The following is a 144,179-nucleotide window of genomic DNA, read 5'->3' on the forward strand; positions in this document are numbered from 1 at the left end:
AAGAAAGCATATTTCTTGAAAAGAAATGCTTTGTGATGGGGCAGAGCTCCTCTCCAGTGTATTATTTTGAGTATCCACAAAAGCTGTGCATTTTAGGATTTTTAAAAATCTTCAGTTACAGATTAGTCAATCTTCATATTGTACATGGTCTAACCTAGTCTGTACTGTAACAATAAAAAATATTTATTTTTTAAAGAAACATTGCTTTACTATGGCTGTTGCCTTTGTTTGTAAATAATGTATTTGATTATTGTATTTTTGTATACCTGCTTATTTCCTCCTGAAAGTGTATTTTTGTAAAGTGTTTATATTTACTATATACATTCTTCTTTGCCATTTGTTTTTGTGATGCTTAGCTTCTCTTAAATAATAAATGATATTTAGAATATGTGTTTTTTCTCCCCTACAGTTCCTTCTGAAGTAACTCTGGTTGTAAGATAAGAATATGTCTCACTCAAGAATGTTGACGTAGAGAATACCAGCAATACAAACTTCTACTTCTGTGATAGCTTTTCAGTTGCTATAGCTCCATTCCACAAAATCCTGGGATTTATAGTTTGATGAGGTAGTTATCTCCCAAGCTCTTAAAGGAAGGCTAGAAATCTCTAGCACAATGGTTCTCAAACTGTGGGTCCCAGATATTTTGGTGTTCAACTCCCAAAAATCCTAACAGCTGGTAAACTGGCTGCGATTTCTGGGAGTTATAGGCCAAAACACCTGGGGACACACAGGTTGAGAACCATTGCCCTAGCAGAAGAGTCCAAGCACTTGCCAAACTACAAGTTCCAGAATTCCAAAGAAGTGATATATAGTCTTAACGGCTTTTGAGTAAAAGCAACATGTGCACACTTCACCCCAAATATCCCAAATCTATCTTAATTTTTAACTCATGCAACTAACTATTATACCATTTATACATATCAGAATATCCGTTGTTACAAAGTTCAAAATACTCCAAAATTGCCCACAAAAGTAGCTGAGATCATTACTTTTTTGCATTCCAGTGGTTCAGTGCATACAAACTGTGTGTTATGAACAAAAATATTTAAAATATTATGTCTACATTTACCTTCAGGCTATGCTTATAAAGTGTATATCAGGGGTATTCAAAGTTTTTGAGCTGAGGGCCAGTTCACGGTCCCTCAGCTGGACTATAGCTTGAAAAAAAAAATGAACGAATCCCTATACACACTGCATATGTCTTATCTGTAGTGCAATAAAAACCATGAAAGAACAATACAATACATAAAACGAAGAACAATTTTAACCAACGCAAACGTACCAGTCTTTGAATGGGAAGTATGGGTATGCTTTTGGCTGATGAGAAAGTCAAGTTAATCATGATTGTTGTTGTATGGCTTTAAGTTGTTTCAGACTGTGGCATGTGCTGCCTCAGAGTCTTGTGGAGTCTCCTTCTCTGGAGGTTTTTCAGCAGAGGCAGCATGGCGGTCTGTTGGGAGGGCTTTGATTGTGGCAGGGGGAATTTATAGTTGCCACCTGGCTCTCCCCTTTTCTTCCCAAGGGAGGAGACACAGTGAAGGACAGCCTTTTTGGAAAACATGGGGAGTCAATGCGGGAATAAAGGCAGGGCAAGAAGAGCCCACCCTTCTTGGCCATGCAGTGGCAGCAGTGAGCATCTGGGGCAAGCAGGGCAATTGGGGAGCCTTCCCTTACAAAGAAGAGAGAGAGAGAGAGAAGGCTCCACTGAGATAGGATGCCTGAGGCTGGAGCCACATGAGGAGAAGGCAACACTTAATTGAGGTGAAGGGACACAAGAGTCACCATTGCTCTTTCGGGCTTTACCACAACTGGTAAATCACTAGCAATGATAAGATCTATCAACTGAAAGATTGCCAGTTCGAAGCCCTGGGTCGATGGAAGGTCCCGACTGTTAGCCCAGCTTACTGTGGACCTAAGCAGTTTGAAAACAGAGAAATTAGGTACTGCTAAAACAAGCAGGGGAAGGATTTTAAGACACCATAAAGAAAAAGATCAGAAAATGCCCAGTGACCAAAAGGAAGAGGGAAGTCCTGATGACTCTTCACCATAGAGGATGGAGCGATAGCATCCTCCTGTGGCTGGATTCGAGCACAATCTCCAAGGCGCCAAAAAAAAAAAAAAAGCTGGACACAACATACCTCCTTTCTGTACCGTCTGTCTTTTTACTATCTATCCAAACGGCATTGAATGTTTGCCATGTATGTGTACTGTGATCCTCTCTGAGTCCCCTTGGGGAGATAGGGCAGAATATAAATAAAGTGTTGTTATTATATTCTCTCCACCTTTTCTAGGGCCTTGATCCCCAGGAAGGGAGGAACGGCGAGAGGAAGGAAGTCAAGAAAGAGAGGGAGAGAGAAAGTAAAGGAATGAAAGAAGCAAGGGAGGATGGGTGGAAGGCCTGGAGAGAGAAGGCCAGTGAAAATTTGAACAGGGGCCACAATTGGTCCCTGGGCAAGACTTTGGACATGTCTGGTGTATATAAAAGATAAATGAATTTTGTGTTTAGACTAAGGCATCACATAATGTATGTGCAAGCACCCCCAAATCTTTAAAACCCCCACAAAATACAGAATACTTCTGGTCCCAGGAATGCTCAACCTGTATCATCTGGCTGCACTCGCAAAGTAATCTATATAACGTCACTGCAAACGGTTTAATTTTCACTCATGCAGCTTTATAAACATACTAAAATATCTTTGTAAGTAGGATAAATGACTTAGAGCAGTGTCTAAGTTCTCTTTTAGCCTTTTAGCGGGAAGGCAGCTTGGCCCACCACCTGTCTATATGCAACTGCGGCTTCTCTTTTAATGAGAACTGTGTGCCATCTGCTGGAGACAGCAGGAAGTCTCCCTCGCTCTCTGTTTAATGAACCAAACAGGTATAGGAGGTTCCAAAAGGTCTCCATGCTGTTTAGCTTGTAGGAGTTTTAGTCCAAATCATCTGGAATGCACAACATTCTTCCAAAACCTGTTCTATGCACAGTGTTTGTGAATAAATTATTTCTCCCTCAATCTCAACCCATTTTCTTTTTCTCTGGTGGCAAGTGAAGAAGGAGAGAATAAAGTACTTCATAAATGTCACATGACTAGAATGAGACACTGACAGTCACTTGAAAACATAAAAATGAGTGTTTGCTGTGTGCATTGTTTGTCATCGACTCAGTCAACTCTATGAATAGGATACCTCCATTAGCCCTGATTTTGTTTTTGGGTGTGTGTCAGGAGCTACTTGAGAAACTGCAAGTCGCTTCTGGTGTGAGAAAAATGGCCGTCTGCAAGGACGTTAACCAGGGTATGCCTGGATGTTTTTTTTGTTTTACCATCTTTGTGGGAGGCTTCTATCATGTTCCTGTAAGGGGAGCTGGAGCTGACAGAGGGAGCTCATCCGCACTCTCCCTGGATTCGAACCTGTGACCTGTCTTCAGTCCTACCGGCACAAGGGTTTAACCCACTGAGTCACCAGGGGCCCTGATCATCAGCAGCCTTGCTCAGGTTTTACAAACCCAAGACTTCACTAATTCCTCAAGGTATCTACAATACAGTATAGTCTTCCTTTTTCCTATTGCCTTCACCTTTGTTGTCATGTGTTCAAATTATTTCCAATTTATGGTGACCCTTGCTTACAGAAGAGGTTTATACAGCAAGCAAAGATATGGTCTGTCAGAGCTATAGCAATGGAAGAAAGGGAAATCCCAAACCACAGGTGGCAAATGTGCCTATGACTATGACCCAGGTAAGTTATACAGAGCTTTTAAGTAATAAGATGAATGCAAACCTGCCCATGAGGAAGTTTATTCTATCTAACAGACAAAATAGTTCTGTTGGAGACTGATCCACTGCACATTTTCCTGTGGCTTCTGCAGACTTCAGTGCCTGGAATTATCTATAATGGAAGGAGCTTTTATTTGCTTTGATTGAATATTTCTATGGCACTTTTCTAACAAGAGGTTGAGCTTAAAGTGGCTCTTGACAAGAACAAAACATTACAAAACAACCTTTAAATAGTAGCTCCATCAATACCGCCATCTAATCATATCAAAATCACAGTAACAGATGAGTAAGGCAAAAACAAGCCATTCAATTAAAATGATGGAGTCCAGTTCAAATAGATATTAATTAGAAATGGTTGCTGAGCACCAACCCAGAATTCTAATATCTGAGGAAGGGTTGCTTTATTCACTCAAGGCAGATGAATTGTAGAGCTGGAAAAGACTGCAAAGGCCATACAGCTCAACCCCTCAGCTAGGAATTGACTATGAAAGCAGTTTGATGGGTGACAGGGCCCTTCCACACAGCCCTATATCCCAGAATATCAAGGCAGAAAATCCCACATTATCTGAGCGTGGACTCAGATAGCCCAGTTCAAAGCAGATATTGTAGGATTTTATGCCTTGATATTCTGGGATATAGGGCTGCGTGGTAAGGCTCTATCTAATTTCTATTCAAAAACTTCACCTGCAGTGTAAGCTATTTTGAATTTTATTTTGTATTATTTATTATTTTTTGCTTTTTGTATTTTATTTTTCATTTTGGGCTTGGCCTCATGTTAGCCATCCCGAGTCCCCTTCGGGGAGATGGTGGCGGGCAGGCCCGTAGCCAGGATTTTGTTTCGGGGGGGGGGGGGGCTGAGTCTGAGTGAAAGAGAGTCTACCTACATCATGGGATGCGGATATGTGGACATTTGGACATATGGCAAACCGCAAAAGTTCCTTTTATTTCTCCTAGCCAGAAAAACTGTTCCCTCCAGATATTTCATGAAGTATCTCCCACACGTACAAACCACATGGGATAGAACCACTACTACCCAAGTCAGCAGTACACCAACAGGAACTCACATTTTAAAGCCAGGAACAGAACTTTTGTCATTATTGCCACTTTTTACAGGCTGCCTGGCCATTGTCCAGACAGATTTGGTTGTGTACTTGTGGCACTAGACAACCTGGAGCTGTTCCTGGGTTATACATGGCTTTTTCTATTAATCACCAGCATGACCTTGGCTCTCAGCATTTACATTGCTTTCCATCACATCAATGGCCCAACAGCCAGTAGTAAGTTTTTGCCATGAACTGTACACATGTTATCATCATACACCCAATGAGAAACCAACATGTATAACCAGGCAACATCATCCTGTTTTTCCCTGGCACAAGTAGACCATGAAACCCGTCTGCACAGATGGCCACACAACAAGGTCTGGGTAATTATAGTAATGATTACATTCTGTTCCTTGTTTGAATGTGTGTGTTCCTGTTTCATTGTGTGGTAATTACTGTGAAAGTACTTGTAGCACCCCAGGAACTTAATATTTCTGCCACAAACTTCATTAAACAGGTGAAGGATGAAGTTTCTCTTCCCAGTCCAAAGCTTTTGCCTCCTACTCAAATGTCACCTTCTTTTTAGGAACTGGCCAATCAGGAACAAGCAACAAAAACCCAGGAACAAACAAAGATAAAAAAATCCCATGATTTCCGATTGCAGGGTCATACAGACATGCAAAGATCTGGATATTTGGTTAAAAACCGCTATATTCCTGCACCTGGAAATCTTGCGTTTTTTGCCTTTTGTTGCAATTACTTCTGGGTTTACAGAGAACAGCATCTGGCAACCTTCTCATTGTTGCAGGAGCTCCTGGGATAAACATACTGTTTGGATGGGCCCTCAGTCTTTCAGTGCAATTCTATGGTAGACTTCCACTAGAAGATGACCATGGAGTCACAGTGAAGGTCCTAGATCAGTAGTTCTCAACCTGTGGGTCCCCAGGTGTTTTGGCCTACAACTCCCAGGAATCCCAGCCAGTTTAGCAGCTGTTAGGATTTCTGGGAGTTGAAGTCCAAAAACATCTGGGGACCCCAGGTTGAGAACCACTGTCCTAGATACTGTATGCCTAAAAGAATATAACAGTCATATTTAGGAATAATCAAATTCACAAAAGTTAAACGTGCAAATAAAGAGGGCCAACTGTAATCTGAATCCATTGTTTCCATTGATGCCACCTCTTGAGGCAGCAGAAATAATAACTTCACTCCACCATCTACATGACAGCCATCATTGCTTTGGGCTACTGCCTAATTTTTCAGCAAAATGTGAAATGTAAAAAGAACCAAACTAGTGCAACAGCCTTATATAAACCTGAATCAATTGCTCATCTATTCAGGAACTGCTTACTCGATTGATAGCAACTCTCTAAAATCTCCTAATCAAAATGGACCTTGCATATGTAAAGCATGTGCACCACTAGTGAATTATATCTCTTGCTTAGCTCTGAGAGGCAAAATGGCCAGCCATTAGTTGGAAGCATCTCTAAGCAGAGAAATAGTAGAAGTCTGTGCATGCTACTTTATGACTTTCCCACTCTCAAACAAGATGGCTAATAATCAGCTGATTATTTTGAGTAGGTTGTATGACCAACATAGGGTTCGGAGAGGACACATTTTATTTTCAATGTTTTGTGATTAGTTTTTTTCCCTCCCCCATCATGCTGGTGATACCAATCCACTCCTGTTGTCTACTTCCATCTCCTGCTATGCTATCCCACAGCGAACTTACACCACTTGAGTCACCAATTCACTGACTCAGACAAGTCATTTTGGTTCATGGCGTCAGTGTTGTAAGATTATTGTCAATTATTTGCCGACTCCAGTCTAGGCAGACGTACACATTGAGCAATAACAGTATACATCCACACATTGAGTAACCTGTTTTTGTTTTCAAAGGCCTAGGTAGAAACAATCATAATGCATCAAACTGATTTTGAAAGTTGCCTTTTCATGTAAGACAAGAAATAGCAGGTACTTTAAAGGTATCCCAGCCTCTTGTTTGCCAAAATCAAGACATTGAAGGTCATTGGGGGAAGGGCGTGGCATCTGGTCATTTCCAACAGTGCAGAATTAATGAAGTTTGGCATCATTTGAACTGCTATGGCTCAATGCTATGGAATCCTGGGATTTGTAGTTTGGCAGAGAAGACTAAAACTACAATTCCCACTATTTCATAGCATTGAGTCATAGCAGTTAAAGTAGTGTCAAACTCCACTCATTCTAAAGTATAGACTCATGTCAGTAGAATAGAGAACTCGCTCTGATTTCAGCCCAAATATTATGGAAGAAAACTAAGCCCCCTTCTACACTACCATATAAAATCCAGATTATCTGATTTGAACTGAATTATATGGCAGTGTAGACTCATATAATCCAGTTCAAAGCAGATCATGCATATCATCTGCTTTGATAGTCTAGATTATGTGGCAATGTAGAAGGGGCCCAAGGTGCTGAACTTTGTTCCCTAAATGGGTTTATTACATTGGATAGCACCTTTAAAGTTCAGACTAAAGCAAAGATTGGATGCAGCAACCCAGTCACATGAAAACTACCAGCCTTCACTGAAGATTTGTTTGTTTCACAGAAAGATTGAATGCAGTGTATTGGACTGAATTTTGCTCCTTCAACTAGGTGTAATAGCAGCATTATTAACATGATCAGTTCTTTTCCCTGCATTCTTTACAAGAAACACAAAGTGATTTTTTGCTAAGGGAGGGGAAGATGGGACTGGCGATGCCCATAACAATCACATCCCATCCTCTAGCTGAACACGTGTAATATTACTTGATGAAAAGATCCTGAGTGTGTGCCCTTGAGGTTCAACTGAAGATATTTGGATTAGCCTGTGTTTGAAAAAGTTCATTTTTGGATTTCAGTTTCCAGTATCCTCTAGCAGCCAAGCAGGCATAAGATTTCTGGGCTCTGCAGTCCAAAAAAAGCAAAAAGAAAAAGCAACTTTCCCCAGCTCTGGATGCAATGTAAATTGATGTTTTGAAGCAAACCTTTATTTAATTTTCTGTGCAATTTTGTTAAGTAGCCTCTTCATGTCTGAGTAACTTGATGATTATAACAACATTTTAAAACATTAAGCAAAGTGCTTTCTCATTACTTTTGGTTCATTGAGAAGGAGTTGTTCTGCACTTCCATGGAGGAGACATGAAGTGATGAGGCATGGCTGCCGAGTTCATGGTTTCACATGCTCCTTCCACTTGCAGCACCATGTGATGATGGAACAGATTGCATCACTTCGGGGTAGGCACTAGGCTTGTGCACGGATTCAATTTGGTTGGTTCCCTTCAGCCAATTGGACTTGTTCAGCTCACTGTAACAGTAAGGGCTCAGCTGCCATGTTTTTTTTTTTCCCCAGCCAAAACGGGCCACATGGCAGATGGCCATGGTTCCTCCTCTCTTATTTGGCATCATGCGGTGCACAAAGAGGTTGCCGCATGCTTGCATGGAGTTTCCCTGCCTATTGGATCAATCAGAAAAGAAAAACGCTGTGACATGTCGTATGCAAGCTGTGTCTGTTTAATAGGATGAGTGCCTCCATTGCACTCAGTTGCATACTGGCTCTATAGAGATGCTTCAGTCCAATTGCCTTGCCACTTGCTCTCAGCTTTATTTTTTGGCTTGGCTTGGCGTGACCTGTCTCTTTTTTTATTTTCCTTTGTTTTTCTTTATTTTCTTTATTTTCTTATTTAGTGGGACAGGGAGTTGGGAAAGTGTGGGGTGGGTGGGGTGCATGTGTGCATTTGGGGACTTGGGAGAAAGAAAGAATTTTCTTTAAAAACTATTTGAATGGCTCTGAGAGCCTTGAGTCACCCTTTAGCTTTTTTTCTCCTCCCCTCCTCTCCTTCAGAAAATACTTTTACAAGATTAACAATTAACGGGGAGACATTATTATTATTATTATTATTATTATTATTATTATTAATCCCAGCAAATTACAGGTTGCATCTTCCTTATTAAAATACTTGGGGTCAGATGTTGGATTTTTATTTCAAATTTTAGGATGCCTATATTTGCATATACATGGTGAATGAGGGATGGTGGGAAAGGAGGGTAGTTACACATCCAGTGCATACTGAGTTTTTCCTCAAGAAGCCCTGGAGCGAAAGAGAAGGACCGTGGAGAAATAGATTTTGTATATAACACTTACTCAAGGTAAAAAGCAGACATTCCAGGCACTTCCCAGACTGTCAACCCATTTTCCGCCCTTTTAGCAAAGTATTTGGAGAAAATGGAGAGAATCTTCCCTCACCCCCTGTGAATCTTTTTCATTCTCTTTGGGCTGGATGCAGTGGTGGCCAATATGTTCACACTCACCCTTCCAGCCATTACCAGGGTGCTCACCTGCTATGCACTACCATTGGCCAGGCAAAGGTCAATATAGAAATGCCTGGGACATCTGCTTTTTACAAGGCCTTGTATAAGTGGAGACCTCCTCCTGTCCCTTTCCCCCATCAGGACTCCTTGAGAAGTATAATTAACCCCTTTTCCCCAAAGGTGGAAGTGGGCAACTAAAAGTTTAGGGTTTGAAATGTTTTGGACTTTTGAATAAAGGAGACTTAACCTGTACTATGAAAAAAATCCATATAACTCAAAAGTCGGAAGTGAATTTAAATTATTATAAAGATTTGAGCCAGTTAAAAATGTAAAGATAGAGAAGAATACATTTGCAAGACCCTTTCCTCCTGAGGAATCAGTTTTCAAAAAAGGTCTTCCCATGCCTACAGAAGAGAGCAAGGAGGGCACCAATCTAACCTCTCTAGGAAGGGCATCCCAGACTCTGGGAACTGAGAGGGCATCCCAGACTCTGGGAACTACATCTGTGTTCTGCCAGATGTAGTTGTGAGGCTGCTGGAACAGAGAAAACTGTCTTTCTTAGAAGATTTCAAAGCATGGACAGGCTCACATGGGAGAACACAATTCTGCACATTTCCCCCAACAATTCCATTATACATTTTAAGTAATATGGAAGACTAATATTTTTGAGGGATCATCACACAGGTTAACAGCTACAGGTCTGAATGGGAATCCCCAAGCACAGCTTTCTGGGTTTATCCCTCCAAGAAGAACCATTGTGAAAAAGTGTCTCCATGTACCATCCTAGAGAAGCAGCTCAGAATGCCATGGTCAATGGTATCAAAAGCCATCAAGGAGTCCAGTGGAAGCTACTGGAGCACATTCCTCCAGTTCCTGGCATAAATAACTTTACCTTTTGTTGAAGGATAAAATGTTATATACAAAATATATTTCCCAGTAAGAATCTTGGGGTTTTCTTATAGGATGGGGGGGGGGGGGGTCACCATTTCCGTGTAGAACAGACTTAAACTCATTATAAATTAAGCCACATATGGCCTAAAGAAATTAAAATTTTCTAACTGGCATATTTATATGTGTCTGGTTGGCAAAATAATCTTTTGTGCTCTTTTTGTATCTGATAGGAGCTATCCAGAGCAAGTGATGCTGTTGTCTGTTGTTGTTGTTGTGGGTTTTTTTGTTTTTTTGCTGTTGTTCTCTAATGCTAATCAAAATATATCACAGAAAAAAAGACTTCAATGGTTCAATACTTCAATACACATTAGACTCCTTGGCTGTTCCCCACTCCTCCTTTCTGAATAGGAAGGAAACAAAGAAGATTCTTTATCAAGAGTAAAGTTTTTAGAACACTGATCTATTAAAAGAGAAGGTGTGCTCATGTGGACCTCACAACATCAAAGTCAATAAGGAGAAAAGGTATCAGAGAGTTTGGGATGATAACTAGCTAGAACTGCTGACAGCATCATAACATCTGGATCAGTGGTTCTCAACCTGTGGATCCCCGAGTGTTTTGGTTTACAACTCTCAGAAAGCCCAGCCAGATTTCCAGATGTTAGGATTTCTGGGAGTTGAAGGCCAAAACATCTGGAAGACCCACAGGTTGAGAACCACTGATCTAGATAATGATTGGTCATATTCCCAGCCATGACATAACTTCCTTCATCCCCCTCTACTACTCCCACCAACTTCTTCAAGGACTGGAGGCTCCAAGCAGATGTAAAAGCATCAAGAGATAGTGAACTCTCTGTGTGAACTAGTAATAAGCAACACTCTGATGTAGCCAGGAAGAGCCCATAGTGTATGTGTTTTGCATAGATGGGAATAATCATGTATGACACAGTTGTCAAACTGCAGACTTTTACTAAAATCTTGCAATACAACCTGACCCAGATTAAGAAATTAGATATAAGGCCTATCTAATACATTTATCTTATGTAATGACGTGGCATGCTAAAAAATCTAAGAGAATGCTCCCTGTTACTCATACAGATAATCTAATTTGAGTCACTGCACAGTTCAGAAACTAATTTGTGAGACAGTAAACACCAGATGATGCTTTCTGTTTCTGATGCATGTATGAAGTCAGCTTTTTAGAGTAGCTTCTTGAACCTACCTGTAAAGAACCACACAAATATTTCCAGGATTTATAGTATTCAATTTACTGACTAAAGATTTTAATCACTTACTTGACAAACGCAATGCAGCTGCTGGCTGTTAAGATAAGTTTGAGTTGTTGATGGAGAGATAATACATATTTCCACATCATTAAAAAGCATCAGTCAAAAGCAGAACACCCTTCTACCATTAAAGAGCCTCCCAATACAAGCAGCCAAAAGCCCCTTGGAAGGAAAAGATCTTCACCAGAGTTCAGAAATTTTACTCTTGGGGCCACAGTTCTCAGGATCCTCTAGCCACATGGATAATGGTCATTCTGGCTGAAATGTTCTGGAGTTATAGTCCATTTTTCTTTTTAAAAAGTTAAAAATATTAGAGAACATAATGCAGGGCAGATTTACTCAAGACACTTTGTTGTGACCGCTTCATGGGGCGTTCATGTTCAAAAGCAATGCACCTCAGGGGCTAAAATCCCTGATATTTTTATGTGTGTATGTGTGTTTTGTGTAGGAGCAGATACAACATGAGGCACTTCTATGGTGCTCAAGGAAAAGCATGAATTGTCTTAGCACAGTCATTTCCTTTTTTTATCAAGGACCACTTTGACTAGGGACCACTCTCCAACATTAGTACCAAAAGGTTATGAATCAGTTTTTGGTCAACTTTAGATTAGGTTTGGTTATTTGGGAAGTTGATTCAGAAAACTGCATTGGATAGATCACATCAGCTCTAGTTTCTGATACAGAACATATGCCATCCAGTAGTCATCATCTGCTCACCCACAGAAAACCATATTAAATAATCTAGAGCCGATGTAGTGTATCCAGTGCAATTTTCTGAATCGGCACCCCAAATGACCTCTGGAAAAGGGCTAAAAGCAAAGACAGCAAAGCGCCCCTGCTTCCAGGCACCACATGGAATGGCTTTACTCAGTGGGAGGGAAGAGGAAGAGAAGAAGCAGTCAGGAGGCTTGTTGTTGTGCCCTTCATGAATAGTCAGCCTCTTCCCTCTCGGCATCCTAGTTGCCTTGGCACTATAAGAGGGTTTCGCGAGACCAGCCGCTCTCGTTACAATGGTGTAGTAATGGTGAGGCCATAGACCAGTGGTTCTCAACCTGGGGTCCCCAGATGTTTTTGGCCTACAACTCCCAGAAATCCCAGCCAGTTTACCAGCTGTTAGGATTTCTGGGAGTTGTAGGCTAAAAACATCTGGAGACCCCAGGTTGAGAACCACTGCCATAGACCATATTTCAGTCCTTGGGGACCACTGGTGGTCCACAGACATCAGGTTGGGAACCACTGCCTTAGAAAGTGCCCACAAGACATTTTGTTTTTGTGCCATTAAGTTTCCACTTTCACCTTATATTTGCTTGTCTTCATTTTGTGTTGTTCTTTTTGATGTATATATAGAACTATTAGGTGCTGAACTTTCTGGTTTCCATGCTCGAGATGAACTTGAAGAGTTTTTTTCCCCTGCTATTGCCAAATCTTAAATGTGTTTTTCTTTTGCAGCTCACAATGTTAAAAGCCTCTCCATTTTAACATTTAAGGGATGGAAATGCAGAATGATGGTTGTCTGGGATACACAACAAAACAATCTCAAAAAAGAGGAAGAGGCCTGAGTCACTGAGTGCATTAGTCATCTCACTTAGGCAAGTAGAGAGGTGATGATGTCCCCAGGAGAACAGCCTTGTTGGTGTTCAGCAGGAAAACAAGCAACATGCACATGGTTCACTTTTAGCCTACAAACACAGCTGTGTGTCTTCTACCTCTGCCATCCCTTGCATCTGGAATCAGCATAACTTCTATAATAATAATAATAATAATAATAATAATAATAATAATAATAATTTTTTACCCGCCTCTCCACATGGCTAGAGGTGAGTTACAACATGTCACAGATGGAAACTGGAATGTATGTGCCAAGCAACATCACAACAAAAAGTATTTAGGCACAAAAAGGGCAAGATTTCATCTATTGTTTCTGCTCTCCCTGCTCCTGCCACTGTGATCCCACAGAGGACCCTTCTATATATATAGGCCCCATTGCTATATAAAATCCAGATTATCTGCTTTGAACTGGGTTATTTGGCAGCGTAGACTCATATAATCCAATTTAAATCAGATAATATGGATTATATGGCAGTGCAGAAGGGGTCTAAGAAAACTTAGTGGTACCAGAGAGGATTAATTGAGACTGTCCCTGGAGGCATCTACACTAGGATTAATGCAGTTTGACACCACTTTAACTGACATGGCTCAGTGTATGGAACCATGGGAGTTATAGTTTTACAGGGTCTTTAGCATTTTCTCCCAAACAGTGGTGGTGCTCACTAAACTACTACCCCCAGGATTTTCCAGCATCGAGCCATGGCAATTAAAGTGGTGTCTAACTGCATTAATTGTATAGAGTCAATGCACCTTCAATCAAATTGGGATAGCTGGAGAATATGTAATAGCAAGAAGTAAACCTATAAATCAGTGACAGTTGTTGGAGGTCAAATCAGCCATCCCACCTTTCACCAGGATGGAATGATAATAATAATAATAATAATAATAATAATAATAATAATAACTTTATTTATACCCCGGGACCATCTCTCCAAGGAGACTCGGGGTGGCTTACATGAGGCCAGGCCTAACAATTACAACAAAGCAAATATACAACATTAAAAAAATACATCGATAAAATATAATGAAAATAATAATGAAAATAATGAAAATAATAATAATAATAATAATAATAATAATAATAATACAAAGTAAACACACAATAAATTAGCAAATCACAATAATTTGCAGTTTCCCGGATTTGGCTGTTGTCTGTGAGTAGGTGGCTTTTTCCAGCTATGGCAGTCAGCCATTGATTGTTGCTTTCTGGAGGTTGGCAGTGGAGCTGATAGCTACAAGGATTGATTTGCAAGGCTGCTAGACATGTTCTCAGCCTGAGCTATAAATAACAGAGTGGATGAAAGGAAATTGAAAGAGAATGGTATCTAGGCAGGAAGACAAGAAAGAGAAGAAAAGAGAGGCAAGAGGACTTTTAAAAATATTTTTTAAAATGTTATGCATTATTTATTTAATAACAATTATAATACTGATCCATACAACATATTCTTCCTAGTATATACTGTATTGCATTAAAAAAACACCTCCCTCTATTTCTTCTTTCTACCCTTTTTTTGCCAGCTTATGAAGTCATAAACCTTATCCCTGTCAATTGCCATGAATATAAATTGTCTTCCAAATCATATGTTGTTTATATCTTAATCATAATCCTCCAAAAACTTTCCCCTCCCAAAATCTCTTCTCATCCAAAGAAGGTTTAAATCCATATGCATAATAAATGGCTTCTAAATAATCTCAAATGTTTCTTTTATGTTTTGTCTTGCTTCTCTTACTTTATATGGTAATTTTTCTGCAAGAGCCATGGACCATAACTTATTTTACCACTTTTGTACTGAGAGATTTTCTCATGCTTTCCATGCTTTAGCAGTTTTTTACTCTTGCCACATAACTTATTTGCCAAGTTTTTATTTTCGCTTTAGTAATAGTGCCTCTCTGAAGTGGACCTTTTGGCACAACATTTAACTTATCTATCCATATATAGGCTTGCAGGATCCATGTATTTTTCGACAAATTAACCACACATGATTCCAGTCACATATTTTGCCACAACATCTTCAACATATTGTCGAAGGCTTTCATGGCCGGAATCACTCAGATCTTGTGGGTTTTTTCGGGCTATATGGCCATGTTCTAGAGGCATTTCTCCTGACGTTTCGCCTGCATCTATGGCAGGCTTCCTCAGAGGTCTGCTGGAGCTGGGAAAAAAGGGGTTTATATATCTGTGGACTGACCAGGGTGAGACAAAAGGCTTTTGTAAGTTGGGCTAGGTGTGAATCTTTTCAACTGACCACCTTGATTAGCATACAATGGGCTGACTGTGCCTGGAGCAAACTCTTAATGAAAGGTGCTTAGAAGTCCCTGCCTGTTTTTCTCTCTGCTGTTTTAATTTTAGAATTTTTTAATACTGGTAGCCAGAATCTGTGAACCCCATCTCCTCCAAGATGAACTGAACCACCTCAACTGGGCTCTACAGGCCAATGGATATTCCACCTCAGACATCAGAAGAGCTGAAAGACCAAGAACAAGCCACAAGAGTAAAGATGAAGATCCACCCAGAGGAAAAGTGTTCCTGCCATACATCAAGGGAACCACTGATCGCATAGGAAAGCTGATGAGGAAACACAACATACAAACAATCTACAAACCCACCAAGAAAATCCAACAAATGCTACGTTCAGCAAAGGACAAGAGGGATCCTCTCACCTCTGCAGGAGTCTACTGTATACCATGCAGCTGTGGACAAGTCTACATAGGGACCACCAAACGCAGCGCCCAGACACGCATCAAGGAACATGAAAGGCACTGCAGACTCCTTCAACCAGAGAAGTCAGCCATAGCAGAGCACCTGATGAACCAACCTGGACACAGCATTTTATTTGAGAACACAAAAATGCTGGACCACACCAACAACCACCATGTCAGACTACACAGAGAAGCCATTGAAATCCACAAACATGTGGACAATTTCAACAGAAAGGAAGAGACCATGAAAATGAACAAAATCTGGCTACCAGTATTAAAAAATTCTAAAATTAAAACAGCAGAGAGAAAAACAGGCAGGGACTTCTAAGCACCTTTCATTAAGAGTTTGCTCCAGGCACAGTCAGCCCATTGTATGCTAATCAAGGTGGTCAGTTGAAAAGATTCACACCTAGCCCAACTTACAAAAGCCTTTTGTCTCACCCTGGTCAGTCCACAGATATATAAACCCCTTTTTTCCCAGCTCCAGCAGACCTCTGAGGAAGCCTGCCATAGATGCAGGCGAAACGTCAGGAGAAATGCCTCTAGAACATGGCCATATAGCCCGAAAAAACCCACAAGAACTGATCTTCAACATAGTTTTGACACTTCATGATTAATCTTACAGGGGTTGCAGGGATAAATTAATGGTGAGGAGGGTGGAGGTCAGAGGATGAGGGAATAAAAAGTTAATGATCTAGAATAACCTACTGCTTTTTTTTGTTTTTTTTTGTTTTGTTTTGTTTTTGTTTTTTGTTTTTTTTTGCTTTGAGAAGCAAAACAAATGGGTGTGATGCTTATAGGCAGAAAATGACAGTTCACCCACAAGGGTGGGACTTCCTCTTGCTGTACATGATCCAAGGTTTGGGTGGATCTGTTGTCTGCTTCTTGCAATGTATGAGGCTATATTCAGAGGAAAGAATGAGCAAAAAACCACCTCTAAGTATTCCTTGCCTCAGAAAACCTTTTGAGATCCATGGATTCACCATACATTGAGAGAAAACTTCAAGGCACATGTATATTCCACAACTGTAATACAACTTTTAGGTCTCTGGAAAAGATGATTGCATGTTTTCACTGACTAGAAAGCAGGTTGGGTTGCTGTGAGTTTTCCGGGCTGTACGGCCATGTTCAGAAGCATTCTCTCCTGATGTTTTGCTCACATCTATGGCAGGCATCCTCAGAGATTGTGAGGTCTGTTAGAAACTAGGCAAGTGAGGTTTATATATTTGAAAAAACAGGTTATTTCCCCCAATGTGATCATAAAGCAGGTTGGACAAGTGGCCCTGGAGCATGGTCACTGGGGGCCCTTCCACACAGCCCTATATCTCAGAATATTAAGGCAGAAAATCCCAAATCATCTGCTTTCAACTGGGTTATCTGAGTCCACACTCAGCTAATATGGGATTTTCTGCCTTGATATTCTGGGATATAGGGCAGTGTGGAAGGGCCCTTACTGAAGAGTGCCCATGGCATCAGGAATGATAAATGTATTAATATCCATAAATGAAATGTTTTATTTTGTATCAAAAGCATTGCATAAATTAGTATAAAACTGATAAAAATAGAAGGCGCACAAGCGGCTAAATATCTTTTGACCAAAAATGGGCAACAGCAATGGCATTGTCTGTAGCCTCCAACAATTCTTCCTTTGTACATGAGGCAGGGCATAGTGGACAAGCATACAGATATGGAGTTGTCTGTTCTGCTCCACTGTTGCACAAGGTGAAATGAAATGTTAATAAGAAATATGGAAAGAAAAACAAGGAAGGAATAAAAATTAACCCTGGCATGTATGGGCCAGTAATTCAAGCACACCTGAAATATTTAGTAAATATTTAGCAATAAGCAATACCTAGACCTCGAGTAGTGCTGTTGAAAACAGGGTGACTTTGAGATCTCACATTCACGCCTGTGCCATAAATTGAAGTCGACTTGACGACAGTTAAAACAACAGATTTTTAGCACTTTGTCACTTGCTTCTGTCTCAAAGAACATACTCTAGATGAGACATTGTGGACAAGGAGTAAATCTTTTCCAAAGCTTTAACTAAAACTAAATGTCATATTAATAACTTGTAACAAAAAGAACTGAAATTAGTTAGAAATCCCAGTGATCGTTTGTAGGTCACAAAGAGCTGCTTAAAGCATACAGATGTGTGCTACTGCAGAAGAGCTTTCTGAAAGGTGCACAACCACATCCACACTGAGGGTCAGATATCCGGAGTTTACAGGAAAGAAACTAGCAAATTAGACATGTCTTCTTCATGCAAAGGTAGATACAGGAAACCATAGATGAGCAGGGAACAGGAAACGAAAAGTACCAACTCTTGACTAAAAGCTGATTTAAAAGAGCTAAAACTAAAGGTGTCATGTTCAAAGAAATTGTGTCAACCCCAATTCTTTGACTTTAGGGGACAGGAAAATGGTGTGATTTTTTGTCATATAACTACACCCCAATTGTGGGAAACTGAGATGCCTTTCCTCATTCTTCTTTTGTGAGAATATTTTTTTTGTTGTGTCAGGAGCTACTTCAGAAACTGCAAGTCGCTTCTGGTGTAAGAGAATTGGCCGTCTGCAAGGACATTGCCCAGGGGACTCCCGGATGTTTTGATGTTTTTTCACCCTTGTGGGAGGCTTCTCTCATGTCCCCACATGGAGAGCAGGAGCTGATACAGGGAGCTCATCCGCACTCTCCCCGGATTCAAACCTGTGACCTGTTGGTCTTCAGTCATGCTGGCACATGGGTTTAACCCACTGCACCACAGGGGGAATATATTGTGAGAATATAATAATAATATTGTGAGAATATAATAAGACCCCATATCTTAGGCAGAAATATTTTGCTACTGAGAAAATGTGAACCCCACCACTTAGTGCCAAGGAAGGATCCCTCAGCCATCCAGATGTTTTGTATCTTTCTCTCCATCATGATCATCTTTATACTCCAGCATGAAGATGGGAACTGATGGCCAAAGCATCTGTAGGGCCAAAAGTTCCTCATTCTTAATCAAGTGTCATAATTCTCAACCATCATCATATTTACCGTATATTCCGGGGTATAAAATGACTGGGGCTATAAGACGCCCCCCCCCCCCCAATTTTAGCAATCAAATTGAGAGTTGGGGATATACTCGCCGTTTAAGATGACTCCCCAAACCAGGTGCTTCTCAGGCTGCTCTCCTCCTTCTTGTCCAGGCCTCGCGCCAAGTACCTCTTCTCACGAGGCATGGACAGGAAGAAGGAGAGCGGCCTGAGCAGCATGGGAAGCAGTCCAGGGGCCCGGCCACCAACAAAGGAGAGGCTTGGGTCTCTGCAAGGAAGGCAGCCAGGAAGGACGGGGAGCCTGCCTGGGAGGCCACCATAAGCCAAGGTGGATGAGGAGGAGGTGAGCCCGAGGCCAAGGCAGCCATATTAAGTAATTTTATTATTATTTTAATTTTATACCCGGCATACTAGACGATCCCCAAAATTTTATAAGGTTTTACATGCCTAAAAAGTCATCTAGTACCCTGGAATATACGGTAAGTCTCACCAATCACTTTGTCTGAGGCCCCATCTACTCTGCCATATAAAATCCAGATTATCTGCTTTGAACTGGGTATATGGCAGTGCAGAAGAGGCCTGAATCTTGCCATAACAGAAACGGAAACATCTCAAAAGGAATAGAAACTTTTCTTTCTTTATCAATTAGAGTAAATTTTAAGATATTAAAAATTACAGTTGTATTGTTGGAAATAAATTAAATAATACAGATTACATTCATAATGGAAATTGTACTAATTATGTCTTGAATTGTAAAATTTATGTTGGCATGCATTATATCCATAGAGTAACTGTAAAACAAAAAGAATGTGAATTAAAAGAATTAATATTGGGAATAATTTTACTGCTATAACAATCTATGTCTCACTGCTTCTGTCCCTCACTAGTATACATGTCGCAATGGCTGAGAAACACAGTTGTGTGCAAAATGGAATATGGCTGCACAAATGTGACCGATAGTTAGGAGAGCAGGCAACAAATGTTGGCTACCTCTATGCAGATACCCTCACTAATTAACCTTGCAAACTTCATGGCTATTCAAGTGGTAATTCAAGACGGCTAATTGCAACATTCACACTTTCTTTAAACAAACAAGGGTTGTTTCTCCCACCCTTGACATTCCACAGGTATATATATACCCCACTTGCCTCACTGCCAACAGAACCTCTGAAGATGCCAGCCACAGATGCAGGTGAATTGTTAGGAGAGAATGCTGCTGGAACATGGCCATATAGCCTGAAAAACTCACAGCAAACCCTTGATCCTGGCTACGAAAGCCTTCGACAATTAAGGGCCCATTTACATGAGGCACTTAATACTTCATCTTGGCCCCAGGGCCAGCCACACTATCCATCTTCATCTTGCTGCAGACATGAAACAAAGTCCTGGTCATCCAGTCAGGCAAAGCCATCCTTACCTGTGTCCATCAGAGAGAGTGGGTGTCTCTTTCTGAGGGTGGTTCCAGACAGCGGTAAAATCTGCTTTGACCCTGTAGTCTGCACACCGCCAAAGAAGCCTGTGCTTTCTGCAGGCATTGCCTACATGTTCTCCTGGTACCTACTGGGAGAACGAGGAGCTATCCCCCACCCCTCCTCAACCCCCCCCCCCCCTTAAAAATAAAAGAACTTACCTGGCCTCCATTAACATGGTGCCAGTGCTCGCCTGGCATGTAAGAATGATAAACCAGGAGAAGGGTGGAGGGCAGAAGTGACTTTCATCCCCCCTTCTCCTTACAAGTCATTCCTTCATGCCAGGAGAGCTCCCCTCTTATTTCCCAGGTCTGATTCAGACTGGAAAACACGAGATGGCTGTGTAGATGGCCCCTTCAGAAGTCCCAGAACTTCTGATTGGCCAGTCCAGACAGTGACAATAGTGGGTTTGCCCCGTGCCTTCCAAAAAGGTGCAGAACAAACCCACTAACAAATAAATTCATTACAAAGCAGGGTTTTCCTGCTTGGTGGCAAATGAATTTGTTTTTCTATGGGACATCATCTAGACGCCACACTTTAAAATGTAGGTGCTCCCGCTTTTAAAGGGCTTTCTGGATGCACCTTGATTTTTTCTAATGCAGGTCAAAACCACATTCAGTGCTTTTACCCTGCACTGGGTGCTGGCAGGCTCTCAGCACCTCAGGGATGCTCTGAAATAAATTTTCACCCACTTTGTGGTTTGTGCAGATGGGCCCTTAGAATCTGTTACACATGCTTGCTAATTTTATACATTTTGACTTTTTAAACCCATTTAAAAGATACAAAGCGAAAATGTTCTATTCCCGTGCACTTGACTCTATTGAAATTGATCACCTTGGCCCTCAACTGGACAATGTTTAGCATACTGTAAAAATGAAATAGTTAATACTAAAGTTAAAGGACAATTAAATTACAGTGCTGCATTTAAGGTCATATTTTACATGAAAATGAATGGGTTTTAAACCCAGTACAATGCATTTATTATCACAGAATCATAGAATCCTAGAGTTGGTAGAGACCTCGTGGGCCATCCAGTCCAATCCCCTGCCACCAAGAAGCAGGAAAATTGCATTCAAAGCACAGATGGCCATCCAGTCTCTGCTTAAAAGCCTCCAAAGAAGGAACCTCCACCACACACTTGGGCAGAGAGTTCCACTGCTGAACAGCTCTCACAGTTAGGAAGTCCTTCCTCATGTTCAGGTTGAATCTCTTTTGCTGTAGTTTGAAGTCATTGTTCCACATCCTAGTCTCCAGGGCAGCAGAAAATAAGCTTGCTCCCTCCTCCTTATTGTGATATCGTTTTTTTTTAAACTTCTGATTATTGGTTATATATTGTGTCTTGTCTTTTTGTTTTTTGCTTATGTATATATTGTGTCTTGATTCTGTTGTCAGCTGCCCCGAGTCCATGTGGAGAGGAGGTGGGATATCAATATATTGGTTAATACTATTATTATTATTATCATTATTATCATTATTTGAAACAAGATGAGCCCACAGCAAACAAGATCACTCTGCTGGCTGTTGTATTGGACCACACGTCGGACACTCCCCAAGTGTCTAAGACTATGTGATGTATCGGCAAATAATGCATGCAGATCCCAGTAGGGTGGCCTTTTGCAGCTGACAGATGGCAATTTTGTCAGTGCTGATTGTGTTTAAGTGCAGGCCGATCACCACTGGGACCACCTTAACTGGCTTGTGCCAGAGTCTTTGCAGTTCAATGTTTATATCCCTGTATCGTGTCAGCTCTTCCAGTTGTTTCTCTTCAATCCTGCTGTCGCCTGGGATTGCAACATCAACGATCCATACTTGATTTTTCAACATGATCGTGAGGTCAGGAGTATTGCGTTCCAAAACTCTGTCAGTCTGGATTCAGAAGTCCCAGAATAGCTTGACATGTTCATTTTTTGTAACTTTTTTCTGGCTTGGGATCCCACCGGTTTTTGTCACAGGGAGATGGTATTTGTGGCACAAGTTCCAACAAATCATCTGAGCAACGGTGTTATATCTCTGCTTGTAGTCTGTCTGTGCTATCTGTTTGCAGCAGCTGGGGATGTGATTTATTGTTTCATCTGCTTCCTCATCATCATCATCATCATCACCATCATCGAATATAGTGCATTAATTTCACAATTTTTATCACTTCAATATTTCATTTAATTTAATAATCAAGTATTAACTTATTACCCTTAATGTTAAAGTTCCCAGTCTGCCCCACTGAACTTCTGTGTTTATGTATTTAATTGATATAGGGTCTACTTTTCTCTGATAAGATTAAAAACAAGTGGAAATAAATGGCCGGTGCAATGTAAACAATCTTTTCTAAACTAGTATCTTGAGGCCCCCTGAAACTGACCAAAGAACTCCAGGAAAGCAATTCTCACCCATGTAAAAGAATCACTATTCTACATTTAAGTAATGCTTTAAATCCATTCATTATGTTTAACTATTTAATTAATCTGAACTACACTATGGAAAATGGTGTCTTTGTTTTTATAAGTAAACTAGCCTGTATAAAAGCAGGTTACCATCAAATTCAGGGACACTTCAAAATACATTTGGTTTTTGGCCATCAAGTATCAAGGGACATAATACAAATCTAGCATGATGAGGGTTACTTCTGTTTTCCTCTATGGAGTGGAGACTGGAAGGCAGGAGGAAGGAATAAGCAGATTGCTTTAATTGCAAGATCCAACACTTGTAAGCTTAAAAAGAAACATTGGGTAATATTGAGAGCTTAGTGAGAAGAGATTTATGTAACCTGCACCTAAACCACAAGTCACATGGGCTCCCCCCCTCCCTTTGAGACTTTTGCTCAGAGCAGAGGTTATGTTTTTAACTTGCTTCCTCCTCAGTTATGCAGTGCCAGCCTGGGGTGAATGACTTCAAGCTGAGTCCAAGATGTCCTTAAAGAGGCTCATTCAGCAGAACCACAAGGCCAGCTGCGGGAGCTATAGAGTGAATTCAGCTTACAGCCCCAGCTTAGAACCCATTGGTAGCCCGAAACTGGACAACAAAAGTACCGAGATCTTCCCAAAGTCAGTGGAGACTTTGTCCAGGGACCTCAAGCAGGTATGTTTCACTTCAAAATTGTGCTGGACCTACATACATACATACATACATATATATATATATATATATGTATATGTATATGTATATGTATGTATATGTATATGTATATACACACACGCACACACAGAAAAACGGGGTACGGTGTTTCTTAGAATCGTGGGTGAGATCTATCTATCTATCAATCTCAAACTGTTGGTGGAAGTAGTGTGCATCTTGCAATCAGTGGTGTCTTGGAAGCGAAGAAATACGGTAATATGCCAGATTAAATTCCATACTAATCTTACCTGCTGTCAGGTCTGGCCCTGCCATTGGGCAGAGTGATGCAAGAGTCTTTAGTCAGCAGATCTGGGGTGTTGTGAATGGGCAGCAAATTCCTAGTTAACTTACTTTGTTCTCTCTGTATTTTGATCTCCAGGAATGGGGAGAGGTGCTTGCAAGATATTGTTTTGCATGCTGAAATAACTTGTTTGGGTTTGTGTACATGGTGCCACTTGGTGCTCTGCCTCAATAGCAAATTTTCTTGGGCCAGTCCTGCTTCTTTTGTGTGTAACGTTTGTCGGAATTCCAAAAATTTGCAGGTGAAACTTTCTTCCATTGTTTATTTCCACACCTGGGGATCAAGGATGGACTAACTTGCTCCATTTCCATTTATTTGAGTATCTCTCGGCCCTTTCACACAGCTAAATAACACAGAATATCAAGGCAGAAAATCCCACAATATCTGTTTTGAACTCGGTCATCTGAGTCCACACTGCCACATATTTCAGTTCAAAGCAGACGTGGGATTTTATTCAGCTGTGGGGAAGGGGCCTCTGATAGGCATAGACTGGCACAGGGCCAAATCTGCCATAAATCCAAGTAAAGAAGATGCTCTGGCAGATGATTTGCTATGTCCTGAGTGCATGACAACTTGTTACTTTTCAATCTGTTGTTGTTGTTGTTGTTGTTGTTGTTGTTGTTGTTGTTGTAATGCGGGAAAGGGACTTATGGGATTTGTCTCAATGCCAAAATAATTTGAGCAGTTTCAGGCAGTGGTGGAGCTATGAGAGGGCAAAATGAACATTGCCCCCCATATAAATTCTGCCTCCCTGGATAACATTTTTTTGCAATCTTTCAGAGACACATGAAAATCATTTACATGTAGACCATACCAAGCATATCTGCTGTGCTCACATTACCCTTGGTAATGTTGCCTGCTCCTTTTCTTTGGATGTGAGAACTCTAGTTCTAAATGCCGAACTGAAATTTAAAGTTACTGAACACTAGAAATTGGGGAGCTGGCAGAAACTGTCACCTTGAGAGGCAATGTCCTCATTTTACCCCCCATCCATTCAACTGATGCTTTACCATAGTAGAGCAAAGCATCAGTTGAACATCCTAAGAAAAAGGCAGGAAAACTGAATCTGAACAAGTAACAATAATAGTTCTGAACATGAATGATTTTCAATGTCTCACTCTCTCCAGTGGTATAAATTCAGGGATTCAAGGGAATTTTCATGGGGGTTTTTCTTCTGGGAGACAATGCTCTCCTTCTGCACCCACCTGGCTTTAGATACTATATCCTTTGCTTATATGTGGTTGCATGTGTGTGCAGATACCATTTTGAAAGGAAGGCGGGATATACATTCAATTAAAAAAATTAAACAATCCTCTTCCAGATAAGGCAACAAAAGGCTGGATGTGGCAACTCTGGGTGATTCTAATGGCATCACAGGGAGAATGGCCAGCGGGGACTGTAGTATGTACTTTCACTCTGCTCAGTGGTTCTCAATCTGTGGGTCCCCAGGTGTTTTGGCCTACAACTCCCAGAAATCCCAGCCAGTTTACCAGTTGTTAGGATTTCTGGGAGTTGAAGGCTAAAACATCTGGGGACCCACAGGTTGAGAACCACTGGGTTAGATGTTTAAAACAACCAGTCGCCATGGAGCATGAAATCAAGATCAATATATAGTTCAGCCAGTCCTTAACAATAAGCTCAGTAAGTTCTATTGCTACCACTTCCTAATTGGTGGCAGCAACCATTTTGAAATGTGCTCCTTTTTAAAATTAAGAGATTTTGTTGCTTTTACAGTAGAGCTCTGGACAAAAAAACAATTTGCTATTACTACGCTAACTGCATATTCCTATTAACATTACTAATAGCCATAATTGCAGATCATCACATCATTAAGTTTCTTATGGCTTAGAAAATTCATAAATTATTTCCAGTCTCTCTCTCTTTTTGAACTGGTTTATGTGTTTGGCCCTACTCCGCAACCTAAGCAATTTGATCTCCTCATGATGATACTTCCAGTCTGTTTCCAAGTTTGAGCAAAGAATATTCATGCTTCTGCCAAAGGCTTTCGTGGCTAGAATCACTGGGTTCTTGTAGGTTTCTTCGGGATGTATGGCCATTGAAATCCACAAGCATGTGGGCAATTTCAATAGAAACCATGAAAATGAAGAAACCATGAAAATGAACAAAAACTGACTACCAGTATTTAAAAACTCTAAAATTATAACAGTAAATAAAGAACAACTCTCAAACACAGGGGAACTCCAGACAAGAAACAACCAGACACAGCTAACTACCTCTCAAAAAAGGATTCCCCTAGGTTGTAACAAGTCACACCTAAAAACTATCAGGCCATCAAATGCTAATCAAGGTGGCCAATTGAAACATTCACACTTGCCTCAAGCAGACAGAGTGCTTTCTCCCACCCTGGACATTATTCCGCAGATATATAAGCCACACTTGCCTAGTTTCCAACAGACTTCACAACCTCTGAGGATGCCTGCCATAGATGTGGGTGAATCGTCAGAAGAGAATGCTTCTGGAACACGGCCATACAGCCCAGAAAACTCACAGCAACCTATACTTATTTAATACTTATATATCCCTTTTCTCCTTACACTTTAGTAGGGAGTTGGAGATGTTGTTTGATATTCCTAGGCTTTTCAGTAGACGATTTTGTGGCTATTGGCAACCATTGGCTTTGACCAAGAAGCAATTTATTGGTTATCCAGCTAAACTTTTGCCAAACCTATGACTATTGTCTGTGGGCACTGGGTTTTTCCTTTTTCAGTGATTACCTTGCCTTGAGCCTTCAGAACAATGTGGGCAAATCTGCATGATGAAAAGAGAAAACTGAATATAGCTGCCTATTATAAGTTTTCTACATGTTGAACTGCAAACCTAAATGTTTTTTTCCATATTAAAAACTTCACATTGTCCAGTATACAACACAATACGAAACAGTGCTCTTTGGCCAGCATAAATGTGACAAAACAGGATGAGTCATTAGTTTGTCCTGTCTGTGAGTGTTTAATCCTTTTTGAAATGCTTCCAAACATGCAAAACCTTGCTTAGTGACAATTTAATCGCAACATCATCATCTCTCTCTCTCTCTCTCCCCTCCCTCTCTACCTCTCCCCCCCCCTCTATATATGAAGAATTCATTAACTCATGCCCCGCATCGCCTGACTCATGCCATTTATTTATGACAAAAACATGGGAGTCCTCACGTGTTGCTGCCATGGCGGCATGCGCCGGTTGAACTTCCCTTTTACAATGGAGCCCCACCCGATGTTGCAGTGTGTCGTAGCGAGCTCCGTCACAAAAGGGAAGATGAACAGGCACATGGTGCTGAATTCGCCCGCCTCTGATGAAGTCATAAATGAGCCCATTGACTAAAATCCCCTACCCACTCACTCACTCACTAAAATCTTCTCATTAGGCATTGGTGGAATTGCACTTTTAATATCCTCCTCCTTAAGCCTAAGTGAAGCTTGCTCCCCAGCACAGGAAGAATATTGATAGATTTCAACCATGTTGTTGGCACTGCCCAGTTCACTGGCTACTTGAGATTGTTAGAATAACTCTTTAGAACTAAGTTTGGAATGTTTATATTCATGTTAAACCATTATTTCAACGTGAATTTCCCAAATGGGAATGGATTTTGTTTTATAGAAATCACTAAATTGCTAATGAAACTGACTAGCTTTTCTTTATGCCCTTTTCTAGCTTGCTCTAAGCAGAACAACTTCTTTGGGTGAGTTTTCTGGCCCACAAAGGTAAGGAGGATTTCACTTTTCCTCATTAATATCAACTGTGATTTCAGTGTGTAATAGTTGCATCCCGCTCCCGCCCCCCTTTGGCCAAAAAAAGACTGTGACTATTATGTGGTGGTGACTATTATGCAATGGTGACTATTACATGGTGAAAAACTCTCCAGCTACAGGGCTCCACATGGCTGACTGCTGAGTGAAGCCCTGTAGTTGCAAAGAGCGCAGGTATGTAGGCAGGTCACACCCTTCATTCACTTGCCCAGACAGGTGCATAGACAAGTGAATAAGGGGTGTGCCTATTATGTGAGGAATAGCAGTCCCCCCCCCCAATATTACCATTACAAAAATGGTGGTGTGACTATTAAGTGATGACATCTATTATGTGAGGAAATACGGTATACTACTATTGATAATACAGTACTACTACTGTATCCACAGGAATATGTTCCTGCACCTAGCTTGAGAACAGGAAACTATTGATGATAGTGGACTCTTTTGAAATTAACAACTTTTGCCAGAAGTTATTACAGATTTATGCTGAAAGACATAGATAACTTCTAGAGAGGTATCCTCTTCAAGAATTTGCCAGTGTGACTTTATGGCAACGTCTGGCAGAACCATATCATAGAATTGCTTGTAGAACTTTGCAAATTTCAAGAGAGCACATATTTTGTGGAATTGTGGATACTGGTCTTGTGGGTACAGGGATCATACTGCATATTAATTACTTATCTCTACTGAGGCATGCATATTAAATGGCAAAGATGCAAATGTGAAACAACAGCTACAGTCAAATCTTTTGAGATGGAGAGTGATGGGGAGACTGAACTCAATAAACATTATCAACTACCATCCTAGACAGTAGTGTTGTGAAATTAAGTATTAGCAATAAGAGATCTGATAATTTCTCCTGCCTTGCCCACACAATGCCAGGGTACATAGGAAAAGGCTCCTCACTCCTCTTGTCTAGTTCACATAGTTAAATAAGGAAAATAGTTGTGTCAACCTTTGCCCAAAATAAAGCCCAGTGGAAATGACAGTTATAATATTAACCCCTCCATTGGGAAATAGTTTAGGCCCCTTCCACACAGCTGTATAAAATCCACATTGAACTGGATTAAATGGCAGTGTGGACTTAGATAATCCAGTTCAAAGCAGATATTGTGGATGATCTGCCTTAGTATTCTTGGTTATATAGCTGTGTGGAAGGACTCTTAGAAAAAAGGTGTGTGAACTGAATGGATTTGTGAATCAAGCAATTGTTTATGTCACAATGAACCCATAACTCAGCCTGTCTTTACAGCAAAGCTGCTATTTGAAATGATGTTATAGAAGTAAGATGTAAGCTGCAGAAGAGCACACCATGACTCTCACCATGTGCTCAAATTACATTCCATTAGAATTATCACTATAGTATGTTAGTTATGTATATATGGCTTGTAAAAATCTAGTCCAAATGATCTTTGGAGAAGTGCAGCATGGGGATAATAAGTTCTGAGATTCATGGTCTTTCCATAATACCATAGCTGTTGTTATGTTGCCATATCACTATAAAAAATTTGCTAGGGTAATACTGGTGCATGTGAATGACATATTTATTTTAAATAATGTCTTCAAAAATTTTTGACTCTACTGTTGCTAATGTTGATGCTTGTTTAATTTTCTGCAGAAAGTCACTTAGAATCTTTAAAGAAGATAATGAAACATTTGGATTTGAAATTCAGGTAAGGCGTTAACACTGTGAAGAGGGGAAAACTGTGGCTCTGACCTATTAGCCTGAATACCCTATGAAACAGAAATTAGCAGGTTCTCTGGGGGTAGGAAAATTGGAATAAATGTTCAGCCTCCTCCAGTGTCATGATCCTGATCAGGCCATCCACCTCTTTCCCTGGCTAATGACACTATGTGTGATGACACTCCTGAGCCTTTGGGAAAACTATAGCATCTGGCTTTACTCAGGGGCTATCTGTATACCTTCTGTTAAGATTAAGACCCTTAGCAGACAGATGCACTTTGAGGCAAGGTGAAAAGATAACTGAGTTTACTGAAACAAGATGAATAAAGGGTTAACTCCACCTGGGACTATCATGACGTAACTTAAAACAGTACATTACAAAAGGAGAATTTGCTGGTTGTAGTCATCTTTCTGGAATCTTTGAAAGACTCTGGTGTAAACCAATGGTTTATAAGTTTTTGCTTGCAAACTGTCTTAATCTTCTCTCATATGAAGCTTAGGCTGGCTAAAAGCTTCCTTTGTCCTTTGGACTGTTGGTATAATACAGATAAATGCAGCAGTTGCTAAGAATGCCTGTTTTTGGCCGAGGATCACCTGACAATGCCCCAAGCCTCTAGTGACTGTAGAAAAGGGAGGACTCCAGTAAGAGAACTTTATACAGGGAAATGGAATAGACCAAATAAGACTGGCCTGTGGGGGGATTTTAAGCTCCACCCAAAAACTAATACAAAGGAAGGTCTCTACACTATTGGGAAGGCCTATAAACAGGGGGAACTAAAGCTAAGGAGAGGAGAAAGCAGAGTCAAGACTTCACACTATGGATTTTCTACATTCTGGTAATAACAAGTGCATAAAGAGCCAAAAGGTGCTCTGATCTTGGAAGCCATGCAAGGTCAGCTCTTATTAGTGCTCAGAAGGAAGACCAACAGTAGCTGCTGTAATATACTATATTTCAGAGGGAGGAACTGGTAAACCACCCCTGAATATTTCTTTCCTAAGGAACCCCATTAAAATCCACTAGTCACCATAAATCAACAGGCGACTTAAAGGCATGTTTTATCTATCACTTTTTCTGTATTGTGATGAATAAGAAGGAAAGTCATTCTTTCTGAGAAGAGGGTGAACAGAGCCTATGAGTCTGGGTGCCTTTCCCACTTTGTTTCCCTTCCCTCTTATAATGAGTTGAATTGGGGAAAAGAGAATAGCTTCCTCCAAATCACTTTCACACAGTTTGGTAACTTTAGAGAACTGGCTTGCTGGGTGGGAAGCTTTTAAAAAAAACATACAAAAAATAAAAGGACACAGAGGAAGTGCTTCTTTTCGCATGACGAAGGTGGGTGCAATTTGTGGCTCTGTAGAACAAGCCCACAAGCTCTGCTGGTAAATGAGAAAAGGAAGGTGTGCACTTACCCATTGACAAAAAGAGGAAATGTGCTGGCAAAAGAAGATTTCTCTCAGATTCACATAAACATAACATCTACTGGGGTGGAGGAAGTATGGCTCACAGCTGTGTGCAAACTTTGAGACTCCCACTGAAGTCCTCATTGAGCTGTCTAATGCTCATAGACCTCCCATTTAAAAAAAAAAAAAATAACCCCCCCCCCTTGCGACCCCCCACCCCCAGCAAATTATTGTCATTTTGCCCCCAACCTCTCTGCCTACTATGCCCCGAAAAGTAAATTGATTAATAGTGGCTGAAAAATAGCTAAAATCAAAACTGGAAATGAGTTCAACATCACTTTTAGACCTATCAGGTATAGGGCTGAAAACCGGCTCCCACTCCCTCTGCATTTGCCCATCTTGATGCTAGAGATATATGTGGAAATTTAGAAACATATAGTATCTTTAAATGGAAATGTAATACTTCTCACTGAATTGAATTGGGGCTGCGTGTAGAATGATAAAAGTACTATGAACAGATAACCCGTGTGCCTGTTTGGTTTCTTCCTATGTGCCAATTCTTGATGAGCAATGCCATTGTTCTTGGTCTTTAAACTAGACTTAGAGTGGAGTTCCCATTAAAGAGAATGCCCACCATAATGCAGAGGTAAGACTCTGCAGGGCCAGGTTCTCTGACTAATAACAGTGTTTCTGGCTATTTACAGATGTTGCCTTTCCAGTGTCACAGTAGTCAGTTCTTGGAAATGTGTGCTTATGTTTGCAAAGTGAAAGAAGGAAGCCGTGCCTCACTTTCTGGACTTCAAAATGGTAATTACTCTTTCTCCATTCTAGCCTTCACTGTCCCACCAACCCAGAGCTCAACCTGCTTTTTGAGGATAGAGAGGGATCACAGGAAAGGTCTTTTTGGTGGCTGCCCCCAAATTCTGAAACTTACTCCCCAGGGAGTTTATACTGGCAGCCTATACCCTATCTTTCCACAGATATAGTGAACCCTGTTGAAATGCATTACTTCTGCCAGAAGTTCTCATAAAGTTACATTAGAAGATCTAAAATTACTAAAGAGCTATTTCTGTAGGAATTTGCTAGGCTCTTTTACTTCTGGTAAAAATATGCTATAGTATCACCTGGAGGACTGAGGGCTCTTCCACCAGCCCTATATCCCAGAATATCAAGACAGAAAATTCCACAATATTTGCTTTCAACTAGGTTATCTGAGTCCACACTCAGATAATGTGGGATTTTCTGCCTTGACACTGGGATATAGGGCTGTGTGAAAGGGCTCTAAGAAAATTCCTAGAGATGGCATATTTTGTCAGATGTGGGTAGGTGAATCTGTGGGTACCAATCCCATAGGTACGGTGCTCATTCTGTAGAAATATGCCAATTCTACTAATAATAACAACAGTAATATGCCGAAAATACAATATCTTGCTTCATCTGTTTCGTTTTGCCATGGTTGCAGGCTACATTTTGATGACTATCAACGGAGTGAGCACGTTGGGCCTCAGTCGCAAGCAAATGGTGGACATGATCAAATCATCAAGGAATCTTTTAAGGTAATCAAGAAGCTTTACATGTATGATTAAAAGGCAGAAAGGAGGCTATTTTGTGAATTGTTAATTATTAGTAGTACTTTTGTTGCATTATTTTTCAATGCTGATTAAGGAAAGAAGCTGCTGGTGAAAAGAGCAACCATGGTACAAGAGTTGTAAAATGTGGAAGGCAGAACATGGTTTCCAGTGATGGATCAATGAGATTGGTCATGAAACAATTGGAAGGATTAGGAATTTTACAGATTTGCTGGAGATTCTGGGGAACACAACACAGTCTGGGGAGTTTGTTGATTCTATGGGACATGTCAATGAGATTGAACCCAGAGGTGTCATAGTAGCTGAATCCAAGAAGACAGCTGAGTAATGTCTTCATTGTAGAACGTAGTTCTAAGGATCCCACAGTCAGAATGGTAGGTGGACATCCCAGTTGGGGAATTCTGTCAGCTAACTATCCAAAAATAACTTATTTGAACATTCCCTGAAAATAATACCCTTTCTCCTAGTTTCTTTGTTGTTAAATCGCAACCCAAGAGGATCATTTCTCCATGGCCATTCCTGGGTACATTATTATCTTGCATTTATGCTACTTTTTGTTATTAAGAATTTATCTTCAAGCAACTGACTGGTTTTCTTTGGCTGGGAGGAATTGACAACGAAGCAAAGCATCATACCTTTCATTTCTCTGAATTGACAGAAGTTCCATTTACTCAGGAATGGCAAACATGTAGCCTCCAGATGTTGTTCAAGCCTGGTAAATGGTGAAGAGTGATGGGAACTGCAGTCCAACAACATCTGAAGGACTGTAGATTTCACATTCCTACTTTAGCTTGTCATCCCAGTGTGCCTGAGTCACCTAATAATCAATATTTAAATACTCTGTATTTTCAAAGAGATAGGCAGACATTCTGTTGAAGTTTTGCATGTGTATCAGTTCCCTTACACAATCACTTGTACTTTTTTGGCTGTAAGTATTCAGTTCGCAGTTGTGTAAGCAAACTTCCACAAGTGTAATAATTGTCCATGTATTCTTGGTTAGTGTGTAATGACTCACCAGTGTCTTCAATGTATCATATGAATTACCAAAGACAACAGTTGTGCATCCCCGCTTTCCCACAGGGCAATAAGCAGGCACATTTGCAGAAACACAACTGACTGCACAATGTCAATATTCAGCAAAAAGGTAGCATATATAAGTGCAGATTTGTAATATGCAAGCACAGTGTAGTGTTTTGGCCAGTGTGTCCATATAAAAATAAAAAGGTGGAGCCATTAAGAAAAAACAGATTTATGGTAGCCCAAAAATTTTGTGCATTCCAGTCTATTTCCTGGGATGGGCTGATGGCTACCTTCAACTTTCTCTTGTGAGTTACTCATGCACATTTGTTTAAAACATTGTGTGCACAGAAAGTAATTTCTGGATCACTTCTCTTGGGCCAAAATGTCACTAAAGGGTGTTGAGGGTAAAAATAAAGGTTTTAATTTTTTTTCAAGATGTGTTTAGTTTAAGTGTGCAGTCTTCTGAGATTTTCTGCAGATGGCAATTCAGCCTCTCAGCTTTTGATAATACTATGGATCAAAATTTGAAAGATTTTCTGTTCCTGGTTTGAAAGTGTTATTCCTGTTTAAGTGTGCAGTACTTTCTTTGAAAATAGTTGTTATACTCCAGAAACTATGTTGAATTGGTTGAGATATTCATTGAAAACTATAGTAAAATGTGCTGCAGGATGTCCCACAAAACCAAAGTTTTTGCAGTTTAATAAATCTTTTCCATACCTTTATGATAGAACCAATTAGGAAATGACATTTATAACCTAGGTATAAACATCATGTTACATAGTGTAATTGTCCACCTGGCTTAAAGGAGTGGATTTATTTTTTACCCCATATTTTTTTACCTGATGCAAGCGGTTCGGGGAAGAGTATGTGCATACATATATAGTCACTGTGGGAGAAGGGTGATCTGAGGTAACTCCCTCCCTCCAGTGACCCATTATTGACTGGAGTTTGTTTCCCTATTGATCAGGAAGCTAATGGCTCCACTTCATCCCACCCCTCTTGTAAGCAATCTGACCTGATATGAGGGCAATTGCAGCAGGGGTCCTGCTTCTGCATTTTGCACTGGAGAAAGTTCACTTGGGTTGATGGGAACATCAGTCAGCTATTTCATGATCAACAAGGGAACAGGTGTACAGAGGGATTGGGGAAGTTGGGTTTGGATTCACTATGTAGCTTTAAAATGCTATGGTTATGCAGCAATTCTGGCCAAGAACAACATCAACAACAAAAACAGAAACCAAGATTAAATCGATCTTTGACTTGAACCAATGCAGTCCCATTATATTCTTATGTCATGTTCCAAATGTCTTTGTGAATAGTTATTTTTTAAAAGTACATGTATCTCACCATAATAACAATAATCATAAATATTAATATTATGTTTGTTGTTTATAGGTTGGATGTTGTGAATGAAGCCTTGATCATAAAGCAAATGGAACTGGAAACTAAGTTGCAATTTTTGAAGGTACATGACCATAGAGCCCAAAAACCCCACAACAATGCAGGGATTCCAGCCATGAAAGCCTTCGACAATTAGGTTTCTGTTTTGGTTGTGGAAAAAGGGAAAGCTGTTCCTCAGCTCCATTTCTCCTAGGCTGGATTTACTCTGCTTTATAATCCATATTATCAAAGCAGGTAATCCAGGTTATCTGCTTTGAACCGGATTATATGAGTCTGCATAGTCATATAATCCAGTTCAAAACAGATAATCTAGATTTATATGACAGTGTAGATGAGGCCTTAGAAGACAGATTTTAAGCCATTTTAGAAGATTCTACTAAATTTTTCCATACAGGAGTCCATTCCTCCTGTGCAGACACTATGGAAATCCAAGTTACTCATCTCTTAGCAGGTTAATGATTCTTTTTAGTATCTTGACATTATAATGAAGTAACCATGGAGTCAGCCTACTCTACTCTACTGTAACTCTCTAGCTCTCTTGCTGAGGACTCTAAATGTGAGTTCTAGGATTCCTTAGGATGAAACCACAATGATTAGGGTGGAATCATAGTGCTATACCTGTGCAGTATGTATGGGCCCTTGGTCTTGCGTTACTTCCCCTTGCTTGTCTCCTGACTTGATTCAGTAGATGATAATTGGGTAGGAAAGGGGTTAATGTTTTCTCCAGCACAGTTGTTCCTTCGTCCTGTTGGGAGCCTTTAGTTGCTGCCACCAAATGCTCACAAGGCGCCACCCCAGGAAGACTGCCAGTACCTAGTAGAGTGTATGAGGGAATGGTACATCCAGCCACTGTTGTTGCTCACTCCAGTGTGTTTCCCTAACCTGAAATAAACTCTTTAAGAGGGGCAAAGAGAGATGTGTCTGGGGAGGCCACATGCTCAGCTAAACCCCTTATGTACCATGGAGGTACCACCTGATGTTGAACTCGAACTGATCCCAATGCCTGGAATGACTGCAAGCACACTTTGATTACAGCAGCTAAGCAGTCAAGGAACCCCTGTCTGCCATCCAGCCTGGAAAGTGCTAGAAGCAAGTTGAACTGCACTGCCAGGTCTTTCATTGCTGTGATTAATGAGAACACAGCATTTGATTATCATGAGGCTTGGCAACTAGTTAGAATGCTGTGTGGATTCCTGACCGTTCAGTTGTCCAAGCCTGGACAAACTGCCAGATGATCTTTTTCTGTCTTTGAAAGAAAGCTTTTCAGAGGCGCTGGGAATGTATTTGAAGGAAGCAAGCCATTTGCTACAGTTTGTGATAGACCCTTTTTAACAGAAAGCTTTTAATACAGTTGGCCCCAATGCAGGGGATTGGTTAATCACAATCCCAACTGATTTAAGAATACAAGAAATGTATAATATCCCAAATTTATTCAGGAGTAATCATGATCACTGTTTGCTTTTCACAGAAAACTTTGCAAGAAAAAGTAATAGAATTCCAGTCTCTGTGCTTACAAGAACAACACCTTGCCAATGGTAAGTCTGAATATCCTGTTATAGGAAGGAAGGAATAGGTCATTGAAATGACATGAACGAGGGCAATGTATCTGAGGCAACTTGATTCCAGTTTTGGTCTGTTATACCACTGACCCAGCCCTGCTCTAACCATTACAATAACACCAATTGTCATGTTGGCTTGGCAAAAATAATATCTAGGTATAAGTCTTGCAAGTGTTTCACATAAAGTGCCAGTACTTGGCTGTGCACATCTATGGAGAGTGGTGCCCCTGTCCAGACCTGTAAGGGATGAGGAAGCACTACACTTACTAACCCCACTGCTCTACCATTCAAGGTGACAAGCTCACAAAGCCACAAATTCATGGCAGAGACAAGATTTTAACTGGGAACTGGCAACTTGGTCAGTAATTTCAGAGTCATAAATCTGCCTTAATCCAGTTCATTTTTATGATAGCTCCAGATGCAACATCCAAAAATCTCCCAAAACCTACTTTTTCAGCAGTGCATTCCTCCCTGTCCCCACCCCACACGGGGCTTTTTGTTTTGTCAGAGAACTGGAGGATGAGTGGGATAATGTCCTGCCCTTTTCCTGTAAGTTGTAATACTGCAAAAGTAGGGTTTGAGGGACCTATGAGGATGTAACTATATTTCAACCAGGGACTTCTTGATTTGGAATTTAACTCCTTAATTGTTGTTCTGGTCCACACTGTAACATTTATGTAAAATGTACCTGACAGAAGACAAACAAGCCCTTTTATTCCCAGAATTTCAAATAGCCTTCTCTCTTCCAAATTATATTCTAGATAGATCAAGACTGATACTTTATTTTGGTTTGTAAAACTAAATTTTCTGTAATTTTTCTGTTCTCTCCTCTCTCCCATCTCTCTTTCCATAGGTGAAGAATGCTCACCAGTAGATTCGGGGTGTTTAGAAGACTCAAACTTACTTGTAGATTATATTGGGTTGGAGTCAGTATGGGCAAACAAACCTCGCTATTCCAGTGAAAGCAGTTGTTTGAGTCGCTTGAGCTCCATGACGGTGGACAGTGAGGACAGCTTCTATCAGACCTGTGTTTTTGACGATGCTTCCAGTGGGAGGTGTAGCTGGCAGTCCAGCATGGAGGATGACTGCTTTTTGCCAAGGGACACTGATGCCATTCCTGGGAAGACTTCACTCAGAAGATCCAGGAGCATTAGTGTGTCTAGCAATGGACCTGGCTCACCCTTGTCCCAGGATAGAGGAAGCTCCTCCAGTGTTTTTGGGACACTCCCACGAAAAAATAGAAAGGGAAGCGTTCGAAAGAGGCTGATGAATTTTATCCCTGGCCTTTACCGAGCTGTGGAAGAGGAAGAAAGTCGAGTCTGATGGCTGAAGCCACTCTAGAACTCTAGGCACAGGTGGACATTGGTTATGTCATCATAAAGTGGCTGAACTTCAGACTTTTGTTCAGTGAAGTCAGCATACGTCCAACCAACAGTTCATACTGAGAGACTTTCATATTTCCTGAAACAGTACTGACAACAGTGTTGTTGTTGTTGTTGTTGTTGTTGTTGTTGTGTGTGTGTGTATTGAAGACAAGTGGGGATGGATATTTACTATTTTCTAATAAAATCAATACTGTGGATTTGGCAGAGTAATATACAGCAATGACTAGAAATGCATATTCCTTGACAGTACTGTTTCCCCAAGTTTATTATTTGTATTAAAAAGAAAATTGGGCATACAGGTAGACCTCCCATATCTTTGAGGGAAGTGTTCAGACCACAATGACATAAAACTTTACATATTGAATATCATTACATTACCTGATTTCTAGTAATGGTGTTGCATAGAAGGACCTAAGATTCTAGAGAGGTATCATGTCTCTACAAATATTATTTTTCCTGGGCACAGGTAAAATGATATGGGTCCCATTGTTATGGGGGACTTAGTGTATTATTTTTAGGCTATACTGCCATATAATGCAGTTTGAACTGCTTTATGTAGTTTGCACTGACCATATAATGCAGTTCAAACTGCATTATATGGCAGGGTAGATCCAGCCATGGTTCACTCAACTGGCATTAACACAGTATTTCCTTTCTGCTATTGTTAAGAACTCATGACTGTCCATCCTTGGTTTTAATATCCTTTGTTTGTCATGTGGAAGAACCAGAACTAATTATTCCTTGAGCCACAGGGAGAGGCAGGAATGAATGATGATGATGATAATAATAATAATAATAATAATAATAATAATTGCAAGGCAAGGTAAAGAAGTCATCTTGGATATCATACACAACATGGTACAGGTTTGTATCACCCTTCCCCCCCAACCCTTGATCCATTTTCCTGTTAGAAGTAGAGATATGTTCTATAAAGTAAATAATTGCGAACTAAGGCAGTTCAATTTTCCAGTGTTTGTATGTTTGTGGACATTTTCTGCACTTGCCTTTTTACAGCATTGATTGTTTTCAAAGTTGAAAATTAGAGGGAGGAAGATTATGTGGTTCAGGCCCGCACAGATCCCCTATATCTCATTTTTAAATATATATATATATATATATTAAAAAATTGCCCTAAAATCTGGGTTTTGTCCAGCAATTGCACATTGGGGCCATAATTTTATTCCAAAACATGCTCCCCACAGCAATAATAATATAATAAATTTAAACTTTAAAATTGACTTAAGAATGGGAATATTCTTGCTGTCTTCAAAAATTGTAACAGTGTAGCTTAGAATAGAGAGGTGCACAAAATGAACTTCCATCCCCAAGTTAAACATACAGGTCCATACACTGGAGTCCTGAAACTGGCTACTGCTCCCTGTTGGGTATACAGTTTGGAAGAACCAACACCTCTAAAAATAACATTTTAGACGACACTTCCCTAAACAATCCACATAGCTAGTGATCCAAGTTGTGATATCACCACAAGACAGATATGACTCACCATCCCTGACTATAGACACCCCTAGCATTACATTTAGGTGAGAACATGATTTCTGTAGAAGCATTCTCGGTTTCTTGCTTAGAATAGCAGGAGAAAGAGAGGAAGTGGTTTGCTGCCACATCACTGTAAAACGTCAGCTGATGCCACAATCTCATTCGCCTTACGATAATGAGCACTGCTGAAATGAGGGCTGTCAACTGTCAGTTTCCCTTACTGGGCATTGGTCCTTTGAGCAAAATCATTCTGGGAAGGGAAGAAGGAGCTCTGGATAGTTGCATTACCTCAATCTTTACAAACCTCTTGCTAAGGAAGATCAACATGTTCCCAATCACATGTAAATGGCTGTTAATGATGTTTTGGCATCATTTCACTGTTCCCTTCCCTCTGCTTTCCTCCTCTGGTATGTCTCTTCTTCTGATTTGTAAAAGGACAGTGCTTATGTTTTATTTTTATTTATATGCAGAGCAGGCAAGCAATATAGCACATTGAATTCGAATTGTTCTGAGCAGAATTATAACATGAGAATAAATGATGCCCAAGATCTCAGACTGGGTTCCATATTGTAAATCTCTGTGATGTTATTCATTAATTGTAATACACAATGTATGTGCTGAATGGTAAGACGGTACAATGTAACCAAGATACTAAGTGTGTAACCAAGTGCACAATCAAGTGAACATGCACATCTAAGTGTAAGGCATAATATGCTTCTAGTGAGATGGATGATGTACACATTCATGTGTGTGTAACGCCACAGGATGAACAACTCTGGTTCTACAACCCTGGACTGAAAGTGGACATCCTGCACCAAACAAAAATATCTTGTGATTTTCATAAGTAAATTAACTATGCATAAGACACCAGCAGGAGTCTGGCTAAAGAATCATATAAACAACCAGCATCTTATATGCTAACAGCACAAGTTCATTCATTGCCAACTTGGAACTAATCCCCACTTAGTCTATTGGTGCTTGCTCTCAGGAAGTACACATAGGTTGCAGCTTGCAAGTATTACTGAAAAGAACGCTCTGTATTTCTCTGTCCAATAGAGGAAACCATGCAGGTATATGTACAGCAAATGTATGTACACAGCAGCATATGTAAAATGCACACTTTCCCCCATCCAATGACATCTCAGCAAGTGGGGATGCTGTTTTCCAAACTTATTTTGAATTGATAGATCATAGAAATGCATTAGCTTAATCTTTCAAGTTGTTGGGTTGTTGTAGGTTTTTTGGGCTGTATGGCCATGTTTTAGAAGCATTCTCTCCTGACGTTTTGCCTGCATCTATGACATCCTCAGAGGTTGGCTGGCATAGATGCAGGCGAAATGTCAAGAGAGAATGCTTCTAGAACACGGCCATATAGCCCAAAAAAACCTACTACAACCCAGTGATTCTGGCCATGAAAACCTTCAACAATACATCTACTAGTTGTTGTTTGCGTTGTTATTTGCTGTCACGTTGACTTTGCCGAATGGTGACCGTAAGAATGAAAGGCTCCTATGAACCCGTTACCATCAGCCTTGTCAGATCTTGAAAATATTCGGGTTGTGACTTCCTTGATTGAGGACCTTATCAGATGGTCTTTGGGCTCAATTTCCATGCACTTAGGAAAGAGAGCCACACAGGAGTCCCACAGAGGACATCACATGATGTAAGGGCACTTTTGGTGGGACTCTGTGAGGCTCTCTTTCCTCCGTACTTGGAAACCGAGCCCAAAGACCACATTCAGGTGTTACCTGATTCCAAGCAGCGGAATATGGGGAAAGATGGGGAAGGGCGTAGTAAGCATGTGGGATGACTGGCCATCCCAGAAGGGAGGGGACGGGGTAAGATGAGGTTCTTAGTCTGTTCAAATGTTGTATGGTTTTCATCTTTTCCTACTCACTTCTACTTTATCAAGCATTATTTACCTAGACACTGCAGACCTCAAGCTCAGTTAATAAGTAAACTCCCTCCCTCTCCTCTCACATACACACGCTGAGAGACAGAGCTTTCCCCTGATTTGATCCCCAAAACCCTGAGAGCTGGGTTTGACTGAGAGGCCATAATTGGCCCAGGAAGTTCACAGAGTAAGTTTGATGGCTGATAGGGTCTAGAATAGTAATTCCCAAACTCTAATCATCCAGGTGTTTTGAACTTCATCTTCTAGAAGTCTCAGCTACTTCTGGCCAACTATAAGAGATTCCGAGAGTTGAAGCCAAAACATATGGAAGTCCAGAATTTTGGAAACATTTGTTTAGAACTTGGAGGCCCCTGGTCCTAGTCCAACATACTCATTGTGATATCAGGGTTCTTTCACCCATTAATGCTTGGAAAGCAAGCAAGCTAGCAAGTGGCCAGTAAATGAACACAATTGTCAAAATTCAGTATCACAGTTGCAGGTGCATTACTTCGAGTTATGCATCCATAACGGATTCATATTCATGATCCCGGCATGGTCACATCATGGCACTATTGCCAGACATGTAACTCCCCTAACCTACTTTGCTGGGCATCAGCTGCAACAAGACATGAAGGTACATTCTGCTGTCAAGGACGAGGATGTTTCCATGCCTCCTGAAAGCCAGCAATGCTGTGACAATCAGGAGCAGGACTCTTGTTTTGTTTTTGTGTTGTAGCCTCACTGTTTGGCAGGAGGGAGGTGGAAACATCATTCATCCACACCTCCTTTTCTTGATGTGCCTGGTGCCTTGTAAAGTAGGTTTGAGGTTTGGGGCAGAACCTTGCACATCTAACTGAGAACCCCATTTAGAATTCTGAGCAACGTTTGAAATGAATTACACTTATTTAAGTGAAAGAGAACATGAAAGTGAATGGGAGCCAATCGGTAGATAGTATGACCATTGTTACTGATTTTTCTCAAATATGTAAATAAAATTTACCTATCCATACACAGAATCAAAAGATTCACAACAAACTAGTGTAACAAAATCATCACTCTTCAATTTTGCTTGCATTGTGACATGGGCTGCACATCAAGGTATTTAGTGGTTCTGATGTAGCTGACAAGAGAAACAGGAAGTGGGTGTCAGCTATAAGAAGGACTGCTAAAAAATGTTCGCTTGAAAAAATGTGGCTTAACCGCAATAGGGAGTATGCTTTTATGTGCTCTCTTAAGAGTAGAGGTAGGCGAGCACATGCTAAATATATGTTGTGTATTTTTGTCCCTGTGGATACATACTCACCCCATTGAGGTGAACTTAATTGGATTATTCTGTTGGAATGAATTCTTAATTACATCCTCAGTTTTTTTGGGCTGTATGGCCATGTTCCAGAAGCATTCTCTTCCGATGTTTCACTTGCATCTATGGCAGGCATCCTCAGAGGTTGAGGGGTCTGCTGGAAACTAGGCAAGTGGCGTTTATATATATCTGTGGAATGCCTAGGATGGGAGAGAGAACTCTTGTCTGTTGGAGGTAGGTGTGAATGTTTCAGTCGGCCACCATGATTAGCATTTAATGGTCTAGTAGACAATAAACAATCAGGGACAGCTAATCACCTCTGAACAAAGGATTCCCCCAGGCAGTAAGAAGCCACACCTTGAAAACTGCTAGGCCATTAAATGCTAATCAAGGTGGCTAACTGAAACATTCACACCTACCTCCAGCAGACAAGAGTTCTCTCTCCCACCCTGAACATTGAATGTCTCTCATATTAACCAATAGAAGTGCTATTTAGTGATTTGTTCCCAGCCCAGCACTGATTTGCTTACTTGTATTGACATATTAGTCAGTCCTCCCCTTTACAGATTCAACAATTTATTGAAACTCTGGCTGCTAGGAGGGAAAAATCTCTCCCCTATCCTAATTGGAGCTTTCTGATGCTGAGCAGAATTCTGGGAAATGTAGTTTAGGGCAAGGTGTTTTGAATTCTCTGCCATAGAGCTCCTTGCCTTCCCAAACTACATTTCCCAGAATTCTGTGCTCTCTCAGTCTCTTTCCCATCTCACTCAGTTTGTCCCACCCTGCTGCTTTCCTCTCCTCATGATGAGAGGTCATTAATTTAAAGAGGAATTGTAGTTTTTTTGGTTTCACCTCGTGCTGAATATGAAACTGACTTTGATAGACTTCCAAGCTTAACAGAATTCAGATGAAAAAGTATTGGGTGAGTCTTGATTCTTAAGTTTTTGCATGGGTGCCATTAGCTTAGCTCTTGTAGGTTTTTAAAATAATATAACAGAAAACTAACAGAATTTTTGGAACGCCATAATAGATATGACACAGACCCCTTATGAAGTTTTCAAGATGCTTTAGAATCAAAACAGGAGTCGCACAAATTTCATAAATACAAGCGAAGCAGATTTTTGGCTTTGTGCACACCTCCCATTTATGTGCATAAGCTGCTCACCAATGTGCTTTATAATTTTCTGCCAATAGGTGGAGCTACCAATAGCAAAAATGGCTTGGAAACAGATCTGAAGAAATACACTGGATCTAAGAAGCATGTTTTACCTGCTTGGCCTATATATATCCCTTTTCACACTTTGGTTAGACGAAATTATTTTGATTTCACTTGTGCAAGAGTCGACTGTAAAATGATAGTTATCATTATAGCAGGTAGGAAGAAACTTTGGTCCTGCCTGGGAACAAATCTGACCCTCCATATAATCTTGTTCAAAGCAGATAATCTGGATGGCAGTGTAGAAGGGGTCACAGTTTTCCTCATCATATAAATGCCTCTTGTAAGTCTTAGCAACAGCTTTAAGAAACAAATGAACATATTTATTTGGGCATTTCGCACTACTGAAATGCATCCTTCAGTAATGTTTTTGAAATTGAATATGGCCCTTGGACTAAAAAGAAGTCTCCCAACCATGCGTTATATCTTGCTTTGCCTCCAAAGAGCTCTGGGTGAAGCATATTGCATGTTTTATCTCTTTTCTTTATTCTCACAGGAACTGTATGAGCTAGATCAAGACAAGAGAGCATGGCAAACTTGGGAATTTCATGGCTCTGTGGAGTCATCAATCTGAATCTCCCAAATTCCAGTCATATTGCACTTATTTATTCTTTTACCTTAGCCCTGTCTAGTTCATCACACTAGAGAAAAAATCCACTTAAAATCCGGTTTCTGCCTCCTGCAAAATCCTGGGGTTTGTAGTTTAGTGAGGCTGTTAAAGGCTCCTTCCTAAACTACAAACCCCAGAATTCTGCAAGAGGCAGAAACCGGATTTTAAGTGGGTTTTTTCCCTCTAGTGTGTTGGTATGCTATAAGTATGTGAAATGTGGGCAGGTATACCAACTATCTAGGTGTGAAGAGCCACTGCCACATTTAGATTTTGGAACCATTGGGCTCCGAATGGTTTGACCCTTCACAGTGACTGAAGGATCTCCTCTTCAGATCCATTGTGTCTGATTCAGAGGGAAATGCAATGATAATGGAGGAGGAAGGGGTTACCCACCATCCCACCTTGCACTATCAACTTGTGGCTTATTTCTAAACATGCAAAATGGATGCATTCCCCCATTTCAATTGTTACCTTCAGTAATGGTTTCTCTTCAGAATACATATGTTTTCTCAGCAGTTGCGGACAGGAATTTGTTTTTACCATTCTAGCTCAGCATGGTGTTGTAGTTGAAATTAGGAAATGTGGGTCTCCCAGGCCTTCTTCCAGACCCATTTCAGCTAGAGAGAACTCGTTATACCACATGACTTCAGACCATGCTGCTTCTCTTCATGACATACACTTTCCTAAAGCTTTCCCTTTCCTGGCATTCAGTGATTGCAGTCAGACATGTACAACTTTCATTGGGTGCCTCTATTCATCAAGGCTTTATAAGTCTCGTGGCATACCAAGTGCCAGGCTAGAGCAGCCTGATTCACTCTCCTTTTGAATGTGCACTTCCAATTCAGTGCTAACATAATTGGAAACTCTAGAATTAGTCTCTTGTATTTAGTGGTCACAGAGATCATGGGCTGCCAAGCTCTTGAAATGCACTGCAGTCCTGTGTGCATCTTTTAATAGGGCTAGGGTGAGGAGAAAAGGGAAAAATGTGGCACCAAGGTAAATCAACATTCTCAAAGATGGCAAAGACAAGAACAACACAAAGGAAGGGAGGTAGCAGTTGGGCTCCAGGAGGCGGCTCAGGGAGGCTGTCTTAGGCCCCTTCCATACAGGTGAATAAAATCCCACAGTATCTGCTTTGAACTGGATTATATGGCAGTGTGGACTCAGATAACCCAGTTCAAAGCAGATATTGTGGGATTTTATTCAGCTGTGTGGAAGTTTCTCAGCCTCAAATGAAAGCAAAGGGGCAGCTTCCTCTGAGCAAATCTTACCAGGAAAACCTTGTGACAGGGGTACACAACACATATTCTGTCTACATGGACAACAATGTCATTGAAAACCTCACCTTACTGCCCTGTGTATCTCGGGATGCTGTCCTGGTGATGGAGTCAAAACATAGAAACAATAATCTCAGAGCAGAGAAACAATTCCTGTTACAGTCAGACTAGTAGTTTAGCTTTTTTGAAGGAATTAAGTTGCTGGACCCCTTGAGCTTCACCACTTTTGTTCTGTGGATGAGATCTTGAGGTACTCAATGTATAACATGTTCAGCTCCAATGTTTGAAGTTCCCAGTGCAGTTGATGGTTTTCATGTTGGTGAATCTATTTTACTCAAAAACATAAGAAGCTATTCAAGGTGTTGAACCCGAACCCAAATGGGTTCAGCTCCTTGGAGAGTTCCTATAAAGGTCAGACTAAAGCTCAAGAGTGTATTCACTATACTCCACTTGGTTACCACAGGTGTTGCCCCTTACCAAGTGGCCCAGTAACACGAGAAAGAGCTTCCTTTGGCAACCTTGCTTATAAATTCTCCCATGTAAATTACAGGGTTAGTCAAAATGCATAGGCCAATAAGCCATTCAATTGAATGGCTTATTGGCCTATGCATTTTGACTAACCCTGTATATTGGAGCATCTAAAAATCAGTTGGTGTGTCTTAACTGAAAATGCAAGGCAGGAAGCTGATTGGATGGGCCACACCCAGAAGCTAGCTGAGCCTGGGACTTTTTGGAACAGTTGAATACTCCTAGCTGTGTAGGAGTTTGCCGAAAGAGACAGTTTGATTTGCTTTTGAGCTGCTGAAGGAAGGTTCCTCACATGGTCACAGAAAAGACAGTTTGAATCTCTCTCTTAAAGGACGTTTTGTGAGTCAATGCAACTGTTCATATGTTGTTCTACTTTATAAAGAGTAAACTTCTTGTTCTGTATTGATCATCTGCGTGGCAAGATTGTGTGGACTGGTCAAATGTAAACTACACATGATTTTCATTTTATCACATATTACCCTTAATAAACCAAAGTATTTTCCATTAGGATTAAGAAGTGTGGAAGTCAAGTAACTACAGAGGTAAGTGTGTAAAAACTCACCCCACAATCCATTTCTGAGTAACAAATGCCTCTTTCTGGGTTAATTGCCATTTGCCACATTTTTCTGCTGAAGTGGTTTGAAATCTTTCCATTTGAGCCATCATTGAAAACACAGGCTCTGCACACTGTAAAGCATTTGACCTCTATCTTTTAATTGCTGTCCATTAATTTATTGTTTACAAACAAGTTATCATCTCTAGGCCTTTTGGATTGGTTAAAAATGGAACGACATAAAGGGGTACAAGTGCGAGAGAAATAATTTCCCAGAATCAGGAAAGAAAATGGCACCATCACATGTGAGATTAACACACACATCCACTACCATGGCCACTTTTATTCTTCCACACATTTCAAACGAACTCTTTGTTTGACTACCGAGAGGTTTAACCAGAACATCTAACCTGTTTGGGAATGTTAAGCTGGTTACACGCAGCTAATGGGACTCAAGGTGGTCACTCACTGTGGCTTAAAGATTGAGAACAATCACCACTCCTGTTACAAGGCCAGCAGACAAAGAGCCTTTATGGGATCAGGACAACAATCTCTGTTTATTAGCGTTGGGCTGACATGCTGAAAGCCCTGCTCTGCATGCCAGCACAAAAAGCTTTGTTGCTTGTAGATTGTTTGTTTATGTAAATGGAAATGGTGCATTTTATTATGCAACGGTAAGACTTCTTGTCACAAGAAAGCCGCTGATTGGATTGGCTTCCTGGAATGGGAACGCTGGCAAAGCGGAGACAAATCCTGACATTGTTAACTCTCTTCTCTGTTTTGGCTACACAAAACCTTAGGAGACGGGAAGGTCATTGACTGATCGCAGCTATATTGACCAATTTAAACAAAAGTATATAATTTTTTTTACAAAGCAGAGTGTATAGGAGATCAAGTCAAAACCGGATACATCTCTCCAGTTGAATGACAGACATCATGACAGAAGATGTCCACGTTCCAACCGGCATGTCTGAATATAATGGGAATGTGTCCCCGGAGAAACCTCAGCTCCAGGTTATTGATATTATTGACCAGATAGCAAATTCTGTTGAGATATTTCCTTATGACTCTGTGGCATCTCAGCCTGCTTTGCTACTTACACAAGAAAACCAAGGAGGAGTCGGGCACTTTGTGGAGAATTCAGTCTACGAAGCATGTGACATCTCCACATATGAGGATACCGTTGGGCTGAAGGAGCAACAAGGTAAAAAAAATGCATGCATTATTTTTACCATGGGAACAAAATCAGATTAAAAAAAATGTTTTCTGATATACCAAAAAATTAACGCATCATTCTAAAAGTTCTTTTATGTTTTAATTTCCATTTGTAATATTATAAATTCATTCTTTGTGAATAAGATTGGTTAACATTTGAGGATGTAAAAAGAACTCCTTTCAACTATCAAAACTGATATTTTTAAAACTAAATACAGCTTTACTCAAACACAGTCTAGCAACATTTACACACTGACATTTTAATTCTGATTCACTTGAAATGGGAAAGACTGGAGCATATGCTCAGTTCAGTGCCTGAAATCAACATGATTTCAAGAGGCTTAATTTGGGCTGGATTGTGCCCAAGGCTTGGATGTTCTATTAATTTTAATTGAATTTTCTTCTAAGTACTTAGCGTGCCTCCAAAACGAGTTTAATTGGATGACAATCTATGGACTGTTTGTAACATGGATTTCTACTGTAAGTGGCTCAAGATGAAAATCTAACTTAAAGGATAACTCCAGGCACAGAGATTTAACTTGCATTATGTGGCTGGAAAGATTAGTAACTACAGCTGTGTAATCACTAATCACTTTTTAGGAGCTGGCATTTTTATACTCTCTTGTCTTCTGAAGGAAAGCCAGAGGGATTCAAGGAGAAAAATATTGACAGCTTTGCACAGGAAAGGAGAGACTGGGAAGAAGAATCTGGAGAAGGTGAGAACTGTAGCTGATTATTGTGGACGTGTGTAATTAGATCGAAACATTATGTATTTTTCAAAGTATATGTACAGTTTTGCCAGTGTTAAGTGCTAAGCAGTCCAAATTACTCTAATTGGGTGTTTAAACATAAATCTTTCACATTGGAATCAACTGAAGTTACACTTAGCCTATCACTAGAAATTTGGCTTCAGGTGGATTTTGATGTAGAAGAGCAGAACTGTTACATGGACACAGAACTAAAATGGGGAAATATTCTCCTGAGATAATTAGCATCTTTACAGGGATAATGAAACCTTCCATGACTGATTCATAGAGAATGGGAATGATGACTCGTCCCACAACAGAGGCTGTTTATCTGCTTTCCCAACATTACATTACTCTATTTAGCTAGCCATATATTTCCTTGTTTGCTTCCTTTACCTTAATTTCTAAAAGCTACAAGCTGAAAATCTAAATGGTACAGATTGAATAATGCTTTTGCTAGGACCAAGTCAAATTGCACAAAAATTGCAAACAAGCGTTTGAGTTCTCCATAACTTTTCTTCGGGATAGATGCACAAAGAACAAGTAAACCCTTTCAACTAAATGATCCATTCAAACATGGTGCGGATGGCATTTTCAGGAGTCCTAACAAGGTAAAACAACCCGAATGCTAATATTTGGAAAGTGGGAGAGGAGGAAGAAACAGAAAAAAAGGAATAATGACTTAGGAGGAGCAAGATATTTGCCGGTTTCTGCCTCTGGCAGATTTCTGAGGTTTGTAGTTTAGTGAGGCTGTTAAAGGCTCCTCCCTAAACTCCAAACCCCAGAATTCTGCAGGAGGCAGAAACTGGATTTAAAGTGGATTCTTTCTCTAGTGTGATGAGGTCATTATAGAGATACAAGCTCCATTGTGTTAGGAGGGAATGGGAATCAAGCAGCCTTCCAGAGGTTGGTGGACTGCACATCCCAACAACCCTAGCCAGCATATTCACTGGTGAGAGTGCTGAGAGTTGCAGTTTAGCAGGGGAGGGAGAGTCCAGCTGGAGAGACAGTCCTTATTAATCTTCTGTTGTCCCACTTTTTCTGCTTCTTTTAAAATGTCTCAGTTTTCTCTCCTCGTTTCATTTCTGTACATCAGCAAATGAAAAATGGGATCTCCCCAACACTGCATATCTACATCTAAGTTGAGCTACACAATAAAACGTATTAAGCAATATTTGACATCCTTTCCAGCTCTGCCTCTACTCCAGATCTAAGGCTAAGGCACTTGATCTCAAAATTACAGACATTTTTTATTACCTTCTCAGTTTAACCTAATTAATTCTAAAGATACCACAGGCAAAAAGTTATATGAAACGTTTTGTCTTATAGTTGAATCACCAATTAATCCAAAGAAGAGCTGTGTATGACAAGGGTGCAGTGTACTATCTTTGGGTAAGGCAAGAAGAATGTCTGCATTGTCATTCTTGAGTAACAGTGGTAGTAGTAGCAGCAATAGTAATATAACTTTATTACAGAAACTTTCTCTATTCCTTTTCATTTTCTTTTTTAAAATCTTCCAAAGGAAATCAATAAACAATAGCCATCCATTAGTCTTGTGCAATTAATCCAGCAAGTAACTGGAAGCTATTGCAAAATAAAAATAAGTATTGTATGGAATAGAGTAAAAGAATCCACAGAGTTGAAAGAGACCACAAGAGCCATGCAGCCAAACCCCCTGCTAAGTAGTAAAATACAGTTGAACACTCCTGACAGATGACTATTCAGCCTCTGCTTAAACACCTCTACAGAAGGAGACACCACCACTCACCAAGGCGGCATATTCTGCTGAACAGCTCTAATTGTCAGGAAGTTGGGTTGCTGTGAGTTTCCTGGGCTGTATGGATATATTCCAGAACCATTCTCTCCTGACGTTTAGCCCACATCTATGGCAGGAACCCTCAGAGGTGGTGAGGTCTGTTGGAAACTAGGCAAATGGTATTTATATATCTGGGGAATGCCCAGGGTGGGAGAAAGAACTCTTGTCTGTTTGAGGCAGGTGTGAATTTTGCAATTGGACAGATTACCATTGAATAGCTTGCAGCTTCAAAGCCTGGCTGCTTTGACAACACATTGTCAGGAAGGTCTTCCCAATGTTCAGGTGGAAACCCTTTTCTAGGAATTTGAATCTGTTGCTGTGTCCTACTAGTCCCCAGAGTAGCGGAAAACAAGCCCCCCCCCCCATGTGACATCTTTTCAAGTATTTAAGCATGACCATGTTCCCTCTCAGCCTTCTTTTCTCCAAGCGAAACACACCAGCCCTCCAAGCCACTCCTCATATGGCTTGGTTCCAAACCTTTGATAATTTTGGTCACCCCCCCCCCCCCCCTCTGGACTTACCACTTCATCACAGTCTTTGGGAAGCATCCTAGGATACTTCCAGGATGCTTCCTTGATGGAGCCTGCTGGATGCTATCACATGACATAAGGCTACTTCTAGCAGGACTCCATCAAGGAAGCATCCTGGAAGCATCCTGGTAGCATGCTAGGATGCTTATCATTGGGAAGGTTGTAACACTTTCCACCATGTAATGGGGAAAGCAGCGCAGCAGGTGATGTGGATCCCTTCGCTGTCACCCATATCTAGAAGATATACATCCTGCATGATAGTTTTCCATTGAAAGAACTGATCAGATACAATGAATTACTGTGGCTTGCCTTCTTAAATACAGCATCCAGACTCTCTTGTATTTTCTTCTTTTAGACTGATACAGCCTTGTGTTTAGAGCCCTGTCAGATAGCTCTGTATAACCTAGTATAAAAACTCTGTGAGAAAATCAACAACAGCAGAAAATTTGAATCAGAAATTTAAGTTCAACAGATAGCCCAATATTTAGCAATGCTGAACATTAGGTCTCCCTCTCCGCCTAGATGGGAAAGACTTAGCTTGTGGGCCATTGACATGACAGCAAACCAGTAAAAGACCTTTTAAACAATTAGAACATGCTTGTCAATATTCAGCAGCAAATCAGGAAACGCTCTTTAAACAAGTTATTGCCTGCATCTTTGTCAGGAAATGTTTGCTTTGCTTATTATTTCAAAGAAGAAAATTGTCAATTAATTTTGTTTTGTAGTGGTTCATGGACCATGAGTTGGAGGAAGGGAGTGGGTTAGAAGCATCATTGGGCCACATATCTCTCCAAGTTGCTGACCAGTAGAAGCTGATAGCTTTGAGTCAATGAAGCAGTAAATAGAGAGATCACTCCAATGTCAAAGATGTGATTGTCATTAGGGCAATGATTTTAAAATCCATACTTTAAAACAACTGTCCACAGAGTTTTATTCCATCTCCACATAGATTTACCACTTTGGATGTTTTCCTTGTAGTTCAAACTACAATCCAGAGTGGATTCTCTATTCTATTCATGTCTGAACTACCAGCCTTCAATGTTTTAGTAAGAACACTAGGAGTGCACAGTAAAAATGCAGAAGAGGAGGTCACATATCAGTTGAAAACTTACTTCAAAAACTCAGCAACCCAGAAACTGATGGAAACCAGGGTGATGCTGAACATTTAGAAGACTTGTATCCATGTCATAGGAGGGGGAAGAGGGAAATCCACAGCTGAAATGGCTGTCACAAGAGCAGCCTATCTTGGGTTGCCACATTGCAAATCTCTGGCAGGAGCAGCACTGTTAGGGAAGATATAAGAGGAAAAGGACTCTGGCAGATATCCAGTCCTAAGCCATGTAGGACTCTGTATATCAACACAAGCACCTTGAAGCATATTGGCAACCACAAAGAACCACAGGTATATGTGTGGTAACATGGAAGGGCAAAATACTTTCTCCATCATGACTATTGCAAATATCCTTACACATATGACTCTTTGGAGCCCCAGTGGCGCAGTGGGTTAAACTGCTGAACTGCTAAACTTGTTAACTGAAAGGTCACAGGTTCAAATCTGGGGAGCAGCATGAGCTCCCGCTGTTAGCCCTAGCTTCTGCGAACCTAGCAGTTCGAAAACGTGCAAATGTGAGTAGATCAATAGGTACTGCTCTGGCGGGAAGGTAATGGTACTCCATTCAGTCATGCTGGCCATATGACCTTGGAGGTGTCTACAGACAATGCTGGCTCTTCGGCGTAGAAATAGAGATGAGCACCACCACCCCCAGTCGGACATGTCAAAGGAAAACCTTTACGTATATGATTGTTCTTATCAGTAAAATGTGCTCATTTTACTTTCCTTTGCATGTTCAGTGTAGCTTATTCCCAAGTTGGAAGCAAGTTCACTTCCAACCTATTGTGGCCCAATGATAGGAGCTGTCTTTATATTCCTTATTGTGTCATCGCTGAATACACTTGTGATTGATCATGTATGAGGAGATTAAACTATATTGGAGTCTTAGTGGTCCAATTTTGTCAAATCATTTTGCGGGGAGGATAAATTTCCTAGCCTAGTCTTGTGGGAGCTCAACTCCATCCAGTCCTCCTTGTTATGGAGTTTATGACAAGCACTAAGGACCACAAGATTGTAAGCGATTGTACATTCTCAGGAGAAGAAGTGGCAGGCCTGGTTTAATTTTACTCATTTTATGCCTACTTTTTAGGATTTGTGCAGAGATTTGATATTTTGTTTGTATGAGTGATCTGACTACCAATGGGTTTACCCTATACTGGGCCGGCATTATTGATCCCATCAGCTCTGGAAGATGAGTTAACAAAGCAAACTATGCATATAGATAGCTTTGGTGATTGCAACACCGTGTCATGCTGTATCTTTGGATTATTTTGTGTAAATCGCGTATTTGAGTTTGGGGGCTTTGTGTATGGATCTGTAATCTAGATTGGTTTACAGTGCACAGATCCTGAGAGATTTCTTAGAATCATAGAAGTTGAATCATAGAGTTGGAAGAGACCTCGTGGGCTATCTAGTCCAACCCCCTGCCAAGAAGCAAGAAAATTGCATTCAAAGCACAGATGGCCATCCAGCCTCTGTTTAAAAGCCTCCAAAGGAGCCTCCACTGCTGAACAGCTCTCACAGTCAGGAAATTCTTCCTCATGTTCAGATGGAATCTCCTTTCTTGTAGTTTGAGGCCATTGTTTCGCGTCCTAGTCTCCAGGGCAGCAGAAAACAAGCTTACTCCCTCCTCCCTATGACTTCCTCTCACATATTTATACATGGCTATCATGTCTCCTCTCAGTCTTCTCTTCTTCAAGCTAAACATGCCCAGCTCTTTAAGTCGCTCCTTATAGGGCTTGTTCTCCACATACTTGAACATTTTAATCACCTTCCTCTGGACATATTCCAGCTTGTCAACATCTCCCTTCTATTGTAGTGCCCACAATTGGACACAGTATTCCAGATGTGGTCTGACCAAGGCAGAATAGCGGGGTAGCATGACTTCCCTTGGTTGATCTGAAATGTTTTAAAGTCACTTTTATTGAAAGTAGAATGCACTATCATAACATGCTGAAGCCATCCCTAACTGACCAGTCATAAGGTCATAAGGTCATAGAGCATCATCCTTCCACTGTTAATTGACAATGATAGCTTTGATGGGATAAAGATTACTATTGAGTTACGATGTGTAACATTTATTAGTTGAGCAAGTACAGAATGATCCATGTGAAGGAACTAGTTGAGAAAAAAACTTGACAGTTAATTCATGTATAATCTTGTAACAAGTCATATAATCTTTTAGCAAGATTATAATGTATAATCTTGTATAATGCCTAATCATGTATAATCTTGTGGCAAGTTGTACAGAAGGTTCTCAACTTTGCAGAAAAACAAAATAGTTGTAGAAAGTTATCTCAAGCTTGGTGATCCACTCAAGGATTTATTTTCTAGTATCTTCGGCATAGTCACCCAGCTGTCAAGAACATTTACAGTACACAGGGGAGTCAATGTTTGGATAGCTTATGCATATGTATGTTAGGCACATTTGTCATTTACCTTCCTTTTTCTTTGGATTCCCCAGAGATAGCTTGTGTAATGAATTAAGCAAGAGGGACAAAACTGATGTTTATCCTTTTGAACCAATGTCTTATTTGATAGGAGAAATATAAATAAAGATAGCAATTGAACACACCAAATGAGAGCATGACAATATTTAACCAAGAGCAAGACCTTTGGTTTACCATGCTTATGAATACAATGCACTCCAGTTTTGGCAAAAGACCTTAGGGAAACAGCAAAGGCAGCGGCTGGATGATAGGCAAGTAAGTTTTTTGACGGAGGTCTGATGGAGTTTAGGGACAGAGACAACTACAGCATTTCATTTGTGGGTATGGGCACCTTGAAAAACAGAGAGATCTCAAATAAAAAGTTATCGTATTCCCACAAAGAAGCTTTAGATGCTTTAGTTTCTTAATTAAACATGCTCTGGGTGTTCCTGTTCAGATACAGTGAACAGTTCAGTATTATCAGCTGTGTTGCCTTTGTCCAGAGTAAGCTACAATTCCTTTTATTCATAAACCTTTTTCTTCAGATGTCTTAGACAGGTGAAAGCATGTCTCACCTCTCTAAACTGATTGAAAAAAATCTGATGCCCCATCTTTACCTTAGGCTTTCAATGGAAAAAGATATATTTATTAAAAGAGTCTTCTCTCACCTAGAGTGCTTGCTAACTATGCAATTCCACAATATATAGATTGCATTATTACATTTTGCATAACAAGACCTGGCAGATCACTCTATACATTTAGCTGTAGTGTAACCAGATGTCAAAAACCATTATTATCCAGTGCTATAGAAGGGCAAAAAGTGGTACTTTATCCAAGTTTCAAATTCTGTAGTCGAACATTAATGCCAGATCTTAAATGTTTTCTGATTCATTCTATACAGATAGTAGAATAAACCATTTTTTTTTGCTTCCTTGCCATTTTCTGCCTGGCCATTTTCATAGCCTCTTGAGGATAATATATTTCATAAAGAGTCAAACAAATGAATGAGTGAAATGTATCCATGAGAGTGAATTCCTAGTGTTGTCTTTTCTGACTGATTATTCATTATTTTTTTTGCATTCACTTAAGTTGTTAGGTAGTTCGTTGAATTAGCCAGCATCAAAATAGTGATCTGTTTTCAATGGACAAAGTAAAAGGTATACATGTTACTTTAAAATACATATACACATAATGGTTTAAGCAATTAAAAGGTTATTTCTGCTTTAAAAGCAAAGCAATGTGAATATAATTCATTTCTCTTAATATTATTTTAAAATGTTGCTTTAGGAAGGATTTTATCTCTTCCGTGTATTATACTCCAGATATTTTGTAGATTTATTGCTGAGGTTAGAATGAGAAAGTATAGTTTCTAACTAGGGAATGTATAGGGATTGTGAAGATGAAACAATCATCAATGCATAACTCTACATTATGCATTCATAACTGACTCAGTGAATTCTGGCCATCATTATTGAGGTTGGAAAGTACAGGTAGGAATTTTCGAGCTCTACAAATGTTGTGGAACTGTGATAATGTGGCCAGTATTCACCAATTTGATACCTTCCAGATGTGTTGGTCTACAGCTTCCATCCCTTCCAACTGAACTACAAGTCCCAGCCCTATCTGGCATAGGCATTGCTAAGGAACGCTGTGAGTTTGTAGTCCAACAATAATTGGAAGGCTACGTGATTCCTCTTACAGCCAATGAGTATTGCTAGCTAAGATTATCAAGGTAGTAATATAACACCCTTGGATGACAACAGCTGCATGAAGGCTGCTATAGGACAATTGTGTGCTTTGTACACATGCCACAAATAAAAACAGCAAATCCTCAATCATACTACCTTGCTTTTCAAAACAAGGCAGAACAGGTTCCTTCAGTGGGAAAGATTTCCGCAAACAACAGGTGGAATAGAGACTTCCATAATGTGTGAGACCAGAAGTGGAGAGCAAGTGGCCCTCTAGATATTTCTAGACTGCAAGGCCAAGAGAGCCGATAGGAAGGAAGCTGTAGCTCAGACAAGACCCAGAGGGCTGCATGAGTCCCATCCTTGGACTTCAGAAGAGATTTTCAGAATGGAACAATTGATGCTCCAACCACATCTCTCCATCCATCTATGAAACAGAAAAGATATAATGCACAAAATCAAAAACTCATCGTAGTTGTTGTGAATTGTGGCCATTCTCTGTATTGCCGAACTGACAAGGAAAGCTGAAAGGGGAAGCATTGCTTTCATTTCTAGTCCTATGAATGTCTGAATGAATCCTTCAGCAAAAAAACAAATGGGACAACATTAGACAAAAACCTCTCTGTTCTGTAGGAATCCTACTATTTCTGCTATTACCACTATTTAGAGCTGCTGTGTACATTATTGCCATTGTTAAAACCTTAGAGTCATGTTGTCTCATTATTGTTGTTGTTGTCACCATTATGGAAGTCTTACAGGATACTAGTCAGGTGGTCAGACAATAACATTATTGTCTTTTGGCAGAACAGACATTGGAAATATCTGAATAAACCCAGACACAACAAAGTGTTGTGCATCCCCTGCCCACAGTGCCTTTATCCTAAACCTTTACTGTCCATAAATTTACTATATTAATTTGTATTAATGTGGCACTTTATAGCTCAAGTCTGGTGTCTACTGGCTCTAGACCTTGCAGACTCTAACAAGGCAACTGTCCATTATTATTATTATTATTATTATTATTATTATTATTATTATTAAACTTTATTTGTACCCCGCTAGCATCTCCTGAAGGACTCGATGCGGCTTACAAAGGCCAAGGCCTCAACACAGCAACAACAAACAATAACAATGCAAGCAAATTAAAAACATAAGCAATAACACCACAAAACATTACACTATTACACAATAAAATCAGGGCCGGGCCAATGATGGGTACAGGTTAAAAGTGCTGGGTGTGTGAGGTGGTATGTTGGAGTTCTGGGCAAGTGCAATGTGCAGAGAGTATTAAACTCTAATAAAGTGCTTCTGGGACAGAGTGCTGGAGATTATCCTATTCTGGGAAGGCACATCGGAATAACCAAGTCTTCAAGTTCTTCCTAAAGACTGCCAACGTGGGTGCTAGTCTAATGTCTTTGGGGAGGGTGTTCCAAAGAGGGGGGCAACCACAGAGAAGGCCCTGTCCCTCATCCCCACCAAACGCGCCTGCGACGCAGGTGGGATCGCGAGCAGGGCCTCTCCGGATGAACGAAGTGAGTGCGTGGGTTCGTAGACAGAGATGAAGGCCACGCAGGTAGGCAGGTCCCAAACCGTTTAGGACTTTGGAGGTAAGCACCTGCACCTTGAATTGGGCTCGGTAGGTAAATGGCAGCCAATGGAGCTCCTTAAACAGGAGGGTTGACCTCTCTCTGTAAGGAGCGCCAGTTAACATCCTGGCTGCCGCCGGTTGAACCAGTTGGAATTTCTGAGCCATTTTCAAGTGCAGCCCCACGTAGAGCGCATTACAGTAATCCAATCGAGAGGTGACCAAGGCATGGACCACCCCGACCAAATCAACCAAGTCTTAGCTGTGCAAAAGCCCTCCTGGACACCACCGACGCCTGAGCCTCAAGCGTAAGTGATGAATCCAGGAGGACACCCAAACTGCGGACCTGTGACTTCAGGGGGAGTGTAACCCCATCCAGCACAGGTTGCCACCCTATACCCTGATCCGGTTTACGATTGACCAGGAGGACCTCTGTCTTGTCGGGATTGATCTTCAGCTTGTTCTTCCTCATCCAGATAGCCACAGCGGCCAGGCACTCATCCAGCACTCGAGGGGCCTCCTTGGAATTGGGTGGAAATGAGTAGTAGAGTTGTGTGTCATCTGCGTAGAGATGACACCTAACTCCAAAACTCCGGATGACCTCTCCCAGTGGTTTCATGTAGATGTTAAAAAGCATGGGAGACAGAATAGAGCCTTGCGGGACCCCACAGGTCAAAGGCCAGGGGTCTGAGCAGGCATCTCCCAGCTTCACCATCTGGGATCGACCCTCCAGGAAGGACCGAAGCCATGACAGAACCGTGCCCCCGAGACCCATCCCAGAGAGTCGTCCCAGAAGGATACCATGATCGATGGTATCGAAAGCCGCTGAGATGTCCAAGAGGACCAGCAGGGTCACACTCCCCCTGTCCAGCTCTCTGCGGAGGTCATCCACCAAGGCGACCAAGGCCATCTCGGTGCCTTGGTCAGGCCTGAAGCCAGACTGTGACTGATCTAGGTAGTTGATGTCATCTAGAAAACCCTGGAGCTGGAAGGTGACCACCCGCTCCAGCACCTTGCCCAAAAAAGGGAGGTTGGAGATCGGCCTGAAGTTGTTCAGCACCGTGGAGTCAAGGGAAACCTTTTTAAGGAGTTGACTAACCACCGCTTGTTTCAGTTGAGAAAAACCCCCTGCTCCAGAGATGCATTAATAATCAACACAAATAAATCTACCAACCCCACTCTGGCCGATTTAATTAGCCAAGACGGGCAAGGGTCTGGAGCCGACGTGGTCGCCCTCACAGCACCAAGGACCCTCCCTTTCTTATCTACTAAGCTTGGGAAAGGTGTCCACATGTGTGTGTGTGTGAGAGAGAGAGATTGAGAGAAACTCTGTGCCTTAGGAAGACGTAGAGAAAGATGCAGGATAACTGAGAGTTGTGAGGTAGTTGTGTGGATGTAGGGAAGGCTGTGAGGAACCTTGTAAGCACCGGGGAAGGTAGCAGCAGTAAAGATGGAGGTCAAGGGAGAATTTTGCATCTGCTTCTGTCATTAGCAAATGGGAGGTGTAACTAGAAGACTGGAGGGGTGTAGATGTGCACCAGCTGAGTGCATACTGTTTGCAATGTGGAATATGATTTCGAGATGGTCTTCTTAATAATTTGGAATATAAATGAGATGGAATATGTTCAATTTAGCAGTGCTTTGGAAAAATCAGCTGGATGGCCTTTTCTATGGAATGGCTGCCCTATAGGAATAGAAAATATATTGTTCTTTATATTGGACAAATAACATATTTTAGTCTCATTTTTGGTATTCCTGTGAAAACCTGCACCATAGGTATTTTGGGACTGATTATCACAATGACGGCAGCTATTTATAACTAGGTATTGTGTAGCAGTGACCCTGGTACTTGGTCAACATGCAAGATGCACAAATGGATTGGCTGCCCCTACATTAGATTTCTTGAAGAGCTTTACACATATTATCTTGGTGCTCTTTATTCCCCAAAAGCAGGTGTGTGAGTGTCTAAATAATTTTGGACTTCGGAGCTATTGACCTTATAGCAGTGCTTCTCAACCTGTGGGTCCCTAGGTGTTTTGGCCTACAACCCCCAGAAATCCTAGCCAGTTTACCAGCTGTTAGGATTTTTGGGAGTTGAAGTCCAAAACATCTAGGGACTCACAGGTTGGGAACCACTGCTTTATAGGAACCTCCTTTGGACTTCACGTGCATTAATTCGGTGTCAAAGCACAACATTAACAGCCCCACTCTGTTTTAATCCCATGCTTTAGGATTTTGGGGAGTTGAAGTCCAAAACATCTGTTAGGATTTTGAACCACCGACCTTCAGGTCTTCAGGTCAGCAATTCAGACAGCACAAGGGTTTAACCCACTCCGCCACCGTATTTCCAATGGATACATGCAATTGTGCAGATTGATTCCACATATATATATGTTCTGTGTCTGTTCTGTGGTTGGACATTTTCCCTAGACACTACATTAGTAATAGCTCTAATCTTCTCTTGGTTATTTGTTACAGGACCCTGTCAGGAAAACTATCCAGCAAGCTCCAAAGAACAGGACATACCTGAGGAGGAAGAATGGGATGCCCAGCTCTGTCAGGGTGAAAACTTTGACAACATGGCAGAGGAAGAACAGGAAGAAAAAAAGGAAGTGCAGTTGGGTGAGCCCTTGGAGAAAACTAAAGAAGGAGAGCAATCAAAAGCCAATGAGAATGCAGCAGTGAAAGAGGCAGTTGGTACAGAAGGAGGAGGCGTATTGAAAGAAAATAATGAGGATTCTCATAAAAAAGGGCAGGAAAACAACAGCAAAGAATTTCTTCCTATCCACCCCAGCTGTAATGTTCAGACTGAGAAACCTGATGAGCTGACAGGCACGCTGAGAAAAAATGATATCTCCAGGCACAGCTATTCTCGGTACAATACAATATCTTATCGGAAGATCCGGAAAGGAAACACTAAACAGAGAATTGATGAATTTGAATCCATGATGCATTCATAAAACTGAGGCAGAGAATTCGATCGGCATGCTGCAATTCCTCTCTTCCTACTCACTACCACACCAGATATTCTTATACCTGTAATATCAAGCTATCCATTCTTTTTTGTGGCTTTGAACCAGCTAAAAATGACTAAGGATATAATCCTTACTACTGGGGAATAAGTCCCATTGACTATTTGAAGATTTACTTCCAAGAAAATATGCATAGGATTGGGTTGCAATCTTATTTGAAATAAGGTCCTCTTATTACAATGGGACTTTCTTCTGTGTAGACATATGTACATTTGGGTTGTATCTCTGAGTGAAGCCAATAGAATGAATTAGTTATGGCTACCTTCAAGCCTATATCTGTCAGTGGGATGTAGCAAACATTAATTTTACCTGTCTTGACACTGGTATACGTAATTCAACTATATGCTTTAAAAAAGTAAACATTTATGCTTCATTCTGAAATAACAAGTACATGTAAGCTCAAATCAGCAATATGATAAATTTAGCATCAGTTGATTTCCATTTTTGGCACTGCAGTTGAGGAAAGAGACGGCTGTAAACTACTGGTAATCTTCCAAAAGCATCCAGATTAATCAACACTACTGCCCATTCTGGTGATTTTCTGACACACAGAGTTGAAAATACCATTACAATACAATATAAACCATGATGCTGCAATTATTATGTTCTCTGTTTTAATAGGTTATATAACTGTGAAATGTGGTCTCTTGTACAAAATGTATCCGATTGTCTTTGGGGCCACTCAAGAATTATAACAATTGCATAATTTTCACTAAGGCATAGTCCGTCTTGTTATCCCGACCAGTTTACACCTTTAAGTGGCAGTCTGTTTACACCTGGGAATTAATGTTGTTTTAACACTGATGAAGAGGTGACATCCTCTACTTTGTCTGAGGGCAGTAGGTCAATTTAAGTTATGGCGGACTGCTTGGCTAGAAGATACAACTCTGCTCTTCAACAGAAAAGAAGTAGACAGTTTCTGAAATACCATTAATACAATTAACCTCACATTTGCTAGTAGACTGTTTTTCATTTCAAACATTTGTAATCCCAAGTAATCAACTTTCAGACAAAGTACATCCACTACTGCTTGCAAAGCTGTCAGCACTGTTTTGGATTTAATTATACAGATACTGTTTCATCACAGTGCAATCAGCAAGTTGGTTTAATTACAGTATTTGTATTCTAGGTACTCCAGCTTTTACCATTCCAGTTTGTAAAATAAAATTAATTAGGAAATGTAAGATTATGAACTACACAGTGGTATCTCACTTCAACCAATTTGTTTAAAGGTTTTTAAACTGTTTCCCCCCTTTTTCCATCTTCACAGTTCAGCTAATAAAGACAAATAAAAAAATCTTTAAAAGACTACTGCAGATTATTTCCAAAGGAAAAGAAAATAGAGAAACTGCTCAGTTGCATTGTTGTGAATGGGAACAAAATAAACCTGAGAAAATTAATAGTAAAGGTGTAAGTTAAGGAGGCTCTCTTACTTTCCCCTACATTATTCTTTTTTGTCGTGATTTATTTAAATTCACGATTGCTGCATATAAAACACGAGAGTCCCAGCTGGTGTAGGACACTGCTTCTTAAAGTTTAGTCTTCCAAGTGCGTGGCCAGTAGTCTGAGATTTTTTGAGCTGAAGTCCAAAATGTTTGACAGTCCAGTAGCTGAGAATCATGGATGTAGGAGAAAAGTCAAATGGATGTCTCTCTTGAGTCTTTGGCCGGATCTCCACTGTCACATAATGCAGTTTGAAATTCATTATACATTCAGATGCAGATCCAGCCCACTTTGAGGCACCTTGGCAACTAGTAACTTTAGTAACTTTAGCAACTAGTAACTTTAGTAACTATTACAATGAAATGAAAGCCATGTTTCTGTTCAAAAACATCTGAAACATTGAATAGAATTATAAAATTCTTTATTTCTACCAGAACATAAAACTAATGGGGCCATCAGTAATAAAACTTTACTTTTGAGTATAACAGTGCATGACAACTCCTCCTTTGGAAAAAAAATAATAATCTAGTATTGTTATTATTGCAGTGACAGTTTTTATGGACCAGTTTTTATGATGAAATTGTGTGTGAGCTAATACCTTACGTTTGCCTGTTTGTACCTGCAATATAAATTCAAAATTATGTAGTTTTCTACAGAGTATCTCTCCAAAAAATTAATGAAAAAAGCCTTTGGAACCTGTGATCATCACTGGTGGAGAAAGGATGGATATTATGGTACTGTTTAAATGTGTTTTCTGTCAGCTGCTTTATCTTCCAGTTTTTACTTCTGTTGGAGAAAAGGTGGAATTCTACAGTTAGAATAAGCACCTCATCCTTGTGAATACAAGGTGTTGTAGACTATATTTCAGAAGAAGCAATTGACAAAGCCATTTCTGAGTATTTCTTGCCTAAATAAAACCCTATGAAGAATTCGTGAGATTATGATAAGAGATGACTTGAAAACACAGGACCTTAGCCCATGAACCTTGAGATCATCTATTTATCAAAGGGAATTGATCCCCAAGCATCCTGTTTTATGTTCTGCCTTCCCATCACACATTTCTCTCATCACACATTTTCACTCCGTTGTTACCCACATTCCAAACTACCACAAGGAGTATAATTTTCTCTGCCTTCTATGTATTACTTTTTTAAAACCAGGGAAAACTTCAATATCAAAAGCAAAATTACTATGAACCTCATCCCATTTAGGGTGAAAAGCAGGGGAATATTAAACCCTCTTTGCCAGACTAGGATGCTAAACAATGGCTTCAAACTACAGGAAAGGAGATTCCACCTGAACATTAGGAAGAACTCCCTAACTGCAAGAGCTGTTCAGCAGTGGAACTCTCTGCCTGGAATGTGGTGGAGGCTCCTTCTTTAGAGGCTTTTAAACAGAGGCTGGATGGACATCTGTTGGGGGTGCTTTGAATGCAATTTCCCTGCTTCTTGGCAGAATGGGGTTGGACTGGATGGCCCACAAGGTCTCTTCCAACTCTATGATTCTATGATAAGTCTTTCTCATGCTTTCCTTCCCTTCATTTCACAAGTGTAATTATAAACCCCTTTGCCACAATCTCCTCTTGCAAGGCTTTGCTTCCCTTCATTATACTAGCACAATTATAAGCCACTTTGCCTAGATTACTACTGAGAATAAATGCAGTGGAAGCAAAGTGGTGAGGAACACTCTTTACTCCACATCACTGAAACAATTCAACACAGACAAATATGTCCAATCTCATCCAATATGTTTTTGGCACTTTAGAAATGGAATATCATGCATCCTAGGCTCCTGAGATGATTTCTGATCATCTTCTCCCCCAGCCCCCTCCCTTTTTAAAGACTGTTTTAAATATTTACATTACGGAGCTTGACAGGTGCAGACAGGAAGTCCCCCTGCATCATGGAATGGGCTTCATCACTTTCCATTCCCTAAATGGATTAAAACTGCAAAAATGAGGTTGTGGTGGGATAAGGTCCACAGACACACATTTTCTGTGCTACAAAGAGACAGGATTTCACTGCTAGCTGTGTAGTGGCTGCTTAAACATACAGTTAGTGTCTTCTATGGATGTCAAGCTTCATCACAAGTAAGTGTGCCAAAACATAGCAATGTTGGGCAGAAAACTGAAATTACAATTTTTTAAAACAGGTACTACTAATCCATCAATTGAACATAGTTTGCTACAGGTTTATTCGATAGTAAATTTCATATTTATGGCATGGTCAAATATTGTTTGGGATTTTTGTTGTTGTTCACCATACAAGCCAATTCTTTATTGTCTAAATAGAAAAGAAAGGAACAGTCCAGCATTGTGCAAGCCAAACACTAACTTCATTGTACTAGTGCAAGTTGTTTATTTGCCCCTCTAGGTTTCAGAGCCCCAGAGAATATCGCTCCCTGCATTATAGTATTGTAATTGCCATTGTTCTACAGGCAAGTCTGCGATTCTCAGGGGGATCACATAGTTGAAGCTATTTCCTTCTGAGAACATGCCTCCTATTATGTGCCATTCTGATTAACCAGAAACAGAAAAGTGCTGGTTCTCTCTCTCTCTAATCCCTTTGGGGGTTAAATATTTGAGAGGAAATTATGTTTCTGATTAGTAATGACTTCACTATTTATTTTGCTCCTTGAAGTCAAATGGTGAACAAATAGCTCTTTTTACTCCAACATTACAGAAATTCTGCAGGTGCAACGTCTGCCATCTGCATGCATGAAATAGCTGAACCTGTTGAATGTACGTCATGCAACTATTAAAGGCTGGGGGCCTCTTCCTTCAAACTGAACTTGAAAAAGTAGTGTTTAAGATGGATATCATAAGATGCTAAAGCCATCCACAGCTGAGCAGACTCTTGATTAGGACAGTATAATTTTATTAACAGTCTAAGATCTCATTGTCTTTGGGGGTGGGCGCTTAATCACACGTGTAACTATATCTTCCAACATTTCACAGACTTTTGAGACTACCTTTCACTTTTATGTGGATTTTACTTCAAAATGTACTTGTATAATCGATTTGATCCTAAAGTGTATGCTTTAATGGTTTTCTTTTGAGCAAATAATTGTTTTGCAGTTCAGAAAAATGCAAAAACGGAAGCTTTTGGTAACACGGGACAGCCTGAGCAACCACTGACAAATGCATTGCAGAAGTGGGAGGGAGGGAAGGAAACAGACAGACACACTACTTTGGTGAAGCAGGTTAGCCATCGTAAATATGCAGATCTAACAAAATTCCCATTTTGACATTATTCTGATTCCAAAAAATATTGGAGCCTGTGAGATTGTCTAAGTCTTAATTTTCAAGTTATATGGAGCAAAGGGAACCCAAGAATAGGCATCCAGTCATCGTCATTATTTTTGATCTTCTCTTTTGTACAGAGTAACAAAGAAAGTGGAGTGGTATGTCTATTTCCCTCCTTCCCACTTCTGCAATACATTTGTTAATGGTTAGTCAGGCCCGTGTTGCTAAAACTTTCATGTATTCCGAAAATTGCAAAAAAAATTGCTATTGTGCTCTAACCTGCCTATCTGTTAAGGAGATTTGAGTTAGGGAATGAGTTTGATGGGCACATTTTATCTGAAGTCATTTCAAAATGTATCTCTGAACTAGAGAAGACTATGACTGAAATTGCAGTCAGGTATTCTTTCTGGCAAGATCAGAATGAAGGAATGTCCTGGGCTTCAGGAAAATGTCATCTTGATCAAAATGCAATTGTGAACTTTTCAACGTAGTCACCAAAGCAAGTCTCATTTCTTCAAGAAAAGGCCCATGGGTACAATCTCGGTGTGCTTCTCCATACAGTTTGTCATGCCAGGCATCCGCATGAGACACAGAAGATGATTTCTACAAAACCAGCACGGAAGCAAACACGTTGCATAAATGTAGAACGAGAGTGCAGCTGCTCTGATGTGAAATGCAATGTGACGGTGACATATGGCCACTCCATGCCTGCTCAATGACAAATGATGGAATGGCAGCACACAGGATATAATGAAATTCAAGCTTCTGATAAAACATCAGACCACAGACAACATCTGTGTAATTTTTCTGATGGTGACTCCAGGGTAGCAACGGGAAGGGAGAGAGACATTAGCAAGACAGTTGGGAGTGAAGCTGACTGTGAAATCTATTAGGCAAATCAATATTTTGGCAGGTTTGGCTTGTCAAACATTGTCAGTGTTGATAGGTGATGTGAGGATAACATTATATGGGAGCCCTCTTGGACATAAAGCAGACTTGTAACAAGCTGTAAACATTATGGAGGATGAAAGCCTGGCTGTCATTTAAACGTGCGCTGTGAGGGATGCATTCAGTAAAAAGCAATGAGGTAGGAGGATTGTAACTGACAAACCTTTTGCTTCAGATCTATCAGCCTGCCTTTGTGGACTGAGAAGACAATCCCATTAAAATGAACAAGACTTTTAAGTCCCACTGATTTCAATGAATACACTTTAAGGAGAATGAACACTGGATTTCACTCAATGGCTGTGAGAAGCAGACACAGTTAGAGAATCCTAGAGTTGGAAGAGACCTTGTGGGCCATCCAGTCCAACCCCTGCCAAGAAGCAGGAACATTGCATTCAAAGCACCCCTGACAGATGGCCATCCAGTCTCTGTTTAAAAGTCTCCAAAGAAGGAGCCTCCACCACACTCCGGGGCAGAGAATTCCACTGCTGAACAGCTCTCACAGTCAGGAAGTTCTTCCTAATGTTCAGATGGAATCTCCTTTCTTGTAGTTTGAAGGGAAACAAATTTCTGGTGTAGCAGGAGACCCGATATAATGTTGAAAGACTTGCTCTTTCTGTACTTACAGCTAATTTGTCCTGAAGAAATGTATTTTTTGAGGGGCACTCATTACTATTTTTGAAACGTCAGAGATAAGTGCATATCCCATGAAGTCAAAACCAGGATAGAGAGGGCTGATACAAAATTATGGTCTCTAAATTTTGGCCTGGACATGTCCCTGGTTTCTAAAAGGTGTCCACATGAAAGCTCTACTTGCACGCTTCTAAAGACACACAACCTCTGAGGGTGCCTGCCATATATGTGGGCAAAACGTCAGGAAAGAATGCTTCTGGAACATGGCCATACAGCCTGCAAAACTCACAACAACCCTTCTTAAGGCAGTTTGAAATATTGGCTTTCTACCACAGACTTTTGCTATGAACAGCTGCCAGCTCATATACTCAGGCCATGGATTTTAGGAAGATCTGAGATATAAAAATACCCATATCCACAGGACGGTTATCCGTAGTTTCATTTAGCAACATCTAACAAAACAAGTCGTCTGTAGGCATTTGCTAGGTCTTCTAGCACAAGTCTTGCTCCAGAGGTCCTTCATTTCCACATGGTTCACTATTATCCATTGTTCTGTGTATCCATGCAAAGTCTGGGAACATATCCTCACAGATACATTGGATATTTTGAGCAGAGAGAAAGAGAAATAGAGAAAGCGAAAAAAGTAATTTCGACAGTCCTCTTTAAAAAACAAATCAATAAAAAACAACTAAGATTCACAAATAGTTTCAATGAGCCCTATTGTTTGATTCACTCTTCGGCAGCTGAGCTACCACAGTTCTAGCAAAAATGGGAATTAAGTTCTCTTTTCTGTCAGTTTTACCGTCCTCCCTCCCCCTGATTCCTGCCAAGTGCCCCTTGAGGTGACACACCTGGCTAACATCAAGACACATTAAATCAGCTGCGGCCTCGCTCCATCTTCTGATCTGTCCATATGCTTCTTTTAAATTGACGGGTTTCAATGGTGGTTTGGAAGTGAGCTGCCAGTTTTGCACTCGCTGCTATTAGGAGTTTCACAGCTGTCATTCTGGGATTCATTGGATTGCAAAGCAGCTCTCGTGTCTGGCTTGCTCATCTTTCTCTTCAGTCGGCATAGTAATTTCCAAACTGCCACTTCTGATACGGGTTGGAGGAGGAACAAATGTTTGCCCGCAGGACTTTCTGAGACTGATCAGCTTCCAAACATGTGGCCCGTGGAATATTTTCTAAGACAATGTGATCCGTCTAAGGAGAGAAAAAGACAACATTTTAATATATAGGACTGATAAAAGTGCTGCTAACTTAGCATCGCAAATGATGTCCTCTCTAGCTACCTCTGTTTAATATGTATATTTAATTTATAAGAGGGATCCTGGAAGGTATCCAAGACACCCACCTGTTCTCAGACCACAACTTTGCTATACCTTCTGTGCTGCATGGCTTGTTAATTTTTTGAAAGTGCAGATGACCCTTGCTTTCTGAATAGTAATTACTGTGCAAAGGAAATAATCCCAGATGGCATTTGTAATATAGGATATTTTATAGCAGGAAATCTTGGCTTTCATATTGCATTATTTCTCAGAGGATGAAGTAGCACACTTATCATGATGAAAAGTGAGCTGGGCTTCGTTAATGAAGTCCGAGCACCAGGATATGAAAAAAAGGCTAGCTATGAAATTGTGAAAAGTTTTTAAATAAGCAGGGATTGTATTCTGAATATTTTACAGTTAGATACAACTATCTTTTACCTAATTAGATCTGCATTGCTTTCAAGGGATGGCATGGGTTTATGCAAAAAAGCACGAGTTAATAATGACAAGTATTGAACAAAATGATAATTGTTAAAGAATTGAGATACATGGCGATTGAGGAAGCTCAGAATAATTACATCGTGAGATCTATGTGACAGGGAATGTTCAAAATTGGTGATATCCATAGTGATGGAAAGCCAAGCTGAATATTCTGAATATCTGAAAACACACGTATATTTTCTTCCATTTTTAAGCTATAAAGAAGAGAAAGCTTGACAAGCCTAGTTGCACAGCCATCACTCTTTCCTAATGTCATCAGATTTCAGACATTCACATAATGTACTGTTTTTCCTGTACTGCTGAAGCATTTCCAATATCCAACCTAGCATATCTTGATGATCTAGCACAGGCATGGGCAAATTTTAACGAGAGGGGGCCGTATGCCAGGCCATGTGGGCCAGGCCTGGGGAGGCGAGCAAATTGAGGGTCACCATGGGGAGGGGAGGAAGCCTAGGGTGCGGTTGACACGGGGAGGGGGTAGGAGAAAGTGTGAGGAAGAAGAGAAGGGAAGAAGCAGGAGCACAAGTCAGAAAGCAAGGGGCGAGAAGCTTTCACATGGTATAATGAAATGGAGAAAGACAGACTGCAAGGTAGAAAGGAGAGTCAAGGGTGTATGTGTGCGTGAAAGAGAGTACAGAGTACATGTGGCATAGTGAAGGGAGGAAGAGAGAAAGTGTGAGGCAGGAGGGAGAGGGGAATGAAGGCATGCTCGGCAGTGGAGGCAGCACTTGCTCTCTCCCTGGCCTCCTCCTCCTCCCCCTTCCCTTTCCCTCCGTTGGCTGCTCTGCTGTTCACCTTACTTGCTTGCCTTGCTGTCACTGAGAGATGCAACACCTTGGGGTGATTCCTACAGGCCTGTGGGCTGCTGTGTCCTTCCACCAAGAGGTGTAACATGCAGCTGGCTCCAGGGGCTGCTAGAACAACCCCAAAGGGTCGCATCCAGCTCGCGGGCCTGGGTTTGCCCATGCCTGAGCCAGCATCTCCATAAGATAGTGAAGAGTAGAGAGATCACACTGGCAATGAAGATCCACATAGTTAAAGCAAAGATATTCCTCGTAGTAACCTACTGATGTGAGAGCTGGACCATAAGGAAGGCTGAGCGAAAGAAGATAGATGCTTTTGATGCTTTTGTGTTGGAGGAAAATTCTGAGAGTGCCTTGGACCACAAGAAGGTCCAACCAGTCCATACTTCAGGAAATAAAGCCCGACTGCTCACTTGAGGGAAGGATAGTAGAGGCAAAGATGAAGTATTTTAGCCACATCATGAGAAGACCGGAAAGCTTAGGGAATACAATTATGCTGGGGAAAATGGAAGGAAAAAGGAAGAGGGGACAACCAAGGGCAAGATGGGTGGATGGTATCCTTGAAGTGACTGGCTTGACTCTGAAGGAGCTGGGGGTGGCAATGGTTGAGAAGGAGCTTTGGTCTGGGGTGGTCCATGAGGTCACGAAGAGTCGGAAGCAACTGAACGAATAAACAACAAAGATACAGCTAGTGATGAGCTGCATGCTTGAGTAAGCTAGTAGAGATGCAGCACCATAAACAGAGCTCTTACGGATTTTAGATACAATATTTTTCAGTGTTGTCAGTCCATATGTTCACATTTCAGCCATCAAATACAGTATTTTGCTCTAGGTCTGGTTTGCCCAGATTCATTACTGCATTTCACTATGCTCACTATTTCCCTAATTCTCTGGTTTGACACTGCCATGTCGCAATGTTGTGGAATAAAGGAACTGTAATTTTACGAAGTCCTTAGCCTTCTCTGTTAAAGAGTGCAGGTTCCTCAACAAACTACAAATCCCAGGATTCCACATCATTGAGACATGGCAGTTAAAGTGGTGTCAAACTGCATATAATTCTGCAGCGTAGATGCACCCTATGATTCACTATATTGGTTTCCATTGTTAATATGATTCAAGGCATTTATCTGTCAATCTAAGCAGTACTGGCGGGGGGGGGGGGGGGAGACAAAACACAAGTAAACAACAGCTGTGTATTCCTGGCAATGACCAGCATGGTGGGGGAAAGAAAGCATGACATAGCTTTTCTGCTCCTTCGAGTCCTCCCTCATTAAAGCAAATCTCTGAAAAGAGCCAGTAACCCATCACGAAGTGGCGACCTCAGTAATTAGTGACATACACGATTTCAGAAAAAAGAACATATAGTTCCATGGCTGTATCTCCTAGTATGATTTTTAACTGAAATGTTTCTATTTGCATGTAACCCAGTGGTGCGCATGGTCAATTTGGAGAAATATTAGTTTGTGTCAATATGCCATCTTCAATCTACAGCTATATTTGGGTATGACAGACTAATTTTGATTAGTTGATGTTTACAAGAAACCTGGTAAACACTCTTAGCATTACAATCTCTGAACTTGCTTGTACCCCTGAAATCATTTCTATTTTCTGGAGAATGTTCCCTACATCGCCAAATGTTTATATTTTCTAATTTTTCTTACAATAAGGCTCAATCAAATAAAAGGTTTATTACTTAGAGAAGAACATGACTAATTTTCATTTAGAAACAGTTGATACTAACACATTTACAGTGATTAAGGATCTAGGACAGTGGTTCTCAACCTGGGGTCCCCAGATGTTTTTGGCCTACAACTCCCAGAAATCCCAGCCAGTTTACCAGCTGTTAGGGTTTCTGGAAGTTGAAGGCCAAAAACATCTGGGGACCCCAGGTTGAGAACCACTGATCTAGGAGATAATGCAATTAATTGTCCCTCCACATTTTAGTTAAGCATTTGTGACTTGATTATTCATGCATTACTGTATTTGCCTACTTCTGGTGAACCTAAAAATGCCTAGAGAAAATGCCTAGAGTAGTGGTTCCCAAACTTTGGGCCTCCAGGTATTTGGACTTCAGCTCCTACAGTTCTTAACATCTAATAAGCTGGCTGGGATTTCTGGGAGTTGAAGTCCAAAACACCTGGAGGTCCAAAGGTTGGCATTTTTAGGTTCACCAGAAGTAGACCAATCATACTAGAGGGCCTTGAAATGCCTAGAGAAGTGTTCTCTAGGGTTGAAAAATAGCATTTGTGATTTTTATTTGTATTCATGTTTTTGCACATTTTTTGCACTCTGTGCTTCTTCCCTCAGTAGATGTGGAGGGACTATTCCACATGAACAGCTTCATTGATATGCTGGTCCTTATGAAATTCAACATGATGACAATATACCTGGCATGTAATTAGAGGGTGCTATGTTGACCTGGGCTCACAGATGTGAGAAATATAGTTCAAATCTCACTGGATTGCCCTAAGTTCTCTCATAGGCAAACTTAACTACAACACTGTTGTGATGAAAAACCAATGCAATGCCTTACTGAATTCAGATAGACTTAGCATGCATCTATACTGTAGAATTGCTGTAGTTTCTGCCAAAAAATGCTGGTGCCTCACCAAACTACAGCTCCTGGGATTCCATAGCATTGAACCATGGCCTTTAAAGTGGTGTAATGCTGCATTAATTTTGCAGTGTAGTTGTATCCTTAGATTCTAGATACATGTGTATTGGCAGAGATGAGGCAACTATGAACCTTTGGATATGACTAGATTATAATTTTCATTATCCTTGACCATTGGCCATGACAGAAGGTGCTGATGGGTGTTGGCATGTAATCCATGGAAATGTTATTAAGTAATCGTATATGTAGAGGATGTAAATAGTATATATAGGATTGTAGTATGTACCTGGCGCACCACAAAGGCATGCACAGATTCTGCACCCATATAATTATCTGTGCAACTATGGACCTGCTTTTCTAGACATATTTTGTTAATCTTTTTTGGTCTTACCCCAAAGTCACTATTTATCTTTTTTGGAAAGGAACCTGGACAATCAGGGAGCGATACACAAACTAGTGAAGAGGAAATACTTTGATTTAAGCTGATTTCCAAAGGGATAAATTAAATTTCCTCTCTATTTCACAGGCCAAATATTGCCCACCAAAGACTCATTGTTCAAGCTGGAGAGTTGCATGGTTCACAACAAGCATGCGCATCAAAGCTGCAGTGAATCTTTGTTGCCACACAAAACCTAAATAGAGCTCTGCCTGATGAGTGGAGGCAGTCTTTTCTGAAGCAATGAAGTACAACAGAATGAGAAGCTGTCATATTCAAGCCCACATTCAATTACTTCAGGCAGCATGAAATACTTATATGTCGGTGACCTTCATTCATTTCACTGGAGTTTGTGCTTGGTGTATTGTATAGGCAAGAATGAATGTCCCTTGCCTGTATTTCCACATGCACGTAAGTGATTGTGTGGGTTTCTGTTCTGTGGCTGTGTTCCAGCATTCATGGTTCCTCTTGTGAAATCTACATTCATGTGGAATGTCTGGAAAAAACACTGATGTAGACAATACTGGATGCATAAAGGTACTCTATGCCAGGGCTTTTTGAACTTTTTTCAGTCACGATCCCTTGTTGCCCAAGAAATTTTTATATAACCCTAGGTATACAGGTATGTAAAATATTTCTCCTTTCTACCATGTGCAACAGATGGCTGTGGGAAGTATGGACAGGTCGGTCAGTCAGTCTCTTCCTCTGAAGGAAAGACCGGAAAACAGCCTTTGGTGTGTGTGCGTTATAGGCAGCTGTAGTTGATGCTGCGATTCCTCCAGTCTTCTGGCCAAATTTTTCATGGCCCCAACTATTTACTTATGCAATCCCATTTGGGGTTGTGACTCCCAAGTTTAAGAAGTTTTGCTCTATGTGACTGCATACCCAGGAGTCCTCATTGTGAGCAATAGTTTCAGCTGCTTATCTGCAGAACAGTTGTGGCTTGAGAGGCATCTGTGCTACCTGAAGCTCAAGTCTTGGCCCCAAACACACACACACACACACCAACATTCATTGCCAAATCGGAATATGTAAAAAAACAAACTCTGTAACCCATTACGTTTAAACATTGCCAAATAACAGAAGGCCAAGCTAAATTCTTTGCTACTAACAGTTGTTGAAAGCTGATTTCTCTGAATTTCTAGAGATTGCTCAAATGGAAGAAATGGCAATAGAATAAGAATACCATATGCTGGGTAATTAATCACCAGCAGCAATAAGATCACACCAATCAGAAGGTTGGCAATTTGAAGCCCGGGTCGGGGTGAGCACCCAACCTTCAGCCCAGCTCACTGTCCCCCTAAGCAGTTCGAAAACAACTGTGAGTTGTTAGTAGAAAAATTAGGCACCGCTTAAGCAGGGAGGTATTTTATGGCAGCATGAAAAGGAAGTACTAGAAAATGCCGGTGATCAAAAGAATGGAGGAAATTTGTGATCTGTGATCAAGGACTCTTCGTCACAGAGGATGGAGCGACAGCATCTCCTGTGGCCTGAATCGAGCACAACCTCCAGGACACCGAAGTTGGGGAAAAATAACTCTATCTGTTGTCTGTCCTGTCTATCTTAACGACACTGAATGTTTGTCGAGTATGTGTTCTGTGATCTGCCCTGAGTCCCCTTCAGGGTGAGAAGGGTGGAATAGAGATGCTGTAAATAAATAAAATAAATAAATATTTATCTCTATTATAAAAATTATGTTATTTTCATTTGCTTTGTTCATATGCAGGGAGCGCTGAACTCTATATGTCTGCATTAATGGGTTATAGTAATTAAATGGTTATTGAACATGTTAAGTTTCTTGCTGCAGCTATCAAAACTAAGTTCCTAAGATCCTTCTACACATGCATTATAACTCGGGTTAAATCGGGTTAAGGGAGTGGTGGCTAAATGACATTTAGCCAAAATGTGGGAGGAATTAGGAGGAATCGGATTAAGGGCTGGAAAACATGTGTCCAAAAGGTGCTCTTTAAACCCAGTTTCTCCTTAAAAGCACATCTTTCTATGCCTACATATCCCTGTAGACATGAAAAACACGTGCTTTCCTTCTCTCCCCGCTGTCTGGAATCTTCCTAAGCATGTGCATGTCTGTCAAGCCCAAAACAGTAGAAACACATGGTTCGGGAAGCAGAAGGGAAAAGGAAATTCAAATTCTGTCTTTTACACTTTGTAATCTTAAAGAAACTGAAGAATCGGGGGGAGAAAGAGATGCGAGGGAAGTTATGGGCTGAATTGCATGTGCACATCTCTGGAGTGAATTTTAAAAACTTCTGCTGGATGTTTGCCCTTCATCTTAATCTGGATCAAAAGACAGCTGTGAGGACAGTGGGGGAGGATATACTGGATTCAGCTCTCCCTGTCTGGACTGCCTCTCAGGAACTGCATTTTCAAAACTGAGTTCCCTGTCCCGTGTTTTAGGGCTGTCTGGTGAAATCAGGTTGTTCTGTGTCCATTCTATAATACTTTTTTTATATGTACGCTATTTCTGCTATATCTTCCTCTGCTATAGTATAAATTTAATACTTGTACTTTATTTCAGTTTGAATTTTACACTTTCATTGTCAGTTTTATGGCCTATTGAAAGGAATAAAAATAAAATTAATAATTAAAATGAAACACAAAGTGGGTCTAATATAAATTTTGCTTCCTGGTTTCCCTAAAGAACAGTCAGCAGTGTGGTTTATTTTTCTTCATCTCCAATAATGTGAATAGAAGGTAGGCCGGCAAAGGACAGACATTACCTTTGTAGAAAATGAATCCATCATTTGGTTTCACATGACAGTGATAACTTTAGGCTGCCTTTCTCCCACAGGGCCAGTGCTCTTTTCCTGCAGCATTTGAAGCTTTCATAAAAACTAATCTGATCTCTTACCTCCGTGGACCAAATTGTATAGCTCAAGCTTGCCACTAGCTCAATCTCGTACAGGTGCAATCATCTATGTCCAATTTTGCTGAACTGGGTATTATGGTTTTGTGAAGAAAAAAAAGGAAACACAACTTTCTTTATTGTGGCAGGGACCAATCTGTTTTAAGACCCAAAGTTCAGCAGTCCATCAAAGAACATCAATAGAACCTGACATGCTATCGGGGAACCTAAATGGCCAATCGTTTTTCATATGCTTTCACGAACCCTCCTAGCCTCAAAAAGGAGCATTTTCATTTTTAGGAGGTTTTGTGCCAAGATTCGTAAAAAGAAAGAACAAATGAAAGGAGTCACAGTATCAGGATTTTGTATAAGATTATCAACTGGTGCAATTACTTCCACTGCAACTATTCTCATCTTACACTGAAAGGCTCTGCTAAAAACACACACACATTCTTTCAGGGAGAGAAAATGCTTTCTAAAATTTGCCTCTGGCACTGGTAGTATTTTTTTTAATCAGAAGACTGGAAATGACTGTTTTCTAATACCAGTATATAGTCATTATACTTATCCTTCTAATATTAGTCATTACATGGACTTTCTTGAGTTAAACAGTTTAGAAAAAACTAGTTTTCATTACAGCAGTGTTACAAATATTTAATGGACAGCCTTCCAGAAAGATCTTTGAGAAACTTAACAATACTCTTTAAGGCAAAATTTCAACCTTATAAGAGAAAATAATAAAAACCAGCGGAAAAACCTGGTCATTTTTTAAAAAGCCATTGGGTGACCTTAGGCAAGTCACACTCTCTCAGCCTCTAAGGAAGGCAACCCCCTTTGAACAAATTTTGCCAAGAAAAGCTGCAATAGGTTTACCTTAAGATTGCCATCAGTAGGGAATGACTTGAAGGCAACACCACAACAATTGTCTCATTGTGGGTGGAGAAAGTTAAGAAATTCGGTCTCTTTCATTCCCAGGCAAAGAATATAGGAGAATTATATAAATCAATTTTCTATCACAAGCATCTTACTGGAAATATATTTGCTAAAAGCATCTCTAAAATCTCCCCAGCCATCTTCTTCTAGGACAGTACTCCAGAGCTACTTTTGCTTGTTATTTGAGGACAAGTGTAATAGAGTGATTGGAGTCTCACACTAAGACTTCAACTCAAATCTCTGTGGAGCCTTAAAGGTCACAAAGTGACCTTGGAACATATCTCTTAGCCTTGTGTTGGTTTAATGTGTTGTCAAAGGCTTTCAAGGCCAGAATCACTGGGTTGCTGTGAGTTTTCTGGGTTGTATGGCTATGTTGCAGAAGCATTCTCTCCTGATGTTTTGCCCACATCTATGGCAGGCATCCTCAACAGATATATAAACCTCCCTTGTCTAGTTTCAATATACCTCATAACCTCTGAGGATGGCTGCCATAGATGTGGTCAAAATGTCAGGAGAGAATGCTTCTGGAACATGGTCATACAGCCTGGAAAACTCACATCAACCTAGTGTTTGTTTGTTTGTTTATTGAATTTACATCCCACTTTTCTCCCAAGATGAGATCGAAGGATTCCTAACGGTTTTGTTGTTAGGATGAAACACCCCATCCTCAACTCTTTGGAGGAGACACAAAATAAACAAAAAATAAAATAGATGTTCACAGTTACACTCAACCCATAAAATGTAGCAAAAAGTATTGCATGCAGAGACCTTTTCTTTCCATCAATATGGAGTGCCTGGTATTGCGATAAAATGGAAATGAAGTAGAAGGCTCCTTTTGTTTTGTACCATTTCCAGTATAGTCTCAGTAAGGGGCAAAAGAAAGCATTTGAAAATGCTGCACTTACGAGTTCTGGCTGAAAAGCCACAAGTGATTTATGCAACCATTTCAGGCTTTTGTTTCTTTTATCACAAGGGTGCAGGCCCAGTGTCCCTTTGGCATCCGTTGGTGCCACACAGGAGTCTCCATGCTGGATCAGTCGCATCCAAGTGTAGTTGAATTTTTGGTCCTGCAGGTAGGAAAGAGCTTGTTACACTCCACTCCGATTGCTGCAATCACATTTAATTCCCCACCTCAAAGAACATGGCAAGACACATCTATGTAGACACATCTATGTAGAAACATCTATGGTAAAACATCCGGGCGTCCCCTGAGCAACATCCTTGCAGACTGCCAAACTTGCAGACTGCAGTTTCCCAAGTCGCTCCTGACACACACAAAAACCCTGAATCCACGTGCAACCAATGGCAATCACAGTTACTGACAGTTTAGCCTATGAACCCTAAAAAATCTGATTCAGTGATATTTTCAGTAGCTCTCTGCAAGCTTAGTGAATTCTGGTTTGTATCAACGCTAAGATATTCACAGTCCTCATCATTTTTCTTTCTGTTATTTTATAAGATACACTCCAGACACGAGTCTTCCTACCAACTTGCTTAGAAGTAGATGAAGCTGCAGAGATTCTTCTTTAGGATTTTCGGGTGCAAACTGGACCATTTTGGGATACTGATTTCCAGAAGATGGAAAGTTTCCCTTTGGGTTTTTTGTTTGTTTGTTTGTTTGTTTTAGCCAGCCAGGTGGCTATGTGATTTTTGGAGCTAGAGTCTAAAGAAAAGTGCTTATTTCCAGCTCTCAGTTTTGCTTAATTATTAGAATCATTGTTCTAACTAACTGCTATTGTAAACAATCTTGCTCCATTTTTAAGCTAAACCAGTGTGAAGTGACACAGATAAATGCATGTTTATAACTGACTGAAGACAGTCCAAAATCCTTGGAGGAGATCCATCAAAATTTTAACAATGCTACCATTTTCAGTGCCTGCTTTGGAAACTGACATTTAGAAGATGACTTTCAGGTGTATGAAAGGGAGAAAGACTATATGAGGCTTTAGGAAGAAGTGGAAAGTTGTTGAAACTTGAAATATAGAAAAAGAAACACCTGTATTTGTGTAGTAAGGTTTATATGTTTACAAGATTATAACATTCTAGCAAATCCTATCTGTATTTCTCTTATAGAAAGGACCCCAGGAGCCAGGTTGGATTTCAAAGATACTGGAGCTTGTATTTTCTTGGTGGAAGGGGCCAAAGGAAAATAGTTGGAACCAAAAAAGCCCACAGTCCTGTTTTGCTTAAAGCTCTTACAGTCAGTAACTTAGCTTTCAGGAGTGGCATGACAATTTTGTAGAATGGGGAAAATACCTGCCCCAAAGAAGGGAAACTACCAAGTGACGTTGTCATGGGCCACCTGGGGAAGCCCAGAGCACATGACTGGTATATCAGGAGGGCAGGAGTTAGAGCCAGGACTTATGGTTCCCCACTACTGCATCTCACAATACCGTCAACAGGGATTTTTTTTCTTTGCTCACAGCAGCAGCCATGCAGAAATTGGAAAACTCCAACAATGATTAATCAAATTATAGATATGAATCAAACATTTAATGAAACAAGCAAAGCAAGATATCTAGTGAGCATTATACACAGGAGTCTTTTTGCCACTACACAGTTTTAGCATTATGAATAATCCAGTTGAATTGCTATTACTGCATCCCACAGTAACTTGAGATATCAATTTTAGTAAGAGCTGCCTTGCAGGAGAGAATCCTAAGGATTACACCAAACTACAGATCCCACTCTTTCATGAGATGCAGCCACGGCCTTTAGTTATACCAAAGTGCTATCATTGTCCAGTGTGACAGAGACCAGGGATTCTATGCATGCAAGCAATGCAACAATATCTACTTTAAAATACTACTGTCACATCTTGACTGGACAGTCACCAGTCTTTTCCTGCTCGCAAGCATAACAATCTGAGAAGAATGCCAGCTTCTGTCCGATATTGAATATTCTGTATTGTTTGGGTTATTAAAATATGACACTGGAAAATGCAAATACAAAGTGAGTGGCAAGGGGCTCTGAAGAAGTACATTCAGTGTTGGGCTCTGGTAACTAGAGTCAAGTGACCACTATTGGGACGTGAGTCATTTTATGGGTTCTGAAAGCTGCAGGTGGCAGAAGGGTTGGGTGCTCCAGCCTGCAGATTATACATGTCTCTGCCTTGCAAGGCACCTATTGACTTATGTTGATCTCATGAGGGAATTGACATAACCACCTCTAGTTATTCATTGGCTTTCTCCTTCATTGGCGGTCTCCCATTTACCGTATATACTAGAGTATAAGCTGAGTTTTTCAGCCCTTTTTTAAGGCTGAAAAAGCCCCCCTTGGCTTACACTTGAATCAAAGTTATTTATTATTTTTACTGGGTTATTATTATTATTATTATTATTATTATTATTATTATATTTATTATTTTACTCTATTTATTATTATTACATTTACATTACTTTATTATTATTTTATTACATTTATTATTTTACTCTATTTATTATTGTTATTATTACATTTATTATTTTACTCCATTATTATTGGAAGGATATGTAAGCACATTTACATTGAACAAGGTTACAATAATGGTTTAATCAGAGTTGGACAGGACAGCATTACCTTAGATTACAGTTTTATGTAAATATTAAAAAAACATTTCATCTACTGATGTCTCAATTAATGTAATTTTATTAGTATCTATTTTTTTTAATTTACCAGTAACTGCTGCATTTCCCACCCTCGGCTTATACTCAAGTCAATATGTTTTCCCAGCTTTTGTGGTAAAATTAGGTGCCTCGGCTTATATTCGGGTTGGCTTATACTCGAGTATATGCGGTATATTCTAACACTACTTTGTCTCCAAGATGAGACATGATCAAATGCCAACAGTTAGCATGTCATTGTAAGATGAATCACCAATAGCTCCTTGTAGTGGCTCTACTTTTTGTAGACACATATCACTCATGTATGTGGACACATATTTCATTTTTAAACGACTACTTTTCCTAGTTCCCTTAGGAGTATGCATCTTCTTTAAACAAGACAGGTGCCACCACATACTTGTCTGCATGTTTAAAAAAGTGGAGATTTTGCTGCTACTATACTGTGGTAAATTCAGAGGCAGACGGTAGTGTGTTGGGATGGTCCAATACCATTCACTCATCCACCCCTAGTCTATGGCAGGGACCTATTGTTGCCCTTTCCTGTGCTCTGTGGTATGAACCACCCTCAGGATCCTAAAAGAGATGGGGGGGGGGGGGGGAGAGGCAGCATGTAAAACGTACCCACTCCACCCCCCCCCAAAGCATTGGCTCTGCAAACAGATATTTTAAGACATCTATTTGAACAATCCTAGCAAGTAGACTGCAAAAGAAATGCTAGCAAAATCTTACCTTGTTGTTAACATCACACGTTTCAAAAACCAGGCTAGACTGATTCACGGTTATGCATTTAGCCAAGGCTATATTGATAATCTAAAATAAATAAACAATTGAAACAAAGGTTTAGAAAAGTGGTTTCTAAGTGGGCACAAAAACCCATTGCTAAGGCGTACAATGGCTTAAAACATCACTGATGTGATATAGCAACAAACATTCCTTTATATATTTTTAAAATTACTGATTAATGTTGTTTCTATGGGACAACTATGGGGCCATAACAAAAAAGTAGGAGAATTTGAATTTTCTCTAGATCACAGTGGGCAACTTGTGGTCCACCAGGCATTATTGTACTATGGTTCTCATCATCCCTCCTGCTGTCCGGAGCAGATTGGATTTGAAGTCATAATCTATAGGGCCACAAGTTACCTGCTCTGGAGTAGTGGCTGGCTATCATAATGCTTAAACCTCTGCCTGCTTCCTTTTGCCAGGACAGGAAAGATACCATCAGAAAGATGAAGGAGCCTGAATCCTAAGTTCAAATGATCAGAAGAAGATCCATTATTGTGGGGGGACCCTATTTTATATATACAGTATATTAATGTCAGGAGCCACTTGAGAAACTGCAAGTCGCTTCTGGTGTGAGAGAATTGGCCGTCTGCAAGGACATTGCCCAGGGGACAACTGGATGTTCTGATGTTTTACCATCCTTGTGGGAGGCTTCTCTCATGTCCTCACATGAGTAGCTAGAGTTGACAGAGGGAGCTTATCTGTACTCTCCCCAGATTCAAACCTCTGACCTGTCGGTCTTCAGTCCTGCTGGCACAAGAGGTTTAACCCATTGTGCCACCGGGGGCTCCCAATCATATGAATGGACCAAAAACTTCGGACTGAAGCCTATGTGTGTGAATTATAAGCTATTCATTTGGGAATGACATTTCTCCTTTACATTGCCCCTTTATATCCCTTGAAAGTGCACTTGGGAGTATCACCTCCTCTTCTCCTGTGGCCCTATGCAGATTTTAGACCGTTTCCCAGTCCCCAAATCCAGCAGATAGGGATGCATCTACACTGTAAAATTAATGCAGTTTGGCACAATTTTAAATTGCCATAGCTCAATGCTATGGAATTGTTGGAACTGTACTTTTGTTGAAGCTTTAGCATTCTTTGGCAGAGAAGGCTAAAGACCTTGATTTCCATGATTCCAGAGAAGTTGACCACAAACTGGAAGAGTTAGAGATTCTTAGAGAGGTGTTCTTTCACATTTTTTAAAAATAGCATTATTTAATCCATTTTTCCACTTTTGCAGTGATCCCGTTCTTTTAATCCCAGCAAATGCAAAGGGTTGGCTGTATATGCCTAAAGTCATAGTCAAAATTGTTGTTTACTTTAGACTTTTGTTGTTATCTGGGGCCCTCCGGTGGCGCAGTGGGTTTAACCACTAAGTTGCTGAACTTGCTGACCGAAAGGTTTGCAGTTCGAATCCAGAGAATGGGGTGAGCTCCCACTGTTAGCCCTAGCTAACCTAGCAGTTCGAAAACATGCAAGTGTGAGTAGATCAATAGATACCAGATAACGGCACTCCATGCAATAATGCTGGCCACATGACCCAAGAAGTGTCTACGGACAATGCTGGCTCTTCGACTTGGAAATGTATATGAACACCACCCCCCAGAAGTGGACACAACTAGACTTAAATTCAGAGGAAACCTTTACCTTTACCTTGTTATCCAAAACTAGCAACTCATAAAAAAGCTTAGGTGACAGGCTAACATTAATCAGCAAAAGATCTTGAGTTTATTAAAAGCCCTAAAATGGATTGTGCAAACTTTCCTTTTACTTTAAATATTGTGATTACTTTTACACATGAAGTAGGGGGGACGTTATCTGTATTTGTGCTCCCACCTAAGTAGGGAACAGGTAAGATTGCAATTCTCCACAGCTGACCTTCTGCCGTCAATTTGGTTGCCCAACCCATCACAACAGCAATCTTCCATCTTAAAATTAGCTTGCCTAACCAAGACGAATTCCCCATTTTAAACAAACTCTTCTGGGTTAATGATGTGAGCTGTAATTTGTTAAAGCAAAGGTCAAAAAAATAAATAGAAATACGTGGCTAAGCCCTCCTGCTGTCATCAGATCTCTGTTTGTTAATGGATTTGGGAGATGACTGGCTGAGTGACTGCATATTGCATTTTCCCAGTCATATGCTAAATGGGCTGTCAAGGAGATCTTGAGCCTGGCAAAATATATTTCCAGTAATCTTCATCTTCTGGCTGGCGGCACATAACTTGAGGAGGCCGATACTTTGTTCATAGGATGGCCAGATGCAAGAGTGCCCTTGTATATTAAGCAACTGGGATATTTTGTAATGTTTTAGTTACATCCAGAATGGATTATTGTAATGTACTCTACGTGGGGCTGCCTTTGAAAATGACTCGGAAACTGCAGCAAATGCAAAGAGCGGCAGCCAGATTATTAATTGGGATGAGCTTTAGGGAGAATACTACTCCCCTACACATACCTTTTAAAGCAGCTCCACTGGCTTCCAATAAGTTTCTGAGCCTAATTCAAAGTGCAGGTGATTACCTATAAAGCCCTATATGCTTCGGGTCCAACCTATCTTCCTTGACCACATCTCCTACAAACTGGTGTGAGCTGTGAGGGGAGGCTCTCCTCTCAGTTCCACTATTGTCTCAAGAACAGTTGGTGGGGACGAGAGAGAGGGCCTTCTCGGTGGGTGCTCCCCTGCTCTGGAATTCCTTAAGGAAATTAGATTAGCCTCCTCTTCAGGCCTTCTGGGTGAGTCTGAAAACATGGTTCTTCAGACAGGCCTTTGATTCTGAGTAATCCATGGCCAGTGTGATGAATCATTGATAGTATTGGCCCACATTTTGATTGATTGTTATGACAGGTAACTTGCTGGCAGTATCCACTGCATTTTAGGAATTTTATAATTTTCAAATTTCTATAATTTTATTAATGAGATTTTTATGCACTGTTGATTATACTTATGTCATTGTATTTATACTTATGTATTGTTGTCTGCATGTGGCACTCAGAGTGCTTCTCTGAGCCACCCCGAGTCCCTTTGGGTGACGGGGGTACAAATAAAGATGATGATGAAGGTTATTATTATTAACTAGCAGCCCCCTGCCACGCCTTGCTGTGGCCCAGTCTGTGTATATGTGTTTTGTGTGTGTATATATTTGTGTGTATATATATGTGGTTTTGCACATGCATTGTAATGTGATTTTTGTTTTTTGGATTTTTAAGTCTCTTCTGTTGTGTTTTTCAGTGTTTTTATGAGTGATGGTCACTGATGGTCACTCATTGGTCTTATAGGTGTATTGCGTCCAAATTTGGTGTCAATTCGTCCAGTGGTTTTTGAGTTATGTTAATCCCACAAACAAACATTACATTTTTATTTACATAATGTCAGGAGCTACTTGAGAAACTGTAAGTCACTTCTGGTGTGAGAGAAATGGCTGTCTGCAAGGACGTTGCCCAGGGGACTCCCAGATGTTTTACCACCCTGTGGGAGGCTTCCCTCATGTCCCTGCATGGGAAGCTGGAGCTGACAGATGGGAGCTCACTTTGCTTCCTGGATTCGCACTGCCAACCTTTTGGTCAGCAGTCCTACCGGCACAAGAGTTTAACCCATTGTGCCACCAGATGAAGGAGTTTTAGTGCCTTATTTTTGCCCAGGAAGTAAAGGAGCTCTGCCCTGCACCTTCTGCAACAGTCCATCCTAATTGAATGTAGTTATTCAATAAACAATCTGTAACTGGCATTATCTCTAACCATTGCTATTTTCCAGAGCCAGAACTAACATCCTGCTCACTGCTGGTCAATTTCAGAGGTGGGATTTCGACCTCCGAAATAAGAAAATGCTCAAAAAAAGTACAGACTTCCTACAAAAGAGACAAAAGTTGAATTCCTGAGTATACTAAAGCTATCAAATATTAGAAAAATTGGGGAAGGCAAATTCTTGCAGTACAAGATTTATAAGCATTTTCTTTCCACACTATTAGCTACACTTTTAAAATAAAGTTGTTGCAGAAAGTTCACTAGGATGCATCTCATCATTAGTTTGATTTTTGGAATAAGAGACAAATTGCAGTTATATTCCAAAAAAGGGAAAATGGATTTCCATTGCCCTCTAGTGGTCGTACTTAGATGTATGGATCCCTAAAGGAAGTCAGGCTCACTGCTTTAAGTAAACTAGAAAAGTGTTAGGGATTTAAGGAGGAAAAACTGAAGAAATTGGGCTGGAATACAGTATTATAGTTATGGGTGCATAGCTTCAAGTTATAGATCTGTATTCACAAACAGTAGTCAAGATGGTGGCAAAAGACAAGAGTTTAGTTGATTCTGGAAAACCTCATAAGGAGCACCAAGCCACTATCCTCTCTCCACCATGGTGTAGCTTCTGGCCTTTGTAATGTCTGTCCAGAGGAAATGGCAGTAGTGCCTTACGGCAGTTGGCCCTGGGTCTACATTGATGTTTCCCTTCCCTGCAGAATGACCTTCGACTTATCCATGGATCTAATCAGAATCCATAATTTTGGCACCTTGACTTATATATTAGGTTGACTTATACATAAGTATATACTCATGTATATACATGAGTGCATACATTTTGTGGAATCCTACTCTCAGAATCGGTTCAAAAAGTAAATTTTCCAAAGCACTGAGCAGGAAAAAAAAACCATCCACCAACATCTGGATTTTACAGATACATTATCCCTGAACACAACATTTCTATTCAGCTGTCACATCTAACAGTAATCTCTTCAGATTAAACTCTTTAGAAGCTGGTATACTTGTCACTGTTGCAAACATACTGTTTATAGTTGATTCCTTTGAAACGCAGAAAGTGTCAAGCATTCAGTTACTACTATGACAAATAAATATTTGGCGGTGAGCAGGAGAAAGTTTGAGAATGCTGGAAAGAAAGGCGAAAAAAACCTAAGGAAGATATTTCTAAAGAAGAATGAAATGTATCTATCACTCTCTGTTTCCATAGCATCCACGTTGCATGGAGAGCAAGCTTGCAATAGCAAATGCTACCTCTGTGGACTCATTAGAGGTGGGCTAATGTTTTCAAAAAATAGGGATGCCACAAATCACAGGTTTTTCTTTGGGGCCCTTCCACACAGTCATATAACCCAGAATAGCAGGGCAGAAAATCCCACAATATCTGTTTTGAACTGGGCTATCTGAGTCCACACTGCCATATATTCCAGTTCAAAGTAGATAATGTGGGATTTTATTCAGAGCCCTTAGTTTCACCTATCCAAAGCTCCTCTGAAGTGGTTTAACTTCAGCTATATCATGCAAACTCTTCTACCTAACAAATCTCAGTGTTTTGAAGCTGTATGCCTTCTAAAACAACTAGAGAATAATGTAAGAGTTCATCTTTTTGTAACATTTGCTGCTTGCAAGACTATTGGGAAGCTATTGTTGGAATCACAGTACTGGGACAGCTGTAGACAAGTGACCAGTTCCAGATTTTGCTAAATAAAAGGCAAAGGTAAAATCTGATACTCAATTATTCCACGTTACAAAGGGAGTAGGCGTTTGGGTGTCAAAATCATGAATATGTTAAAGTTGGTAAAATGAACATACCAGGCCACTAGCTTTAACAAGTGGGGCTTCTAGATCAGGGTAGACATTCTCCAGATACCACTTGAAGCTTTTGCACTGAAGCCGCTTCCTCAGTTCTTTCTGTTGAGTCAAGTTCCCAACATCCAGGTTCTTCTGGACGAGATGGTAACCATGCCCATAGAATAGATCCTTGTAATCATCAAGCCAAACCTCTGCAACACGGGCCAAATTCCGCTCCACTGTGGTGAGGCGGTCCTTAGGGAATGAGTAGGGGTTGTCACTCCTGAAAATGTGGCCCACCCTGGAACATGGGATGATTTCAATTTCCCCTCCACACATCCAAACCTGATAAAAAGAGGGAGAAGGTCAGACATTAGGAAATGTATTCTGTTATATAAATCACCACAGGGGACATCTGAATTATGGATTTAGTTTAATTTGTTAATGAGCACTGGGACTGTGGCGAAGCTGGCTGGGAGTTAGCTGCATAAATATCACTACTGACCGAAAGGTCATAAGTTTGAAGCCAGCCTGGGTCGGAGTGAGCTTCTGACCAATTTGTGTAGCTTGCTGTTGATCTTTGCAGCCCGAAAGACAGTTGCACCTGTCAAGTAGGAAATTTAGGCACCGCTTATGCGGGGAGGCAAATGTAACTAATTTATGAGACCATAAAAATCTCCAGCAAGCATGCAAAGAATGAGGAAGTACTTCATTAGTGTCACAAATGGTCAGTGAAGGGACAGCTCCCCTGGTGGCCAGAATACTCTCTAGAAAAGCTGGAATGGTAAATAGCCTCTATGTCCCTGTCTATATATGTTGCGTGTCTATGGCATTGAATGTTTGCCAGTTATATGTGCATTGTGATCCGCCCTGAGTCCCCTGTGGGGTGAGAAGGGCAGAATATAAATACTGTAAATAAATAATAAATACATGATAATTATGTAAGCAGACCCAATACCATATCCATTCAGAAAGCCTGTCAGAGTATGGTTTGCAATGAGCATTGTTTACAGCTCAAACCATGATGTACAAGAAACTCATGGATTAGAGATGCTTCTCTATTTTCATCTTAGATTTGCTCAACTTGTCAGTCTCTAGCGGCAGAATCCTCCAGAGACAGACCAATGGCCTTAAAATCCCTCTGGTAGGTTGGGAAACACTCACATTAAAATTCCCAACACTACTGCTCCAAGGATCACACTGAAATTAGGACATGGTTCATAAACTCATTTCAGTTCATCCCCTTTGATTTCAATCTGCCACAATTTCACAATCTGTCAATTTTAAACAAAAATCAAAATAGCAGGGAATAATCTTAACCATGATTTGCTTTGACGTTCGAACTTAATACGAATCAGTACGCAATTTGTGTTCAATCAGTGCTTAACCTCTGTGTCTCCATTCAGTGAAAGTTTTGAATGAAAGACATATATACATCTTATGATTTCCTGTGGAAGGAGATCAGGTAAGATGAGGCATCTCACAGCAAAGGAACACAAAGTGGATAGCTGTTAATGACACTTCTGTCTTGACTTTAAAATGTTGTTATTTATACATCTTATAAAAGATCCACAGGGTGTGTAATTTATTTTATTGGTGGGTCCCTAACTCTATGGAAGTGGAAGGCCTGCTGTATTTTGATAAAATGAATTGTTTATTTATTGATTTTCTGTATTTATATACCGCCTTTCTCACCTCTGGGAGGGATTAACGGCAGTTTACAACATATTAATGGCAAAGATTCAATGCCAACATACAGTAAAACTAAGAGATCATAATAATTAATTGCTACATATAACTATGACTTAAACTCAATTAAAACCATTAAACATAAGACTAAACAAAATTTAAACATCCACGCAAATAATCCTAGTATAAATATTAAATTGTTTTGTTCTGAAATAATTATTTTTCACCATTTAGCTCTACTAAGAAGAATGAAAAGCCATGACATTTTCAGGATTCGTCACAAATTTATTTCATTGCAACTGGATTTTGATGCCTAGTCATTCATCTGAGAGTCATTCAAGGGCAAAACATGAGAAGGGAGGTGTTTTTTATATTTAAAACTAAAACAATTCTATTATAAGATGCAAACATACCTTGAATGAAATCTCCATGTTTTCACCTCCCCAAACATCAAGTCCAGGATCATATGTCCCAAGTTCAAAAAAATATTTCTTATCAATAGAAAATAAGCCACCTGCCATCACAGGACACCTAATAAACAGAGATGTTGCTGTTACAGAACTCTTAAGAGAAATAAGTACATATGAATATTTCAATGTTCCACATGCTTACATCAGAGCCTCTAGCTGTTATACATCCTGAAATATATTTTTGTTATACTGGAGAGGTCTGCAATAAGGTTTCCTGTCCAAAAACCATGAGAAATAGAGAGCTTAAGTTACAATTGCACCTAGGATCAGAGTTCTTGCCCATATGGTAGCTCCCTGTTCATAGTGATGCATTCTAGAAAAGAACATCTTCCAATAAGATTCTTACAGCTGTCTATTATGTGATACTTGATTGGACCTAAGAAAGAACAGGTTTATACATCATATGTATATGTAAATATTGTATGTTTTGTAATCCTAGGGAATATATAGGTCCTTCTTAGAACCTCAGATATGGGGGCCGGCTTTAGCTGGTTAATCACCAGCTGTAGCTGCAGTAAACCTTGCCAACCAAAAGGTTGACAGTTTGAAGCCAGGTCAAGGCAAGCTCCTGACCTTCAGCCCAGCTCCCCAACCACCTAGCGGATTGAAAACAGCAAAGTGAGTAGATAAATAGGCACCACATTAAAGCGGGGAGGTGTTTCATTCAGAAAAAAGAGGAAAAGTTTACCAACAAAGAAAAAACTCTTTGGCAAGGAGATAGAGAGACAGCTCCTCCCTGTGGCCGAAACTGAGTACAGCCCCCAAAGATGCCGGAAAGATGCGGAAAACTTATATAATACCTCTATCTGTTGTCTGTCTTGTTATTGTATATTTGGCATTGAATGTTTGCAGTATATGTGTTCTGTGATCCGCCCTGAGTCCCCTTTGGGTGAGAATGGAGGAATATAAATATTGCAAATAAATAAATAAATAAATAAGTCTATAAGAAGCTGATTCTCTCAACAAAAATATTACATTGCATACTTACCTAATCACATCAGTTTCTTTGATCTTATTTTTCTCAATGACATCTGGAGGAATTGGTTTCCACCCAAAATTCATCGGCCAATTAAAAATGCCACGCTGAAAATTGTCCACAGTCATGTAGCTACAGGAATGAATTCATCTTCATCATTACTACTAGTATTAGTATTATTAATTTCAAATAAAATAAAATCATTTATTTTGGTCATAGACCAGCACAGGAAAGAGAAGTCACAGTTTCATACAAACTTGGTACGTTTAGTACATTAAAAATATAAATATAAATACTGAAGCACAATAGGGGTGAGGGAGCACCCCTATTGTGCTCCCTCACATATTCAAGGGGAAACAGGGTAAAAACATACTATTCACAGGTCCGTCAGCAAATTATAGATTCAGGGAAGATGATTACTGGATACACAGTTAACTTTTGGGACTAGTCATCCCCTGATGGATTATTAATTTATTTTTATCCCGCTTTTCTCCCATGGGTGGGATTCAAAGCAGCATGCAAGGCTAAAACAGCAAAGTAAACATAATGTGAAAAATTCAACAAAAGTATCATAAACCAGATGAACAGATAACACACAATACATACAATATTTAAAACAAATTAATAAATTAAGATATAAATCAGTAAAAAATTATAAATTATTGCATTGTAATAATTTATTAAATTAAATAAAAATTTAATCTCTTTGCAAAATTGTGTAACAATGAAATGTTTAAATGGTAATTGCATTTTCAAGTGATCATTCGGAAGGAGTTGAAGTAGAGAAAGTATTTGATACAGAAAGATGTTCCAAGTGGGTCTTTCTGGACATTATTCGTACACATGATAAACCAATCTGTGTCATGGGGAAAGTCACCTTTCTGCAAGAATATTCAAGCCAGAATGTAACTTTTCCAAGTTGTGACAGCTCACCACCTCATGCTGAGGAAGAAATTTGGAGGGAAGTTTCTATGTGTGTTCAACCAAGTGCAAAAGCCTTGGTGTAGTTAGAATATAGGCTTTATCAGAGTTTCACACTCTTCCTTATACTAACATTCCTCTTCCATATCGGAAGATCAATGGGCCAAGGCTGGTACATATAGAATCAGCATCTGGGACCCCATATCCTATGAGCACATGGAGAACCTCTCCCCTACTCTACAGTAATGGGCAAATATGGAAGAGATCATAATCACCTCATGTCTTTGTCACTGATCACTTCAATAACAGGACAAGGGACTTTTTTTCTGTTTAGGTGAATCCTCTCCAACAACGGCTCCAGCCACCCTACATTGCATTCCACATGAGAATCTAAGAATGTCAGCACATCCCCTGAAGGAGAAAATAAAAACACGTTGTTTGCATTAAGACTGGCAAGCTGAAATGGCTCCATAAGCCTTACTTGATGGGGTCTTATGGAGAATGTAAGTATAGAATCATAGAATCACAGAGTTGGAAGAGACCTTGTAGGCCATCCAGCCCAAGCCCCTGCCAAGAAGCAAGAAAATCACATTCAAAGTATCCCTGACAGATGGCCATCCAGCCTCTGTTTAAAAGCCTTCAAAGAAGGAGCCTCCACCACACTCCGGAGCAGAGAGTTCCAGTGCTGAACAGCTCTCACCGTCAGGAAGTTCTTCCTAATGTTCAGGTGGAATCTCCTTTCCTGTAGTATAGATCCCTCCTTACAACGGTATCCTATTGTAAGGAGGGATCTAGGGGAAAAGTCATACCTATAAGAAGGGAAGTTCACAGGGGTGATGCCTAAGCCATTCACCATAATGCCTTTATGGAGAAAACAGCAAAGAACTACAAAGCACAGTCATGCCGAAAAATATCAACTGATCAGATTATACATGCTTTTCCACCTACACACAGCAGTAAAATATATTCCAGAGGCCATCTAAAATAGTTATATAATCTTTCTCACATTAATGCCAAATCATAGGAATGCCTATGTAACTCTGAACTACATTAATGCAGTAAAAAACCTCAAAAGTAGCTCAATTGTGTCAGCTTCTTCAATCATATGCATGAAAGTGTGCATTAGCTCAGTTGGAAAACACTGTCATACCGTTTCTTATCTCATTAATATAGATTTTCAAACATTGCAGCAGGCTGACATAATAATAAGATATTCTCATTAATATAAGGGAAATGTATCTACTGATGAGTGAACTTTCATCAGCATGAATTGGACTAATGTAGGAGAGATAAGCTTTAACTGGATATGAGCGGGCACCGGTGCCTAAAACTAATAGCAGAGTTCCTGAAAATATTTTATGCTCTTTTGTACTTGATACTATAAGCTTTACAAGATATTTTAAGGGAAATAACAAATTTGAATTGCATCCAACTTTTGTAAAATGGGCAAACTGACATTAAAAACTAGGTATTTATTAATACAGTACACTGGTGTACTGAGAGAGCAGGTCTCTGGGGGAATTTAACAGGAATTTGCAAGTGGCCTCATATAATTATATATGATAACATATAAATATCATTAACAACACTACATTATCATCATGTTTTATGTATTATTATTAAAAATAATTTCAATACATTCTTAATAATAAACAAAGTATTATAAGACACAGCCCAACAAAATAAATTCTTGGCATTTTGGTTTTTAGGCATGTTCCTATGCTTATTTGGGGGCACTGATTCAGAAAATTGTATTGAATTGACCACATCAGTTCTAGTTTAGATATGGTTATCATGATTTTCAATCGGCAAGCTGATGAAGTGGTATATGGAATATGCTCGATATCTCAGAAATTAGATCTGATAGAGGGAAAGTGGTGCCGTTTTTGGAATCAGGAGGTCAGATATACCCAGAAACATGTCTAACATTTGAAGTACTAAAATGTGTGTTGACAACAACAACAAATGCATAGGGTGAAATGCAATGCAAAGTGTAGGACCTTATAGTTTGCATTGCTGTTGTGGATCCTGTATATTGTGGTTGTGAGTACAATGTTTTTGCATTATACACGTATGCATATGAATGCATACCACCACCTTTCCTTCACTCTCAGAATATATGCTTTGTGGGGGGCATAGTTGGAGAACAGTAAAACCTCTGCAAACATGGAGCCCATATTTATGGTTTTACTAATCCACTCTCTAGGAATTTACTATGCCTGTCAGGTCATTCTATGGTATGCTTCCCCCAGAAGTTACCAAAGAGGTACACTGGAGGACTTATCAAATTCCAAGAGAGGATACCTCTCTAGCAATAGCTAGGTCCTCCAATGCAACTTATGGTATGTATGTTGGGATCGGAAGTTAAGTAGTTTAGTGTTCAGTTGTATCCATGCTTTCAGGCAATCATGGGTCCATCAGGAACATATTCTCTTTGGATACAACAGTCTTGCAGTAAACTCTGTGTGTAACCCACCCAGCTCCATGGACTGTTCTGGTGTGCTGTTAACTGTTAATCAGTATTCTCACTGAACTAAGGTTGCATTTTCTCCAAATCCACTGGGAATAAGCAATCTTGATAGCCATAGCACTTCTTTTCTGGACACATGCAACATCAAAGCCTGTGTTTTATTTTTCTTTTACTGATTACAAGTTAGATGACCCATTTCCCCCTAAATATTCCACTGACATGTAGTCTTTAAAAAATAATAGGATGGGCTAACTGACCAACTCCGTTTTGAGAATGAGACATGAATCTGCTTACCTTTAGCAATCTCTGCGCCCGCCAGTCTTGCTCGTATCAACCCATACCGTTCTTTGAGATGAAGGATACGAACTTTGGGGAACTGTGCCATGTATTTGTCTAATTTGTCCTTGAGGTATTCTGCATCAGAATTGAGAAGGAAGTAAATGGATCAGATTGCCTACTTCAAAGCCCATTAATGAAGGTGTCAGAGAATTAGAAGCCCTCAGTCATTAATACGTTTGACTGTTTATAGACCACTGGAAATTATTTTTTAAAAGCAACAGGTTGTCTTCTTCTGATGGCTATGACTGTAGGTAGGTACTGTAAGTTATTTTCAGTACTGCCATTGCTATACTATCCTCATTACATACGTGTCAGCTATTGGTCAACTACTGGCTGATAAATCAGTAAAGCACTGATAAATTAGAAGGACAGAGAGACAGATAGATATTTGCAAAACAAACACAACTCTCTACTCACACCAATTGCCCAACATGTTTCTTTCTAATAATCTTAAGAAATAAATTTAAATCTTGCAATCACTAAGATGCAACTATCTCTCAAATAGAATCACCATGGCAACTTCAGACAAGCCAGGGATGGTTAGCGGCTTCCATATCAAGATGGCTGTGAATCTTATCACATTTTCAAAATGTAAAATTGGTAAAAAAGACATATTTGTTGTGGGGCCTACTTTAAAGAAGAAGACCAGCCTACCTTTTGTGCTGAAGTCATCTACCAAAATTATCTCTTTAATAAGTTGAGGAGGAGAACGGTTGAGGACACTGTGAACAGAGCGCAGGAGAGTGGACCAGACTTCATCCACAAAACACATGATAATGCTCGTGGTGGGGAGGTCATTGTGGACCAGGAGATCAGAACATCTGCAGTGGAAGAAATAATGAGAAGATCAACACTACAAGAAAGGAGATCCCATCTGAACATTAGGAAGAACTTCCTGACTGTGAGAACTGTTCAGCAGTGGAACTCTCTGTCCCGGAGTGTGGTAGAGGCTCCTTCTTTGGAAACTTTTAAGCAGAGGCTGGATGGCCATCTGTCGGGGGTGCTTTGAATGCAATTTTCCTGCTTCTTGGCAGGGGGTTGGATTGGATGGCCCATGAGGTCTCTTCCAACTCTAGGATTCTATGATTATATGAACACAACAAACATTTGCCTACAACTGTACTGCAAACACTGGATGTTTGGCACTTTCTTTTGTAACTTGCTGTGAAGTATAAAATTAGCAATATCTTCTGCTGATGGATTTTGAGAGTATTTAAGGTCAAATGGCAGGACTAGTCTGAGAGATTTAGCCGTCTAAAGTGAAGCACCATTAAATCAGATAAGCAGTTGAATCTCACTTCAACATTGGCTACCCACAATCACACATGGCACCTGGGGGTGGCAGATATGTCCCAGGACATATACAGCTCTGATCTCTAGCTCTTCAACATTGTTCCTTGACTCATAGTATCCACTGTTTCAGCCACTTGGCTCATTCTGACTCTTGTGAAAAAGCGTTAATACACACACATATTATCACAGTAATTAAAAGTACTGTGACAGGTGTCTGGAACTCACATGATGAAACTATTGCATCTGGACTCTTGAAGAATGTTCTGCCTCAGGAACACAGATACAAAAAAGCATTTGGAAGAGCATGGTCTATTGAGTGTAAGATTTCACAAGCTGTTTTGGAGTCACAGAATCATAAAGTTGGAGGGGCCGCCATAGGCTCTTGGGTCCAACCAACTGCTCAATACAGTATCTCCATCTAAACCTATGAGTCCATGGCAGACAGGCAATACCGATACCTGACATTATCAAACAGCAGCAACCATGACAAGTTGGGAGCTTCTCCATATCCTATGCAGAAGATCAACTGCTAGCTATTTGAAGAGTTCCTACTGCCTCTGCCCTCTTGAAATAAAGCATTGGCACTCAACTATCTGCCTTGCTCCAAACGGCACAAGGAACCCAGGCAGATGTATCACACCCTTCTCCTCTATCTTCTTCCCTGGCTCCTGTTTTTGTTTTTGTTAAACTAGCACTGCACAAAAGCAAAACACATACAAACACCTTTGTGCTGAGCCAGGGAGCCTGAGTGCTAAATGGGAACAGGAAGATATGGGTGGCCAGGCTTAAAGTAATCTCACATTGAAAATTCAAATGTTGTCTTTCTCCAGCTTGTCCTAAGACTTGTTTTCTGCTTAGACGATGGGAAGCATAGCAGTTCTTCCAGACTTGAGCTAGAGCCATGAGTCTTAGCAGCCCTGATCCTACAACTAGGTCCTCCAGGTTCTATGGTATGGAGGAGCTGATGAGAAACATAATTCAGCAACATCTATTACAGTGATTCCCAATCTTGGTCCTTTAGGTGTTTTGGCCATCAGATACCACAGTTCTAACAGCTGGTAAACTGGATGAGATTTCTGAGAGTTGAAGTCCAAAACAACTGGGTGACCAAAAGTTGGGAGCCACTGATCTAGATGCACACTGATTTCAAACCACGTGCGGGAACATTGAGAGAAATTAATAAGTGATCTAAAGCTTCAATCAGCCAAGACTATGGAAACATTGCAGAGAAGCTCAAAAAGGTCCATTGACAAAAGAAGAACCTATCTAAGGATGCCTTCCCAAAGCCTCCTTAAAGATAGAGTCAGTCCCAGAGAAGGATTGGTTTCAATCCTCAAAACAAACAGGAAAAACTGGTCTTGTTAAATTTTCTTTAACTGAGAAGATCATTCTAAGACAGACAGACCTTTTGCTGGAATTTCAGCCTCTTGCTGCTCATACAGTCTTATTGCTGGCAAAGAGTAATCCCTTGCGAGCAATAAAAATAAAAAATAAACATCCAAGCTACCGCCTGCAATGCTATTAGTCGGTTTCTGGGTTTAAAACAGCATCTGCCTCCTCAGAACAATCAGGGTGGCCAACATAGAATTGAAACACCAAAGCCCTCAAATTGTTTTTCCAGAGGGAGAAAGGAAAAATAGCCATGTGCTATAATGAACTGGAGTTCATTGGGTGAAATTCTAAGCCACGGCAGCCAGCGGCTTTCATTTCAATGCTGCAGTGAACCCACTTTAGGGTTTAAACCCAAACTTGATGAGATCTCATATAATCTAGTGTGGAATTGGCTTTTTACATATGTGTGTCTATTATACAGTATGTTGCTTTAAAAAAAATTTTTTTAATGAATACTTGATATATATGTAAGTGTAATGTCTTTCCACGTTGGAAACCGCCCTGAGTCCCCTTGGGGAGATAGAGTGGTATACAAATAAAGTTTTATTTTAATTTATAACTATCCAAGGTGGCTGGATGTATAATATAAATTATTGTGTGTTGCCTGAATAATCACCGTTCTTGAAATATTACTTGACAGCACCACCTGGGAAACATCAAAATGTACTTTTGTTAACAAATTGATTCAACTGACCAAGAGAGGCATGGCTCTATTATGACTTTTTGCATGTCAAGTTGCTGCTAATGCAATGGTGGGCTCCTTCAGCTTAGTTTGTTGAAAATGCCATCTCTCCATTGCCAGGTAAGTTCTGGTGGAGAAGGGAAAAGGCCAAATTGCAGCCCAAATGTAAAGCAACTATGAAATTGGCTTGAATTGTGATGTACAGTAGAAGTAATAAAAAGAAAAAAAAGTATTTAGAAGAAAATACAGTGCTACTTTAATCATTCCATTCCTATCTAATTCCCTGGTTTTATTCCAGATGGTAAGAAAAGCTGGATTTCTAGTGCACTCTAGTGGCTGCAGTTAGAAGTAAGAAATCCTTATAAAGGAAAGTAGTCTCTATGATGTGAACAAGTCATTCAAAACTACAAGACAACAAGGTGAGTTACACAAATTGAAAGTAAAAGTTTGGTTAATGAAGACAACTTTCTAGAACATCTCTTTAAAATAAACATATATTGCCCACTTATTCCTGCTAATAGGAGATTAGGAACACTGAAAAACAGTATAGATATTCCCCAGAACACATCCTTTTTTGACGCAAAGTGCCTAAGTGCCTGCACAAATTAACTAATTTATAGTAACTGACAGTAACTATTTAGGGCTAGCCACGAAGCAGTGCACTGCACTATACAAGAGATGCTCCCTTTCAGTGACATTGAGGACATTGTAGTATGCACTGGGCAAATTATGACACCTCAGATATGGTTGGGGTTCATTTCCTACCCTCCCTCAACATTAACTATGTTGGCTAAGGGTGATGAGATTGGCAGGCTAAGAACCTCTTAAAGGCCACAAGTTGGCTACCCCGCTAATAATAATTTTGGTATTGTTGCAATGAACACTTTATTTATTCTTTGATTTCAACCTCATCTTCCCTGGCCCCCAAGTATGACTCAAGGCATTTAGTATATTGGTGTAACAACAACAACAACAACAACAACAACAACAACAACAACTTTATTCATATACCCCGCCACCATCTCCCTGAAGGGACTTGGAGCAGCTTACATATGGGACAGAATGTCCACAACACACAAAAGCAAAAGAATCAATTAAGACCAAAACACAATGAAATATAAACATCCAGATAAAAACACAATTAAATAAAGGATAAGAGTATAAAACAGCAGCATTGAGCTCTATGAAAACAATGCTCCAAGATTATACCATTATACCATTGTAAACCTCCAAGATTATATCATGCGGACATTCTTATGCTGGCACCACTTTTCACAATGTCATACAAATGTAGCTATGGAGTCATGTTCTTGAACTTAGCTGGCCCCACCATTACAGCATATGCAGTAGCCACCTTATGCACTCAATTCTGGGTGATATGAAAAGGTAGCAAACTTATTTACATTACTTCTGACTTTTTGGGTGGATTTTTGGGTGGAGATTGAAACACCCCTCAGAGTTGGTCTATTCCATTTCCCTGCACAGAGCCCTTTGCTGGACTCCTCCTTTTTTTGTAGTAGAGCCATAGAGCCTTGGATATTGTCTGGAATCCTAGACCTAGCAATCCAAGCAGGCATTCTTAGCACCTTCTTCTGCTGCTGCATTTAGCAGTATTTTTATACCATCCGTCCAAAAGACAACAGAAGCTTTTGGTCTGCCGAAGCTTCACAGGAAAGAAGATGAAGGCACTTTATAACCATCGCTTTTCACCAGAATCTAAAGAGACTTTCAAAGATTCCAGAAAGATGCCTGCAGCCACTAAAGGCTCCTTTTGTAATGTATTTTTTAAATTACCTTATGATAGTCCTGGGTAGAGTTAGCTCTTTATTAATCTTGTTTCAGTAAACACATTTGGTTATTTTTTTCTCCTTGCCTAAATTGCCTTTGTCTGCTAAGGATCTTAATCTTAACAGAAGGTATCAGATAGCCTCCGAGTAAAGCCAAACACTATAGTTTCCCCAAAGGCTCAGGTGTGCCATCATATACAGTGTTTACAGTGGACTCTACAGTGGACTCACAAAAAGGGAAAATCCTTTCTGTTGTTTCAGCAAGCCATGCAAATGCTGATTTATTTTCAGCAAATGTTTGAGTTTTATGCCTATTTTATATACCTGGGGTCCTGTACAAATTTCTCATGAGGAAAGGGGTTGTGAGTGAAAAATGATAAAGAAGCCCTACTATAGAAAACATTGCTTCTGGGATTGCTTCCTTCATGCGTCAAAATAAACTGGCTGACTTTTGGATGCCATGTGCTTTGATTTAGGTAGGTGGAGAGGGGTGCTATTGCAGATTGAGCCGCAGGTTGTCTTGAGACAATCTTTGTCTGACAGTTTGAAAGGACATTCCAAGGCTGGATCTACACTGTCATGTAATCCCGATGATCAAAGCAGATAATCCAGATTATCTGCATTGAACTGGATTATATGAGTCTACACTGAATTATATAAGTCTACTTTGAAATGGATTATATGAATCTGAATTGAATTTTTGCATAATCTATAAGACACTCTTTCCTTCAGGGTGGGAAAAGTGAAATATAAATAGAGTAAATAAATAAATAAATACACTGATCTATTATCCAGGTAAAAGCAGATAATCTGGATTTTATAAGGGCAGTGAGAATGTTGCAATTGGTCACCTTGATTAGTACTGAATGGCATTGCAATTTCAAAGATTGGCTGCCTGCTGCCTGCTGCCTGGGGGATCCTTTGTTGGGAGGTGATTTATTGGCTCTAACTGATTCTTGTCTGGAATTCCCCTGTTTTTTTTTTTAGTGTTACTCTTTATTTACTGTCTTGATTTTAGAAGGCTTTTTAAAATAGTGGTAGCCAGATTTTGTTCATTTTCATGCTTTTCTCCTTTCTGTTGAAAATCTGTGGAAATTGCCAGTTTTTAAAGCTTTGAGCCATTCACTGCTAATCAAGATGGCCAAATGCAACATTTACCCTTGCCTCCAGCAGACAAAAGTTCTTTCTCCCACCCTGGACATTCCACAGATATATAAACCCCACCTGTCTAGTTTCCAACAGACCTCACAACTTCTGATGATGCAGGAGAAATGTCAGGAGAGAATGCTTCTGGAACATGGCCATACAACCTGAAAAACTTACAACCCAGCGATTCCGGCCAGGAAAGCCTTCAAGGATACAGTATTATTATTATTACTAGCTGTCCCCTGCCACGCATTGCCTTGGCCCTGTCAGTGTATATGTGCTTTGTGTGTGTATATGTGTGTATATATATTTGTTCATATGTGTATATACGTGTGTTTGTGCATATATTTGCAATTTTGTACATGCATTGTATTTTTTTTTTGGCTTTTTAAGCCTCTTCTGCTGTGTTTTTCAGTGTTTTTATGAGTGATGGTCACCCGTTGGCCTGATACGCATATTGTGTCCAAATTTGGTGTCAATTTGCCCAGTGGTTTTTTGAGTCATGTTAATCCCACAAACGAACATTACATTTTTATTTATATAGACTAGCCGTCCCCTGCCACGCATTGCTGTGGCCCAGTCTGGTGATTTGGAAAATTAAAAGAGGGCATTGGTTATGTTTTCTTGCCCTGGTGAAGGGAGTTCAACTGGCTGGCCTTAAGGCAGCAGTTCTCATCCTGGGGGTTGGGACACTGGGGGGTGTCACGGGGGGGGGGTGTAAGAAGGGTCATCAGAGACCACCAGAAAACACAGTATTTTGTGTTGGTCATGGGGGTTCTGTGTGGAAAGTTTGGTCCAATTCTGTCATTGGTGGGGTTCAGAATGCACTTTGATTGTGGGTGAATTATAAATCCCAGTAACTACAACTCCCAAATGTCAAGGTCTATTTTCCCCAAACTCCATCTGTGTTCATATTTGGGCATATGGAGTATTTTTGCCAATTTTTGTCTAGATCCTTCATTGTTTGTGACCACTGTATTCTCTGGGTGTAGGTAAACTATAACTCCAAAACTCAAGGTCAGTGTCCACCAAACCCTTCCAGTATTTTCTATTGGTCATGGGAGTTCTGTGTGCCAAGTTTGGTTCAATTCCATCGTTGGTGGAGTTCAGAATGCTCTTTGATTGTAGGTGAACTATAAATCCCAGCAACTATAGCTCCCAAATGACAAAATCAATTTTCTTTGAGTGATGGTCACTCCTTGGGTTAGTCCGTGCCTTATGGCCAAATTTGGTGGCAATTCATCCAGTGGTTTTTGAGTTCTGTTAATCCCACAAATAAGCATTACATTTTTATTTATATATTATTATTATTATTATTATTATTATTATTATTATTATTACTGCTATACTACTACATTGGGTAAGGCCCTACCTCTATACCTACACAGAGGAACTAAAGGCACCAGATCCAGTCTGATCTTAGAAACTTAAGCAGAGTCCGCTGTGATTAATAATTGGATGGGAGACTGCGAATGAATACCAGGTGCTGTTAAGCTCTATTTCAAATGAAGGAACTGGCAGAACCTCTTTTGGGTATTCCTTGCCTAAGAAAATCCCATTAAATTTGTAAAGTTGCCATAAGTCAACAGGCAACTTGAAGGCACAAAGACCTAGGTCATTTCAGAGACTCTAACGATGTTCTAATGAATGCACGGAGAACAAAACCACCGTCCCCTGCTGCGGTGCTGTTTCCCAACCAGTATTCATTCTCTACAGAATAAATGGCTTTAAAGGGGCTCGATTTGTGCATGGCCCCAGGATCTGGTTTCCTTACTACAGGGAACTCTATGCCTCATTCTACTCACCAAAAGAGGCAAGGCAAAGCTGTACCGATGAATAAAAATACTAGACTTGAATCCTGAAAGGTTTGCTAGGCGGCTAAAGGGCATGTTTTGTTTTTACATGCTTGCTAGAAGTGCATTTGTTTTGAAGTATAGTATGTTTTGGCAGCCTGGTTGGAAACTACCCGCAGAACTATTTTTTCTGTCATTTTATCAAAATAAAAGCTTCTCATTGACAGTCTGTAAAGCGACGAGCAAATTCTATCAAGACGGAAAGCAGAAAATCTGTAGATCTAAAGGGGTGATAACAATTTTTCCCATTTCAATGATTTTGTCATTTTGATGTCACAGCAGTAAGAAGAAAAGAGAGAAGAGAGCAAAGGCCTGGGTCAAGCCTGGCTCTTCCTTGCATGAACAAAAGCCGAAGGAAAAGCATTTTTCTCAACTTCTATTTGCAATTCAACTATGGATTTGATGTATGCCTTAAGGGGACTTTCACTCCCGATGGACTAATATCTTCAAGTGCATCTTGAGAAGGCCAGACCATCCTATACCAAAACACCCCTCACAGAGCCACTCAATTCTCTCAACTGTTTTATGTGGTTGTTGACCCTCTCCCCACTTTCCTTAAATCCCTTTCTTGCTCTTTGGTGTTTTGTTTTGCTTGGGGAAGTGGCGGAAATTCCAGTCTTAAAGACAGAAGCTCACAAGTTGTGCACATGTTTTGCTGGAAGAAAGTCCCACATTCAGCCATCAGAGTCTCTTGTTAAAACAGATGAGCTAGAAGCAGATGGAAAAAACTTTTGCCTGACACCCTAAATTGCTGTCAAATAGAATAGACAGCAATGAGCTGGAAGGTTCAGTAATCTGACCAGCTTAAAACACACTCCCTTGTTCCTATCATCTATTTAATAATTTTGCATTGCATCCAGACTTTTAAGTTGCAGCTCTTTGATAAAAGAATACATCTTATTGGAGAAAATACATCCTGTTGTCAAAGGCTTTAATGCCAGAATCACTGGGTTGCTGTGAGTTTTCTGGGCTGAATGTTCCAGAAGCATTCTCTCCTGATGTTTCACCCACATCTATGGCAGGCATCCTCAGAGGTCGTGAGATCTGTTGGAAACTAGGCAAGTGAGATTTATATATCTATGGGAGCAAGAACTCTTGTCTGCTGGAGGCAAGTGTGAATGTTGCAATTGGTCACCTTGATTAGCACTCAAATTAAAGAAACGAATAATAACAACACAAAATATATAAAAGATTACACAGAACATGGTAATGGATCATCATCCATAAATAAAATAAAACAAGTTACATAATACTTAGTATATATACAATGATAAAGAAAATATCAAAGATGCTGATCATATTTGAAGGATATGATCCATCACATTAAATAGCTGGTTTAAACCGCCAACCTATTGTCCTTATACCACAGTAAAACAACATTTTTTGAACTGATATAACCACAAATTTCATTTTTTTTTAACCTAAAGAATATAACATCCTAGGATAACTCTTAAAAATGACTGTCAGATAGCTATGCAGACTTTGCAGTCTATTCATTGCAGGTGGAAACAATTTCTGATCCTGGAATGCCTTCATACTTCCTTGTTGTCAGCATATCAAGAGCAAACAATTTGGTTTGCTGATGTGGACGACAATTAAAGGCGAGGCCTCCACGTCGATGGCTGCATGTTTGCTTGTGGTCCGTTGGCCCATCCCAACTGGAACAGGCACACGTTGCAAGCCCTTGTGTCATGTGAGCGGCAGGCAGCTGCTATCAAAGCAAGATTCTGTGAGCAGGAATGCTGCCTCTCCAAAGGCTAGCTGTACATTTTAAGCTAAGCAGAAAGGAAACCCTTCTGCTCCACACTGAAGGCTACTCAAGCAGTCTTTTTCCTCTGGATCAACTCAAATGTGTGCTGACTTTTCAGCTATAATGTGCACTGTGTAATCTGATGGGAATGTTTCCACCATTTCCTTGTGTATTTTGATACCTGAATTGAGACTCTCATAATTACCAAAGGTATTTTCACCACAGTTACACTTCCCTGGCATGCCACTGTAAATCTTGTATCCAGTTATTATGAAGCAAGGCAAACTGAACATGAATTCAATATGATCCCACTGTTAAATATGTCTAGTAATTAAGGCACTACTGCTATGTGTACTGAAGAAGATCATGCTTAAAAAAAGGTAAAAGTTTCCCCTGACATTAAGTCTAGTTGTGTCCGACTCTGGGGTGTAGTGCTCATTTCTAAGCCGAAGAGCCGGCGTTGTCCGTAGACACCTCCATGGTCATGAGGCCTGCATGACTGCATGGTGCGCTGTTACCTTCCTGCAGAAGGGGCACCTATTGATCTACTCACATTTGCATGTATCCGAACTGCTAGGTTGGAGAAGCTGGGGCCAACAACGGGAGCTCACCCTGCTCCCAGGATTCGAACCTCCAACCTTTCGGTCAGCAAGTTCAACACCTGAGCAGTTTAACCTGCTGTACCACCAAGGGCATGTATATTTATTTTTTAAATTAGTTACCTTCTTTCTCTTGTTAATATTAGATGCAAGGCAGCTTACAAAATACAACAACTAAAATAATAAACCAACAAAATTACTGGAAAATCAGATCACGTTAAGGTGCACAATTCTGCATGCCAGCCAAGGTATTTTGGTTTGTGCAGCCAAAAAAATTATCTCACAGCCAACACTTCCTAGCACCTAAAAATAGAACAAGCAAAAATTAAATATTTAACAATTTGTTGTCTTTCATGACAACCACATTCTTTTTCCTGACTCAATTATTTCATTATACTTCATACTAGGCCTTCCTAAAAGAAACCCCGAATCTCCTATAGTTCTGGTTATGGAATACACCTGGCCTCAACAGACCAGACATGCTCCAAATAATTATTCAATAATACTACCACCTTGTAGTCCACTAATTCAGTGGTTCTCAACCTGTGAGTCCCCAGATGTTTTGGCTTCAACTCGCAGATTCCTAACAGGTGGTAAGCTGGCTGGGATTTCTGGGAGTTGTAGGCCAAAACACCTGGGGACCCACAGGTTGCAAATCACTACCTAAGTTGTCTCTCCGCAAGTGATTCCCTATAACACACCCACCATCAGGCACGTATTTAGAAAGTAGGTATCCCGCTCTATGCTTGACGAGCTTTCCAAACTGTGTGTTGCAACACATTAATGTGTTGGATGCAGTGTGCAGGTGTGTGATGCAAATGTAACAAGAAATGTGCATTTTTACATAGTAAAGATATGCTATTATTTTACAGATCATCTATTTAAAAATACATAAATAAAATGTCTAAAAAGTATGTCATTATGAAATGTTTGGAAAGCTAGGCTCTATTCTATAAAAGCCAAGCACTTTACAGGTCAGTGTGGGGCAGAAAATGCACTTTTAGTCTGAACTTTAAGGTGCTGGCTTGGCTCTTCAAAACAAGTTCAGCTTGGTAAAGTTTTATTAAAACACAGAGAAGTTTCATTGCACCAGTAATACTGCAATTCCTTAAAATAATACCTCAGATCATGAGCAGCTGCAGTGATATGATAATCTTAAAAACCACTGAAATCCACAAACATGTGGACAATTTCAACAGAAAGGAGGAAACCATGAAAATGAACAAAACCTGGCTACCAGTATTAAAAATAACTTTAAAATCAGGACAGTAAATAAAAAACAACACTTAGAAAACAGGGGAATTCCAGAAAGGAAACAATCGAGGCCAGCTAACACCTCCCAAACCAGGATTCCCCGAGCAGGAAGCAGCCAGGCTTTGAAACTGCAAGGCTCTTCAGTACTAATCAAGGTGGTCAATTGCAATATTCACACTTGCCTCAAGCAGACAAGAGTTCTTTCTCCCACCCTGGACATCCACAGATATATAAACCTAACTTGCCTCTTTTCCAATAGACCCCTCAACCTGCCATAGATGTGGGTGAAACGTCAGGAGAGAATGCTTCTGGAACATAGCCATACAGCCTGGAAAACTCATAGCAACCCAATCATAAAAACATGTTCATCCATGATCTGTGTAAGTATTGTGATCCAGTGGACATTCCCTTTCAGGATTAATTGATGACCATGTATACTTTTCTTCTGTAAATGATATGTAAACATGCGAGTGTTACTATGGAGAATTTTAATCTAATGATTTGGGGAGATAGATCTTTGTGCAAAGTAAGTACATATTTGGCATGGTAGATGTTTTATAGAAACGTAGGATTATGGAATTGGAAGAGACCCCAAGGCCATCCAGTCCAACCCCATTCTCACAATCAAAGCCATCTGGCCTCTGCTTAAAAACCTCCAGAGGAGACTCAACCACACTCCCAAGCAGCATAGTCCACTGCCCAACCGCTCTTACTGTCAGCAGATTCTTCCTAATGTTTAGGTGGAATTCTTTTTGCTATCATTATTATAAATATTTCCCGCTTTATCTCTCCATGCGGAGACTCAAAGCATGTGTATTTATGTGTATATATTTGTATACACATAAATACATGTGTATTTATGTGTATATATTTGTGCATATATATGTGTGGTTTTGTGCATGTGTTGTAATGTATTTTTTTTTTTTTGCTTTTAAGTCTCTTCTGCTGTGTTTTTCAGTGTTTTTATGAGGGATGATCACTCGTTGGCCTGATATGTGTATTGTGTCCAAATTTGGTGTCCACTGGTTTTTGAGTTAATCTCACAAACGAACATTACATTTTTATCAGCAGTATTATCTTTAATATATTAGTATTATTATATTACAATATTATTTTATTATATGTTATTATATTGTATTATTATTATTAGTATAATTTGATCCATTGCTCTGTGTCCTAGGCCCCTTCCACACAGCAAAATATATTCCCACATTACCTGCTTTGAACTGGAATATATGGCAGTATGGACTCAGACAACCCAGTTCAAACCAGATATTGTGAGATTTTCTGCCTTGATATTCTGGGATATAGGGCTGTGTGGAAGGACCCCTAGTCTCTATATCAGTGGTTCCCAACCCTTTTTTGGCCAGGGACCACTCTCCAAAATTAGTACCAAAAGTGTTACAAATGAGTTTTTGGTCAACTTTAGATCCGGTTTGGTTATTTGGGGTGCTGATCCAGAAAATTGCACTGGATAGACCACATCAGCTCTAGTTCTGATACATAACATAAGCCATCCACTAGTTGCCATATTTAATAAGCCTTGGCACTATGAGTGGGTTTTGCAAGACCAGTCACTCTTGTTGCAACGGTGTAGTAATAGTGAGGCCACGGACCATATTTTAGTTCTTGCAAACCACTGGTGGTCCACGGACCACTGCTCTAGAACAACAGAAAACAAGCATGTCACTTCCTCAATGTGATATCCTTTCAAATATTTAAACATGGCTACCATGTCCCCACTCAGCCAAGCTAAACAAACCTCCATCCTTAAAGGATCTTCAAGGTAAACATAGCTGTCATCTCATTAGGCTTGCTTGGCCACATGAATGGGTTATGAAATTATGAGTAGAAATTAATAGACGAATGCATAAGTGGCTATGCTGATAGGTGCTAGGATTAAAATGCAGACTGAAAGAACAGAGTATTGTTGTAATCACAGTGAAACTATATAGAGCAGTCTTGGGCAAACTTTGGCTCTCCCGATGTTTTGGACTTCAACTCCCACAATTCCTAACAGCCGGGGAGTTGCAGTTCAAAACACCGGGAGGGCCAAAGTTTTCCCATGTCTGATATAGAGACTACATAGTACGTGGAGAGCATCCTGCCAGTTTTTGTGACATCTCTTTAAATTTAACACAGATGTTTCTAGCATTGTTTCCATTGCTAAGTGTACTCAGAGAAAGAAAGAAAATTTAGGGCCCTTCCACACAGACTGATATCCCAGGACATCAAGGCAGAAAATCCCAGAATATCTGCTTTGGACTAGGTTATCTGAGTCCATACTGCCCTATATTCCAGTTCAAAGCAGATAACATGGGATTTTCTGCCTTGATATTCAGGGATATAGGGCTGTGTAGAAGGGCCCATAGTCTCAGTAGTCCTCAAAGTGTGCAAATATTTGGTGAAATATCCAGAAGCCAGTGTTCCCAGCAATTATGCAAAATAAGGAAAGACCTAGAGAACTCACACCTGCCCAAATCCGTGCCGTATGACGCAAGGAAGAAGCTCTTACCCAATAGGCCTAGTGTCCTCAATGGCTCGGTCTATGGGGATTACGTCACTCAGATAGACATTGAAATTTCCCTCGTTCCACCTTCTTTTGGCCTCGTCTTGCTTCTCATTTGGGACCACAGCGGGCCGCCCAAACTGACCTGCCGCATTGGGGTCCCTTGGGCCGAGCGTTTTGTCAATGCTGAACACCTTGTGCACTTTAGTGTTTTCTTTGAAATGGATCGCACTGTCGCTTTGATTGATTTTCCTTAATTGGTCTTGGTCGACTAAACCAACTGCATTGACATCCTTTAGTTCTTTTCCTTCTGTCAGACTTGCTTTTGGAGTCACTGCCTTAACAGTTGCTGCCTTGATAAGTCCGGCAGCCTTGGTTGCATTAGCAATGTTTTTCTGGAGATCTTTGCTCTTGTCTCCAGTTGGCTTGATGTCCATTTCCATCCTTTTGGTGGTGCCAGGGTGGCCCTGATCCGTGGGGAAGACCACCCGGGCCTCCTCCTTGGTTATAATGACCACTGGATCCCTCGCCAGCACTTCCTTGGCTTGGGCCTTTTCTGGGCCATCCACTTTGGCCACCTTTCCTGGAGTTGTCAGTGTCCCCATCACAGAGTCTCCTTCCAACTCTTTGTGGCCTGGCAACTCCAAGCTCTGGTTTACACGATGGCTTTGAATAGTCCTGTTTAATGGATGCTTGGCCTCACTTGCGACAGGAGGAGGACCGTCGTTTCGATGATCAGGCCTACTTTGGGTGGGAGACTTCAATCCAACCTCTTGTTTTCCCTTGGCGAAGGGTCCGCGCACGTTCAAAGAGACGTCAACCTTGGCGGTGGTTTTGCCGTGGTCCACTTTGGCCTGATGTTGCCCTTTTGGCATTGCAAAGTGAGGCTCCAGAGCTTCACTGGGATGTGGTGGCACTGCTTGCTTGGAGGCCACCACCTTCTCCTGCCTTTCAATGTGCTCCATTTGAATGGGGATGGTCCTGTGTGGCTTCTCAGCGGGGGCTCCTGGGGGTGCTCTGTGCCAGCCCTTCTCCACCTCTTGGTCCTGCCCTTCCTCCGCGTCCCTCCTGCCCTTCCACCTCCCCATCCTTTGGGGGTCCCCCCTGGCCCCCCTTTCCAGGCGGGGCCCTTCTCCTCCCCCTCGGGGCCTCTCCCTCTCCAGCCGGATCCTCTCATCCCGTAGGACGCGGGTGTTGATCTCGCTGAAGGAGAGGCGCAGGGCTGCCATGTCCAGCAGCACCCAGAGGATGGAGGCGGCCAGGATGAAGGCGAAGGCGCGCCCGCTCCCGCGGAAAAGCCTCCGGAGTTTGTTCATCGCGGGGCCGGGGTCCTGACGGGACCTTGACTGGCAGCCTCCCCCCGCCTGAGCTGCTGCATTGAGCTGGGCGAGGACGAGGAGGAGGAAGAAGAAGAAGAGCCTGTTGCCGCTGCCTTTGCTTGCGTGGCAGCTTTGCAGCCCGGCACCCGCGTCTCCGCGGCTGAGACTTTCCCTGGACTTTTCTTTTTCCTGCCACTTCTCTCAGGATCAGCTGCACAAGGCTCTCTCTCTCTCTCTCTCTCTCTCTACCTTCTCCTCCTGCTTTTGTTGTAACCCAACACTTCCGACGAGGACGCCAACTTGCAAAACTTCTCAGTTGCACCTTCCCTTTTAAGCCAGCGCCTTCTCTCCCTCCCTTCCTCTTCCTTCCTTCCCTCCCTTCTTTCTCTCTTTCCTTCCTTTCTCTCTCTCTCTCTTTTTCTTCCTTTCTTCTTTCCTTTCTCTCTCTTTTTCTTCCTTCCTTCCCTCCTTTCTATCTCTTTCTTTCCTCCCTCCTTTCTTTTCTCTCTCTCTTCTTCCTTCTTTTCTTTCTCCAATTTTTCTTCCTTTCTCTCTTCTTTTTCTTTCCTTTCTCTTCCTTCCTTCCTTCCCCCTTCTCTCTCTTTCTCCTCCTTCCTTCCTTCTCTCCTTTCTTTGTCTCTCTCTTTTCTTCCTTCCTCTTTCCTTTCTCCCTTACCTTCTTTCTCTCTCTCCTCCTCCTTCCTTCCCTCCTTTCTCTCTCTCTCTTCCTTCCCTTTCTCTCTCTTTTCTCCCTTCTTTCCTTTCTTCCCCTTCTCTCTCTCTCCCCCTCCCTTTCTTTTTTCTTTCTCTCTCTCTCTTCCTTCCCTTTCTCTCTTCCTTTTCTCCTTTCCCTCTCTCTCTTCCTTCCTTCTTTTCTTTCTCTCTCTCTTCCTTCTCTCCCTCCTTTCTTTCTCTCTTCCTTTTCTCCTTTCCCTCTGTCTCTTCCTTCCTTCCTTCTTTTCTTTCTGTCTCTCTTGCTTCCTTCCTTCCTTCCCTCCTTTCTCTCTCTCTCTTCCTTCCTTCCCTCCCTTCTCTCTCTCTCCCTCACCCTTCGTTCCTTTCCTCCCTCCCTTCTTGCTTTTTTATTTCTTTCTTCCTCCTTTCTTTTTAAAACTTCACTCCACCCGTGAGTCACTTCGGGTTCGTGGCTGCCTTGTTGTCATGAGACAGTCCCGCCCTCCTTCCTCCGCCCAGCCAGTCCCTCCTGGAGAGAGAGAGAGAGCGAGCGGCTTTTCCTGGAGAAGGCAGGAGAGTGACACTTGGCTGCGGAAGACGCCTTCCCTTACTTACTTTTCTTTTTTATGATTCTCTTTTCTCGCTGATTTTAACGCCCATTCGTAGTTAATACACCCAGCTACAATCAGCCCATTGAATCAGTGACACTGGTTCAAGGTTGACCAAGCTGGAAGGTGTCCAGAGAAGGGTGACTGAAATGATCAACGGTTTGGAGCATGCAAGGAATGTTTGTGTATCAACTGTAAAATAAGAAGCATCAAGCTGATTGGTGGGGCAATGCCAGGGGAGCAGGCTGAGCCTGGGACTTTTGGATACTGTTACATTTTTGTTCGGGCTTGAGCTGTGCACAGGCCCGTAGCCAGGATTTTGAGTTTTTTTCAGGGGGTTTCGGGGGGGGGGGGGCTGAGTTTCGGGCAGGGGCTGAGTCTGAGTGAAAGAGGGTCTACCCTACCAAACCTTTTGTATCGTTACCCCAATACCCTCATGCATATGGGATATATTGAGTATGGTGATCAGATCATGATATGAATAAACATAACAGTTTAAATAATGCACCAGTAAGCCTTCTCGTGGACCACCATGAGAATTTGGGGGGGGGGGGGTTGAAGCCCCTCAAGCCCCCCCCCCCCCCCGGCTATATGCCTGGCTGTGCAGGTGCAGAGAGAGAAGCAGAGAGTGACACGGTTTGGTATGTGCTCTTACTTCATGATCTGCTAGAAAGAGTTTCTCCACATGAACAAAGAAAGACCGTTTTAAATCTCTCATAAAAGGATATTTTGTGAGTTGATGCAACCGGGCACATTGTATATATGTTCTGAACTATGAAGAGTAAAGTGCTTGTTCTCTATTAGATGACCCTTGTAGTCTGTTTCAATTCTATGACTCCCAAGTGTCAATTTATCAGGTTCCCATTCATGTAATATATCTTATTCCTGTGGAGCGACTTGAGAAACTGCAAGTTGCTTCTGGTGTGAGAGAATTGGCTGTTTGCAAGGACGTTGCCTAGAGGACCCCTGGATGTTTAACCATGCTGTTGGAGGCTTCTCTCGTGTTGCCACGTGAGAAGCTGGAGCTGACAGGCAGGATATCACCCCGCTCCCCGGATTTGAACCGCCGACCTTTCAGTCAGCAGTCCTGCCAGCACAAGGGTTTAATCCGTGACTACATAGGAGCTGTAGATTTACAAGATCTTGAACTTTTCTGGCAAAGAGTGCTGCTGCCTCGCCAAAATACAACTCCCAGGATTCCATAGCATTGGGCCATGGCGATTAAAGTGGTGTCAAACTGCATTAATTCTGCAGTGCAGATGCACCCACCCACACTGTCATTGGGAGCAGCAGAGGCTGCCATTCTGTGGTGTTGAAAAAAAAATATGCCAGGGCTGTCCAGTAATAACTCTCTGAAAAGTGGCTGCCCAAAATAAAATAGAGTGGATTTTAGCCAGTCCTCCATCAGATGAATGAATTATTCAGATTGAGTGACGGGAGATACCCTTGCTGTTAAACTCCGCTTGCACATTATGAATCATGAAACATTTCACAGCTGGGAATGGCATGGTCAAATAGGCCCACCGTAAACTTTGCCTTCTGCTTTTCCTGCTCCGCAAATATGAAATGTGCAGGGGTTTGTTTGAACAGACTAGCTAAACACGAGACAGGAGCATTTATGGGCATGAACGGATTAATTAACTCCGGACCACTCTAACATTAGAATAATATTGTGGGTCAGTCTCACACTGACAGGGAAATCTCCTGCTTAATAATGCAGGAGGGTTTCTATTCTTTCTCTTTTTAAAAATGCAGGACCTTCGAAAAGGTTGTAACTCTACCCTGCTGAAGATCTGATGCTTTAGCAATACAAGGGAGGTTCTTTAAGTAGATTCACCACTGCTAGGCCACACATCTTAAAATGTCATTTAAACCAGAGGCCTGAATTCAAGTTGTTAGTCCCACAGTGCATCTACTACACCAGGCACGGGCAAACTTTGGTCCTTCGGGCATATTGGACTTCAACTCTACCTGGTGTTAGAAATTGTGGGAGTTGAAGTCCAAAACACCTGGAGGGCTGAAGTTTGCCCATGCATGTATTATTTATTTATTTATTTATTTATTTCGGACATTTGTATCCCGTCCTAGCTCGACCTCCACAGAGGGACTCAGGGCGGCTAACAACCGGCACACCATGGTGCCCACAATCAAAAGCATAAATATATAATTGAAATAAAAACAATATAAAAACAGTATAAAAACATTTGAACAGTTGCCAATTTAAGTCATCGTCCTAAAAGCGGTCCGTCAAGTCCATTAAAGCCATCGCTTTGCCAGCAGGTCAGCCTAGTCTGCAAAGGCCTGATCTCATAGCCAGGATTTCACTTGTTTCCGAAAGGTCAGGAGGGATTTTGCTTGGGAGGGAGTTGCACAGCTGAGGGGTCACCACAGAAAAGGCCCTGTCCCTTGTCCCCACCAAATGCGATTGTGATGAAGGGGGGGGGGGGGGACAATGAGCAGGGCCTCCCTGGATGATCTTAGGGTCCTAGGTGGATCATAGCAGGAGATACATTTGGACAAGTAAACAGGGCCAGAACCATTCAGGGCTTTATAGGCAAAAGCCAACACTTTGAATTGTGCTTGGAAGCTAATAGGCAGCCAGTGGAGCTGCCGTAGCAAGGGCGCTGTACATTGCTCTGGTGGGCAACCTGGCTGCCAAGTGTTGGACTAGTTGGAGCTTCCGGGCAGTGTTCAGAGGCAACCCCATGTAGAGTGCATTGCAGTAGTCTATTCGGGATGTAACCAGAGTGTGGACCACTGTGGCCACTGCTGAATGAATACACTTTGACATTGCTTTAACTGCCATGGCTCAATGCTATGGAATTCTTGGAGTTTTACTTGGTTGTACTATTGGGCAAAGAAGGCTAATGACCATGTGAAGTTGCAGCTTCCATGATTCCATGGCACTGAGGCATGGCAGTTAAAATGGTTTCTAACTAGATTAATTCTACAGTGTGAATGCACCTCCTGGCTCTACCAGTTCCCATAGAATAATGGGTTGACCTATGACCTGATACACCATTCAGCCATTGATTCAACAGGTCTTGCTTATCTGGGATTAATCTATTGGATTTCAGCCTAGAGAATGTTTCACTTTTTTCCTGGTAGTACCTGAAACCGGCACCTGGCCGCATTCTTTTCAAAATCTTTTTTTATTTTACTGTTTTATTTCTTTCATGTCAAAAGAACTGCATAAATCAACGTATAAAACTGATAAAACAGAGGGAGCACAAGCGGCAAAATAATTTTAGACCAAAAATGGGCAAAAGCAACCACATTGTCTGTAGCTTTAAACAGTTTTTCCTCTGTGCATAAGGCAGGGTGGTGTGGGCAGGCATACAGATGCAGAGTTGTTTGTTCTGCTCCACAATCGCACAAGGTGGAGGATACTTCTAGGTAGTGCCATTTTGCAAGGTTGTCTTCTGATCTGCCCACTCTACTTCTGAGACAGTTCAGGGACTTCCAGGTTGCCCATTCTTGGTTTGCCCCTGGAGGAAGACCCTCGTGGGGGGGGGGGGGGGCAACCAGGAAGAAGAAAACCGTGCACCACAAAGCACCCCACTAGGCCTTGCTGCGAACCTTATACTTTTAAACTTTAGGACTTCCAAAGGAGGCAAGTAGAGGCCCGTAAAGAAAAAAGGAGGAGAAGGAACCCTAGAAGGAGGGCTTCTAGAAAGCCGCATGCCTGAACGCCTCAGCCAGGAATTCCACATTCGGATTTAAAGAAGGGCTGCTCATCTTCTTTTCTGCTCCGTGTTGCTACCCAGCATAGCCACGCCTATCACTATGTCTTATTTTCAGGGTATAGCTTACATTGCGCAAATGCTTAGAAATCCTGTTATGGCTTATTTTATGGGTGGGTCTTATTTTCAGGGAAACACGTTATCAACTAGCAAGGCAAAAACATGTTCCCTCTTACTTTATATGTTAACGACATCATGGGTTTGTTTCATTATTTATTGCTTTGTTACATCATTTATTGTTTGTTATGTTATAGCAATGCTGTTGTTTCATTATCTGATGCCTATCACTGATGTTTCTGGAAGAAAGGGAAGGTAGAAATCTAATGCAAAAAGAAATAACTACAAAAGCCATATTTCATCATTAATTTATGAATGTATATTACATGTAGTAATACTTAGTAGATTTTAATTGTGTTGTTTTAATGTTTTTAACTATTTATAATTATTGATTGTTTGTTTTTATTATGTATATATTGAGGCATCAAATTGCTGCCGATTGGAAGCTGCCCTGAGTCCCTCCCAGGGGATTGAGAAGGGTGGGGTACAAATATTCGAAATAAATAAATAAATAATATACATAACCAGCTGCATTAAATCACTACTGACCGAGAGATCATGAGTTCGAAGCCAGCCTGGGTTGGAGTGAGCTCCTGACCATTAATAGTCTAGCTTGCTGTTGACCTTTGAATGTATCAAGTAGGAATTAGTTAAATTAGCTTTATGCGGGAAGGCTAATTTAACTAATTTATGAGGCCACAAAACCTTTCAGCAGCATGCGTAAGAATGAGAAAGTACTCCATCAAGGATTCAATGTCACAAGTGGACGGTGAAGGGGCAGCTCCCCCTGTAGCCAGAATCGATCATACCCCCATGAAGCTGGAAAGCTGGAATGTTAAATTGCCTCTGTGTCTGTCTATATATGTTGTATGTCTAGGGCATTGAATGTTTGCCATGTATATGTTCATTGTAATATGCACTGAGTCCCCTGCAGGGTGAGAAGGGCGGAATATAAATACAGTAAAAATAAATAATACTTTAGGATAATTCTGCATGGCAATTTGCAAAGACCGAAGAACCCTCTACATAGTTTTTTTTTCACATACACATTTATTTTATCCAGTGCCTTGTTTAGCCTTTGTTTTCTTTTTTTTTCCCACTTCTTGATCAAAATGTCTGGGATCAAGTATAACAGGCTAGTCCTAAATATACTCAGGAATAAATCCAGCCATTGCAACTCACAAATGGCTTTTGTTCCATGTAGTTCTCTCTCTACATTCACTGGAATTGATAATATCCTGGAGGAACGTATCTTTCTCTGGACGGAGGATGCACTAATGCATGAGTGAATATTAGGTTTGTTTTGAATATTCATGCAAATTCCATTAAGTATTTCAAGCTCACTGTTTCGTAATTGAACTTTGAATCCAATGCTTCAGATCCGTTCCATTCATGTGGAAAAATTGTCACTTTGCAACTTCACACTTTACCACTTTGCCAACATTTGCCACTTTACTAATGTTTTGTTAGCAATCACATAAGTGGTAATTAGATGTTAACATTCTTGCATGCCTAAAGACTTGTTATGTGACACGGAGCAACTAATTATAAGAATAGTTGTTCCGTCTTTCATACTTTCTGATGAATTGTCTAATGGCAAATATTAGCTGTTCCCTTTTGTAGGGGCACAAGCCTCAGCCTGAATATTTATGCAGCTTTTCTAATTTCAGTTTTGAAATCAGCTTAAACTACCTCACCCAAGGGTGCATGCTCAGCAAGAGATTTCAGTGTGTTGTTTCAGTGTAAATGCAAGGAAAAGCAGAGCCAGTTTGGGGACATGTTCTTTTGTTCCAAAGCTGATCACACCCTTAACAATGAAACAAACAAGAATGTGAAGTTGCAAGTTGTATGATTCATAAGTTGTGGCCAATTTAATTTGATCTTGTGTCACAATACTTAATCAAAAAGAAGATTAAAAAACAATGTGATGACATAAATTATGATTTTTCATATATTTTAGCAACTCAATAGTTCAGCCTGTTCATTTTATTGTTGGCAGCTTCAGAAGTGGTCTTTCTCTTATTTAAAATTTGCTTCCTCACAACCTTTTTCCTTCCAGTTCCTATTCCATGTATGGTGGAGCATAAATTTTCTGCAAAGGCAAAGTTCTTTAAGGTCTTGCAGTGGTCATTCTTATTCTAAATAATGGGAAGAATGGAGCTATGCCTGTATTCAGGGCTATATTGTCCCATTGAACTGAAACTTTCAATAAGAAACCCACTGTGAAAATTGGCATTGGGTATCTTTTATGCCATCTTATAAAAAGTACAACTCTGAGTTACTACATAATGATTTGGAAAGATTCTAGCCATTATTATTTTATATTAACACCTAAGATCATGTAAGAATTTGGAATAGTCTGTTAATCTGTATGTACAAATGTTATTTTCAAATTAAATCAACAAAAGTATTAATGTATGGTCGGCCCTCCATATCTATGGATTCTGTATCCATATATTCAACCATCCATGGCCTGAAAATATTCCAAAAAACTCCAAAAAGTAAATCTTGATTTCGCTATTTATATAAGCAATATTTTACTTTGCTATTGTATATAATGAGATTTTAATGAACAGTGGTACTTGGAACCAAACTCTTGTGGATACCAATGGCCAAGGGTGGCTCAACCCATTATGCAAAGTAAGCATTTGCAGTATAGTCGATTTTGCCCAGGGGCGCTCTTGAGGTGCTCTTGGGAGAAAATAGACCTTGACATATGCGAGTTGTAGTTACTGGGATGTATAGTTCACCTACAATCAAAGAGCATTCAGAACTCCACCAATGATGGAATTGAACCAAATATGGCACACAGAACTCCCACGACGAACAGAAAATATATATCAGTGATTGGTTGGGGGGGGGGGGCAAAATACTGTTTGCTTACCATTAAAAATTACCTAGGACTGCCTCTGCCAATGGTCCACTGTAAACCAAAAAAGTATATAGTATATTTTTATAGAATAGTGGCTGGCTTCCTGTACTGCAGATCAAAGGTAAAGGTAAAGGTTTCCCCTTGACATTAAGTCTAGTTGTGTCCGACTCTGGGGGGGTGGTGGTGGTGGTGCTCATCTCAATTTCTAAGTCGAAGAGCTGGCTTTGTCCATAGATGCCTCCAAGTCATGTGGTCAACATGACTGCATGGAGCGCCATTACCTTCCTGCCAAAGCGGTACCTATTAACCTACTCACATTTGCATGTTTTCAAACTGCTAGGTTGGCAGAAACACGAGCTAACAGTGGGCGCTCACCCCGCTCCCCGGATTCGAACCGCTAACCTTTTGGTCAGCAAGTTCAGCAGCTCAGCAGTTCAACCCACTGTGGCCCAAGGGCAGATACAGATTTGTAATCTGGAATGACAGATCCATAGGTACATCAAAGTCAATTAGATTATGTATTCATACTTATGGCACTATTGCTATATTTATAAATGCCCTTCTCCATCCCGCCCACTCAGAGCAATGGAGGTCTATTTTGATGGTGGGGACAGTGCAACAGGATGTTTCCAGCTTCCTCCTGCCAGTAAGCAACACAGAAGTAAGTGAAAATCAGAAGTAGGAGACCTTGCAGATCAATGGCAGGAGAGGGGTGGTAACATCATCCTGCTGTGTCCTGGTAACCATCAGGACAGACCAGCTTCCAGCAGGTTCATGGGGTGCCTGTGTAGACACTCCACAGCAAACTGGATCTCTTTTATCCATGTCCTAATTCAGATTAAATTGCTGTGTAGAATTAGCCTTGGTTACATGTTCATAACCATCTTATATATTCGAAGATAAGCCAAGTTATTCAGCTCTTTTTTTAGCTGAAAAAGCCTCCTTCGGCTTATAATGGGATCAAGGCTCTGAGCCATTGTTTGCAATATATGATATATTTCTCCCCTCTTAACAGTGTGTTTTGTTTTCCGAAGACTCCCTCACTCCGCTTCTCCTCCCAGGCTGGAGTTGCCCACTAAAATCGAAGTACAAAAAGTGTCCCCAGCAAACTTATTCAAATAATAATAATAAAAGATTAAATATTTGGTAGGTCATGTCAATTCACACAGAGAACAACAAAAAAAAGTTTTTAAGAGAGAGAGAAGGAGGAGGGAATGTTTTGCAAGGGGAGAGGAGGGGAAAGATTGCATGGGTTGGAGGAGAAGAAAAAGAGAAAGACTTGCAAATCTGCAAGATATTATTGTTATTATTATTATTATTATTATTATTATTTTCAAAAGAGAGAAGGGGTGTTCTTCCTTGGGCAAATGCATGCCCCAAAGCTTGTAAATAATAAATAGATTTTCCCCTAGAAATCTTTGCAAGCCCTGTATTATCTGTATATATCTATATGCGTTTTCATCTTATATATGAATTTCCCCTGAAAACTTTTGCAAGCCCAATTTCTGTGTATCTAAATGTATTAACTTTATATGTGCATTTTTGTTCCCTTAGAAGTGTTCACTGGCCTTTGCAAGCCCTATAGATCATATATATTGAGAGAGAGAGAGACGGGGGGGGGGAAGGTGAGAGATATGTCTAGATAGATATATAGGACTTGCAAATACTACAGGAGGGAAATGCACATATATAGAGGATTTGCAAACATTTCAGGGGAAAATGCATATGTGAAATTAGTATATATAATTATAGATCTATAATTTATATAGATATTGGCTGTTTGCCTATGTTGGAAGCCAGCCTGAGTCCCCATGGAGAGATAGGGTAGGATACAAATGAAGTTGTTGTTGTTGTTGTTGTTGTTGTTGTTGTTATGTTATTGTTGATACCATTTTGTTTTTGTAAACCCTACTTTTCCACTTACAGAGCTAGTTTACTATTTTTCTTTGAAATACGGTAAATATTCAAAACATTTAACCTACTGTTCCCTCAATGAATGTAATTTTATTGCTATCTATTTTTATTTTGAAATTTACCAGTAGCTGCTGCATTTCCTATCCTAGGCTTATACTTGAGTTGATAAGTTCCCCCAGTTTTTGTGGTAAAATTAGGTGTCTCAGCTTTTATTCATGTCAGCTTATACTTGAGTATATACGGTAAGTGACTCACGTAGGATTTTGGCCATCACTTTTATGAAATGTGATAAAAACTACTGAATTTCTCGGTTTCCCTTGCTTTTTTCAGGCTGGATGTTAAACAGTAAAGATGGGAAGAGAGAAAGGAACTTGTTCCAGGCCACATTGACATCTTCAGCTTAGAAGATGGAGTGGCGGAAGTAGCCGTTACTTACAGACCATGAAATATGTACAAGTGCACCTCAGACAACTGAAAGAAAGAAGAAAAAATTGACTGGCCTGGCCTTCCTCTGGAAACGTAAATGCCAGCAGTTAGTCAAATGTGCCTCTAGAGCTAATTCCAGCTCAAGACCGCTTGCAGAGATGAGAAAAATTCAGTAGTTTTTATCACATTTTGCAGAGATGAGAAAATATGACAGTTTCACTTCTTCCTGCATTCCATTTTCTAATACCTATGATTCTTTCTGAACTGAACGTGAAGTAATCAGCAAATATGTGTACATTCCCTTTTTTAATGAGCTTGCAATGAAATTTGTTCACTTTCCCTTGGTGAGGTTCAGTAGGTACAGCACACCCTAGTATAAAAGGACTTTATTTTATTAGTCTGCCATACATGACTCTGGATAGCGTCTTGGAAAAAAGAAATGGCAACCTTAAGTCTTTTAAGTCTAGTCATGTCCGGCTCTGAGGGGTGGTGCTCATCTCCATTTCTAAGTCGAAGAGCTGGGGTTGTTTGTAGATGCTTCCAAGGTAATATGGCTGGCATGACTGCATGGAGCGGCATTTCCTTCCTGCTGAAGCGATACCTATTGATCTACTCACATTTGCATGTTTTTGAACTACAGGTTGGCAGAAGCTGGACCTAACCATGGGAGCTCACCCTGCTCCCTGGATTTGAACCGCCAACCTTTTGGTCAGCAAGTTCAGCAGCTTAGCAGTTTAACCCGCAGCACCACTGGGGCCTCCAATGGCAACCTTAAGTCATCATTAATATTACTGAATATACAGGAATTCAACTGCAGAACTAAGAACTGTGCTTGGCTGTCAGTTGTCTTTTCTTCCACATTCAGATATTTTAAGAAATCTAAATATCTTTTGTTGAACAGGATTTTTTGGGGTAAATTTGAGGAAATCCTTACCAAAAGTGAAAGAAACAACAATGCCACCCTTCCATAACCTCTTGAAAAACAGGGAGCTTCTCTGCTGTAATTTAGGATGCATCTACACACGAAATAAATAAATAAATAAATAAATCTACACCAAATGCAGAATTTAATTTTAATAGCTATAACTCAATGCTTCGGAATAATGGGAGCTGCAATTGTATAGCTGTCTGCCCAAAAATAGAGCTGGAGCCTCACTAAACTTAAACTTCTGTGATTCCATAACATTAAGCCATAACAGTTACAGTAGTATTATATACCATTCATTCTGTAGTCTAAACACTGTGACTTCCCTAATAAACATGGTTTCTTGTCTAGATCCCGCTGTAATAGCCCATATTCTTTTTAAAAAGTCTAAATAAAGGTTTGACATTTAGGCAAATTTGGAAAAGAAATGCAACATGATCTAAATTTGATTTCCTCCTTCAGGAAAAAAGACTACTGCAAACGCAAAATTAAAAAAAAAATCCAAATATAGGAATGTGTTTGCTCTGGAATATATTTACAAGAGCTTAGAATTAAAACAACATGAGGTCTCTTGCAAATGTGTGAAAGGGTCATATTTGGCAAATATGCATCTTGTAAAAGCAGACAGCATGTTTTAAACAAAAATGCTAATACTGACCTGGTGGTATTTTTTAAATTTCAAATTATGCATAAGATGTGCATTACATTAAGAACTTCATTAAGAGGAAAGGAAAACAACTAGGTAACTGACTCATATATAGCATTCAGGAATTTGAGGAATTTTCTACGCATCCCTGCTAAATAAACATAATCTGCTCCCTAAAATGATCTTTGGTGAATTATTGCTGCATAATATTATATATGTAACGTATTAAGACTGCAATTAATGACTATTAAAGCAGAGAAGCATTGAAATCTGGAACACATATAAACAAATTCTATAGCAGATGGTTGAAATTAACAAAAAACATGATCTACCGCTGAACCCATTGCTTAATTAGATTATTACATCAAAACAGTTAAACCAAATTTGTCAGTTTGTCGGGCCATGAGTGAGGGATCCGGGGAATCTTTGAAATAATGCAAACACTTATTTGTATTGAAAAATTAGCAGTTGAAAAACTGGAGGAAAAAACCCAGTTCTTTTAGAAATTTAGAAGAAAATCACATAATAGGGCAGATTTAAACCTCTGTTGCAGAACAAGAACCAAAGGATAAAATTTATAGGGTTTCAGCTAACGGCTATAGTTGTTAGCAGTAGAACAGATTGCCTTGGGAATACAGTATGACCCCCATAATGGAGGAATATATTTCTTGACTTCACGTAGATACATGAAATTATGGATAATAATGAATCCTACTAAAATGAAGGGCTTCTGGGCCAAGAATACCATAGAGTTACACTGGAGGATCTAGGAAATGCCTAAGGAGAAACTATGTAGTTGGGCATGGATACATGAAATGATGGATTCAGGGGTTGTATTTCACATAAGAATATACCACATCTGAAGAAGCTGATCTTATATCAGTGAAAGATCATGCTTTAAATGCTCATGCTAAACCCCCCAGTTAACCATCAAGGTCCTCCCACATTCCTTTTCCCCCCCCTGTTTACTGTGTTATTTCTGCAGTCAAGTAAGAAACCTCATATCCTGGTCTAATCAGATGAGGAATTGCTGAATCCCTTTCATTTCATGTTTATGATGCAACAGATCACAAAATATTGAGCCAACACTTCATCAAACACATGGTGTCTTTTTACAAGATCTATACCAGTTTTCTGCTTGTATTGGGCATTCAAGGCACTTCAGTCAGTCCTCCACATTTGCTGGGGTTAGGGGCATAGAACCCATGAAATTGAAAAACCACAAATTTAAAAAAATGCCTAAGAGTGTTATTGAAAAATCAGGCCCCAAAAGGATGAACTCCACAGTCCTCTAGAGAAATTAATTAGGGAATCCAGGTTGACTATATTCCTAGTTTCAAAGTATGTTTCATTGACCCCCTTCCCCCGAATGTTGTGGAAGCGTTGTACATACAGCAGACCTCAAGAGGATTTGTTAGCATAACTCCCTCACAATACCCAGGGAAAACACATAGAACATACAATGAATCATCTTAAGAAAGAGCTGCTGGGTCTCTTCCTGTTTTTCCTGATATGATCTGATATATTACTGGGAATGTTTCCTCATCTGTGTGGCCAAATTGGAACCCCTCCTTGGGGTGTCCATTGAAATCACCAACACCCTGAATAGCCTTTTGTTTACCCGAGTCTCTTCAGGGAGAGGGGGTGGGTTAAAAATAAAGTGTTTATTATTATTTATTATTATTACCTGACTGACACCCATTGTATTGATCAGAGCAGAGATATCAAAATGCATTTCAGCCCATTATCTCTTTTCTCACCACATTTCTTTTCACTCACACTCCTCTCCTTGGCCAATGACACAATAATCCAATGACAGTTTATTAAATTTCCCACCATCACTGGAGCCAATCAACTCTAGCAACAGACAAGATCCCAAACCAACCAGGGAGCCTATCCTAGTTGGCACCAGTATGGACCAATCAGGAGCAGGCATGGCAACATGCCTTTGTTTTGAAGAGCTGCCAAAGCGCTATACATAAACTTGTATGTTTGCAATTGCAGCATGTTGGTTTTTTTGGAGTGCTGCCTCTGTTGACATCCTCTTTGGTCAAGAAGAATAAAGCCTCTGATTGTTGCCTTCATCCTGACTGTATCCCATTTGATTCTTTGAGAGCTAGTCACACCAGGTTCTGAACCTGCTGTCGTTGTGGAAGCTGAAATCGCATAACAAGAGAACACCCCTGTAGAAATTGGTAAGTCTTCTAGCAATGTTCTAAGATTAACTTCCATTGGAAGCTGACCATAGGATTCCACCAGAGATTTATATGGAAAATATATTTTAATCAAATCTATGAGTCATCAAATCTGCAAAAATCTGGAGGGTCAACTGTAGCTTGCCCTTTAGATCCCTAATTAAGTGAGATCCAAAATGTTTGAAAGAGCTAAAGGGACATCTCTGTCCCCCTGCTTTCAGAGATGATGAGGTAAGAAGGATGGGCATGTTTACCTGATCACTACCTTGATATTGAGCAGGCAGTTGAAGATTCCTTTGTTCTCTCATGCTTCGTCCTTAAAGATATGGTGATGGTAGGTGTGCTGCTATTTCTGGTATTGATTTTGGTTTGTAAATATTTAATATTTCACTTACGGCTTTGTGAATTTTTGATATATTGTAAGTTGCTTTGAACAATAAGATTGCAAAGTGAGGCTCAAATAAATATGGTGTGATGCTGAAAGGGCAATAGAGTCCACGGAGTATATGAATCCCATAAGATATAGATGAGTTGAGATTCTCTCACGCAGTAAGAAACAATGGGTATGGACCTAGATTCTAATAGTCACACTTTAGTCCGATTGAAATTCAGAGTTATGTCTAACTTGTTCCAGTTTAAGTCCCATTGAATTAAGATTTTTTAATGGTCTTCCTTGGGAACACAGCAATTGTGGTTTACTGCTTGGTAGAGAATTGGACTAAATGGCCTTTGTGGCTCTTTCAAAATCCAAGATTCTATGAAAAAGGTGCAAAATGGTAATGAAAACATTCATGCCAAAATCTTAGAAGTGTGACTTCAAAAACTGGTAGGAGAACTCCAGCACTATGATATTCCTCCCCCGATATGTTCTTTGCAAATAATATCCATATAGTTCAAACTTGCTTCCAATGAAGCTTTGCCCTGAAAGAAATATTTTCTGACCCCAGTTTAGCCATTCCTCCCTCTCCAAGCTCCATTGTGTCATCACTGGAGGTGAAGAAGACAATGGATAGCTTCCAGGAACAGGAGCCTTTCCCTTTTTTTGGGGGGGGGGGGGGGGGAACAGGGTGCAGGGAGAGAAGGGTGGCACTGCCATCACACCTCCCCAGGCTGTCTAAACCCATGGGGCATGGGATGTCTGTGGGGATGCCACCTGGGATTGTGAATGGTGATCCAACATGGCAGTCACCACTGCCTCAATACCTACAAAAATTTGACTTTTCAAGGCATTTTTAACCTGGTTGTAAACCTGATGCTAGGTGCGTTGTTTGGATGCCCCTGGCTAATATGACTGCATTACATTTTCTGGCAGTGTAGATGGGTCTGCTTGTGCAATAGTTGACTATTGACGACAACCTCAAGCCCCCCTCTTTCACCCTCATTCATAATTTTACTGTTTCGTTTCTATCTTGCCTTTCCCCCATGACTGGGATTCAAGTACAATAAAACAATACCAATTATATGAAACATTTCAACATTCATTTACTTTTAAATTTCACTTAACGCAGGAAGCCATTCAATAGAAGATATATCCAAAGCAGAGAGGCTACTCTCTGTGCATAGGGTCATAGCATCACCTGTAAAAAAATTACAGACATGGAAAGGCCTCGACAAGCTAGCACCTATTAGAGAAGACAACACTGGATGTGTTGGAAGTATTGTCTGACTGGGTATAAGTAAACTTCTTTTGTGCTTACTACAAGGCACAAAACAAGAATTTACACCCAGAATAACTCAGCAGTGATATACTTTCTTGAGTTCACATTGTAAAGCAGAACAACAAATCCTTGTACACAGAAGTTTAAGGTATTTTCTGATAGGGTTAGTTAGGAAAGAAACCTACTTGTGAAATCCTACATAATTGCTGTGTGTCAGAGCTGGTAAGAATGGGCCTGATAGCTGTAGGGCAGTGGTTCTCATCCTGTGGGTCCCCAGATGTTTTGGCCTTTGGTATAATGGCACTTTGGACACTGAACTGGACCATATGATTGTTATAATAATGGAATTAGCTATATGATTGTACATATAACGAATGTTATTGTTTTTAATCTATTATGTATTTATGGTTTTATATTGTTGTTATATTGTGATTTGTGGCATTAAATTGCTGCCAGTGTTAGCCGCTCTGAGTCCCCCCTTGTAAATAAGAAATAATAAATAAACCACTGCTCTAGGGTCTGACTCAACATGAGAAAGCTTCCAATGCTCTTATAAGTCTTTAGAATATATGGATTTATTTTAGCACAAGCTTTCTAGGGCCCCATCTACACTGATCACTTAGGTTAGTGTATATGAGAGTCAGCCCTGCATATAAGCTAAAGGGGGCTTATTTGCCGACTGAATGCACCTTTGTGCCGCATTACTCAAAGCTGGGGAAAAGTTTGAATCATGCCTCAGGATTTGGTCTTTCCTCTGATTTAGGACCAGTGGGTACAGTTAGACTGGTTCCCAAATGGAAAACTGATCATAACTGTCCACACTGTCATACTGCATTCCCCAAACTCAGGTTGTCCAGGGACCTCCTGCTCCTGTGTTGCAGCAGTCTCTAGCCATGATGCAAGGCCTCTCTGTTCCCCGTTGCTTGCCCTGACATCAGCTGGGGTGATTGAAGCGCTAAGAAGGGAGCGAAGAGAGGAGGAGGTGGGGAACCCCTCCTGCCTCTGCAGTGGCCAGGGGAGCCCCTGGGGTGACATCTATCAGGGCCGATCTACTACCCAGCATGCCAGATTGGCCCCAAAATGTCAGTTTAAATGTGCCTTTGGAGTACAATGCACTTGCACAGAGTATAATATTCAACTTTTGGGTATACATGCACAGGATATGTGATTGCAGATGTGATCTGAGCAAGACTGGGTCCAAGATATTTGTATGTAGCCGTTGTTTATGCCAGTTGTAACTGGCATAAAGTGTAATCATTGCTTCTTGCAGCATCCTGAAGAAAGCCTTTTTCCAAAGATGACCTCCAAGATGTAGTGTTTGGGAGAAGTTCATGTTAGAACAAAAAACAATGCCTCAGCGTGCCATGAAAAAAACATTTTTGTAGTTAATGGCGCTCTTTTGATCTTGGTATAATAATTTTATTAGCCACCTTTATTATTATTTTTAAAAGCCCATTTTGGAAGTAGGGAGAGATATTTCTGCACATGGAAAAATACGCCATTCATTCACCACAAGGTGGGGCTTTTGCTCTCTTTTTCCCCCAGAAGGAGCATAAATGTGCCCCTGGAAAAGCAAGCAAAAGGCAGCTAATTTTAGAAGTATGCCTAGGCTTCAAGGCACTTGCAAAGTCCCATTCTGGCTGCTCCTCAGAATAGCATTTCCTGATTTTTAAAAATTGATATAAAGTAGTCTTTGGAAGTTTTAAAAAAGGTTGATTCGGAGTTTATCCCATATATTTGCCAAAATAAAATTGAGTTTTAATATGAAATATAAATGGACAACCTTATGTACAACTATCAAACAAAATTTGCCATTTAATGAACTGAAAGGCAACCTTTAGGGTTGAATTAGGAACAAATGATTAAAATGCATCTATCTGCCAGCATGAACATAGTTGAAGAAAATGAAACACGGAGTATCTGTATCTGACCCCTCCATTCTAGCAATGCTATTCCACTGTCAGAACTCTTCCTTGGTAAAAGCAGAAAGGGGTGTTTTGCCTTTCCTCTCCATGTGCTGTCGAAGTCTGTCTGGAGGTTAGAGCATCAACATGTTGTGAAAAGATAATGAAGAGAGCTGATCGGAAGAAAATCAACTCATTCGAAATGTGGTGCTTGAGAAGAGTTCTATTGGGAAGTCTAAATTAGGCTGCCAAAATCAAGAATGCTTGGGAGTAACCGGTAGTAGATTTGTATGTGAAAGGATTTGTGTGTGAGCACTTAACATATGGGCAAATCTGTCAAACTTGATCTCATCAAAGCTCTAATTTGTCAACCATCAATTTTGTTCTGCTTTGGGTCCATGTTGGATTGCTAGGTTTTCCCCCATATATATGCAATTTTTTATGTTGGACGAAGCATATTGGCTCATGTCCTTCAACTGCATACATTTTTCCATGTTCACTTTTTCAAATGTGTGTATTTTGTGGGATGTCAAAACAATAGATTTGAACCCATTAAATCCCTCACCTCATCTCTAACAAGCTCTTGTTCTGTTAATTAACAATGACGTGCTTGGCTCAACATGCACTTAGGACATTATCACATGTGCCTCCTAAAACGGGTTCTTTCATGGTGACTCCCCTTCTAAGATGGCCTAGCCCTACTTCTTCATATACAAATCCTTTCTGAAGGAAAGCCTTTCATACATGCCCCCCTTTAAAGAAATGTTTTGTATAAGAACTGTGAAGCTTTGATCATTCCCAGATTCAAAGCTATACACCCCCTGAACTCTTGTATTTTCACGGTTTTGAAGCTCCGGAGATGTATATATTAAAAAGTATTTTTATGAGCACTTTGCAATGTAAATACATTTTGTATTTGTTTATTCAGTATTTGGGGGGGGGGGGTGTAATTTAAAGTTTTCTACCTCTTGTAATGAGGCAAAAGCTTGCATGAGTGGAAAGTTCTGCAAAATGTTCTTGCCTTGGAAAAAAAAGAAATGTTCAATGAACAGTGGAAACGGCTTGTTGCTGACAGAGACTATCACCGTTTTTTTCATTTAATTATTTTAAAAAACAAGGGAAAAAAAGGAAGCAATCATTACTATTTAGGGGGGAAATGACTTAGGCCTCTTCTACACTGCCATATAACCTGAATTATCAAAGTAGATAATCCACGTTATCTGCTTTGAACTGGATTATAGGAGCAGATAATCTGGATTTTATAAAGCAGTGTAGAAGGGAGACTCCTATAATCCAATTCAAAGCAGATAATGCGGATTATCTGCTTTGATAACCTGAATTATAAGGCAGTGTAGCAGAGGCCTTACTTTGCAGTCAAGGAGAGCAATTAAAAAATAAGGCAGAAAAAAGTTATGTTTTTCCTTTGCAGCCGGGAAGGACAGCCCACAATAGATGTCACTTTCGCCGAAACAAGTGACTAAGGTACATTTCTCTCTCTGCGTTGTAAAATCGGTTTTCTAATGTTGATTGGAAGTGCATTCAGAACCCAAAAGATGGAATAAAATCAGTTTTCATTTACTGCAACATTGGGACAATTTGAAGCTTGGTTTGAGACATCATGGAGTAAAAATGCTTTTAGTTATGTCTAGGAGTCTACAATGTGGTTTATAGGTTGCTGTGATAATCTCCTTAGAAACACTTTGTTCCTTAATTCCGTGATCCGCCTTCTGGAGTCACTGTTTCATACCTGGTTGGGGAACTGAAAGTTTACAATGAAGAACATAGTATGTCTTGCAAAGCTGTAGAGTAAAATGAACAGGATAGAAGAAAATCAATTGAAAACAATGGTAGAGGGGTAATTAGACAGTTTGGAAAGATGTGATTTTACACAAACAAACAATGGGTCACACAGTTTCCACCCCTGAACCCAGAACTGCCTTAGAACTGATAGACAGGCTGACAGAGACCACCAAGGCCCCTTCTAAACTACTATATAAGCAGTGGATTATATAGCAGTGTAGACTCAAATAATCCAGTTCAAAGCAGATAATGTGGATTATCCGCTTTGATACTCTGATTTATATGGCAGTGTAGAAGGGGCCCAAAAGAACAACACTGATTGGAGAAATATTATCAATTTTATTATGCATCTCTCTGTCTCCTAATTCTGACCAAAAGGTCGATGGTTCGAATCTGGAGAGCAGGGTGAGCCCCCACTGTTAGCCCCAGCTTTTGCCAACTTAGCAGTTTGAAAACATGCTAAGATCAATAAGTACTGCTTTGTTGGGAAGGTAACGATGCTCCATGCAGTCATGCTGCCCACATGACCTTGGAGGTGTCTATGGAAAACGCTGGCTCTTCGGCTTAGAAATGGAGATGAGCATCCCCCACCCCCCACCCCGAGGTGGACACAACTAGTCTTAATGTCAAGGGGAAACTTTTACCTTTTCCTTATCGATAAATATAGTTAAAATAACTCATTCTTCCAGCGGGAAGAACTGTTATAATCATGCAGCGTGTACACATTTAGCTTCAAAAGCAAGACTTGCAGCATTCAGAGTGTATTCATCCCAAGTATTTACGACAGTAGATCTGCTGATTTTATTAGTACTACTCTGATCTATAAAGGTTGAAAGGTTTACAGAACAATATGAAACATATATACCTATGATTCATTCAGAGAGGGGGGAAAATAAGAGAGAAACAGATGATATAGCTCTAAGTACGGATATAGATATAAACAGAGTGTTGAACAGTTTTCTATTCAAGGATGTCAGATAAAAGAGGAATTAAAATAAAGCAGCAGTGCACAAATGACTAAAGTGGGATGCAATGAGAAATACATTGGCTGATAACTGTGCACTAGTTTATGGTCCGGTCAACGGAAATTGCATTGATATTTTCACTGCTATTAGATAATAAAGAGTAAAATTAGTTCAGTGTGTTTCTCAGCCATTTGTTGCATGAACACAATCCGCATGCATGCCAATATTAAAAGATGCATTACATGGAATTCTGTAAAAACAGTTCTCCCCCTGCCCCCAGCCCCAATAAAAAAAAATGAGAAGAGTTGTTCACAAAGGGTATAGACCTGAAGCACCATATTTGCGTCAAGGCATAAGGAAAACACTCCTGTGTTTGCTCTCTGGAAGGAAGTATTAGTATGAGAGGATGGAGCAAATTAGTTCTTATCCTCCTCAGATTTGGTTGGCTTCAGAAAGGGATCATGAAGGTCAGTGTTCAAAATGGCATTCTCACTGTGGAAATGTTCTCCCTTGGGAGCCGTGTTGTATTAGGGAAAGGCCTGGTTTCTTTGTCAAGATAAGGCTCTGTGAGCTTGTTGTACACTCCTCATGTATATCACTGTTGATATGGCTGGGTTGTTTCCTCAGGCCCTGATCATTCTTCATTGATGTCTGACTATTCTTTATGTAAGTATTGAAAAGTCTAGGCTCATGAACCGAATTGATGTGCCTTTTCTGTTTATGCAAGTTGGCTACGTTCATGTCTCGCACATACTCTTCTCATTCAGACCGAGAAATATCTAAACCAGTCTAAACTATTCCTATTTTATTTTAATGCTGGAAGGTAAAGGTAAAGGTTTCCCCTGACATTAAGTCCAGTCGTGTCTGACTCTGAGGGTTGGTGCTCATCTCCATTTCTAAGCCGAAGAGCCAGTGTTGTCCATAGACACCTCCAAGGTCATGTGGAAAGTAGCATTTTTCATCACTTTGTGCAAACATGATCTAAATTTATTAATTTAGACTTATTTGTTTCTTTCATTCCTCGTGACTCTGACTATATCCCCCGGTGGTGCAATGGGTTAAACCCTTGTGCCAGCAGGACTGATGACCAAAAGCTTGGTGGGTCAAATCCGGGGAGTGAGTTGAGCTCCCGTCTGTCAGCTCCAGTTTCCCATGTGGGAACGTGAGAGAAGCCTCCCACAGGATGGTAAAACATCCTCTGGGCAATGTCCTTGCAGACAGCCAATTCTCTCATACCAGGAGAGACTTGCACACGCAGACACACACACACAAATCCTACACTCCAGCAATTGCCACCCAAATCTTTCTATGCCTCATTATGGCATCATCCCACCATCTAATAAATTTTTATATATGGGTCACATTTGTTCATATGTTTAATTCAGTATGGATGAAAAGCAGCTGGGGAAACACAATAGCTTAGTCATGCATATGATCAGAAAACATTACTGTATTTTCAATCCACAAAAATCACCATTACTGACTTTAGTATTGAATATGTTACATGCATCTAACTGAAAATCCCTCCAAAGGTACCCACAACTAAATTACTCCACAGATTTTGCAGTTGTGAATTAAATGGGATCATTTCTGAAGTGGAATCAATGCATGTAGGTACACTCAGCAGTTCTGTTTTCTGTATTGGCATTTTGTATGAAGAACTATATCTGTAGAATTTTCAGATAAGTTTAGCTCTTTTGATTCATTTATGTTTGTGAGGTATAATGATGGGGAAAATGGCAGAAGAAGGGAAAAAAGGATGACCCAAACAATTACCGTCCGGTCAGCCTCACGTCGATACCAGGCAAGATTCTGGAAAAGATTGTTAAGGAAGTGGTCTGCAAACACTTAGAAACAAATGCGGTCATTGCTAATAGTCAACATGGATTTATCAAAAACAAGTCATGCCAGACTAATCTGATCTCTTTTTTCGATAGAGTTACAAGCTGGGTAGATGCGGGGAATGCCGTGGATGTAGTGTACCTGGATTTCAGCAAGGCCTTCGACAAGATCCCCCATGACCTTCTGGCAAGGAAACTAGTCCAATGTGGGCTAGGCAAAACTACGGTGAGGTGGATCTGTAATTGGTTAAATGGACGAACCCAGAGGGTGCTCACCAAGGCTTCCTCTTCATCCTGGAAAGAAGTGAGGAGCGGAGTGCCGCAGGGTTCTGTCCTGGGCCCGGTCCTGCTCAACATCTTTATTAATGACTTAGATGAAGGGCTAGAAGGCAGGATCATCAAGTTTACAGATGACACCAAATTGGGATGTATAGCCAATACTCCAGAGGACAGGAGCAGGATTCAAAACGATCTTGACAGATTAGAGCGATGGGCCAAAACTAACAAAATGAAGTTCAACAGGGACAAATGCAAGATACTCCACTTAGGCAGAGAAAAATAAAATGAAAAGATACAGAATGGGGGACACGTGGCTCAAGAGCAGTACATGTGAAAAAGATCTTGGAGTCCTTGTGGACAAGAAGTTAAACATGAGCCAACAATGTGATGCGGCGGCAAAAAAAGGCCAATGGGATTTTGGCTTGCATCAATAGGAGTATAGTGTCTAGGTCCAGGGAAGTAATGCTACCCCTCTATTCTGCTCTGGTTAGACAACACCTGGAATATTGTGTCCAGTTCTGGGCACCACAATTCAAGAGAGATATTGACAAGCTGGAATGTGTCCAGAGGAGGGCGACTAAAATGATCAAGTGTCTGGAGAACAAGCCCTATGAGGAGCGGCTTAAAGAGCTGGGCATGTTTAGCCTGAAGAAGAGAAGGCTGAGAGGAGACATGATAGCCATGTATAAATATGTGAGAGGAAGCCACAGGGAGGAGGGAGCAAGCTTGTTTTCTGCTGCCCTGGAGACTAGGACACGGAACAATGGCTTCAAACTACAGGAAAGGAGATTCCATCTGAACATTAGGAGGAACTTCCTGACTGTGAGAGCCGTTCAGCAGTGGAACTCTCTACCCCGGAGTGTGGTAGAGGCTCCTTCTTTGGAGGCTTTTAAACAGATGCTGGATGGCCATCTGTCAGGGGCGCTTTGAATGCAATTTTCCTGCTTCTTGGCAGGGGGTTGGACTGGATGGCCCATGAGGTCTCTTCAAACTCCATGATTTTATGATTCTATGATAGGTAATGTAACTTTTCTGATTGATAATGAGTGAAGCTTACCAACCACTGGAAGCATTACCAATATTAAATATATTGTAAGCACTTTACATAATTTCAAAACAAAGGGCTGGCTGTTGGCAGGGGAGCTGAAGGGACTCCATGCCTAGGAGGCTATTTATCCCCATCCTTTGTACAGTCAAAAGTAAATATGAATGAGTTCAGTGGAGTTTCCTCCTTGAGAACTAATGCCTGAATTTATAGTCATAACCCTTAAATATAACCACGTTAGCTCTCATACACTTTATTGATCTTTTTGCTTGCTTGTTCAGGAAGTCTATATTTTATGGTGGCATTTTAGCCCACGTTTGTTTCTTTGTTTATGAATAATGGGAAGCAATTCATATAGCAGACCAAAGGAATTCTGAAATGTACACAACTGGTGGCTTATTATGGAAGTCAGCAGCTAAAATTGAGAGCTGCCTCATCTGATTTGTAGTGCTTTTATCATTTGGTGCATACAGGCCAACTTTTCACCATCGAGTACAAGATTGTAGCCAACAGGAGGCCAGACCCTCCATGCCCAAAGCATTGTTTTTGACATAGCATCTATATATTGTGTGATGAATTGCTTTGACAATGATGGAAAGCATCTGCTTGACAAAATGATGCTTTGGAGTTGATGCTAAAGTGTTTTGCCTTTAGTTAACTTGAACAGCTCAAGGGAAGTGACTGGTGACAAGATTAAAAAAAACCTTGTGCCTCTTTTGCTTTATTCAAATCTAGCTGAGGTTGAAGTTGACAAGAGACTTTTCTGATTGGTGACCTACTGAGCACAAGCTATTCTCCAAGGGAAAGTTATCTAATAACCAACTCTTCCACATTGCTCTCCATTGCTACCAGGGAAATTTCTTTGTCCATACCACTATCATTACAAGGTTCTTAATACTTTTGAGAAAATCATTTTGTAGGAAATGATCAGAAGACTTAGTTCCTTTGTTGCATCATTTACATGTGTCTGTAGGCAAGGATGACTAATACTAAAAAGGGTATCATGGACAATCCTCTAAAATCTGTTTTCAGCTTCTGCCTCTATAATTACTGTGCTGTTTTTCCTGTTGTTCACCCAACCTTTCACACCATGCAGTTATAGTGCTATGATCTCACTTTAACTGCCATGGCAACAGCCTAGGGTTTATCGCTTGGTCAGAGGCATCAGAGGAGCTTTCTGGCTAAGAACTCTAAATGACACGCCTAAACTGTAAATCCCAGGATTTCATAGGCTGTTCTCATGGCATTTAAAGTGGAATCATAAGGCCTGCACCTTAGCTTCCATCAGCTCCTTAATTAGTTTTTTCCAGTCCAGAAGTTGTTCAATGATCTCTGTACCATGGTATGTTGGGCTGGCAATTGATGGTAGCCATGAGCACCAAATCTGTTACAGATTGAGTATCCCTTATCCAAAAATGCTTGGGACCAGAAGTATTTTGGAATTCAGATTTTTTTTTTAAATGGGAATATGTTTTGAGATGGGACACAATTTTAAACACAAAATTCATTTATGGTTCATATACCACCTTTACACATAGCCTGAAGGAAATTTTATACATCACATTTTGTACATGCACCAAACTGTGAGTAAATTGGACCATCAGAAATAAAAGCTGTCACTATCTCAGGCCCCTTCCACACAGCTGAATAAAATCGCACATTTTCTGCTTTGAACTGGAATATATGGCAGAGTGGATTCAGATAACCCAGTTCAAAGCAGAAATTGTGGGATCTTCTGCCTTGATATTCTGGGTTTTATGGCTGTGTGGAAGGGACCTCAGCCACCCATGAGGACGATTTTGGATCATTTTGGATTTCAGGATATGGGGTACTCAACTTCCCTTACTGTTGTAGAAGAACTATTCTTGTCTCAAACAAGATGGGTCCATCCCCGAGGGCCCTTCCACAGCCCTATATACCAGAATATCAAGGCAGAAAATCCCATAATATCTGCTTTGAACTGGGTTATCTGAGTCCACACTCAGATAATGTGGGATTTTCTGTCTTGGTATTCTGGGATATAGGGCTGTGTGGAAGGGCCCCGATGGAGTTCTTGTATAATATGGATCATTTGATAGGGAAGAAACAATGAAGTCAAGGGACGATTTCTCTCCACAAAGCCAGCAAATCCATCATTTCTCCTTAGAGAGGTGGTACTTCCCCTGGCTCCATATCTGGAATCTCCTCCTGGTCACTCAGAGGCAAATGCTCAGAGTTTTTGCAGGAAAAAAAATCATTTTAATTTTTTTTTTAAAAAAAACACCTTCATAAATGTTGCTAGTGGTAGATAGCTTGCAAGAGATTCAAGCCATGGTGTGTTGTTCCCTTCAATGGCAGAGCAAATGTTATTCTCTGTTTCCCCAAACTGAGGTCCAAAAGTAGTAAAATTATTTTGGCTGCTAGGCCAGAAAAGCACAAAAGAAGATTTCCCTATCCCTGGCAGCAAAATATATAGCTCCCTTCCACACAGCTGTATAAAAATCCACATTGAATTGGAATATAGAGCAGTGTGGACACAGAGAACCCAGTTCAAAGCAGATATTGTGGATTATCTGCCTTGGTAGTCTGGGTTATATGGCTGTGTGGAAAAGCCCTCAGTAACCATTTGATGCTATTTCATGTAAATATTTGACATTCTACTGCCTTTGGCAGCCACCTCACCTTACCAGACCAAAGTTTGTGGGCTAAGTCTCGGTGCTTCGTAGCCCAAGGGAAGTTTCAGCAGAAAGGCAGCTGTGACATGCGTATCTAGTAACAGCTTTTTTTCCTGCTGTTCCAAGCAAAGATCTATGTGATTGCTTTGGATATGCATTGAAACAAGCTCTTATATATTGCCTAATATGTTTTGGAATACAAATGCAATGTAACAGGCTCATTTTTATTCCTATTGCAAATAAATTGAATTATCTTTTAAATGATATGACATCTCTTGTCTTGCTCAAGGGGCCATTTATTTTTAAATCATGACAGATGATGGTGTGACATCATGCTGACATTTGGTGTGAATGAAGTGACTAAAAGATGAAGAAGGATCAGCTATATAACCATGTCTTCCCCCAGCGTGTGCTAGATGTGTGTGGCTGCAATAAATATGGTCCATACAGAGTAGATTTAGGGATTGGCTGTAATGGCTATGTTATCTAGATATAAGATGAGCAAGCAGAACATGAAGAAATCCAACAGATTACAATCAAGTAATGGTTTGACAAATGTACCCAGCCAGCTGCAGGCGCAAAATACAAGAGCATAAATAAAAACGTAAACACAGGCAGTATTAAAAAGTAGAATCAGATGAAAACAGCAAAAGGAAATGTGAGAAAAAAATTACAACTCTTTTATTACATCATCTCCAGTTTATGGCAGTCCTATCATAGGGTTTTTCTAACAAGATTAATTAAAGGAGTTTTGCCACTGTTTCCTGCTTGGAAAGTGCATGACTTGCCCAAGGTCATCCAATGGGTTTCCAAAATACAAGGGATTTGAATTCCAGTCTTCCAGAAAATAGTCCACCACTCAAATCACTATATCATGCTGGATCTGTAGACTATCATAAAGTTTTCTCGGCAAGATTAATTTGCCTTCCTTTATGACTGACAGTGTGTGACTTGCCCAGTGCCATTCAGTGCATCACTATACCATGCTGTCTCATTCACCATATAAAATAAAATGAAAATATTTGCTGTACAAAATGTTCTCAATCCATTTTGAGTTTGGTGCTTAGTTTGAGTATGATAGCTTATTAAATCATTTTTTAAAAATTCCGGATAATGCTTTGATCTTGTTGTCAGTTTCAACTGAAACAGAACTTTGGAATCAATGGGATTTACCTATGTGTTGACTTATCATTCAACAGTTGGAGACCCCATAGGCCATCTGCCCAACCCCTTTCTGCCATGCAAGATCACACAGTTAAAGTACTCCAGACAGATTGCCTTTTGCCCTCTGCTTAAATGCCTCCAGAGAAGAAGACTCCACAACACTCCAAGATATGTATTCCACTGTTGCACAGCCCTTGAATCCATTGCTTCATGTTCTAGTCTCTAGAAAAACAGAAAACAAGCCTGCTTTCTCCACACATCCTTTCAAATATTAAACATGACAGTCATGTCATCTCATAACCTTCTCTTCTCCAAGTTAAATATATGTTGCCCAGAAGTCTATATTTGAGTTCATTCACACTTGGAGCATTTCAGGTTCATAAGAGTAATTCCTTTTTATGACTGGACCATACAACTGATTCAACATACATCAAAAACTCTGATTGTACTACAGATGAGCTTACTAAACTCATTACATTTTTTTTAAAAAAAGTCACAAAGCACTTCCCATTTTGAGAAAAGGCATTGATTAAACTCACTTCTTGTCATAGGCCTTCACATTCCTCACCATCATTTACTCACTTTCTCAATAAATCCAACAGGTCACCTCTAGCCATGAGATTCAATTGGTCTCTGATTGTTAAACAAAACCACATAGCTTGCCACAGCAAATAGCTCAGTGGCTCAGGCAGTAAGGCCATAGATTGTGAAGATATAAAAGAATCTTAGTCACATACTGCTATTCTCTATATTTTAGAAAATGATATCTGAATGTGAGAATAGACACAGGGCAGCATTACACAGATACTATACTACAGTTTGAAGCCTGCTCAAGGATGGGGTGTCCCTAAATGTACACCTCCCAATGGGTGCTGTAATGTGCATCAAGCCAGGAACAGCATGTCTTAAAAAACTAATCGGAAAGTCTAAAATAAGTCAGATAACATGCTGCAGCTGATCAGAGTATATTCTACATAGAGCTCGAAACCAGGGTGATTCCGAACAGACATGGATATGCGTTTCAGCACATCTTAGTGGATTGGTTAAGAAAAAACATTGCATTTTCTGGTGGCTGTCTATCTCTGGATGCTGCAATTCCTGGGTTCAGTTACGATTTGCAATCAGCAAATGTTGTGAGCAACATCCCAGCCTGGAACCAGGTGTTTGTGTAGTCACTTCACAACAAAACTGATTTGTTTTAATCCACTTCCAAACTGGATTATGGTGTTTGTGTAGAACTGCCAGTAGTATCTAATTTGTCCATAAGGATTAAGATCAGGGTAAGGATCCTCTTTATTATTTATTTATTTATTTATTTATTTATTTATTTGCTTCACTTTTATACCGCATTTTTCAGCCCTTAACAGGCGACTCAATGCGGTTTACAGTGCAATTAAAACATAACAGTGCAACAACAGGATCAATACATCGATCCACAACAATTAACAATCAGACAGGACAAATCAACAAACAACATATATAACGCCTCAATTGAAATCAGATCCGTTCTTACTAATCACATGGGACACTAAGGTTGCAATCTTGTACACTCTTACTTAGAAGTGAGCCCCATTGAATATAGTGGGGTCTACATCTGAATAAATAGGCATAGGACTGTGTTCCAAGTCTGCAGTCCTATTGACAGTTATTTAAAACCTAACTTCACTGCCTTCAGCAGGGCATTCTTCAGAGCAGACATGCATAGGATCGTATTAAAACTATTTTTAGACATTCAGGATAGGAAATAATAAATGTTGCTGTACTGTGAATAGTGTAAAGTGAAGACAACTTGCCAACAGATGCTAATATATAAATGGGGGAGAGAAAGTGTATGTGCAATATCATATTATATCCAATTATGGAATTTTGTGCAACAGGAATTTTGCCTGTTCTTATTATACTTGCAGCCACAGAGAGCTAAAATTAAATTATTATTGGTGGAAAAAGCATATCTTGATGGACTGAAAGGCAGAGTGCAAAAATGGAAGTGAACAACAACCACGAGAAAGCAAATGAAGGATGAACGAACAAACGAATCTAAGAGTGATAGGTATTTGCTGACAGGATTATCTGTGATTTTCTTATTTCTCAGTTCGTTATCCATAGTAAACAATACTTTTGGTTTTAAGGTCATTATTTTGTCAGTTGTAAGGATTCCATAGCAGGCGAAGTCTGAAAAATAAAAGGCCAGTTTTTTGAATGCCAAGAGCAAAATTAGGATTGTGTGGATGTTTGTCGTATTGAATGTGTAGATTACAATCATACAACACAAATGGATTGAAAAGGGTTCACCTTTGGCATGAAGTTCAAACATGGTGAATACCAAACTATTATTGAGTGATATTATAGCACACATCCATCTCTATCACCACTGAAGAATGGGGTTTCATCAACTTCTCTTTTTATTTCTCCCCAGAAAAATCTATTCATCCTAGGCTGGTTGTCAAATGTTGTATGGTAGATAGCTAGTAAATAGATCGTGCTAATTTCCAGGTACACTGTCAGCTTAATAACAGTAGCTTTAATTTTGCAATTAGTGTATGAACACAGAAAACACGGTAAGAGATTTGGAATCATAGACTCAAAGAGTTGGAAGAAACCTCATGGGCCATCCAGTCCAACCCCCTGCCAAGAAGCAGGAATATTGCATTCAAATCACCCCTGACAGATGGCCATCCAGCCTCTGTTTAAAAGCTTCCAAAGAAGGAATATTTAAGTATGTTTGGTGGCAGTCATAAATTCTGTATTCTGTAGTGCGTTAATGCACATATTTTAAAAGAAAGCAATGAAGAAGAAACTGATAGACCTATGACCTCATCAAACTGATAGACCTATGACCCACCAGCTCCCATCTGATGACACAGGAATTTCTGGGGGAGCTCCGTGGGTCATCTAGAGCGGAGCCAATTTATACAGCCATGGCAGTAATATGGAAGGTTTCCCGTGTTGCACAAAAAAAGCAATGGGAGGAGGCTGCACAGTCAACAATTTCCCCATGAGATCAGTTTCCTGCTGAGCCAGGCAATGCGAAGTGTGGGATGATGGGTTCCCAACAACAGTCACTGGATTCGCTATGATAATTAAATGGGCCCTAGAACTCTCCCTATAAGCCAAGATGAGGCTGTCTATTTTGGTGAAATTATGAGAAGAAATGTCTCATGATTAGAAAATATGATAATGCTCAATAAAGTAGAAGGAAATTTAATGGAAACGCCTTCAACAATTGGAAAAAAGGAGGACTGTCTCCCAGATAGATAGACTTACTCCCAGTGGGTTCACATTACAGAAAAGGAGATCGCACCTGAAAATTAGGAAGAACTTCCTGACTGTAAGAACTATTCAACAGTGGAACTCCCTGCTTTGGAATGTGGTGGAAGGTCTTTCTTTGGAGGCTTTTAAGCAAAGACTGGAGGGCTATCTGTCAGGGGTGCTTTGATTGCACTTTTCCTGCATGGCAGGGGGTTGGACTGGATGACCTGTGTAATCTCTTCCAACTCTATGATCCTATGGTTCTCTGGAAGTCATGGTTCCTAGACCTGAGCAGAGCTATCAATGAGAAGGTGACTTGGAGGTCTTTCATTCATAAGGTCACTATATATTGAAGTCAATTTGAAGGAACTTTACAAGAATAGCAAAATATTATATACTGGACACATAGGGATTCATTAATGACCAAATGTTCTTGGACTTGGGGCATCAAGCTTCAGGAGGTGTCAACATCTCTCTCTGCTCATTCTTTAAAATGATATGCCAAGTTCTGCAGTGAGTGGAGATGATCAAGCAAGCTCTTAAATCCTGGTCTTCAATTAAGTCCTGTGCCAGACAATTTTGCACCCTGGGCAAGGCTAATTACTTGCTTATACACACACTACTAATTTCAATTGTCAAAAACAGATGTCTTGAAGGGAAAAAATGAAAAGCACAAAATGTCAAAGAGCTAAATTTATTTTAATTTGCAAGGACAAGTAATACAACAATATCAAGTATAAAAGGCAATGGATTAGCCCACAGATCAATTAGAATAATTCTAACTTCAGTTCAGGAAGTATTTCCATTTAAGGCTGCTGTCATCAAAGATTGCTATTAAAGCTTCAGGTATCTTAAATAAGAAGAATAAGGAATATTTTTCTTAGTTGAAAAATCACATTTCGACAATAAAAATGTCAGTGAAAAGTAAAGTATTTTTACAGGACTTTATAATTAATTTTATTCCAAAACACTGTTGTGCTATTTTTTAAAAAAATACAAAATATAAATTGTTAGTTGCATTTTTTTACAAAGGTAAAAAACCCAAACCTATATTTAATTCTAATCAATAGTCAATGCTACATCCCTCTGTAGTCTGTGCCCTTGTTAGTTAGCAACAACATTATTCAAGTGTATTATCAAAGGCTTTCATGGCTGGAATCACTGGGTTGCAATGAGTTTTTTGGGCTGTATCGCCATTTTACAGCAGCATCTTCTCCTAATGTTTTGTCTAGGCCTCACAGACAAGAACTTTAACTTGTGACTGGAAATAAACTAGGAACAATTTGAAAGAAAATTGGAGTTGTATGAGTGATGTGAATACCAGAGATGAATCTGGTCATTGCAGTGCAGCTTGGAGATATCTGATGAGACGTTTCCTTTTTTTTCGGATATTGTGCAGCTGACCAAGCTCTTCAGAGTTTACAGCACATTCTAAATGTGTGTAATGGAAGAATACCAGGAGGAGGTTTTAAGACCTCATCTGATGGGCAAAACGGCCCATCATACTATGCTCCCTCTTCACTTTGAGCATGGAGCCCACTGGCTTCCATTCATGATGTAAATAATAATAATAATAATAATAATAATAATAATAATACTTTATTTATACCCTGCCACCATCTCCCCAGTGGAGACTCGGAGCGGCTTATATGGGGCCAAGCCCGGACAACATATTATAGCAGAATAAAACCAGAAACATAAACAACAAACAAACATCATTGAAATTACATAAGGAGAATTTTTTCCCCCAATAAACACAGTTCACAGTAACAGTGGGCGGGCCACATGTACAGGATAAAACAATTAAAAGACTCTGATGAGATAAAAATAGGAGCAGGTTATTTGTACGGGGCTAATAAAAACAAACAAAGTTGTGAAACTAAACTTCCCATTTGGGGGGCATGTACTCCAGTGGCAGAAGCGTTGAGGGGAGCAGTAATATCATGTTGTGCACCTACTCGCCCAAGGCACAGTGGAAGAGCCAGGTTTTAAGGTTCTTTTTGAACGTTTCTAGTGAAGGGGCTTTCCTGATCACTCCAGGTAATGAGTTCCAGAGTCGGGGGGCCACAGAGGAGAAGGCTCTCTCCCTTGTGCCCACAAGATGAGCTTGTGAGATTGGTAGGGGTGAAAGGAGGGCCTCCCCCGAAGATCGAAGGCAGGGCTCTGTGGCACAAATGAAGAGGGAGCATCGTATGTCACTGCCAAAGAAACATGGGAGACTTCCCATGTTGAATAGGCAACAGCAGGGGAAAGCTGGGCGACTGACACTTCCCCACACTTCCCTTGCCATCAAAAGCATTTTTTCCATCACCTTCCTTTCCACCTAGATCTTTTCCACCTCACCTTGCTTGCTTCTAAAACACGATGTCCTTCCTACCACTCAGGAGGTGCTTTGAATGTGGTTTCCTTGCATGGCAAAAGGGATTGGATGGCCCTGGGGTCTTCCACTGGAATACGGTGAGGTTTATGTTGGTCAAAAAGTTTGCTCATGCCTGCACATTATATAATATAATGGGTAAAAAGGTAAAGGTTTCCCCTGACATTAAGTCTAATTGTGTCTGACTCTGGGGGGGGGGGGGGGGGGGTGGTGCTCATCTCCATTTTAAGCTCAAGAGTCAGTGTTGTCTGTAGACACTTCCAAGGTCATGTGGCCAGCATGACTGCATGGAGCACCATTATCTTCCCGCAGAAACAGTACCTATTGATCTGCACACATTTGTAAGTTTTCACACTGCTAGGTTGTCAGAAGCTGGGCCTAACAGTGGGAGCTCTCCCCACTCCCCGGATTTGAACCACCAACCTTTTGGTCAGCACATTCAGCAGCTCAGCGGTTTAACCAACTGCACCATCAGGGGACCCTATATATATATATATATATATATATATATATATATATACACACACACACAAACATTTCTTGTGGCTCCACGAGAAACTTTTGCTTCAAAAAGGGCTCTGCAGCTGAAAAAGTTTGAGAACCCCTGATCCAGAGTAATTCATGTGAAAAGGCTATAAAACTACATGAAAACCCATCACATTAGGTACACACTCCAGCTGGAACAATGAAAAAGGTTCAAAGTGCATGAACTCTGCAGAATCAATGAAGCTTGACACCACTTTATCTGCTATGGCTAAATGCTATGGAAGCATGGGAATTATTTTACAATTTTTAGGCCTTCTCTACCCAATAGTTTGGTGCTTTGCCATAATACAACTCCCAGGATGCCATAGAATTGAGTCGTGGCAGTTAAAGTGGTGTCAAACTGCATTAAGTCTACATTGTGGCTTCATCTCCCAACTCCATTGTTTATGCCAATAGTGGACGTACATATGATTTAATTTCTGCTTTTGAAAATTATTCTGAAAACATCTGTGGGACGGCACTATAATAATAGTCTAATAAGAGTGAAATTCCATACTTGGGTATTCAAGTGAGTAGAGTAAAATGTACTTGTTTAAGATTAGGAGCAACTTTTTCCTCCTGGGAGAAGAAATCTACTCCTGCCAGCTAATCTCAGAGATCTACCAACTAGAGAGATCTGCCAATAGAACTGCTCTATAAGAGTTTAATGGAGACAAAAACGACACAAACAAGGACAGGAACCAAATAATAGGAGCTGTCCTTAGTGAACAGAGCAGCTGGAACGTTAGGAAATATGATTTAGCACTTACTACACTCAATCAAAAAGTATTCCTGTTCTTTCCTGTAATTTGGGACAGTACTGTGCAGAACTCAAGTTAATTATTTTACTTCAATATATAATGTAAATATTCATGACCCAGACCTTTCCCAGGTTGACATTAAAATGCTGCATTTCTGAGAACATAGCAGCAGATTTTCCCCCCCTAAACCTGCTTCCTCTACCTTCAAAGATATGCCGTCTACATATTAGAAGTTGCCTGTTCCGCCTAAGATTAAACCTTTATTTACATGCAGTTTTATGTAATAGTGTATTATTAGTGTATCATTGCTTTTCTGTGCATCGTAATCATACCTTGGGTGGAGGTATTCCAGGAATTGTAGTTAAAGAAAGGGACTCTTGTAAGCATTAATGATGTAAGGATTTTTATTATATTTTGTTCAATATAGAAGTATGGAGCTATAGGATTAAAAACTATTATTTTGCTTTTGCTTGTTATAACGACCCATAGTCCTGGCGACAAACTCTGAACTGAACATTACTTGTTGAACAGATTTGCCTAGAAGATCAGAAAACAACCTTGTCTTTTTCAACCAGATTTTTTGAAGGTGTTATGCGTTATGCCATTTTGTCAAAACAGCCTTCTGCAAACTGGACCTGGCTTTGCTGGATTAATTTAAATCGAACATTTATCCTTTCTAAATGTCAATGAAGTACTGCCTCACGGAGAAAAGTGGAAAGTCTTATGTGATTTACATTGCTTGATATGTGCCACCCCTGTTCATCATGTTAGACCACTGGAAATGTTGGTTAGAATATGTCTAGTATTATCCAGAAGCTCCTGAACAACACGCAAAGAAATTTCCATTCATTCAGTTAGGCAGCTTTCAGCATACAATCAAATCCTGTGCTGCAAGGAACTTTAATTATGGCCTGTTTCTTTAATTGTTGTGTTCATAATTGTGTTTTGCCATGCTTCTTTTAATGTCTTGTCTTAATTAAGAATTTGCGTGCATTTACACTGTACAATTAATATAGTCTGACACCAATTTAACTGCTAAGGCTGAATGCAATGTAATGCAATCCTACAGATTGTAGTTTTGTGAGTCAACAGCATTCATTGGCAAGGAAGGTTAAATAACTTGGAAAACTCCCCCTCCCTTTTTTTTTTAGTGTCAGGAGTGACTTGAGAAACTGCAAGTCGCTTCCGGTGTGAGAGAATTGGCTGTCTGCAAGGATGTTGCCCTGCGGACGCCCAGATATTTTAATGTTTTACTATCCTTGTGGGTGGCATCTCTCATATCCCTGCAAGGGGAGCTGAAGCTGACAAAGGGAGCTCATCCGTGCTCTCCCCGGATTTGAACCTCCGACCTGTCAGTCTTCAGATAAGGGTTTAACTCATTGGGCTATCAGGAGCTCCCATGTTTCCATAGCATTGAGCCATGGCAGTTAAAGTGGTATCAAACTGGATTAATTCTACAGTGTAGGTG

At 40.4% G+C, this 144,179-nt stretch overlaps 3 protein-coding genes across 4 annotated transcripts; 2 read left to right on the forward strand and 1 right to left on the reverse strand.

The window, feature by feature from the left end:
• The first annotated feature begins 22,956 nt into the window (after positions 1–22,956).
• CYTIP (cytohesin 1 interacting protein) lies at positions 22,957–39,394 on the forward strand. Its single transcript, XM_060777241.2, has 8 exons — positions 22,957–23,206; positions 27,210–27,259; positions 28,923–28,977; positions 31,094–31,196; positions 31,852–31,945; positions 34,394–34,463; positions 35,868–35,934; positions 36,812–39,394. Exons 1-8 carry the CDS (start codon positions 23,036–23,038, stop codon positions 37,279–37,281), a joined length of 1,080 nt encoding a protein of 359 aa, XP_060633224.2. The 5' UTR covers positions 22,957–23,035; the 3' UTR covers positions 37,282–39,394.
• Positions 39,395–46,821: 7,427 nt separating this feature from the next.
• ERMN (ermin) lies at positions 46,822–62,579 on the forward strand. 2 transcript variants are annotated; one of them, XM_060777219.2, is made up of 3 exons: positions 46,832–47,422; positions 48,069–48,149; positions 59,817–62,577. In XM_060777219.2, exons 1-3 carry the CDS (start codon positions 47,143–47,145, stop codon positions 60,296–60,298), a joined length of 843 nt encoding a protein of 280 aa, XP_060633202.2. In that variant the 5' UTR covers positions 46,832–47,142; the 3' UTR covers positions 60,299–62,577. The 2 variants fall into 2 exon arrangements, with proteins under 2 accessions (XP_060633211.2, XP_060633202.2); XM_060777228.2 differs by lacking the exon at positions 48,069–48,149 and having other exon boundaries at positions 46,822–47,422; positions 59,817–62,579.
• A 2,089-nt stretch (positions 62,580–64,668) lies between these two features.
• GALNT5 (polypeptide N-acetylgalactosaminyltransferase 5) lies at positions 64,669–108,616 on the reverse strand. The gene is made up of 10 exons (XM_060777206.2): positions 107,116–108,616; positions 93,499–93,665; positions 92,800–92,919; positions 90,311–90,446; positions 89,127–89,246; positions 88,082–88,199; positions 86,001–86,324; positions 80,385–80,465; positions 76,959–77,120; positions 64,669–67,838 (listed from the first exon to the last, which is right to left on the reverse strand). Exons 1-10 carry the CDS (start codon positions 108,423–108,425, stop codon positions 67,698–67,700), a joined length of 2,679 nt encoding a protein of 892 aa, XP_060633189.2. The 5' UTR covers positions 108,426–108,616; the 3' UTR covers positions 64,669–67,697.
• Positions 108,617–144,179: the final 35,563 nt, after the last annotated feature.

The sequence above is a fragment of the Anolis sagrei genome, chromosome 1 (genome assembly GCF_037176765.1).
Source record: "Anolis sagrei isolate rAnoSag1 chromosome 1, rAnoSag1.mat, whole genome shotgun sequence".
Taxonomy (NCBI): Eukaryota; Metazoa; Chordata; class Lepidosauria; order Squamata; family Dactyloidae; genus Anolis; species Anolis sagrei.

What these genes read in the sequence shown, in the direction of transcription:
- ERMN (XM_060777219.2), top strand. Translation starts at nt 47,143, where the DNA reads ATGACAGACATCATGACAGAAGATGTCCACGTTCCAACCGGCATGTCT. An exon ending in TGGGCTGAAGGAGCAACAAG is followed by an intron (nt 47,423 to 48,068) that starts GTAAAAAAAATG and finishes TGTCTTCTGAAG; the next exon opens with GAAAGCCAGAGGGATTCAAG. An exon ending in GGAAGAAGAATCTGGAGAAG is followed by an intron (nt 48,150 to 59,816) that starts GTGAGAACTGTA and finishes TATTTGTTACAG; the next exon opens with GACCCTGTCAGGAAAACTAT.
- CYTIP (XM_060777241.2), top strand. Translation starts at nt 23,036, where the DNA reads ATGTCCTTAAAGAGGCTCATTCAGCAGAACCACAAGGCCAGCTGCGGG. An exon ending in CATTTGGATTTGAAATTCAG is followed by an intron (nt 28,978 to 31,093) that starts GTAAGGCGTTAA and finishes GGCTATTTACAG; the next exon opens with ATGTTGCCTTTCCAGTGTCA. An exon ending in CTAAGTTGCAATTTTTGAAG is followed by an intron (nt 34,464 to 35,867) that starts GTACATGACCAT and finishes TGCTTTTCACAG; the next exon opens with AAAACTTTGCAAGAAAAAGT.
- GALNT5 (XM_060777206.2), bottom strand. Translation starts at nt 108,425, where the DNA reads ATGAACAAACTCCGGAGGCTTTTCCGCGGGAGCGGGCGCGCCTTCGCC. An exon ending in GGGCGCAGAGATTGCTAAAG is followed by an intron (nt 90,447 to 92,799) that starts GTAAGCAGATTC and finishes TTTCTCCTTCAG; the next exon opens with GGGATGTGCTGACATTCTTA. An exon ending in ATCAGTGACAAAGACATGAG is followed by an intron (nt 89,247 to 90,310) that starts GTGATTATGATC and finishes TCATTCCTGTAG; the next exon opens with CTACATGACTGTGGACAATT.